General features: G+C 38.0%; 1 protein-coding gene across 1 annotated transcript; it reads right to left on the bottom strand.

The window, feature by feature from the left end:
• Positions 1 to 39,965: 39,965 nt before the first annotated feature.
• LOC145984295 (MAM and LDL-receptor class A domain-containing protein 1-like) lies at positions 39,966 to 115,822 on the bottom strand. The gene is made up of 18 exons (XM_083117938.1): positions 115,680 to 115,822; positions 91,848 to 91,995; positions 89,125 to 89,149; positions 88,833 to 88,988; positions 88,508 to 88,637; positions 83,074 to 83,242; positions 82,118 to 82,294; positions 77,594 to 77,750; positions 71,855 to 72,039; positions 71,062 to 71,146; positions 68,967 to 69,137; positions 68,239 to 68,347; positions 63,682 to 63,865; positions 63,010 to 63,097; positions 59,484 to 59,645; positions 52,487 to 52,698; positions 46,613 to 46,778; positions 39,966 to 43,757 (listed from the first exon to the last, which is right to left on the bottom strand). The coding sequence occupies exons 2-18, from the start codon at positions 91,956 to 91,958 to the stop codon at positions 43,708 to 43,710; spliced, it is 2,337 nt and encodes a 778-aa protein (XP_082974064.1). The 5' UTR covers positions 91,959 to 91,995; positions 115,680 to 115,822; the 3' UTR covers positions 39,966 to 43,707.
• Positions 115,823 to 138,583: the final 22,761 nt, after the last annotated feature.

Genomic DNA, 138,583 nt, shown 5'->3' with positions numbered 1-138,583 from the left:
ATGTCTTAGACGTACTTTTGAACAAAGGAGTAGGCATTAGTACTGCACCACATGTTGAAGACGCTCTTACCTCGGATCATCTCCCTGTTATCGCAGCTATTGCCCAGGGCATCTACTATCATAGGTTCCAGGTACTACAGGAACCCAAAACAGATTGGAATGCTTTTCGCCGGCAATCACATATGAGACTGAACTTCCATCAATCAATCAATACGGCTGAGGAGATCGATGAAGCAGTAAACAACTTTACAGAGGTTATTACAACATCTTGGAGCCGAACAACGATTACCATGTCTACTTTACGTACGTCAAACACTTCTCCAGTACTGGAAATTTTACTTTGTTTGACACGATAGGCCCGACGTCGCTGGTATAGAACTCAATCACCCCACCATCTTTACGAATGGAGGTTGCTTGCCAAAGAATTACATAATTTCCTAGTAAGAGAGCGGACCTCCCAATGGGATGAACGTCTACGAAAAATGGAACCACAAGATAGGCAATGGACATTTCCACTCAATTTTTTTTACAACAATTTTAAAAACTACACCCTGGAAAAATAACCCCTGCAAGTTCTCGCGTTTCTCTGCGTCCAGTTTAAGGCAGAAAGGAGACTTCCAAAGTTGGCAGGCTAGCGTTGCGCTGAAAACACGCCGCCGCCATGTTACTACGTCACTCCTTAGGGAGAGCTCGTTTGTCGTCTGCTTCGAGCGTCCAGTTCCGGATGGGTAGCCCACGGTGAGCGAACACGTGCAGCAGTTTTACAAATCTGTACCGATTTAAATAATGGAAGAAGGAGCGATAGGAGAAAGGAAAGCTATGCTTTGTAATGATCATTCTTCTATGAAATATCCGTGCTGCTCACGTGCAAGATAAATGAAAGGGTTCAGCTGCGTGTGTGTTCTCAGGCCATGCGAAAAATATTGCTTATAAAATTGATTGCTGACCAGACACTCAAAAATATTTTTTAAACTTATATTTATCGATATTTACCGTAACCTATGTAGTGCAAAGTAGGAATTTTCACATTCTTCACTTTATTTATAAAGCCTATTTAACTTTCTTTTCCATAAAGCAATTTCAGTGTGTGTTCCATTTCTGTTGCGCAAATTATGATCAAACATTTTTGTGCAGATAAGAGAAAATACACTGAGAAGATTACATTAGTTGCACAGTAGATATCTATACTTAGTTTTTGTATAATTATTACAAGGAAATAACCATGGGCGTATTTAAGGGGGATTCAACGGGTCCAACCCCCCTCTTTTTTTTTGGTTCACTAAAATTACCAGTTTCCTTGTTCTATCCGCTTGTTCATAAAAAATTCCTTCGGACTTATTTCATTCTCTTAAATTAGAGAAGTATAGGACGGGATACGGATAGGAAGAAAATTTCGTAATTCCACACACCAGATGGGACTGCAGACCAATATCTGCAATTTCCTGATAGTTTCGGAATTTCTGCGATAAGAAACTGCATTGAGACTATCAAATCAGTTATTTCCCCCCTTCGAATCATATTAAAGAAATTTGGTTCTTAAAAACGTAGTGACACAAGATGAACAGAAAAGTATCAATACTTCGTGACTATAAACACACAACTTTGTCGGGTCCAACATCCCCTCCCCCCATGCTCCCCAACAAGCTTCCGGCCAGCAGTGTCCTGGATTTTCACTTACGAAATAAAGCAACCCTAATCATACCAAAAGTTGATCCATCCCTCCCCCACATGAACTATATATACGCCCATGTGTATAACAATATCCCATACTGAAATGGTACGATATAATTATTTTGAATTTTGTACTGCGAAAAAAGCCGCCTCATCTCGTTACCCCTAACGCATTAATTGGTTGGTTCACAACTTCACCACTAAGGATCCTATCGAGACGAGACATGGCAGCCTTGGTCTCGTTCTCGTTGAGAGTTCTAAATGTCTGTCTCGTGTTTCTTTGTAAATGTCTCATTGACAGTCTCGTCTCAATTTATAAACATCCGTCTCGGTTTGGGAGGGCAATTCTCGTTCTCGTCTCAAGTCTAGAAAAATATAGAATTAACAACGTATGCAGAGGCTTATCATTATAAATACAAAAAAAACTTCCTCAATATTTTTTTTTTTATTATTATTTTTTTTTGACTCCTCGTTTCGACGGTACAGCCCTCGCAAACTAAATATTATCCTGCTTATATATGCAAACCAAACCGCAGATTCAGAATTACCAGGAATGAACTGGCATTGTAATTATTATACACAAAATTCATGATTTATCTGAGGAAGTCGCATGTTCCAGGTTTGACTCTCGACCTGGGCATGACTGTTTCCTTGTGAGTGACATTTCATTGAACTGGAAATTGTTACATGGGAAGATGTTTGCTCGAGACTTTGGGGACAGCTAGGGGGATGCTTCTATTGTTAATGCTAGTGTTGCTCACGAGACGAGACATGTTCCGTCTCGTCTCATAAAAGGAGATGGGACAAGTGAACGTTTTCGAAATGAGATGGGACAGAAGAAAAAGTTCGTCTCTTATCATGGCAGCTTGGGTGATACTTAGATTGTGCAGTTGGTGGTAGTGTGTGTGTGAGGGGGGATGTACTCCTGCACCCCGACTTCGAATACAGCTTGTAGTTATTCATCTTCATTGTAGCGATTAGCCAAAAGTGGGAAGAAATGTGATGTTAGAGATGATAATTAATAAATAAATTATAATAAATTAACCATGCGTTCTCATCGTTGCGGTTAAACAAAGTGACGGAAAAGCGACGTAAAAGTAGGTTAAATACAAAAATTTGCAATATATATATTAACTGAAGAAAACTTTCATTTACTGCAGGAAATTGAAAAACTCACCGTACCTTTTTATACCGTATCACCTCTTATATTGCAGAAATTGGCGTGTAAACCAGTGTTCTAAAAGTATTATCTTAAAATTTGTGAAGAAAATATTATGACGAAAATAACTAATTCCAGAAAAGGCATTCCTATAATATTAAGTTCTTGCCAGTCAGAACTAACCTATGTATTCGCAATGAACAAGGCTGTTCACGTGTTCAGCCATTGACTGTTCCAAGGTTTGCTTTGTCACCCTAATGGGAAAACCCTCTACCGAGTGGCTGAATTATAGTAAATACTACTATACTGCTAGGGCATAATTCATCTCCAAGAAATGGAGCACAGATTTTTGCACTGGAAGTTGTAAGATACTTGTTTTACACAGTAGCAAGTGAATTTTCTGTCGCTTCCGCGGCTCATGCTAAGTTGTCGGGACGAGCAGAAGCCCCGCCTCCACGCATTTCTAAGTGATGACGTCAGAGGACCTCCTGTCTGTGGAGAGGACGTTTCCAAATCCGTGACGTAGTAGGTGAATTTCAGCGGTGTTTGAAAACGTGTTTCTCGAGAACCGAAACAAATATCGCCGAGATATTTTGCACATCTCATGTTTGTGTCATTATCTGTGAAATGAATGGATTTAAAACGTTTTTCATGTCAAAGTGGAAATGTCCATTTTGGAAGTTAGCGCGCACTCTCAATGCAAGAGATAAGCCAACGTTGAATTCCTTAAATTCTCCAGAAGGACCTATAGTGAATCCTCAGGAAATAGCGGAAACTCTTGCAGACCAATTACAAACGCATTTCAAACTTAATGCAGAACTTAATGATCAAGAAACAGAGCAAGAGGTTCAAAATATATACGACCAACTTCTACAACTTCCATCGACTCTTGATGCTCCACACGTAACACCTCGTGAAGTCCAAAGGCTGACAAAAAAGCTAAAACCGAAAGCAGCACCTGGTCTAGATGGTATTCCACCTGCGGAACTTCAGAATCTCACAAGAAAGGGGTTTGTGTATCTTGCCAAACTTTTTACTAACATTATACGACTGGGCTATTTTCCAACACAATGGAAAATGGCAAAGATAATAGCTATTCCAAAAATGGGAAAGAATCCGCACGAGAAGACAAACTATAGGCCTATAAGTCTATTATCTCATGTTAGTAAGCTTTTTGAAAGGGTGTTGTGCCAGCGTCTCACAGTTATTATAGACAAACATCAGCTAATACCAAACCACCAATTTGGCTTTCGGAAAAATCACGGTACTACCGAACAACTTGTCAAAGTCGTTGACTATATTGCTATTCATAACAACAGAAAGCATCGTGTCGCTGGTCTATTTCTGGACGTGCAGCAAGCATTTGATAGAGTATGGCAAGGTGGACTAATACTCAAATTACAACAACTTCCGCTACTTCAGTGCTACTTAAAAATTATGATGAATTATCTGCAAAACAGTAAGTTCATAGTAACTGTGCAAGGGCAGAAATCTACTTCCAGATCTATTGAAGCAGGGGTCCCTCAAGGCTCTGTCCTTTCCCCTACGTTATACTCATTATATACGGCAGATATTCCATATCCGAAAGAAGGATTACTAGCAACATATGCAGATGATACTGCATTGTTAGTACATGCAAAATTACTGTCCACTTGCGAAAAACGAATTAACAAGTATGTGCCAGAATTAATAAAATGGACTCAGAAATGGAAAATAAAAATAAATCCAACAAAAAGCAACACCATAGTTTTTGCATCGAGTGGAGCTAGGGAGAAAATCAAACTCCAAATATTCCAGACGCCAGTCCCTACGGTCAAAAAGATAAAGTACCTAGGAATAAGCCTTGATACAAGACTGACTTTTGGCCCACATTTAGATGAGGTGGCAAGAAGGACGAAACAAAGAACAGGATACCTCATGCCTCTACTAAGATCACCAGCGTTGTCAATTGAAACAAGACTCCATCTGTATCAAATGATGATTAGACCTATATTATTATATGCCGGCCCTACATAGTTACAGGCCGCTAAAACACATTTACAGAAATTGCAATATGTACAAAACAGAGCACTCAGATACATTGGACATTACCCGTTAGCGAGACGTATACAACAACTCCACGAAGACATGGACCAGCCAAGGATTGAACATTTACTACATTTCGCCCGGAATAACCTGTGGAGGCGGATTACGATGCATCCAAACCCATTAGTGCAAGCTATAGGTCAAATAAAACCCAGAGTAGAGAGGGTTTCACTTCCCTGTCCATGACTATTTATATAAACCAGATAAATGAAATGACAATCAAGTTAATGTAATGATTGTGATTGTGAATGTTCATATATATGTAGTAGTAAGTAGATTTTGGGGATTTTCTGGGAACATTGTAAATTGTACTAACGCGACAGTTGCGTTAGTTTTTGTAAAATATTGATGTAAAGAAAAGTAATTATTGTAACAGTATTGTAAATTATTGTCGATTCCAGTTAATGTTAAATAAACAATATGCTGGGATACACAAATCCTGACGTAACCATAGTAACCTATGCAATCCTAGTGTTCGCAACACATTTTTTTATATTCAAGGTTTTGCACGTACATTTTCTGCTTACCTGGTCAGATTTTTATGCCGGATTCGCGTTTCTTACGATGCTCAACACAACTGCTCGCAAACGTTCAGGTTCGTACACAACTCCAACTGCTGTACTGTTGCTAACTTCAAACCGAAAATATTCGTACTTTTCTTGGGAGATGTCCATTTGCCCCAGTGTCCGTTTGCCCCGTTCTTACCCCATATTTATTTTGCATGAGCAAAACCAAGATATGGAATACAGGATGTGGATGAGTTGCTCACTGTGAGGGGTGCGATGTGTATATCATTAAAAGGAATATCAATTACAAATAATTACTTATTATCATTACAGTCTTTTCATTTTGTCCATAAGCTGGCAGTTGCGAAGTACTTAGCGTACCATATGATATGATATGATATGATTTATTTGCATCCAAGGACTACAATTTTGTACAAGTAGGTACATCTCTAGTATAGGACATGTCAAGTAGAAGTACATCATAATAAAGTTTGGTAATTTTAACATAAGATACATTGCATATAAAGATATTATACTTGAAAGATTTCAGTTTGATGTGCAACAGCAAGCTCTGCATATATGGTAACTAACCTAACCATACCTTTTAACATTTATTCTGGTTACACATAGTATTATAGGACATGTCAAATAGAAATACATGATAATAAAGTTTGGTAATTTTAACATAAGATACATTGCATATAAAGATATTATACTTGAAAGATTTCAGTTTGATGTGCAACAGCAAGCTCTGCATATATGGTAACTAACCTAACCATACCTTTTAACATTTATTCTGGTTACAGATACACAAGACCTTCAAAAGATGAGTTTTGCCTCTGTATAGTCTTGTATTCTGTAAAATGAATGTTTAATTAGCATGGTTTTGATTTTATTTTTAAACTTTTTCACTTTGGGTTCGTGTCTTAACTCTCTGGGCAACTTGTAATACAGGTCAACTACTGAGTTTTTAGGTCCCTTCTTGTAGAGAGTAATTCGAATTTTATCTTTATTTCTCGTGTTCAGGCTATGGATATCTTCATTCGTTTTGAAAGTACTAATATTTTGTTTGATGTATACCAGACATTCATAGATATACAAACAGGGTAATGTCAGCAAGCGCAAGTTACGGAAGAGATTTCTGCACGAATATTTCCCATTGACCCCTGCCACAATTCGAAGTGCTCTGTTTTGTAATTTAAACAGTATTGAGCTATGTGCCTTGTTTCCCCAGCTCGTGATTCCATACCTTATTATTGATTCAAATTTTGCTACATAGAGACTTCTGACAGACCAAAAGCTGGTAATGTTTACCACTACATGCAGTGCAAAACAGACTTTACTTCATTTTTGTTGAAGCATGTCGATGTGGTTTGAGAATTTCAAGTGTTCATCTGAAACAATACCCAGATATGTAGATTCTTTTTGCATTAAGTCTGTATTTGGGACATTAAGTGTTTCTTTGTTTGAGAGGCTGTAAAATTTATGTAATTTGTTTTGCTTGTATTTAGAATTAAATTATTTCCTTGAAACCAGCTATCAAGATTTAGCAATGTGTTGTTTACTTTATTTTTAAGGCATGCTCACAGTGATCTATTAATATAATGTTTGTGTCATCTGCATACAATATAGCCTGTGCCTCATCCAAAAGTTTTGGTATTTCGTTTACGTAGAGCAGGAATAGAAAAGGTCCAAGTATGCTGCCTTGGAGAACTCCACAATTTATTTTTTGAACTGGAGATTGATTATATATTGTATTTCCATCAGCATTTAAGTAACATATTTCTACAAATTGTTTTCTTTCATGAAGATATGATCTAAACGATTTATGTGCTAGTCCTCGTATGCCATAATTTTCTAGTTTGTTTAGGAGAATTTCGTGATTGACTGAGTCAAAGGCTTTTGTCAGGTCACAGAAAATCCCAAGTGTGTGTTAATAGTTATCAAGTGATTCACCCACTTGTTCAATGAGATCAATCAGGGTTGAATGTGTGCTTTTTGCTTTGTGAAACCGTGTTGTGTCTTGCTTAGTACTGAATACTTTTCACAGAATTTTTCAACTTTTATTAGCATTGCACGTTCAAAAATTTGTGAGAACACAGAAAGTTGTGATATAGGTCTATAATTGGCTACATCTTTTGGATCATTTTTCTTATATATTGGTTTTACAATTGCTATTTTTAGTCTGTCAGTAAAGATACCTGTTTCAAAGGAATGATTTGTGATGTGTAGGAGAGGTTTACAAAGCTGTTTGTAGCAACCTTTAATCAGAAAATCTGGTATTTCATCAAATCCAAATGAGTGCTTGCTTTTTAATGACCTGAATATTTCCCTTAATTCTAGTGCAGAAATGGGTGATATGAACATTGATTTTTCATTTTTCAGAGCTGTTAAAGCCTTTGCGCCTGTCTTGGTCATCTATTTATTTTTATTTTGGCCAGCACATGGTACCGAGTTTATGAAGAAGGTGTTGAATACATTTGCTACATCATATGGACTAGTTAATTCTTTGCATTTTACATTTAATGTTATGTTTTTTCTTGTGTTTGAGTGTAGACATGTTACACTTCGGATTATATCCCACATGGCTTTGCATTTGTTATCCGATGTTTGTCATTATGTCTGATTTTTGCCTGTTTTAATACTAATTGATATGTTTTCTTATACATTTTGTAGTAGGCTATAAAATGTGGGTCATTATTTACTTTACTTTCTGCATAAAGTAATTTTATATTTCTGCTAGATATTTTTATTCCATTTGTTATCCATGATTTTTCTTTATTTCGTATATTTACTTGTTTTACAGGAAAGCATTCATTGTGGAGTAGGCAAATTTTATTTATTAGGACATTGAATTTCTTATTTGTGCAGGGTAGTTGATAAAGAGCATCCCACCTTTCTTCCCCTAGTTTCTGCATGAATATATCAATTGACTCCTTTTTGTATAGTCTTTTTTGTATTTTCTTCGTTGCTTTTGACTCAGTTATTTTTTTTGTTTCTACACTCTAGTGAAAGAAATTGTGCTTCATGATCAGAATAATGTACACTTACATTTTTACACTGGTACTTTTTTGCTTTTCTGTGGATGATCATGTGGTCTATCAATGAAACTGAGTTTGGTGTTATTCATGTAGGTGAGTTGATAACTTGTTTGAGGCCATATGTGTTTAGTGTCGTCACAAAGTGTACCTTACGCCCTGTGTCTTTTAGGAAGTCTGTTCAGATCCCCAAATATTATAATTTCTGATTCTAGTGTTTTTAGTTCATCCAAAAGCATTATGAGTTTTTGTATAAAAGTTGCATAATCTCCATCTGGTGTTCTATAGAAACAGATAACTAAGGGTTTGAGGTCAAGGAGATATATGACGCTGAATTCAAAGTCTTTTTCAATTGCTTGAACTCTTTTTGGGATAATTTCTTTCACTCTTACACCTTGTTTAACAAATATGCCAAGGGATCTAGTTTCGACACCTGAAAAGCAGTAACTTAAGGATGTGCCATTCTGTTTCTCTTGGAACCAATTTCATCCGTCCATCATCATCGACGGCATTAGCCTAACAAGCAGAAATGTGACGAAAAATAATCATGTGACGTTTAAGCGTGATGATTCCCTCGAAAGTTCCTAAGGCTCATGAAATGTTGTTTCGCGAAGAAGGCTTCACTGCTTCTCTGCCTAGAGACGAACTGGACCGTGTTGTACACTCTGCCTCGGGAATCTGTGGAGCAACGCCACGTACAACGGTAGAAAAGGAGAGAAGACGAGTGGGCGGAGCAAAGCCGTGTGCGTCGCTGCAAACGGTTGGTAGCTGCAACCGCCTTTTCCTCTCCATGCACTCATCTCCATTTCCATGCGTTCATTGATCGAGCTCTCTCGAGACCTATTTGCGCAGAGACTTGTTTTCGTTCGCTTGCTCCAGAGATTTCCGGAACAGAGTGAATACTCTATCCAGGGAATCTTTGGAGCAAGGCCGTGCAAGGAGGGGTGAGAAAGAGTGGGCAGAGCGAAGCAGTACACGCTGCTCCAAAGGCTGGTAGCTGCAGTGGCTTTTCCCACTCCACGCAATCCCCTTCCCTCTCACGTGCTGATTGGTCGAGACCTCTCGAGTCACTACTTGCGCAGAAACTTATTTTGTTCGCTCGCTCCAGAGATTCCCGGCACAGAGTATGGTCTGCTTCTGGAACTCACGTGTTAGAAGCGCGTTGCACTCACCTGCCTTCTTTTCATCATGGATCGAAACGGCCCAGTTCGAAAGACACGCGCAGCATATGTCGCTTCGCTTCGAAAAGTTGCGGGCCTCCCCGATGGCGCGGTGGTAGAATCGTTGCCTTGTAATCAAGGGGTTTCTGGGTTCGATACCCGGTGGAGGCACATAGTGGTTCGGATCCCACTTTAAACTGTAGGTCCAGTCTCGATTAGCCTTACTGTGCATAAAGTGGACTTAAAACACCAACTCAATCATTCAATCGAAAAGTTACATTTATTTCTGAAAGTTGGTTTCCAAGAGACATGTGTCGCTTGTCGCTTCGGTCTGAAAATTTGGTTTTGTCCTTCGATACTCTATTGCAGGGATCGCCAAGCCGTCGATCGCGAGCTACCGGTAGCTCATTTCCAGTAGCCAGTGAGCAGGCCGTATCCAGGAATTCCTTTCGGGGGGTGGGGGGGTGAACACCATTTTTAAAGGGGTATAGATAGAACCTCACAATTGTATGTTTAAAGCCAGTGGTGGCATTTGGGTTCCAAAATGGGGGTGGGGGTTGCAAGAAAAGTTTCCTTTCTCTTGGTCGACAAGGCTTAGCATTAAGAGGCCATAGTGTGGAGGCAAAAAGAATGCGGGGAACAACTATCCCCTAAATCGTCGCCACTGTTTAAGGCTGTTATTTTAATCAGAACGTGAAATCGGAACATTTTCTACCACTCAACTCCTCTGTTTCCATGCATTAACATTGTGTCCCGGAACCAGGGCCGGATTAACCTATGGGCTACTGGGGCAATTGCCCCGGGACCCCCTACAAAATGAAGCTGTGAAGGGCCTCCACAAAAAAAAAAAATTAACCAGCTGGCTATGCTTGTGAAAAATTCCATAAGAAGTTGTATTGTAAAAATAAAAAGAAATTTCAATATTGTCGTATGTCTATACACTCTTCTGGATCCAATTGTAGCACAGCTCTCAGTCGATCTGTTTGTAGACATCTGAAGCTCAGTATACTTTATACCATGGATAAAAGGCAAGAAAAGTATGTCTACTATAAGTGTTGCCTTTTGGAATTTTCTTGAAAAAAGTGTAGTTACTACAATTTTTACAATGAACCTGTCGGTAATTGTCCAGTAAATGAACCGTGCATATGTAGTGACATATTTACTCTTAATTGTAAATATTATCATTTATAATAAATTATATACGTTAGTACAGTCTACTGCTCAGTTCTCTGTTTCCGTCTGAACCCCCTTAGTAGTTTCTATATATTGTAGTTACAGTGTTCACTCTTCATAATATACTATAGACATTTAGACGCAGAATTTTACTACTGCTATGGCGCTACAATTTTCGCCCTGAAACTTTATTTTACTGCGTTATTCTCCCTGCAAACCTATCTGCGATGTGTTCGATTGTGATTGACTACTGATTTTAAAATCAGGTCTACCATTTCAACTGCTGAAAATTGGTGGTTAACATATTGAGCTAATAAAGCTTCTAGTGAAAAATAATAAAAAGAAATGGGGAGCCCCCACAAAAACATTTTGCCCAGGGGCCTCCACAAACCTTGACACGGCCCTGGCCGGAACCATCTCAGTATGTGTGTTTGTCCATTTCTTCTCATCAGGCATCAAAACATCTATGTACCAGAAGTGCTTTTACGAAGCTGTTACACATGCACGGGATGCACAATCCACTCGAAAACGTGATATTCAAACTGTATGCTGGGAACTGGACGCAGACAGTTCTCGAATATTTGTCTCTGATTTGAGCCTGAACACCATTAATATGTCTTGTCCTCCCATGTTTGCAACTCTTACAAAAGCCGAAACCCACCAAATTGTTCATATTCAGGTCTAAGCACTCACAAGTGTTCAAAATTGTCTGTTGAGTGCGTGTAGGGTATTTTTTATGCCATGAAATTCTCGGAGTGCATACACGAAATTTGGTCCTGGTACAACTAAATCATCACTCAAAACTTTGATTTTCAGTTTATCTGTGCAGCTTATTTCTTCTTTAATAAACCACTTCAATACCCGGTACTGCCGAAATATTCACTTTGGAGAGAGAGAGAGAGAGACCTTCGATCTCTTCGTCTTTCGACCCGAACTACTCGTAGCACTACACTGAGGCTCCGTAATTTCGGCTGTCGTCAATGTCCTTAGCTTTAGGCCCCAACTGGAACTAGTAGTAGACTTCGTTACTTTACGGTATTTAGTCGTTTTCATTTTCGAATCACTAGATCTTATAATACTACCAATGGACACTGACTGATCACTAATCAACTGTATGAATTGTCACACTGACCTCTGAAGTCTCAACCGATTCTGTTGCACAGATCAACCGGAAAATTGAATCCGCGTATTTATAGCCTAATTAAATTCTAGAACGTTCCACAGATGAAACGATTCATTGCCAGTAGTTCGACTCCTTCTCTTATTCAAGAAGTTCCTTCTCGCTCTCGTCCCTTCCAGATATTAAAAATTTAAAAATTACAACGAATCGCCCTACGTATGGTGCTACCTTTGTTGTGCAGCTTCCAAATGCTGACAAGTCTCTACATAATGCTCAAATTCGCTGCGACAACACCGACAGCGCAAGAAAAGTTTACGTGCAATATTATCGACAACAGGGTTATAGAATATTCTCCATCATGCCTTGACAAGTATTTCTCTCCTTAAATTATTAGCGTCACATTATTCAAGAAGACAAAAACCTAATTTTATGTAGTGTAAACTGAAAAATTTCCTGGTGGGGGCTCGAGCCCCTGATCCCCACTTTGGATACACGTTATTAACAATAACAGGGTTATAAAACTTCTCCGTCTTGTCTCGATAATTATATCTCTCAAATTATCATTACATTATTCAAGAAACCAAAAACCTAATGTTATATAGCGTAAATTGAAAATTTTGTGAAAGGGGGGGGGGGTTCGAGCTCCCTGATTCTCACCTTGCATACTAGCTATTAACAATAACAGGTTTATAGAATATTCTCCGTCTTACCTCGATAATTATTTCTCTACTTAAATTAACGTCACATTATTTTATTTAACACCGCAAGAAACAAAAAAAAAACATTTATCTAGTGTAAAACGAAAACTTTCGTGGGGGGCTCGAGCACCTAAGCCCCCCCTGGATACGTGCCTGCCAGTGAGGGATTTGGCTAGAATAGACTGTAGATAAGAGTGCCAATATTTGAGTAAAATTTAGGGAGAAAGATCTGCTTTTGCTGATAGATGGACATGCGGACAACTCGTTCCAATATCTGTAACAACTCATTCACCTATCCTAACAAATATTGTGGATGAAAGTGAGTGTCACCCTTCTCATTAACATGGTAAGAATAAACATGATAATAATTTAGGGACAAAGTTTTACATTTTACTGTGTTTCTAAGAAAAATATTTATATGTTTTCAACTCTCTTTAGGAAATGACAGGCTCTGTATGTTGGACAGAAATTAAAAATAATCATTTGATGTGATTTGATTTGATTCTTGTTATTTAGCATCGCTTTTCTTCCACTTTTGGCTAATGATGACGATCAGAATGAGTGATGATATGATGAAATTGAATTGAATTTTCTTTTCTTCCGTTGACCCTTGATTAAAAGGGCATGAAAAAAGTAAAGATACATAATGAAATAATAATTAGTTTAGTACATCATAACAAAAAAAAGAAACATTGTGTAGTACATTACGAGGGGTAGTCATAAAGTTTTAAGTATCACCTCGAAAAAATCAAGCTGCGACCATGAAACTTGGTGATGGTGTTAGTCCTTCTCTACATATTCACCCTTCAATGTGACGCATTTTCCCCAACGATGGATGACTTGACAGAGACCTTGGTTATAGAAGTCTGCATTTTGGCTGTTCAGGAAACATTCCACCTCGAAAATCACCTCGTCGTCATTCTGGAAATGCCTGCTACGCAATGGTTTCTTCATCCGAGGAAAGATGAAGAAGTCACTGGGTGCCATGTCAGGCGAATACGGAGGGTGAGGCAAAATTTGATAGCCCAAAGAAGCAGCATGTGTGACTGTGTCCTGTACAGAATGAGCTGGGGCGTTGTCGTGGAGCAAAAAAAAACCCTTGGACAGCTTCCCGCGACACTTTGTCTTGACTGCCTCCCGTAACTTCTTCAGGAGATTTCGGTTGTATGCTCCTGTGATGGTTTGCCCCTTATGAGCATAATCTGTTAGCACCACATTATGGCAGTCCCAAAAAAAACACCCAGCATCACCTTGCCCGATGATGGTTGGGTCTTCGCCTTTTTCGGCGGTGGTGAATACACATGTTTCCATTGCTTGCTTTGCTCCTTTGTCTCGGGGTCATAGTGATACACCCAGCACTCGTCCATGGTGATTAGGCGGCTAAAGAAGTCATCTGGATTGGCCTGACACAGCTGCAACCTTTCCGCTGCTGCCTCGGTTTGGCGGGCTTTTTGAATGGGTGTGAGCAGTCGCGGCTGCAACTTTGTCATGTTCAAAATGTCATGCAAGATGTTGAAAACTGATCCATGACTGATTTTTACTTTTCCACTATCGCCTCGATTGTGATACGCCGGTCTTCGAGCACCAGGTCTTCGAGCACTTCTCTTCGATTCCCGGTTCTTCACAGAGAGATGGTCTGCCACTTCGTTCTTCGTCATTCAGACTTGTCTGACCACACTGGAAGCGTCTGCGCCACCTAACCACTGTGTCATATGATGGTGCATTGCAGCCGTACACTTCCACCCACTAAGCATGGATTGTTGCAGCGATGTTCCCCTTCAAATGCAGAAAACGAATTACCGCACGATACTCCACTTTATCAATGGGCTGCGCCATTTCGTTTTGGCTCTTCTAGCGTCGTGCTATGGTAATGTGGCGCGGGGATTTCAATGTGTACCAGGACTGCAAACATGTACCTGCAAACACACAAAAAATTAATTACATAACTTTATTTTTTCGAGGTGATAATTAAAACTTTATGACTACCTCTCGTACATCACTACACCAAAGTAAAAATTGAAAAATACACTTCATTACACTACAATAAAAATAAAATCATTGTTGCATGTTTGAAATAAGAATACAATTAAAATACATATTGTTTAGTACATTGGCCTTGTATTGTCTTGTTCCATGAATTCTTTGATACTGTAGAGAGCTCTCTCTGTCAAATATTTTTTTATTGTTTGTATTTGTTTATTTTTTGGAGATATCAGTTTCATGCCATGAGGCAGCTGGTTGTAGAATATTTTCCCGGCATTCATTGGTGATTGTTTTGAGATATTCAGTCTGTGCTGGTTCTGGTAATAATTATATTTCCCCCTTGTATTGTGGTTGGGTAATTGGCAGGGACGTCGTTAGGAGGGGCACGCGGGGGCACTGGCCCCGGCAAACGTCCACGTGGCCCCGGGAAACTGTTCTGTATTTGCTGGAAATTTTACTTTGATGACGACAAATATTGCAAAATAATCCTTCAGTAAATTTTGCTTGCAGTTTGAAACACTTATTCAATTTGTAGTAGCACGAACCCAAGCAAGGCATTTATTTCCTATTTCCCTATTTCTTGCTTGTTGAACACAAACAGATGTATTGGGAGTAGATGCAGTTAATGGTTTTGTGGTCCGCCCCGGTCAGGGAAGTCTGAGACCTATTGAAAATGCACTTTTCCTCCCTGCTGCACACCAGATCCAGGATCCCCCCAAAACCCGCACTTTCTCGTCATTTGGCCCTGCACTGGCACCATGGGCGCCGAAAGGACGACACAAACAGGAATATTTAACTACAGATGGTTAGAACTTTCTGCGTTAATTATTTTATGGTTCAGAAAAGATATCCCCATGCGTTTCAAATTCCAAGAACAGAATCCTATTCCTTGTCCCTTTTTCGGCGCGGGAATGAATGACATAGCGGCTCTTCCCACATGCACTCAACCCTCCTGCTAATGACCTGCCCTGCAAGGAGGGAAAGGCCACTTTCTGAAAATTTGGAGAAACATCGAAGTGGTCGGTTCATCTGTTGATTTGGTGGACAATTGATATCTGTCAGATAGTTTGAAGTAGGATTTGTGGTCCCAGCGGTGTAAACTTCTGTAAACGCGAGAAGATAGCATCACGAAGTGTTTGTGATCTCGTTTTCCTACATCGCGAGTAAAATGTCGAATGAGAAGCTGCCTTCCTCTGGAAACAATGGATCAGGATCGACTGATCGACCAAATATTCAACATATTGGCATTCTAAAAGAGAGTCTGACTACCACACAAGATCCTGGGTTCGACTCCCAGGGTGGTTGATCTCATGTATAATGAAGAATAAACTACGTTTCAATTAAGGAAGGAAACTAGGTATGTAGCAATTGTTTTTACAGCCGTCTGCATGCTCTATAAGTATTATGTTACAAAATTTGTATATATTTCCGACATTGTTATTTTTCTTAATTTAGCCTCCACCTGCAAATGCGGAAGCTGCTGCTGCTTAGGTGGCTAGGTTGGCTAGACATACAAATATAATTAATCCCTAGTCATACAGCGAATAATACTCATAATATGATCATGAGTTATGTAGAAGCAAATAACTTATCAAGCATTTTCTGTTTCTATTTGTTGTGCTGTGGTTAACAATGTGCACTACGATGCCAGGGGTCCTGGGTTCGAATCCCGGACTGGGCGTGTGTGTTCTTTATGATGGTCCTCTCATCAATTTCACATCACTCATTTTCATCTTCATCTTCACGATTAGCCAAAAAGTGTCAGAAAAGCAAAGTAAAATAAACCAAATCAATCATTTGTATATTTCTATATTACGTCGCTTTTCTACCTCTTGGGTTAAATGCGACGATGAGGATGAATGATGAGCCTAAGGAATGGCGATGGGACAGACATTATACAACCACACCTGTCCAATGTCCGAACCTTGGACCTCTGGTTTCGTAGCGTGTTATACTCACGTCAGTGGAATTCTTAGAAAGAAAAACTGTAAAAGTAGGGTGAAAAGAAGCAAATTTGTACAATGCATAAAAAGCCATGTTTAGTTCTTCTAAAACCTTCCAATTATCGAGTTTGTGTTTTAAGTCCACTGTATGCACAGTAAGGCTTATCTGGGATCCGATCCACTATGTGCCTCGACCGGGTATCGAACCCGGGACCCCTTGATTACAAGGCGGCCAAGCTACCATTGCGTCATCGAGGAGGCCGAGAAAAACTTACAATTCGTCAGTAAAATGAGGGAAAAGGCCTGTGAAGGGTTCTTTCATTCGGTTGCACGTGGTCATCACATCGAGTCCCATAGTTTCGAGAGCAGAATTTGCTTCCATATCGCTTTCAAGTACTTCCCAAATTGTCCTCACAATGTTTATTTATTTATTTTTTATTTCGTCTTCTTTTACATGGCGAAGTTAAGGCTGTGGAGCCTTTTCTTCCACTTTACCCAGGCCGTAGCCAGGAATTCTTAGTAGGGGGGGCAAGGTCAATCCTAGAGGAGGCAAATTTTTAATATATTGTGTTGCATTGACAGATATAGCAAGGTACAGAGAGGCACTTGCCCCCCCCCCCTCTCCTCCAAAAGTAATAAGTAACAGGAAAGGGATGTTGTCTTGAAACTCCAACGAACAATAAAAGTTCATGCAACATCAAATAGCAATATTTCGATTATAACCTTTCGGACTACCAAAGAATACAAAGATAACATAAATAGGCTAATCGGGACTGTATCTACTTTATATTTACAGGTCAATAATGTTAACAGATGATTAATATGTACCAACAACTTTGGGCTTCTCTGCAATTTCCAGTATGCAAGATTTTTACGCACAAAGGAATCTAACGAGAATCCAACAACACCATTGTGTTGTGTTATGCAAGGAAAATCGAATTAATTAAATAAGAATGGTTACATATTATCTAGACTTCGATGAATTGTGTAAAAAATTGTAATACATTTTTTGTAGGCCTACTTCCTAAAACATTGAAACATGGGTCTCTTACTCCACCACGGATGCTATTTGCTTCAAATGAAAGACTCTTGCATCACTACAGACAATGTTTGCCTACTGGTTACGTTAACCATTTTGCAAAATATTGTGTTGTTGAAATACATGTGTTTGACACCCGACAAACAAATAGGAATCCCTTGATTGATCAATGACTTCTTGGATTACAGTGTCATCATTAATATTTCATATCAAGTTTTATAGAGGGAAATTTTGTATCCTCTTTACATTATGAAAAATACCTTCCTTAATGACTATGGTACGAAACCGAACGATATGATGCCTCCTTCGCCTTGCCCCATTTCCGCGGCACGAGGTCTCTGGGCCGCTTATCGTCACCACTTTTTGAGCAGAAGCGTACAAACCCCAAACATCAGTTTCTTTATACTGATACTCTTCTCAGTCACTATTTACTTGTCTAATTCTACATTCGATGTTACAAGCAATCGAAATATGGCATCTTCTGTTCTTAATGTATGCAATTCCATTGATAGCTTCGCAGTTGCAAATGGCATTAATTTTTACTGCCGTTTAAAATTCTGAGAGCAATATATAACATAATATGGAAACGATATCATGCAAACAGTAAGGGTTGAAACTTAAATTTTCCTTTATAAAATGGATATCATAACACACACCTATGTTGCTTATCATATTTGATGCGTTTGCATAGAGAAATGACTCATAAGATTTGAAATTGATATTTACACTCCATAAGATGCTTAGTGTAACTCTTATCAAACTACAAATTTTATAGTTTTCTAACCGAAATAATAAATGTGAAACACTATCACATTTTCATCATGTTTGATAATAATTTGAGTCAGTAAGCTGTCCCACATCTTTCATTAGCCGACCTCCATCATAACACACTACGAAGCCAGGGGGTTCCAGATTCGAGCCTGGGCATGAGTGTTCTTTGTGAGCAGACGCGAAACCACAAATTTTTATCTAGAGAGGGGGTCAAGTACCATGACAAACGTGCCAATAATAATACTAATATTAATATAGTGGTGGTAGTGGTAGTAATAATAGTAGCATTAAAATACGTTATTATCGTCGTAAATCATGCAAAAGGGGGTAGAAGTCGGTGCTAAAGCATTTGTGTTTCAACAAATTATGTGAAATATTAGTCCAACACGTTCAATTTCATATTAGCTAGTAATGGAAAACAAGCACGCAAACTGTATTTCTCAATGACAGAATATGCATGACGGACATTATTCTTTTTGTACATATGACACGTACAGTATAACTTCCATGTACACTTCATTCAGATCGTTTTGGCTCCCAAGGCTAACTTCCGCCGCCCCCTAGCTATGGCTCTGAACTTGGACTATATGAACAGTAGACTATAAACTTGGACTATATTTTGTTTGCGAGCGAAGCGAGCAAGAAAATTTTACGAAATGTACTTTTATTTGTATAAAATTTGAAATCGAAGGTGCAATTGCCCCTCTGTGCCCCCTGCAAGTGCCCTTAGCCGTCTGGAAGAAAAGTGCAAGAAAGACTTGAAAATTAATTCCATCTCGAGTATCCATTTGTCCTGCTGTTCTTAGATTCTGCTAGTCATGTTTCTTTTCTTCAATGTTTGCCCCCCCTAGATTGGACTTCCGTCCAAGATTGGGGGGGACAATGACCCTGCCACCCTGTGGTTGCAACACTGTTTGTGAGTGTCTCTTCATCAATTTCACGTCATCACTCATTGTCACGATTAGCTAGATGTGGCAGAAAAGCAACGCTAAGTAACAAAAATCAAATATCCGCTCCCTCTCTCTATCACATGAATCGCTATTACCAAAAGGTAGACTTGGGAAACAAAAAATTATGCAGTTCAAACCTCATAGCAACACATCCAAGAAAAACATCCAAACACATTAGGCACCTTTAATACAAGACTACTCAAATTGTCGCAACTGTTCTACATACTGAAAATTGCGAAATCATTTCCCGAAGTCTGAAACTGGAAGGGAATTCTTTCTCCCCAATCCTGATACGACATTATACGGAATCCACCTTCATAAATCACGAAATCAATAAATGTTTTTGTTATGCTGCTAGAGTAATACAGAATATAATTGTAAAGACTAGTGAGAATTCCAGGTAGGAATATGTTCTGTATTTTTCACAGGGGGGCAAGGCAGGCTCTCAGGGGGGGCAGTTGCCCCCTGCCCCCCTCTAGCTACGGGCCTGACTTTACCATGTTTACAAAATAAAATTGAATGTAAAATAATTAAAATATTGAAAAAAGAGAAAGAAAAAATATATACAATTACAGAGAAATAAAAAATACAAAGAAAAATTACATATAAGAAAGGTAATCTAACCTATAGATACGGGCACACACACTCACACTCACACATACATATTTTTGCCCTTACACGCGTACAAGCAAATACATAACACTACACTTACTTAAGCACAGTCCAACATTACACCTAGTGAAACACAGTCCAAAACGGTATACATTGACGATAATTAATCTTAACTATTACGTTAAATCATTTTTGTGCCTTGCGTCCTTCTATTATTCTCTGCACCCACCATATTATTAGGGAAATCAAACATTTAATTTTCATTGTATAATATGTGTAATTTTAACAATTTTTTGAACGTCACGATTGAGGAAGAGACATGAATTCCAGGTGGCAACTTGTTCCAAAGGCCTGCTGAGCTAACAGTAAAAGAATTTGCATAAAAGTTGGATTTGTGGAGTGGAATGGAGAGCAAAGACCGATGTTGGAACAGGACAGAAATTTTGGAACTAATACAAGCTTGCACATACCCAGGGAAGGGGCTCGGAGGCTTTCGCGAAATCCTACAAATATCTGATTTTAAAAATGTGTAGTAGTAATTAAATTTACTTCATTAACAGGATTAAACATCTTGTATATTGTAAGTTGCAATATACCAAGAAATTCATCTTCAGCGCATTTATTCCTCGCCCCAACCTTTTCGTCTTTAGATGGCGGCTACCGATAAGGTATAAGCAGCTTCCGAAATCAAAGTCTGGCTACCGGCCTGACCACCAGGGATCGAACCTTGAACCTTTCGATTGATTGATTAATTGAACTGGTGTTTTAAGTCCACTTTATGCACAGTAAGGCTAATCTGGAGTGAACCTACAGTTTAAAGTGAAATCCGAACCACTATGTGCCTCCATCAACAATCGAACCCGGGCAGGTTTTCGAACCTGCCGAACCAAAGACGAGAGCGTAATCATTTGAGCGTGTGGGAACTTTGTTTTATCCAGTGCGATCATATATTCAGTTTTCCACACACAAATAAGATTAATTTTAAGAAATTAGACGTGTGCATATAATTTCTTATCGTCATCATTTCCCAAGTGAACAATCAGATGCCATAGAAGACTCGGGCCCGCCCTTTAGAATAGTGCTTAACGCGGTCGCCTTGAACTAAGGGTACCGGATTCGATTCCGGTATAAACTGTATACATGAGATGCCTAGCTTGAACTCATTACGCACACATTTCATATTTGCACTGTTGCCAATACTTGTAAACCTGGTTCCAGCACTTTATATCCCACGGAAAAGGGTTTTAACTACTTCTCAATTTTCTTCCAGCAAATTTACAAATCTATAGACTAATAACATTGTTCTTGGTGTATCAGCCATTAAGCTAATGAGTTCATTCTGCATTTAGTTTCCCGAATAATGGCTGTGTATCTCGCGAGAGTATATCCGTAGACTGTTGGGGACTACAGAAGAAAATGATGTTCCTTTCCAATTTATTGATTGATTGAGTTGGTGTTTTAAGTCCACTTTATACACAGTAAGGCTAATCGGGACTCTTTCTACAGTGTAAAGTGGGATCCGAACCACTATTAGCATCCACCGGGTATCAAACCCGGAACCCCTTGAATACAAGGCGACGATGCTACCATGTACACCACCGAGGAGGCCCTTGCTCCTTTTCTTTCCAAGACTATATATGTATATATATATATATATATATATATATATATATATATATATATATATATATATATATATATATATATATATATATATATATACATATATATATATATATATATAGGCTACACACACACATACATATATTATGTATGTATACAGTATAGGACTATATGGTGTATAAATAGTTTGTTAATTTATAATAGTTTGATAGAAAAATCTTACGTTTGGGCCCCCCCAAACTGATCAACCTAGCTACGTCCCTGGTAATTGGTTATTTTTAATCATACTTCCAGTATTTAGAACAAACGTTATAGCCTTACACTCACATGCTCATGCCAGGATTCGAACCCAAACCCCATTGCTCCTTAGTGCTGTAAAACAAATTATTATTACATCTTACTTAAAGTTTTTATAAACCAACAAAAGATCGTAAAAAAATCAATCCACACTTAGTAGCTCATCATATATTTTCAAATGTGGGAAGTAGCTCAATGGTTCTGGGAGTTTGGAGACCTCTGCTCTATTGCTTCGGTGGTTGGTGATGTATCTACTTGACATACTCAGTGGGTGAGAAATAATTAGCTCTGTCATTCATGTGTCAATCATAACCAGAGGGTGGTATGGTTCAAATCTCCCATACCACGAAAAAAATTGTATCCCGCACCTATCTTCAGTTGTATTCTGCAACAAAACATACAAAACATAATTCGAACACAGGAGCAGCGATTACAGTGGTTGAGACAAGGACAGTTCACTTTTTTTTTTAGTATGGCTTAGCATTTGTAGGCATTTGTGCGGGCCAAAAAATGGAGGGGGGCAACTTTCCCTCCTAATCGCCGCCAGCTGTAACACACAAAAAATTCACAAATGGATTTTCTAATTTTTTTGTGCAGTTTCTCTTTCCTTAACTATTTTGTGCACATGACGCATGCGTTTTGGGGGCAATGTTCCGTTGTGGGATGTTAGGCCCCATAGCCCCTACAAAACTACGCCCACGACCATACCCTAGGGCGAGAAATTTTCGCTCAAATATTACACACTAGCTATATCGATCCCACCCCTCAAGTAATTTTTTTTATAAATTGGTTAGAAAGGATGAATCTTAACAGTAAAAATTGTAACTTTTCCCTTGCTACTATATTTTAGAAGATATTCATTGTTAAATATCTCAATATTTGCATAAGGAACCAGCCTTTTCCGTGCCGAGCGTTTCGACGATGACGTCATGCATCCACGGACAACTGCGCATACGATCTGCGCCGCCGAACGAGCACCCCCTGCCCGCGCCCGTATACGTCACATGATCTGATCACGTTGACCTGATTGGTTTCTACTGATGACGTACGCGAAGTCTTCCCGCCAAAGATTTACAGAAAGGAGGGTAGAAATCGTGTTGATTTGTGGTCTGCCTGTGATATCGTGATTGTCATACCATAAAACGTCCACTAGGTAAAGGCAGGTAAGAGGATTAAAGTACAGGTAAAGATCGTGTTTACAAATGTTTTTGTTCGTAAAAAAAGGTAAGTATGTACCTTCTCTAAGGTCTTGTATGAAACACACATGAAGCATAATGCAAGCCAACATCTGCAATATCGTGCATCTAACGAATATATGTTTTTTTCTTTATAGTTTTATCCTTGCTGCCTTGTTATGAAGTAACTCCCAACTTAGATTACAGGTGTAGTTACATTTCAGTTGTTCGGATCTGATTGCACTTTCAACTGCAGATATTTTTTTAAAAAAAAATCTGATACATGCAAGAACACTTCCCAGCAATATATACGCATCTCCCTACTAGTCAGTTTTCCATAATGATAGTTGACAAACCATATTAAGTGAAAACTACTGAGGAATATTCAGTGACATGCCCAGGATTTTCGAAATTGTGGAGTTGTGTATAATTTGTTTAGAAGTCAGCCCTCATCTTGCCATCTATTCCTGCCTTTGGCTCTTTTTTTTTTCCAAATACTGGGCAGGGGGGGGTTATGACACCCACCCCTATCTGGTCAGCCAATGAGTATAATCATTCATGCATAGCCCCAAAAACCATTCACGCTAAGGTTAGGTTAGGTTCCGTTAGGTTAGGCAAACATAGTTAAAAGTTCATTTTTCTAGAAAAAACATAAATTCGCGCTAAAAAAGATTACACAATGAAAGAAAATACATTGACGAACTTTGATAATGTTATAGAAACTAATTTCCATAAGTAGTTTCTTCTGTAAAAATGAAGAAATGCAATTTCACTAGATCGAAATGTTACCATTTTTTGTGTTACGGTTATATTCACTTTATATCAGTTTAAAAATTGCTATGCCCCCATATTTTTACATGCTATATCCTATTTCTTCAACTCAGGATTTGTACCGATTACTAAACTTGATTATTGTTAATAACCTGTAAAAGATATTGGGCTCCAAAAGTTTGAAAAATATGTGAAACTGGCAAATTTAGGACCTCGTATGGGCCACTGCATTTAAGACTCAGACTCATCATCAGGTATGTTGAAAAAGAATATTCAGAATTAATTTAAAAATCAAACTGCTGTATTTCTAGCATTAATTCTGAAAGTTGCTTTAGTTATTCAATACTCAAATCACAGCTTGTACTACATTGGAAAGGGTAGTTTTTAGCCCAAGTCTACACAGGTAAATGCGGTTGAGATAATCCAATTTCCGCAAAGCACTGACATTGCAAGAGTAGGAATATGCAATAAAACATAAATGGCTGTAAGTCATAAACAGAAACTAGTAGGAATAAACAGAGGAAATTTTTTGGACCTCCTCAATGGCCTAGTGATAATGCTGTCACCTTGTAATCTTCGAGTCCTGTGGTCAATCCCAGAGGAGGCACATTGCACACTGGTTCAGATCATACTTAGAACATAAGTTCAGTCCTGATTAAACTACAGATGCCTAATGTGGATTTAAAACAAACTTTTAATAGGCCTATCATATCAGTATCATATCAGTTTACCACCAACATGTCAACATTACAATACACACACACACACACACCCACACAAATGAATTTATAAAAATACTAGAGCAAATATTTTCTCTAATTCTGAATCATCTTATATGGGTTTAAGTTTTTTGTCTCTTAAGTTTACTTAATGCACAGAAAGGATAATTGGGACTGAACCTACAATGTAAAGTGGGATTTGAACCACTATGTGCCTCCACCGGGTATAGGACCTAGGACCCCTTGATTACAAGGTAACGATGTTACCAATACACCATCGGGAATGCCCATTTCATATGGAATGACCGATAGAAAATAATGTATTTTATGTAACATAGTGAGAAGCATTCTATTCCTGCTGTCTCTAAAGTTGATAGGTATATCATCCATCATTTGGAGCTAATCTGCATTTGTCATGATCTTCCCCCTAGTTACGTTAAATTTTCAGAAACTGGTATATTTTCTCAATATGATTTTAAACAGTGCAATTTTCTACAACTTTATAATGATAAATTGATTTGATGTCTTCCATAAATAGAATAGAATGGTTCTTTATTTAAGCAGGAGTGTTTCAGCCATATGGACCATGCTTAAAACCAGCTCTTGTTGTGTTGAATAGTATTGAAACCGTGAATTAAAGGTATGCAATAAGTCATTATTAGTAGTATTGTGGGTTTGGTAGGTATGCATAGTGCGATTTTGAACAAGTGTTCTTGGGTTACCTGTGTGGTTAATTGGGCATTTGAATCCAACCTTTTGAGATCATACATTACTCTCATCATCAGAGAAATTTGATTGGAGATCAAGTATAAGGTTAAATATGTATGCATGAAGTGGTGGAGCTTAGACACTGTCCTTGGATTGGTTCAGTCTGGATCCCAGTGTTTTATTATTGAATGTCTTGCTCTTATGGTGAAGTGGATTCCAGGCATAACTGAGTTGGAGTCCCACATCCTTGTTGAGATCCGTGCTTTCTTGGGCAAGGGCTATGTTTTCCGTTACTCTGTCCCAGTAACCAGCAAATAATTTGGCTATGGTTTTGGTATCTGTCACCCTCTCTGATGCTGTGTTCTGCTTGCAAATACCAAAATCATAGCTAAATGTGCCTGTTATTGGGACAGAAGAAATGGAAGTCATAGCCATTGCCCAAGAAAGCATGGACCTCAACAGGGATGTGGGGCTCCATAAGTTATTCCTGAAATCCAGTTCTCCATAAAAGCACGACATCCACTAATGAAACACTGGGATCCAGAGCAAAATAATCAATGGACAGAGTCTAAGTTCCGTCACTTCTCAAGTATCCAGAAACATTGGGCCAACTAGAGTTTTATGTGGGAAAGGTTGGGTTTACATTGGTAGACAGATTGAAGTTGGTCTTACATTAGGCCAACGGTTGTTGCTAATGCTTGCCAAACCATGGAAAAGTGACAAAATCAGTTTTAAAAAGTACTTTCTCCTGTTAAGACAACTTTCAAGAGTATGCTGTAAATTCTAGAGTGTAAAATAAGTGACTTGTAACAGTGTTATCCTTTCGAATATTTCAGTCACAGTACATAATGAAAGTATAATATTTTGTTAATGAAAGTAGAAGCTATTCATAACTAGTAGTCACTCACCAGTCCTTCGTCAGCCGCCATGGATGAAAGATATTTCCTGTGTTGGGAATTGTTTATGGTTTGTCCGTTTAGCTGTAGCAGTACAAGAACATTCTTACAGGTATTCTTGTAAAGGTTAAAAACACTAAGTTGCTGACCAAGGCAGTTTATTAAGATATAAAAACACGTGACATGTAATGTTTCAACCCTGTATCAGGGTCTTCCTCAGAGGAAGAACTAAACTAAAATGATGAAATACACACACAGAAAGATTACATACACATAGCAAGGTGACTAGCCACCTTGCATCTGAGGAACACCCTGATACAGGGTTGAAATGTTACATGTTAAGTATTAATATATCTTAATGAACTGCCTTGGTCAGCAACTTAGTGTTTTAATATGGAAACAAGGCTTAATTTTATTACAATCGTAAAGGTTGTTCATGATCTACATATATATAAAATAAAGTTATGTGCAGACTAAATTCCATGAATGGTGGAAAGGTAATTAAACTAAAGCAAGTGTTTTGTGCTACCACTTGAAGGAACTTGAAATCAATGATGCCTATGAGTGAGAAGGTGCTGTGTATTATTTTTTATTTTTATTTTACACAAATAATTTGTACCAATGTTTATATTTGGGCCTCACAATAAATGTAAATATATATATATATATATCACAACAGAAACCTATCTATACTTTAGTTTTCAGTACGTTGGACCAACGTAAAGACACACATTGGGCCAACATTGGAACCACAGCCAAAATTACAGTTGCCAGACAGTATGTTCTTATGTGGCAAACCACTTTTAGTATGGTTGGGCTAACCACGTTTAATTACTTTGGTTTACACACACATAGTTACCCTTACACTTGGTTTCCAATCAAAATTTTCTGATGATGAGAGCTATCTTGGACACAAACATTGAATTAACTTTGTTGGTAACCTGAGAACACTTGTTCGAATCATGTCACCAGGAAACTTAGAATTCCTAATTTCATGATTACTTATAGTGGGGGTGTAATTATCACGATTGACGTAGGTTAATGTTGTTGCAATGGACAATTGGACAATAGTAAGTTCTATAATTTTGACTTAAAGCTATGATGGCAAATAAAGTTAGTCAATGGTGCAGGAAGTTCGTTCCATTCTGCCCCCTACCCCCTGGTGACACAGTAGCAATGTTGTTTCTGCAATGTAATTAATCAAGGTGTCCTGGGCTCGATAGCTGGTGGAGGTACATAGTGGCTTGGATCTTGCTTTAAACTGTAGGTTCATTCTCGATTTGTATGTAGGTGCATGACGTTGACCTTAAATCAAATTCAAGTTTGTTCCATTCCCTAATCCCTGTAACAATCAACTAGGACTTTTGTATGTGTGTGTAGGTATATTTTAGATTGTGTTTCTTGTGGATATTGTGTTTGACAGATGTTCTACCAGAAGAGATGTTATTGAATAAGTATTTTGGGGAGCCATTCTTAAGAACTTTGTGCATCAAGGTGAGTGTTAAGTATTTTCTTCTATTGTCGATCTTTAACCAAGAGAGGTTCTTTTTTTTTAAAAAAAATACAGGGATATATGTTCTTTTCTTTTTAGATTAAAGATGAAGCATGGACAACAGTTCTGATTTTTTTTAAATTTGCAGTTTAGGCCATAGGAAATATTATTGTATGCTGGACCATAATAGGCAGTATAGTGGGTAGGACACATGCTTGCAGATGGCAATTTAACATTAGCACGCAGGGTATGTTTTAATGACACAAAGATTTAAGTTTTCACATACAATTTTTCACAATAAATTCACCTGTGCATCCCAATTTAAGTATTTATCAGGTTTTTGTTTCAATCCACTTCACTTAGCATTATATCACAGAGTTGGAGGAGAAAATTCATTATGAAGTTTTTTAAGGGTACCATGAATTCATATTGACATGAAGCAAGATTCTGTTGGGATTGAACTAGACTGGGTTTCAACATGTCCAATTTGTTATTGTGCTGACATGAAATTGGAGTTTGGTCATTGCATTGCAATAGCTTGGGCAACTGCCCCCTCGCCGCCACTGATCAAGAGGGTGTTTATTTTTTTGTTTGTTTGTTTGAAGACCACTGAAAACTTAGTTTCTCCGAATCACCTTGACTTTGCACTACAATGTGTCTGCTATGTTTGTATTGTCAACTGTGACTGGAATGGAACAAGGGCATTGTACTGTCAATTCAGTTATGATACATGGTTTCTGAAGAAATTGAAATTTGAAAAACTTAATCTTTTGTTTGTTATATTTTCGAATTTTGTTTTTAAGCTGGGCTGGTAAGAAATATTAACCCCAGCCTTTAAAAATTTCATAGTTCCACCAGTTCCAGGAACCCATGTCTAAGCAAAGGAATATTTTTCTTCTTAAATGGCCATACCTACTAAGACTTGGAAGGCTCTAGGAGAGAAAGGATTCGAGGAAAAGATAGTCTGTAGAGTGCAGAGCACATACAAAGTCAACCAAAGCTGTATAAAAACACCAGTGGAAAGAACAGAGTGGTTCAGTATAAGTAATGGATTAAAACAGGGAAGTGCTCTTTCCTCACTGCTCTTCAAAATTACAATGGCTGCAATTAACGAAGAGGTGTGGAAGAAGATAAGAGAGGAAAGGATGAAGGCCCTGTTGTTTATTGATGATTTAGTAATATGGGGAAACAGGGAAGAAGAAGTACAGATACAGCTTGATAGTTAAAATGAGGAAATCAGAAGAGCAGGAATGAAATTCAGTGCAGAAAAGAGCTAGGTGCTAATAACAAGAAACAGAGCCAGAAATGAACCAAGAATAGAAATAGACATGGAAGAGTTGAGGGTAGTGGAGAATTTCAAATATCTAGGAAGCATAATTGAGAGATGTGGAAGAATAGATGAGGAGGTAAACAAAAGAGGATATGTGGGTGGTGGACTATATCAAAGCGTTCGAAGAATAATATGGAACAGGGTATGATATATGTGTATATATACAGACAGGCTATGAACCTATGAAATGCAAGAAGGTAATATATAACACATACTATGTGCCAATAATTAAGTATGGAGCAGAGACTTGGACACCAAAAAAAAAAAAAAAAAAGATGTCCACTACAGACAAAGCATCTAAAAAATACTGAGTTACATTGTTTGTACCAACTTTCACTGTCAAGTTTATAGTTGGTGGTATGTACGTAGCTTGCAGAAGGACCAGGTCAACATTGACAACAGGTGCATCTAACTCAGAGATTAGCTTTTCCACCAGAATTATACATGAATACTCCATAAAGCCTTAAACAACACTAAAATATATTCCTCCTAACATAGCTACGTTTAGTACAAAGGTATACATACAGTTGTTTGGAATATATCCGAATGACTTTGTGATGCCACTGCCATCTGTGGGCTGGAACTGCAGTGACGGTACAGCTTTTGTTATTAGTCATGTATCGCAGCTTGCAAGTGCTGGAGTGTCATGCGTGTAGCTGTCACATGGCAGTAAAAGTGAACAGTTATTTGGAAGGGTATGCCATGGTCCTTTTCCATGAGTATTTCTTGTATGACCGAATAGTAAAATAGTGTTGGGAGAATGGTTTGACCATCGGGAAAACCACTGTGAAAGAGACAGTGTCCCGGTGCACACAACAGGACCCATTGGTAAACATTCACCTAGAAAAGGCACCTACAAGAGAACACCAGTGAAAGTATCGACTGTTGTGCTCTGAGAAATTTGGCAAATTGCATTCCAGGAAAATCCACCAACCCAATATGAGATGGCCAGGAGGGAGCATGTGGCTCCTTTCAACTCTGAACCTGACCATTCATAACCATCTCAGGCTGCAGTGTGTTCATAAGGCCTGCGCAACATTGCTGAACACAGAATCAACTGCAGAAAACTTTATGAAAGACACCTGGCAGATCCAAATGGAGAACTGTGGTCACAATGGATGAAGCATACATTTACCTCACTGGCAGTGGTAACATTTGGTCGATTATGTACCGTAACTGCTGGGACACTTTTAGAAGGGGCTTCATGGTTGTCACCAGATTCAGTTAAGAAGGGAAGTTGTCACTACATAAGGTGAACAGAAATGTGAAGGTGAATGTTGCCTAATTTCAGTCATCCATTATGATCCCCATCTTTTGTACAGACACCTCTCGTTTGCACAGAGAGGACACTTGGACACACAACAGGTGTGCACTCATATGGACAAGGCTTTAAGCCACACTGCCCAAACATCCCTCCATTTTTATCAGGAGACGAGTGGGAAACAGGGATCCTTGTTTTGCCATTTCAGGAGATTCTGGTGAAAAGTCCTGATGCCAGTCATATGAATTTCTGTGCATTCAGACTCTTGAAACAATGTCTGAAACATGCACCATGCACCCTCACCGATCTTTGGAAAGCCTAAAGAGAAGACTGGGATAGGATTCCCATGACCACTCTCCAATGTAGTTTGCTACAATGGAAACTCTGATGTAGTCAATAGTCCACAATGCGGGTGGTCCAATAGAACACAACAGGCAGTGGCTGCATGGCATTTTATGAGGTCAGTACACTTCGGAAGTTGTTTGGATATATCCAAAACTTTCTCAACTTTTTGTAGTAATATAGGTAATTGTGTTTAGATTAATTTATACCGTAGCTATGATAGTCTCCTGAACATTGCATTCTTAACCAACTTTAGTTTGATACAGAAAAATAGAACACATCTTCAAATTTGACTATGCTCAGGTTCAGGAGTGACCTAAAACCACAATTTATTGAGATTAAATTATTGGAGATGAAAATTCATTTAATGCATGAGAGTAAAACATTCTTCAACATTATGATAATAAGTAATAAGTTTCTGACTGAGTAAGTAAAATATTCAAACTGTAAAACTGATAACTGTTTCTAATGGTTTACAGTTTAGTGAGATAGTAGGAATCATGGTAAAAATATACAAGCATCCAATTTTTATTTGAACTAGATTTAATTATTGCGTGGAAGATTGTTCAAAATTAATTACTAAGAACAAATGGTACTAGAAAGTATCAAGTTAAATTTATCTACAAATTTTTTTATGCTCTTTGTAACTCAACTATAAAGTTGCCCTCTTATTTTGCAGGTTTTGTGAAATTTACTTCATGAATTCGAGTGACTTCTTGCACAGGAAAATTTTAGGACTTACTTTTTTTTTCTAATATATAAAACTGATAATGTTTGTGAATAAGTATCATTTTATCTTTTACAGCAGTTTTAAACATATTTAATATCCAAATACTTGTGTGTAATAGAGTATCAAGTTTTTCAACTGATTTCATAGTGCATTTTCTGAGAAACTCTATTATTCTTATTATACTGTAGAATTATTTTTCTCTTTTGAAATTTACCAATGATTTTAAGAACATAAATTGTATTTTCATCTTAAGAATTGTACGTTAAATGGTAGTGTTTTCATCAAGAGGGTGTATGCAAAACTGCATTACATGTACAGGTCTAACTTTTTTTTTAAAAAAAAAAAACAGCCTATGTGTGGAATGTACTAGGTCATTCAAATATGACTGGGACTGATTTTTTTTTTTTACCAAATCCTTTATTGTCAAATACTTATTTGCACATGTCACCCTTCAAAGTGCTCCCCTCCAGAGGCCATACATTTTTTCCAACATTTTGGAAGCATCTTAATGCTCTTTTCATAAAAGTTTTTCGGTTGGCTGCGTATTCACTCCCGAACACTGCTGATGACAGTGTCGTTATCTGTAAACTGCATACCTTCCAAGTCTGATTTAAGCCTTCCATACAGGTAGTAATCACTTCTGGCCAAATTGGGACTGTATGGCAGGTGTGGCAGAAGGTCCATTTCAATTTGCTGAGGGTTGCCATAGTTGTTTTGGCTGCATGAGGCCGTGCATTGTCTTGAAGGATTGATTGATTGAGTTGGTGTTATAAGTCCACTTTATGCACAGTAAGGCTAATCGGAACTGGTCCTACAGTTTAAAGTGGGATCCGAACCACTATGTGCCTCCACCGGGTATCGAACCTGGGACCCCTTGATTGTCTTGAAGGAAGGCTACCCGTTTTCCACCTCTCTTCCTCTTGGATCGGATATTTTTCTTCACTTCTGTTGTCAGGAGGTCTGATTAATAAGCTGCAGTGACTGTTCTGGCACCATTAAGAAAGTCTACATGGATAACCCCCTGCATTTCCCCCCCCCCAAAAAAAATGATACCATCACTTTTCCTACGAAACGTGTCCTTCCGGATTTCTTGGGTGTGGGAGAACCCGTATGCCGCCACTCACGTGATGACTGCTGGAACGCGGGAGTAAAGTAGTGAACCCAAGTACTTACACCACTCAAACACACAGCTTCATGAGAGACACCCTTCCCCATACTGTTGTTTGAGTCTCTGCAAATTTCAGATGGCTGGACGTTTTCTCCAGTGAGAAATTTGATCACAATGCGTTGTTCCATTCTTCGTGGCACCTTCTGTTCGCTCATCAGTATCACCCTAGCAACACTCAGACACGACTGAGCAGGTTCTAACCTGTGCGGGAGGAAGGGTGGGGTTTGTGGCTCTATTCTCCCAAGGACACAAAGCTGCTGCGCATGGCAGGTTGTTTGAAAAATAATCAGTCCCGGTCATATTTGAATGATTTGTTTGTTTGATTTGATTTATTTTACTTCACCTATTGTGCTAGTTTTGGCTAATTTGCAAAGATGGGGATGAGTGATTATATGATGAAACTAATGAATGGACACTCACAAACATCCATGTCCAAGCCAGGATTTGAACCCTGGACCCCTGGCGTCGTAGGCCGCAGAGGCCGGCCAATATTTGAATTACCTAGTATTAATCTTTTCTTTTCAGGATTGGTGAAAAAATTTGCATTTCTTATGTAGTGTTACCTTGTCCTTAGGTCAGTAATCTATGTTTCTTTTGTACTCTGTCCTGGGTATCTCTAGAGCAAGCTAACGAAAACAAAACTCTACAAGTTTCATGTGGAATTATGGAAAATACTAGATCAATATGTACTCAACAATAGAATATTATGTTCTAGTAAGAGATGTCTTTTTCAAATGATTGCAAAATGACCAATTCTAATCACAATTTCTCCTTTGAATAGTTCCCACAAGTGCAACTCCAGCATTTGAGCACATTTGTATCTGAATTGCGGTAATGTACAGTTTGACTCTTGCATTTTAGTTGAGCGATGATAAACACTTAACTTTGATCCAATGATTTTGAATAATTTTAATATATAAGTAAAATCAAGGTTTCAAATATTTCATTCTCATGTGTTAACAATTCTTAATTTTGATATTATTTTTTAAGAATTGTGTCAAAATTTTAAGGCACATTTTTTAAAGTTTATCCTGGTTTTTACATGTATTTTCATGTTTCTAATTTCTTAACATTTTCAGACTCAATGATGCCTATTTGCAAGTTCATTCATTTTTTTAGGGGAGACTGGGGCAAGTGATACACCCTAAGAAAATAAATATCATAGTGTGCACATCAATTATTTTAGAAGAAACAAACATTTACCAGGCTACATGTAGAACAGTGATGAACATTTTTATCTAGTTGAAACACAAAAAAATAATTAACTTCTATGTCAAGAAACTGAAAAAAATTAAGTCTGCATGTGCATGCACTTGCGCCACCGGGTGGGACAAATAAGACCAGCAAGATGCAGAAATTGGAACACTGAAAGTTGGCAAATACCTTTCACCAGATAAACGTTCTAAATCACTTAAATCATGTGTCCAGATTCCCTTACAGGAAGCTGGTTATATCGGCAACTATCACACACAAAATTGTTTTGTCCAGTTTTCCAAGAACAGCAAGTAGTTACTCAAACCCTTTCCAATTTCAGCTGTGAATATGGGTTTAAACTTTTCCATATTTTGTACCCTTCCAACAGTGCTTTCATTTATTCTTGAGATGAGAGTTGTCTTGGGTATGATTTTCTCAATGACTGACTACCCCACCCTTGATACTCAGCAATGCCTGATGTCATCATCCCTCTACCCATTTCCTCTCTCTGTCTTTCGACATAGACTGGAACCATGTCTGATTGAAGGCACAGGGATACAAGTTTTTAACATCACGACAACTATGAATACTATGACGCCCAGAACAAAAAGTTTAACACGCATACAATACACATGGCGGCATTGTCATCGAGATTAACCTAATGGTAGTAAAGCAATGTAAAATTACCTAGTGAATCAATCAATCTGTGGCAAGTGTGAGCATATAAGCTTCTATGTGGATGCTCTCACCCCACCCCGCATGCTTTATTTACTCGACGCCTGTATGCAAGTCTAATAATGCTACATTCACCCTATGTCAGCATGAGGTTTGTAAAGAGATATATTATGCAATAAATATATTACAAGTGTTAAAATGCTTCTCCTGGGGTTATTTCCTGCCATGGTCTACAATTAAGCTAGGGTGGATGCACTTGTCCAACCTATCTCACTTGCCCCACCCTCCCCATCATATTTTTAATTTATATTCTATCATAGATTACTTTATTTGATGCTACAGCAGGTCCAAAAATAGAAAAACAGTTATAGGCCATGTGATATTTCATTCAACATAATGATAGTGTGTATATATTTGAGAACCTCGATGTTAATTTTACGTATTGTAGATAAGAATGGATAAAGGTGAAGAAAAAGAAGACATCCCTCATCAGGATCATGAGGAAATTACAGATTCTGCGGGTGACGAAGCTATCTGCAATCTTCCTGAGAATGTAGACAAAAATATTTGTGATGATATCGCTGAATTGGATATCACAGAGAGTAGTGGAGACGAGATTACGGAGGAGAAGTCTTCTGTGGATGAAGAGCATTTGATAATGTTGCCCAGGTATGACATTTTCATTAATTTAGGTTTAATTTAATTCAATGAGAATTTAGTACACATCATTGCAACTGTCATCTGACTGTACTTCTCAATTGTGAAGACTTATGGTCTTCTGGTTAAACATGCTGGACTCTCTTGATATTGCTGGGTGCATAATTTGTATTTTGAGGTACTCAGATTGGTAATCTTGAAAGTGCCATCGACGTCACTTGTTCTTGAAAGACTTTGGGAGAGAGCTGGTCAATGATCTTGCACAGAAAAGACTTCAGAAACCCTAAGCACTGCAGTCTGAAGTTTGACTTTCACTTATTTCATCATATTGTCACTCATCCCCATCTTCGCAAATTAGCCAAAAGTGGAACAAAAGCAAAGTAAATTAAAGCAAATCAATCAATCAGTTTCACATAATTCATTGGGGGTAAATATTCAGAAACCACAGACTGCAGCGACTGGAACAAGTATTCAAGAGTCGAATAAAAAAGTACGTTGCCAGCTATATCCGTGTTCTTTGAACAGAACGGTGAAGACCCGATACACCAATTACCATATTCCTTGTTATTCGGAACACTAGGAGATGATCAGGGATGTATGTTCAGTGAACATTTAGAAATGTCAAAATGAATGTGTAATTATGATAATGCGAAAGTAAAATGATGATAATATTCTTGGGTTTAAAAGTGTGTAATAAAATACCTGAATCATTATTATTGTTCATTACTAAGAGAATACTTATGTTAGAAAAAGTCATGTAAACAACAGTAAATGCATGTTTAAAAATGTCGGGTCCATATGGACTCCAGGTCATAATAGGGCACATTATGAAAGGACGGAGTGATAAGGTTAAATATGCTACATTCATTAATTCTCTATCACCACAGATATTTCACTCCCCATACGTCCATTCTTTGCTACACAAAAAACTTGTTCATCTGAATGTGATGGGACCACACTCATTTCAGATAAATTAAATGTTGAATAATCTAGAATATATTGTATTAAACACATACTATTGTGACGGGAGTGTGATGATTCATTGGTAGTCACAACAACCAGTACAATCCACTTAGCAAACATGCAATGGGTGCTAGAAGTAATATTACCATAGTTAGAATGTGTTGTAAAGGTAGTTGCTGTTGTGCATAATTTTTTAACCCCTTTTCAATATGGATACATTGTACTGAATAATTTTATTAACTGAGTTACAGTATGCATTATGTGTACACTGCTATGTGGAATTGCTTGTGTACACTAATAAATATTCACTATTGCAATAGAAAAATATGTCCATGTGTGTTTTTAAAATTTGCTAAAGATCGTTTGGGATAAACTAGATTTTCAGATAAATCATAAAGCCTATCTTTCTTTCCTTAAGCGAGTTCACAAAACCCTTTCACTTTAGCATCTAGAGAAAACACATGGTTGAAAACAGGATTTTGAAATTTAGTTATTCCCTCACATTACAAAATTCTCTCTCTCTCTCTCTCTCACACACACACACACACATATACATATATACATACATGCAACTCCCATCATTCATTCACATTGTTGTATGTTGGCCAACCACCAGCTTATTTCATCTGACATCGACAGGTATGAGGAAGTTAAGGAGTTTGTTCTTTTTTTTTCTGACGTCTAAATGAAAAAATCTGATTCTTGTAAAGTTCTCCCTATATTACTGTTTTGAATGTTTTCCTGTGGATACTTTCTTTAGTAAGTTCATTTAAGCTATTATTATCATATTTTCTTTGAAACAGTCAATGCCATAGAATACACACTTGCCTATAATGGTTGTTCCTAAGATTTTTTTCAAGTTAAAATATTCAGAACAGAAAGCCATTCCCTACAATGCTCAAATTATTTATTACATCAGTTTTGCAAGTGATCCACTAGATAGCTCTCCTCAGCGGCGGCTCAAGGGGTAGAGCCGCCGTGCCATGACACTGCCCTCAGAAGAAATTCATACGTCGCCAAGTAAATTTACAGACAAGGAGATTCGAATCTTGCAATCGGTCAAGCTGACGTGACGACCGCCCCAACCTCCTCACTGCATCGCCAGCTGTTTCGTTCGTACCCTCACGAGGCAACAGTCCGTGCCGCCCAAGAGCTGGCCTAATCATGGGCTTAACCAAGTTGACACAGGTGCAGAGGGTTGAAGAAGTCTCAGGGAGGAACATTTCCACCATGAGCCGAGAACAAAGTGACAGGGGGTGGGGTTAACCCATAAGAAACCGTGCCAGTCTTAGTCTGGCCTGGCGAGGGAACTTTCGCAGTGTTGACACGACACAGTTGCCACCTTCAGAAAAAAGTCGCTAAATATGACTAGTTTGTAAGACCCATTGGGGAAGTAATTTCTGCCTACTTTTGGAGAAACGAACCTAATATTTTTCCAAAGTTAAATGAACATTTTTGATAATAGATAGATGAACCAAGAGGGCCATCCAGACTTTTTAAAAAATATCCTATGATGATGCGAGTTTCCTTTGGCATTTCGACAATTTCTTTTCATAACAAAGATATTTTCGATATCCAGTTAGAATACGTGTGCATGGGGGAGGAGAAGGTGATAGGATTTGTTTTTCCTTTCCTCTTGTAATTGTTATATTTTTAGGGAAGTTTCCTGTAGTGTATAAGGATAGGTTAGTGAGTGAAGATGAATCGGATTAGTATGTTATTACTTAAACACATGTTGTTTTCTACATTACCAAACGAGGACAAACATCTTGGCTAGTGGCATAACCTCAAGGAGGGGGCGGGGGGGGGGGGGCATTGCAGAGGGTTTTTTTTCTATTTACTTGATCACGTTGGCACTAACCATCATAGTTGCCACTGGCCGCCACTGGTTCTACTTACTAATGAGTTACTAAGGGGACTTACATTTACCTAGTGCAAATATTGAAAAGTATGTATGCAAATGAGAGCTTGAAACTGGTTGCACAACCTTGTTTCTCACTTCTTCTGTGTTCATCCCATTGTGTTTTTCTCTTTCGCCATTTATAATCTGGCTTTAGTGAAAGGATCATGAAATATTGAAACATTTCTGCTTGCTCTAAGTAATTACTTTCTCTTGCCTGCAGTTACCAGCCTTCGCAGCAGCATGTACTGCTTTGCTCTGCCCACTCGATTTCCTCCTCCTGTTGACATATTCTGTTCCAAAATATTTCTCCAACAGTTTAATTCTGATAAGGATTTACACTTAACTGCTTTTGTTCCAACAATATTTCAGTTTTATTTTCTGATTTCTTCACATCCCTATTTGAATTGTAAAAAAAAATGTTGAGAAATGATTGTGTTGTTTTAAATTTATTTTTACTTTTTACGTATATAAATAATATTTGAATCTAGTTTGAATTTGGACAAGTGTTTCATACAATGTTTAGTTGCACCTTTCACACACTTTTAGATAGGAAACTAAAGAATGCCTGTGTTTCTTTCCTAAAGATTTTGCAGTTATTCAGTTTTTGTATCATGTTATTTTTAAACACATTTCTAAATCTTAAGAAGTATGCAGACATCAACCAATCCAATTTTTAATGCATTTTTTCTACCAATGCAGCCCCAACCTCACTGGTGAAGATCTGCAAAAAGATTACAAGGCTAAGCAAGACCGAATTCTAAAGTGGATGTGTAGGTTTGGGGAAGATGTATGGGAAACAAGTGAAGAGAACTTGCGGAAGAAACTCCTTTTGAAGAACAGTCTTGATGTTTTGGAAGCTGCTCAGAAAGAACTGAACAAGTGGGCTTTGAGTAAATAGCTTACATTGTATTAATTTTTCTCTCCTAATATCACTATGTGCAGTAAAATTATTCTCATGTACTATGACAATCTTTTATTAAATCTAAAATAATGTATTAATGACCAGAAACACATTAATGAATTTGAAGTTGAAGCATTACAAATTATTGCATGATAAAGTTCCATATTTCTGTGCTGCTATTTTGTTGTTGTCCGATTAATTTTGAAGGAAATCTGCTTTCATATCAGGTTTTGATATGTCGGACAAAAATGGCAGCAAGTTACTGCTTTGTTTGCTTCTGGTCGACTCTCACACAGGATGACAATAAAAGCTCATTCAGGCAATATGAAACTTTAGCATGCAATCTTTCACCACATTTACCAAATCAGACCCATGAATTGAAGAAGACTTAAGTTTCATTAATATGTACTGTCATAAAAGGTACCAGTTCCATACATTACAGTGGAACCTTCATAACTCGAACTTGAGGGGGAAAAAATCGAGGTATCAAGGATTTCAACTTACAAAGGTTCGAGTTATTGTGCCAAAATCGCCGACTTCGAGTTATAGAGGTCTAAAGTTTACTGACCCTTCTGACTATGTATGCCTATAACGTATGTAGCATCATTTTACACAATTGTTGATCATGTGACATTGTACATATGCACCCTACACTTCGACTTATCAAGGTCTGTGTGACTAAAACTTTGAGTTATAGAGGTGATTAGAATTTTACTTCGACTCATACGGGTTTTTCATACTCTACCTTCAAGTTATTGAGCTCGAACGGCATCCCATAAACTGTACAAAAATTTGTCTTATGAAGGTTTTATTTGAGTTGTTGAGATAAAATTAGTATTGAGTGTTATGAACAATTCAAGGGGTTTACAAAAAATTCGACTTATCAAGGAATTTGAGATGTTGAGGTTCGAGTTATCTAAGTTCCACTGTATAATATTTATTTCTCATTGCCATTAGCCAAAAGTGGCAGAAAACCAATTCTGAAAAAGAAAATAGAAATTATGTATGTGAAGTTTCTGAAGTCTCTGCTCCAGACGCCATATACCCTTAGTGAATGAAGGCAGTGAGCCTTCGAAATTAATCGGAAGATACTATTCAAATGTGCAATGCAGAAACACAAAACTTCATGCACGTAATACTTAAACAGTGTTTACTGCATCCATCATGAAAATAGAAATTGTTATTTTGATCAATGATACAAATTCATGCGATGGACTGGCACTTTCAAGTAACTGGAATGTCATTATTTATCATGGACAGCAAATACTTTATTAATAATAAATAATACATGTACAAAATCATCCTTTACAATAACAGGTTCTGTTTTACTAAATGTTGTACTTTTATGCATCATAATAGCAAGCTATAAAAATATTGCATTATGGCAAGTAGAAATATCTTGACACTAGAGAACACAAACACAACAATGTACAAAAAGAGAGACGACACACTTCAAGGTTATATTTTTGCATGTTCTATCAATACATTAGTAGACATATTTATGAACAACAGAATGGATGGAGGTTACCACTGAACTCTTTGGACCATGTTGTAGTGTGCTTAATCAGTGAGTCACTGATAATTCCACACTGGGGGTGTATGATAAACTAATATGAAAAAATTCCCATATACAGGGTTAGCATAAATGATGTCCTAAAATGCCTAAATAAGACCTAAGTATAGATTATAGATTAACATGCCTAAATAAGGCATATTAATGGAATCCAGATGTAGAAAATTGGTATGGATGGAAATATAAAATGTATTTGTTGGTCAATTTTGCAGCTAATAGTATGCACTGTTCACCACCAGGAGCGAAATTAGAGAAAATACCTTCCATCGAAAACAAGAGCTTTTTCCATGTTCACAAATCTGTTATTCCTGTATAGCAGCATTTCCGTATCAAGTTTGCTGAATATCCATCCAGTGGGCATGGGATTCATAAGTGGCACTGCAAGTTTAAGGGAAGGGGTGCATCTGTAAGGAAAGGTCAACAGACAGAGACAGCCAGTAGATGAGCAAACCATGCTGCAGCCCTGTGCAAGCTTCAGACAGCAAACACCTTAACCACAGACCATATTTGGCATGTAAGTGCATATCAGAGCAACCGTTGCAACAATCGATTATGATATGTTGCAATGTGCAACGTGAATGGCAGCATATCAAGTACAGGCTGGATATATGCCGAGTTACCAAGCTCTCTCGTCTTTGACAGACACCATAATCTCGAATGTCACTCCTGGCGATGAACATGCATACTATGTAGCTGCCAGGAAGACCAACAAAGACTTCCTGAATTAATCTTTCCATCCATACCAATGTTGTGCACCTGGATTCCATTAAACATGAGCAATGCAGGTTTCAAATTGTGAACATCATTAATGCAATCCCTGTACATATACCTTTAATTTGTCATGAGAATGTTTTGAAAACAAACCAAGATAATGATGTGTTTTGGAAGAACATGGCCAACAGTTTTGTCGCCTTGGAACAATTTTTATTAAATTTGAATTTTAAAGTCCACTTTATCCATGGATAAGATAATCAAGACTGGACCCACATTTTAAATTGGGATCCAAATCACTGTTCAATGTGCCTCCACTGAGTTAGGGAGCCCTTGATTAAAAGGCGATGATGTTACCACTAGGCCACCAGCAATGTTCCAAGTGAGGAGGAATGGTATCCCATCAGCTAGCACAATTTTTGCAAAGCACCCCCCCCCCCCCAGCTGTCTTATTGTGACTATGTTAAACTATATGAGGCTCAACCAAACATCCCCCACCTAGCATTTTTACTTTTTTTACTTCAGGCACTGGCCATCAGGAAGGAACATGTATAATTTTCATGGGTGTGAATTAAACATAGTTAAAGAATTGTGTAGGCAAAGCTTCAAGTTTCCACTTTGCTGTATTTGTTGTTTTCCAATTAATTTCAAAGGACCACTGCCATAGAAGTATATAATGCATCTATCTACTATACAATGTAGATTACATGGATACTAAAACGAAGAAATAAGTTGGTATTGCAATTGATGCTTAGCTCTTGCCTGGTCTTATGGTGGGCGGTCTACATGCTGACAAGGGAAGTGGGGAGCGGGGAATATACTGTAGACCAACCAGGTACCTTTGGCCTTTGGTCACCTTTGGCGGTGGCACCAAGAGTTATGACATCATGGGAGAAAGTGCTGCACACACCTCATTTTCCAAGCCACTGTGTTTCTCATCGCACTGAATTGGTCGCTTCCCCACTCCCCACTTCCCTCTCCAGCATTCAGGTCACTCGCCGTTAAGGCCAGACAAGAGCTATAGTAGTGAATATTGTCCCCTCTCCTGTTCATTGGATAAGTTTATGTGTATTTATCTAAAAATCACAATAGAGTCAACAACTTCTACAACGAACACCATGGTAACATTGGAAAGCACAAGCTATGGCACCACTGTATATGCATTGTGTTATTGTAGGTTGATGTATCACCATGTGTCTACACCAGTAGGGTCAGGCCATTGATGAAACTTTAATAGTAGACATAATAACAGTATTATCATCATGCATATGATTATCATTATAAAATAATAACTATTACAAATTTATTATTATTTTCTACTCAATCCACCAGATGGGTGAATATCCAGTACAACTGTCTATTATTATTATTACATTTTATAGTTAGACCCCTGCCTTTCCAATGCCCATGCAATACACTTTTACAAAGTCTTCCTGTGATCCTAGAAACTTGGAAGAGACTTTTACTTAAACAAGATTTTCAGAGCTTCATCTGTGGATATTTTTATGAGATTTTCTTCCAATATTTCTGTGATCCTTCTAGTTTATAGATATTAACTGAAAATAGATCTCTAGTCCAATTATTGCTTGCATCTGGAGAGGGAAATATTCACACGTATAGTATGCAGCATATCGTGTAAATGCCATGCAGTGAGTGATGTCCCCTCATATCTCATATTTCCACTTCAATAACTGATAATGTCACCTTTTTTTAATCATTGCTTCCACCTTACCTCTAATTAAATAATAATGATAATAACAGTGCCCTCTATTTGAAGATTTGAGTTAAGCATATTTAAGTGCTGATAATTTTACTAACCAGAAGAAATCACACAAATGCTCACTGAGATGAAATTACTTATCAATAAGAAGTAGGCATATCTCGTCTCTCAGTTACAAATCAAAATTTTACCTTACTGTTCAATGTCCATTTTATTCAAAAGTGATTAAAGATTCTTGAATTGAGTGACTTGATTTTTATATATGTGACTAACAGACTTTATTTTCATACTGATGATCTGGAAATGTGAATTTTATATTATATCTCTTAACAATTAACAATCTTTAATATTAGTAAAAACAATAAAAAATAATGTCATGTTTTTACATCTAGCAAAGAATGATATGTATTTAATTTTTAAATTAGCTTATTTAATAATTGACAGTGTAATTTCCTGAAAATTTTGCAACAAGCGTAAAAGCTTGTAAGATTTATTCAATTATTCATGGACTCCTTAGGATGGCATAACAGTTCCCTGAGAGTCACCAGATGGTAGGTTAAGTACTACTGGACTACATTGTTCCAAGATGTTGCTTAAAACTATCTGTTTTATTTTGCGCACTCTTCAAATGATATGGTTGGATTTCTGTCTGCATTGCTTTGTTGTTTTTGAAGCATTGGAGTATTTACATACGTATTGGTTTTTGGGTAAATAACCACATGTAGCTTCTAAATTATTGTAGACAACACAACCCCCTCCCCTTGGTCCCCCTGTTTCCAGTGCCGGTCAGCCCAATTATGCATACTCTCTTACTAATTTACAAAAGCATGATGGTAGAGAGCATATTGAATACAATTCTTGGATAGTTCTCTACATTGAGAAATCCAATGAATTGATGTTTAATGTCATTATTCTTGAACATTCCAAAGGATGAAAGTGGATTTTGTACATCATCTCTTTGGATATAATGAGACAATTCAGTGTCGTTTTTTAGATGTCTTCCTCCTCCTCCTCTTCTATCTTCGCTTTATCTGGCCGAACTGTAAGATATAGGAAATTGAAATTATTATTCTGGGAAAGCAAGTGCAATTCTATATTCTGCACTTACATGGCTTATTTTATTTCAGTTTGTCTGCTTGTGGTTATTTTCAAAAGTCTCCAAATGATTTCAGTGAGTGATTCAATATGATTTATCTCCACTCATCGGGCTCAGATTCTTAATTTTTTTTTTTTTGTTGTGTGTTTAGAAAGTTATTACTTTGATTACAATTCAGAAAGCATTGGTTAGTATTATTATGACCATGCAATCTTAAATGGACATTATCCATCTTTTTACCTACTGGTACATTTCCAGGGCACGTCTGTTCTTTTGTCTTCAAGTGAACATTTTTTTTTAATTTGCGGGTGGTGGGGAATGAATCTATGGCATACCTGTAATTTTTGCTACACATCTGATGTGCCAGCCAATTAATTACTCCACAGTAACCTCCAGAATTCTACACTATTATTCGTTACATTTATGTTACTATTTGTGTCTCCTGAGAAAGGTGGTGGGTCATAGAAATAGTAACTTAATGTAGCAAAAAGTACAGGGTCCAGCAACTAAACCTGATGGTTTTTAATTACAAATAAAAACAAATCTCTTTCATGCAACAAAGTCAATTTAATACATGCTGCACAAGATCTCAAAGCATTTTAGGAAAATAGCACAAGTGGCAGTTTCATGCAATTTCTTCACAAGGACAGTTCATTTTTTGAATAGCACACCTGTGAGGTGAAGCAACAGAATCTGACGTTTTTAGATCAATACTGAATGGCATGTTTCCAGTTGGAATACCATTTTACTGTCTGTAAGGAACTTCAAGGAGACGGCATCAGCAATGAAAAGAACAACTGGGGAATATTGTAAGAAGGTTCAAAATCCCGAGAACATCGAATGAGTTCAGATTTCTGTTTTGAGGGGTCATTCAAAAAATGAACTGTCCTTATCAAGAAACTGCCTCTCATGTTATTTTCCTAAAATGCATGAGATGTAGTACAACATGTACTAAATTGACTTCGTTGCATGAAAGAGTCTTGATCTTATTTGTAATTAAGAACAGTCAGGTTTAGTTGCTGGACCCTGTAGTGTAGGCTTCCAAGGCTTTTGTGAAGTAGTTGGTTAGTGCACCAGATTTTAGTAACATCACACGTTTGGTCTCCACCACTGGCAAAAATAAATTTGTTCAGCTGAAGATGAGAGAAGAGGTGCTCTCTTAAAATGTAGTAATAGATAAAAAGGTAGACAATGGACAAGTCTAGTTAAGATTGCATGATATTGCCACTAACATTTGGACAAATAGCGTTGTTATTGATCTGCAACAACTTTATAATTTAGAAATACATATCAACAAGCACAAAGCAATTATTAAATCCTCATAAGATTTGAACATTTGCTCATTAAGTAACCTCTGTGCTAGAGTGGCTATTAACACAATGTGTTGTGAAACAGGTAGTTAGAGTTCTGGGTAAAGCATGGATGCATTTTTGTGGTTGTTTTATCATGTACACTGTCCATTTGCATACATATGCACACACCAGTGTTTGGAAGTAACTAGTTACAAGTAACTAAGTTACAAGTAGCAGTTACAAGCAGCACTGTAACTAGTTACTTTTAAAACCAAGTAGCTGTAACTGTAACATAGTTACTTTTTTCGAATACAAGTAACGTTTCAACAGTTACTTTTACAGTTACTTCATGACACTTAAGTTGCTATATAAGTGTCATAAATTATGGGTGATTTAGAACTTAAAGTGAACCAGAACCATCGATAAACTACGAGTTTCGGCTGCGATACAAATGTCCATCCTTTGTTACATTAATTCCTGCAAACAATAGAAGAGGAAAAGATAAATTGTTGAACTAAATTTGTCTCCTGTCCATGGTCAGTTGGTAGGCTCTGGGTTCCAGGAATTTCAGAGTGACAGGTTTATCTCATGCTTCATCTTTCATTTGGTAGTTCTCAATTCTAAAGCGATATGCCAGTACCTAGGAAGAGGGGTGGATTTCTCAGAAGCAGGAAGATGAGATTAGGAGAATGATTATTTCCTGTTGCTGTTAGTTTGCTATTGTCAGTTCAGTTGTGTGCTGTGAAGTGCATCTAGTTTCTATAGTTTGTTCATCTGTGGCCTCAGAATTGTCGCCCTTGTGTAAGCAGCATCTGATCGTTTTATTATTATTATTACAATTAGTAATCGATTTGTGTAATTTGTTTGCAAGAAAATTTCCAGTGGAAAGTAACTGTAAAAGTAACTGAGTTACTTTTTAAGATGAGTAACTGTAACTCGGTTACTTTTTTAAGCAAGTAACTGTAACTGTAATTAGTTACCTTTAAAAAGTAACTTTCCAAACACTGGCACACACACATCCACACACACACGTCATGATTACATGTTAGAGTTATGTGGTGAGTGTCACATGTACACACTTTGCTAAAGTTTTTCTTTATTGTGTATTTTTATTTTACACCCACATATTATTATTTCATTTGATTAATTCTAATTCTTAATTATTTTATTAATGAATTAATAGTGTAATGAGATTTAAATCTTGTCAAGTGTGTGGTTAGTTAACTAGAAATATTTCCAAGGAAACTGAGCAAAAGTACCATTGAAGTAAGTCTTGAAGCTTTTCTAGTGACGAATGATGAATGAATTATCTCAGGCCATCAACCAAATGAGTAGTGGAAAGGATTCCAAGCTTTTGAGAGCTCAGATTACTCTCATCTTCAGGGTACCCTTCTCATACACTTCTACCCTTTCCACAACTCACAAACTGTCATTAGTTTTAGTTTGAATTAATAAGAGTAACATTTCATATAAGTAGGTTATTTTAAGAAGATAAAAATTGACTTACTTGAACAAGCACCAGGAGCAAATGAAATATCATCTACTGCAAAACCACCATTCATAGCTTGTCCTTCTAATATAACTTTGAATTCACTATTGGCATTGATAGCCACTTGAGCAGGCATCCAGGTGGGCCTTGTAGTGTCTATGCTGTCAGCTTTCAACATCCAAACCTGCAATAAGTTTAGCTGTCACTGTATTCGGAGTATTTGCACAGAAATTTAGGAAAACATTTACACGGACTTTGTAATTACTTACTTCTTCCGATCCTCTTTTACCGATTGGTGTTGAGGTTTTACAGAGAGCTTTCCACTTGACACGATCTTCTGCCAACTTCCTTCCTTCACTCCATGAGATGTTCCTCCTGTTCGGGATATCCTTTACACCCTCTGCCATTGTCGGTCCCAAGCCCGGATGAGAAAGGAGAAAGGAGGGTTGGAGTAAGAGACTCCAACCATATATAGAGCAGAACAGCTATGCTCACTGCAAGCCCAGAAGCAGAGAGGAGGCAGCCCCTCCACTGGGCTAGAATGTTGTAGGCCAATCCCCTGCACATTTGAAGTAGGGATGGCCAAACGGATCCGGGTCTGAAAGTTTCGGATCTGGATCCGGATCCGAAAGTTCCGGATCTGAATCCGGATCCGAAAGTTCTGGATCCGGATCTGGGTTCGAAAATTCCGGATCCGGGTCCGAAAGTTTCGGATCTGGATCCGGATCCGAAAGTTCCGGATCCAAAGATCCGGATCCGAGAGTTTCGTATCTCAATCCCATTATAATATTACCACACCTTAAAAGGTATTATGATCTTCGATTACAAAGACATTTTTCATTAGTTAGTCCTGCAAGAATTTTTTTCAAGTGTTGTTCCTAAAATACTTTGCTACGCATCGGCTAACACACTCGTGCACAAAAATAATCTTACTTGTTTAACATAAAATGTCAGAGGTGATTTTGTAAATGCCATTGAAACGAAAATGTATTCATTCGAATGTATTGAAAATGAAAACACACATAAATGTGAGACATTCCATTCCAGGATGACAAGATAGAAATGTTATACAAAAATGATACAATTGTTCTACAGTTACAGTTTTACAAATTAAAATAAAACATTATAATATATGCAGTGTTATATAATTACAAAGTGTATGACTAACAAGGGAGGTTATCTAAGTGTCCCCCTCCGATTTCCATGAAACTTGGCAGGTGTATAGTGGGGCCCAAAGGAAGAAATACGTGTTTTTTTGTTTCAGCTAAAAAACTGTTTTAGGGGGCAAAACCCCCTCAAATGTCAAGATGAGGACAAATTGAAGTGAGGATCTGACCCCTGTGTCCCCCTCCGATTTTCATGAAACTTCGCAGATGTATAGAGGGGCCCAAAGGAAGAAATACGTGTTTATTTTTTGTTTCGGCTAAAAAAACTGTTTTAGGGGGCAAAACCCGTCTCAAATGTCAAGATGAGGACAAATTGAAGTGGGGATCTGACCCCTGTGTCCCCCTCCGATTTCCATGAAATTTGGCAGGTGTATAGAGAGGCCCTATGCCCCCTGTTTCTTCCTATGCCATATTTACGTGGTTTCCGGGTCAGATCCCCACTTCAATTTCTCCTCATCTTGACATTTTGAGGGTGGCCTCTATACACCTGCCAAGTTTCATGGAAATCGGAGGGGGAAACTTGGACCTCCCTTGTAAGTGTGTTGATTAATTACAAATCGCGCACGCGCACACACACACTATATATACACACAGGGTGACTGTTAATTAGATGTATTCCCTGAAAGGGGTTAAAGTAGAGACAATTTGCAATAAATTTGACCATATGATACCCCGTCCGAAAATTAGTAGTTTTCGAGATAATTGAATTTCTATTGTTTCTTTTAAAAAATGACAATTTTCCACATAAAAAGATGAATTGAGAAAAAAATACTTATTGTATGGAACTTATTTCAGAGTTTTCTGATAGCCAACAAATAAGTGGTTCGTTGAAAAAAAGTTTTTCCCAAATAACAATCACATGTAAGTAACGGGTGGGTCTAAACTTACAAGTGATGTAAGTGATGATAAAAAAATGCACTCTTAGTTTACTTGGCAACGTATTATTAACAAAAATGGTATGACACGTAGCGTACAAATTACTTTAATTACTTCCTTGGGTCATCTGATATCCAACAAGGTACAAATGTTGATAACATTCACATTTGTGTACAAGAAATAATACTTCATTCGTCTTCATGTGAATGGAATCAATGAACAATACAATTAAAGAACATTACACGTCTTGCTCTAAGTGGGCATCTCCGTTACGAATGCAGGCACGCAGGTTTTTACGGAAATTTGGTCTCTTAACTCGTGATGTGATGGTGTCCTTGATGTGTTGACCAGCTGTTAAGATCCTCTCCCTGAGCTCTTCTTGCGACTTTACCGGTGTCTTGTCATGTGGCTCCAAATGTAAAAGTCGCAAGGCGTCAAATCGATCGGGGGATCGAGCTGGGAAGTCATCATGCTGATAAATCATGTCACGTCTTGTAACTAGAGGCACATCCTCCAACAACATTGCCATCCCGATCCTCAAAAAATGTTCATAAGTGATGCCATTTAAGATTTGGGGCAGGAAAAATGGCTCGATCAAATGATTGTTGATGACGCCCATCCATACTTCTGCCTGGGCGTGCGACAGTGACTGGATGAAAATTACCCAAAGAAATGGATTGGCCGAGGCGGCCCGATTCCCTGGCCGGCTCGATCCCCCGATTTGTCGCCTTGCGACTTTTACATTTGGAGCCACATGACAAGACACCGGTTTGAAGTAGGATTTGTGGTCCGAACGGTGTAAACTTCTGTAAACGCGAGAAGATAGCATCACGAAGTGTTTGTGATCTCGTTTTCCTACATCACGAGTAAAATGTTGAATGAGAAGCTGACAGATTGTCTTCCTCTGGAGACAGTGGATCAGGATCGACCAAATATTAAACATATTGGTATTCTAAAAGATAGTCTGACTACCACACAAGATCCTGGGTTCGACTCCCAGGTGGTTGATCTCATGTATAAGGAAGAATAAACAACGTTTCAATTAAGGAAGGAAACTAGGTATGTAGCAATTGTTTTTACAGCCGTCTGCATGCTCTATAAGTATTATGTTACAAAATTTGTTTATCTTTCAGACTTTCTGTGATTTTTCTTCCTTTAGGCTCCACCTGCAAATGCGGAAGCTGCTGCTGCTTAGGTGGCTAGGTTGGCTAGACATATCGAACCCGGGACCCCTTGATTGCAAGGCGGTGACGCTACCACTGCGTCATCGAGGAGGAAGAGAAAAACTTACAATTAGTCAGTAAAATTAATATTGAGGGACAAGGCCTGCGAAGAGTTCTTTCATTCGGTTGCGCGTGGTCATCACATCGAGTCCCATAGTTTCGAGAGCAGAATTGCTTCCATATCGCTTTCAAGTACTTCCCAAATTGTCCTCACGATGTTGGAACAGCACAGAAATTTTGGAACTAATACAAGCAGGCACATACCCAGGGAAGGGGCTAGGGGGCTGCAGTCCTTTCCCGAAATCCTAGAAATATCTGATTTTAATAATGTGTAGTAGTAATTAAATTTACTTCATTAACAGGATTAAACATCTTGTATATGGTAAGTGGCAATATACCAAGAAATTCATCTTCAGCGCATTTACTCCTCCCCCCAACCTTTTCGTCTTTAGATGGCGGCTGCCGATAAGGGATAACCCCCTTCCAAAATGAAAATCTGCCTACCGGCCTGACCACCAGGGATCTAACCTTGAACCATTCGATTGACTGATTAATTGAACTGGTGTTTTAAGTCCACTTTATGCACAGTATGGCTAATCGGATGTGAACCTACAGTTTAAAGTGAGATCCGAACAAATATGTGCCTCCATCGGGAATCGAACCCGGGCAGGTTGTTGAACCTGCCGAACCAAAGACGAGAGCGTAATCATTTGAGCGTGTGGGATCTTTGTTTTATCCAGTGCAGTGCAATCATATATTTAGTTTTCCACACACAAATAAGATTAATTTTAAGAAATTAGACGTGTGCATATAATTTCTTATAGTCATCATTCTCCAAGTGAACAATCAGGTGCCATAGAAGACTCGGTCCCACCCTTTAGAATAGTGCTTAACGCGCTCGCGTTGAACTAAGAGATACCGGATTCGATTCCGGTATGAACTGTATACATGAGATGCCTAGTTTGAACATCAGTAGACTGTTGGGGTCTAGAAGAAAATTATGTTCCTTTCCAATTTATTGATTGATTGAGTTGGTGTTTTAAGTCCACTTTATACACAGTAAGGCTAATCGGGATTCCACAGTGTAAAGTGGGATCCGAACCACATGAGCATCTACCGGGTATCGAACCCAGAACCCCTTGATTAGAAGGCGACGATGCTACTACCATCCGCCACCAAGGAGGCTCTTGCTCCTTTCTTTCCAAGACTATATATATATAAAAGGTAAAGTGCTCCCCTGTGCTTAGCACCACGCCATGAAGGCGTATAGGGGGTGTACTGTATATACACACACATAAATGTATAATGTATGTATACAGTATAGACCTATATGGTGTATAAATAGTTTGTTAATTTATAATAGTTTGATAGAAAAAATCTTACATTTCCCCCCCCCAAACTGATCAACCTAGCTACGTCCCTGACATGAGGAAACAAAAAGATTGCCCTTTAAAATTTATAAATGAAGAAAATAAGGCATTATTAACAAATTCTGAAGACTTTGTAATTACGAAGATTAAACCTATTACTCTTCCAACTGTTGCCATTTTCTTATTCTGTGGACAGATTTAATTTTTTCTTCCCTATTGTGCCATAGCAATTTATCAATGGAATGTATAGATATTTAGATATTGTTAGTGTAGAAGAACAATCATCTACATGATTAGATTAAAATGGTTGAAGAAATAAAAATGAATCTAAAGTGGGCCTCATGCCACATGATATGGAACATGTCATTTTTATTACAGAAGAAATATGGTAATAAAATTCTAGAATAGCACAATTTTACACTAATTTACATTTCTGCTGAACAATAATAGGAGAAGTTCATAAAATGGACTGTACTATGAAACACACTCAAAACCAAGAAGTATGTACTCTACAAGTTGATTTGTAGGAACCCCACGATTCCTTCTTATATTCATTATCATTGGTACTAAATAACAAATTAAACAATCAAAAGGAACTAAACAGCCAATATCTAGAAATTCTGTATTTATCTTTGGTGAGTCACTGGTTTATGAATACCACTATCAATATGAACCTGTCAGCTTACTCCTTGCACTTCTGCAACAACCTCATGTAAATGTAGTTTGCTATCATTATGTAGACCAAAGGTGGAGGGAGCAGAGTGAGCACTAGGAAAAATTGTTCTAGCTTCAATAAATACATTTAAAGCAAAAGTTTGTTTCTTGCCGAGTTCTTTTTTAAGTTTTTGTTTTAATTCCACTATATGCACAGAAAGGCTACCCAGGACTGGATCTACAGTTTAAAGTGTGATCCGAAACAACCACTACATTGTTTCTTTCTGTATTAAAAGTTTATTTTGCAACATTTTATGGAAATTCACTGGCATGTCAATAGTTAAAGTTATCTTATTTTTAAAACTGGGGATAAGGAGAATGTCAGCTGGCTTTATGGGTAATCTTTCCATCACCACTGAAGCCAGAGGTCCTAGGTTCAAATAATGTAATAACGTTGGTTTCATTATTTATTTTATCAATTGATTATTCATTCCCACCATTGCTAAATAACGAATTAAAACAAAAGGAACCAAACAACCAATAAACTAAAAGTTCTGTATTAAGCTTCCAAATTAGCAAGTATATGGCATTAGGAAATCTTACCTTCTGTGGAGCTTCTTCAACATCATTGAGACTGCTGCTGTTATCCATTCTGATGACAGTCAGCTGAGCTGATTCTCCTGAACCAAACGCGGCATACCAAAAGGTGAAACAAAGCTGTTCTTCTTCTCCAACCGGTACAACTGGCGACACCAACCTCACACTGTTCTGGTTATTTGGATTTTGATTGAAGAGATCAAAATAGACATATCCCTCTAAAAGGAAAATAATTGCAGGCTATATAATTTTTATGATTTTATCATAAATTGATTAGAAAATGTTGTTGAAACTATTTACACAGATCCAGAACTTCTAATTTGTGGGATGCAAGTATGTTTCAAGGGGTACAGTCACGGACAGTTCTGGGTTGTAATGAATGCATTGACTTTCAATGGAATCATTACAACCCAGCAGTGTCCGTGACTGTACAAAGACAAATTAAGCACCAAAATCACAATAAATTAGGAGAGGAGGGAAGGAAAAAATTGTGTACACCTAACATAAGAGGAGCTCATGAAAACAAAATGCTCTTGGTTCGAGACAACTATGACAATATTTATACTTGTGTACTCGAATTGAGAGGAGATGGAATCCCCCCAGTTGTCTCATTGCCACAATGTTAAACCATAGGAGCATCCTCCCAGATAACCACCACTAGTCTTGACCCCCCCACCATTAACGTTTTCCATTGCAGATGCTGCATGGGATAATTTATCAGCAGCAGCGAGGTCGAGCCTGTAGACTGAGATAAGCCAGGTAGCTCCTGGTACTGAAGTTCCGGGTTCGAATCCCAACTTGAGCACGAGTGTTTGTAAGTGTATTTTTATCGATTTCATGTAATCATTCATCCTTATCGTCGTGATTACCCTAAAAAGGTACAATCCAGCATTGGATTCTATGCTTGTATGACTATAATAACAATTACTGCACAGTGGATTTACATAACAATAAATCGCTCTATCAATATATTTATTTACTGATATTACGTCGGTACTCTATCTCAGTTTAATCGCGAGACGTTTGAGATGAAATTGACTTGCATTTATGTTAATTTATGTATACCCTGTCTTGGGTATCTCAGGAGCAAGCGTACAAACACAAGTGCAAGTAGTGACGCGAGACAACTCCACCAATGAACACGTGAGAAGGAACGGGATTACGTGGAGGAGAGGAGAGCGACTGCAGTTACCACAAAGTGTACTATTTCGTTCTGCTCATTCGATCCCCTCCCCTTCTCTGCTGCTATGCGCGACCTTGCTCCAGAGATAACCGATACAGGGTATAGTTTCTCTGTATATTTTGGCTAATCGCGACGATGATGAGGATAAGTGATGACAGGCGAAATTAATAACACATGCCTAGACCGGGATTCCAACCAGAGAACTTCAGTGCCGTGATCGAAAGCAGATGAAATCTGAAAAATGATCAAGCAGAAAGGAACGCTAATACAGAGTATTCATGCTGAGACTCGAACCTGGAACTGTCAGAGACAAAATCTTTAAAGGCCATTTCAATATGAACTGAAAAAAAAAAGTTTCTAGAAACACATTCATCGCAATCTGCGGAGCAGCGCTGCCCTAAACGTTAGAATAGAGGAGAGAGTGGGTGGAGGAAAGCAGTGCGCACTGCTGCCAAAGGATGGTCGATGCAGTCGCATTTTCCCCTCAATGCACTCACTTCCCCTCTCACGGCGTTCATTGGTTGAGCTCTGTCGAATCGCTACTTGCGTATGGGACTGGTTTTCGTTCGCCTGCTCCACAGATTCCGGGGACAGTGTGTACATTCATTCAATTTTGTTTTGTGTGCGACGTAAGTGGGGGACAAGTTTCCCTGGCCCCCTCTGCGGACATATTTGGGTGTGTGTAAACATTGGCAGATTTATCAGGGGTTACAAAGACACGTCCAAGTATCATCATTATATCTCAACGAACAAAAATTTCGAGCAAAATAGGACAGAAATCTCCAAAAATACGTATTATTTTTCATGCTGCCAAAAAAATAAAACAAAATGTTTAGCACAAATAAGCTCATCGGTAGTGGTGGCGATTTGGTTCCAAAACGGGGGGGGGGGGGCAAGAACAGTTTACTTTCCCTTGGCAGATATGGTTTAACATTGTGCGGGGGCAAAAGTGGCAAAAAGTTTGGGGGAAAATGCCCCCCCCTCAATCAAAGCCATTGCTCATGGTACATACAGGATCTATTTCATAATGAAATATGTCGTTTATGAAAGTCTGATCTGGGACATCTTGATAACGTTATCCCTTAGCTGGTGAGGTGAATTTATTTGGACGTAACTGGTGAGGTGGGGTGAGAAAAACCCCGAACAAAAAAAATATCCTCACAAAGGAATGGTTGTGAATATATTTCAAAAAATTAAATAGTGAAAGAAGTTGATTAGAATTAACATAACTACATCACTCATTTATACAAAACATTACAGAAAATACACATAAATGCTACTTTCTTTCAACATACAAAATGAAAAGCAAGAAATGCACACCTTCACATTTTTTGATTTTTGCAGCTCATAAAGAAGGAAAAAATCCAAATTCTTACAAAACATGATTATTAGGACATATATATATAAAGAATAATATAAGATTCTACAATCAGATTACACTGATGCATTTTTCATGCAGTTTATATTGCACGAAACATTTTACGTAAGTGGTGAGGTGGGGTTTAGTCCACCCCACTCTGTATATGCAACAATATTTCAACGGACTGTGTACACAGGTCAACACAACCTCATCCTCGCACAGCTGCTGGAGAACTGACTGAAAGGTACTCAGCATTTAAGGTATCAGATGTGATTAATATGCAAGTACAGTCACTTCAAAATATTCGTGGGGTAGCTCAAACCCCACCTCACCAGTTAAGGGTTAATATTACGATAATAAAGTTTCACACACAACAACAGAACGCAACAGGCGCGTTTCCGGCGTCTCAGTGGGCGATAACTAGAGACCGGATTTTAAAGGGAAGTCCTTTTTTATTTTTCAACACGGAACATGGAATAAATAACAACAGTGTTGATAATTATCTTCCACCAACAAGATCACATGATTTTGACTTCTCTTTTTTTTTCCCTTTTTCAGCCCATTACCTTTTTTAAAACATTTTCCTCTCTGGTAACTTTATTGACTATTCAACCTACACTCTACATCAATGTTATTGCTGATTTGCGAAATATTTAGTACTTTCTCTCCGTTGGTAATAGGGAGCAAGGAGAATAACAATATATGCATACACCAAAAAATACCTCGATCGGACTACCACATGCGGTAAATCAGTTTTAATCTATGAAGCAGCTGTTTATTTCTCAGGACCGAACGAACCAACAAAAACAAGCGAAACCAAGAGAATAATAAATATCAAAAATATAACAGTACTCACTCAGTCCACACTGTCCTGCTTTCAACTTCAGATTTTCTCTTACCCTTGCGCTGTGTCCGCCATTAATAGCACTATTACTGCAGTCACTATACGTTTTGTAGCTTGCTTTGTAAAATGTTATAACTTCCCTCCCTAGCTTCGACCTCAAAATATTCAAACAACGTCGAGTCACTGATTTCGCTGTCTCGTTTTCCCCTTCATGATTAAAGCAAATATTTGGCACTAAACGAGAAACGAGCTTTTGATGGCGCAGAACAATTTGACGATGTAGACCAGGCAACGCTTTCTCGCTCGCCTCGTCATCGAGGATCAGAGGCTTATCTTGGTCAAGGGGGTGCAGAAAGCAGGTTTCGCTGTCAGCTGCTTCGCCCTCCCTTTCTCGTTCAAGACAAGACGCCAAGCCACTCATGAGTGTTCTTGTCCTTGACTTTCTCTAAACAGGGTGAGATGTGAAGATAACATCGATATTTCCCTTTCCACACACACGCAAAAAGATTCCTCGATTTGGAATAATGTGTGGGGCAAGGCCCCTCTGAGATTTCTGGAAAGAGTTAATGTAATTCGAACGGCGAAATTTTAGCGATATTTTATAACAAAAAAATTCTTGTTTTCTGTGACTTACAGGCCGTAAGTAACAGCAACTATTATTATTATTATCATCATCATCATTATCATTATTGTTATTATTATTTTACAGTACCCTTCGACACGTAAAAGCATGGAGCAGAAGGACATGGACCATGAAGGACAGTAGATTAAGTAGTCTCTGACCTTGATTGTCTCTACCGGGGTATCGAACCCGGGACCCCTTGATTAAAAGGTGACGACACTCCAACTGCGCCATCGGGGAGGCCCTGACCCTGATTGATATCTGTGCATTGTGAAAAAGTACAAAAAGAAAAAGAACTGTTCATCAACAAAGTGGTAGGGTAGATGTTTGTTGAAAGGAAGAAAGGGGAATCCAGTTTCTCTCTAAATAGTAGACTTGAGTCTGAACTTGTATACAACGCCAAAGTATTTTCAATTCAATTTTAATTTTATGATTTGTAAAGTAGTAGTAGTAGTAACTAATAATGATAATAATAATAATTATTATGATTTTTATAAGTATAATAACAGTAGCAATAATAATAATAATAACAATAATAAACGTTTCTATGACTCTGCCACCCTGAGAAAAAAAATACTGCCGGCGCCCTTTGCTGTGGGTTGCCCGAGTCCGTCACAAGGTCTGGAATGGAAAGGGATTATGCTGGCTTTAAGGGGTCTCCCTTATCGCACAACACTACTACAACCTTGCGTTCTGACGTCAGACGAAGAATGACTACGTTGTTAGGTTATGTCTGTTCTATTAGCATAAATACACTGCAAATTTATTATTCATGCTAAGAGAACTAACCTAACAACTTAGGCATTTAGCCTAACAATATAAACATTCACTGGTGACGTCAGAACGCAAGGTTGTCGTAGTGTTGTGCGATAAGGGAGACCCGCTGTAGCTCATGTGCTTGCAGTGCGAATGAAGTCTGATCTTACAATTTTCCCTCCAGATAATTCCTTTGTCACCGCACACACACATCATAATGTTGTTTATCGCATTTGCAGTGTTTACATTAAAGAAAAAATCGTAAGATTTGTAAGAGATATTTGCACTGAGCAGTAGGCCTAGTCTATCGGTAAACACGCAGACAGGCAGGGGGTCAGGGGGGCACTGTTTTAGCCCCTTGACATCAGGTCAAATTATTTTGTGTAATTTGGTTGCAGTGAAGGGTGAAAATGTAGACAGCAGATATTATTTTGCTCACAGCTTGGTGAGGGATAAATTCACAGAACATGAACAGCAGCTATTACATTCGTCCATCTTGTCTATGACCCGAAGTCTAAGTAGCGGCAAGTATTTAGAAGATTCTCTAGACTTTCTTTCATAGAAGCTTCTTTATCTGTACATTCGTTGCCCCTGTTGCGGTCTCCCCTTTAGACAGAAATATGTGACTTTGACATAATCCACATTCCTTCCACATCTGCGCCAGAGGAAAAAAATCTGGATCCGCCTATGTGTTTTTGAGTTTTGCATATTCTAGTTTTGTGCCAGTGAGCCTCTCTGACAGAGTAGTTCGCATCCTGGCTAAATTGTGTTTGTCTCTTCAGCTATTTCATCAACTCGCCACTCATCTTCATCGTTGAGACTAACATAAGGAGACAAATGTTATTCACGTCACTTGATACAAAGGTGACGTCGTTGAAAGGGAATTTAGAGGGATATTTTCCATCCAGTTTTCCCGACACCTTGCCACCATTTCTTGACCTGCACAATCTAGTCAGTTACGGGGTTGGAAACCGGGAAAGAGAGTGCGAGATTGCTAGGGGTCGGAGGTAAGCTGCCTCGCTCTTGCGACGCTAGATTAAATCGGACGCGACTCATGTAGGTGTTTCGACAAAAATTGAAATGTGCGTGAAGTAATATTTTAGTGCAAACTGTGATAGCTTTGAGAACTGAGTCTGGCATACAACTTGTTTGGCGTTTCCGTCTTGAAATTAAGTAGCTGCCCTTTGTAAACATGAAGCGCTTCAACGTTACGTAGTGATCAAGTTAGGTACCAAGTTTTGTTGTTTGTGTATGATTTTCTTTCTAATAATCTGTGATGTGCTCAGGTTACAGTGACTCCTGACGTTAAACTGGGTCTATTGTTGGTGCATCTGGACGAAAGGGAGTTGGCAGGTTTGACGACTTACGCGAGCACTTCCTTGTTTAACGTCATCTTCTCAGTTTTTGAAGCTTGAGCGATGTCCTACAAAACTTCCTTCGGAGAATGTCGTCTAGTTGAACACCTACCCGGAGTGAAACAAGAGCTCCATAGGCTTCTCATTATTGCTTCTAGGCCAAGTTCTGTAACTTGGTCAGTTAAGTTCTTTGAAAATAATTTTACAACGTTTCATATCTCTCTTTTTTTTGTTTGTTTTGTGGCCTTTCTCATATTTCCCAGTCAAGGCCCATTTGCAGGTGGAGGCAAGGGCTGTTGCCCCTCCCCTATATTCAGGCCTGTCCCCTCTATAGATTTTAAAGAACTTGCCGACTTCTGCAATTTATTGCCTTGATCGAGCGTGCCTGTTTGCAGTTGGCAGTAGTGTCGTATTTAAGGAGGGCTATGGACCTTTTTACCCAAAATATTCTCGAACCGAAAAAGAAATTAGTTATCGTCACTTGTTGACTACAAATCTTCATTTTGCACAGTATTATTCTCATCATATGAATACTACGACGCCAGGGGTACCGGGATTAAATCTCGGCGTGGGCATGGTCGTTCTTTGTGAATGTCCTTTCATTAATTTTATCATACCTAGCGAAGTAAAATAAACCAAATCAATCAATAATAATATGAATATTCTGAGGTAACATTGCTATGAAGTTTCTGGATCGAAGGCATACAAACTTCCACTGTTTTAAAAAATGAAAAATCGTAAGAATGTTTTATATATCAATTAAGGAAATTTGGAACTAAAGCAAGAACGACACCGAAAAACTTTACAGCACAGTGTAACTCATGAAATATTTTATTAAGAAATGCAAAATGCATTCAGAAATTGAAAAGCGAAATGTTTTTACCTGGTGATCCAAATGTTTTGTCTGGAAGATTCGCTGGTCTGCGAGCGACAGTTGCCAATCTCCAAGAAGACGTGGCCTTCCCTTCGGTGTCGTTCAACCAGGCGCAGGTGTCTCTCTCGAATTTGCACTCGCCTATTCTCACCACTGCGGCCGATGGGGTGGCTGAAAAGAAAGAAAACACACTTGACTTTCTAAAAACAACACTGTTCGGCCTCACTTTACACGTCATTTAATTAAGTTAATTTTTTAAAAAAATACTTGAAACTGAACATAATTTAAAGTAATATTTGACGAATTCAGAGTTAATTTTGAAGTATTAAAGATTGAAAAAGACTGTCTATCGATATCTCAAAAGTATTATTTCTATTTCTTGTGGATGGAAATTAATTCTAGACAATATATAATGTGAAGATACTATTTCTTGTGTTTTTACATGTTGGAAAAGCCTCCCCGATGGCGTAGTGGTAACGTCGCAGCCTTGTAATTAAGGGGTCCCGGGTTCGATACCCGGTGGAGGCACATGAAACAGTGGTCCGGGTCAAACTTTCAATTGTAGGTTCAGTCCCGATTAGCCTTTCTGTGCATAAAGTGGACTTGAAACAACAATTCAATCTCAATTACATATTGAAAACTAAAAATTCGACTAGCAAATAGTTTCTTACATTTGTATGACAATTGGGACAATTTTCTATGCCTCTGTGTTAGTTGATAAAGTAACTGAAGGCAAGCATATTTGCAAATGTGCTGAATTTTGAGTGTCGGATCAAACAAAAATTTGGTAAATAAAGATTCGTTGTTTGAAAGTGTTATGTGGCCAACCATCCTGTATATTTTGGTTGAAAGAGAATGTTTAAACAGGGTGTCTACCAGTCAAGAAAGTCAAGAAAAAGGAAAGAAATCAACAAGTCGATCTAGAAGCCAATAAAAAGTCTAGAAATCATACTTTTGGTCAAGAATTTTCGCTGTCACAATGACTGATTTATTTATACTTCACCTTTCCTCCACTTTGGCTAATCACGAAGATGAGAATGAATGGTGGTAAGATAAGATGGATGAAGGGACAAATCACAAACACATAGGGACGGCCCAACATGGGCTCCACATAAGATTTATACTGTCTGAGAGTCCTGGCGCCAGAGTTTTGCTAGTCTGCCAAATGCAGTCCAGGATGCATCAATATATAAAGCAAATCTAATTCTCTTCTTAAATACATCTTCAGTTTTCATCTTATCTGGCCTTTTTGGTAGGGGTTTTCAGAAAATCAATATATATTTCTTAATTGCTAATTTCCAAATTTACCTAAGTACGGGTTGAATAAATAAAGGTTAAGAAAAACGAAAAATGTCAATACAAAGTCATCAAGAAGTTAAGAGTTTTGCCATTTTGGTAGACACCCTGTTAAGGAGCCCACCACTGAATAACCAGGGGTCAAGTCCCTGCATGGATATCTCATTTACATCTAATTATTCATCCTCATCGTAGCGATTAACGTAAATATGTAGGAAATAGGAATGGGCAAATCCTAAAGGAATAGGATAAATAATTCAGGATTCGAGAATTGGGAAACAAATCCTGTATTCCCGAATCAGTAACGGGTCCTGCATATGAATCCTACCGATTCGTATTAGAGAAATTTTGGATTCGAGTAATTCAGATTCGATTGATTGACTGATTGATTAATTTGGTGTTTTAAGTCCACGTTATGCACAGTAAGGCTAATCGGGACTTGACCTACAGTTTAATTGGGATCCGAACCATTATGTGCCTCCACCGAGTATCGAACCCGAGACCCCTTGATTACAAGGCAATAATTCAGATTCGACTGACCATCACTAGTAGAAATGCGCCGTAAAATAAACAAAAAATAAAACACTTCAAGGACAAAGTAACTTCAGGGATGCTTTTCAGCCGAGATCCTTCGATGAAAGCTGGCTTTTCTCTTCATTCTTGTCAGGCGGTTTGTTGAAACTTTTCTGTCTCTGAACATTTTCCTCATTGTCACTTATCAATTTTAGACTATTATAAATCTCCTTAATCGACGAATTGCATGTGAAAAGTTCAATCGGATCTGTTGAAGAAATTAACCTCATACTTCTTCGAATAAGATATTGAGTACAATAATTCATTTATGTTCGTGCGGCCAAATTATTCAGCAGAATTAATCAATTAGGTGGAAATAAAAAAATATCTGCACAGGAACGATTCCATGTAAAAAGCAATTGTCATAGCCTTTTAAAATTTCGAAAAACTTGTCGATTTTGAAGGAAGGGAGGATGAAAGAGTGAATGTATCGAATGGGGGAGATTAATGTGTTGTATGTATGGGACTACTTATTCTTTATAATGTGTTTAGTGTGGAAGAATGTCCTGGCCGTCAGTTGCTATGTACAGGTAGAATTCACATGTCAAAAATTTAAAAGATAGTTTAATTTTAATGTTTTTCATCCAAATACCTCTGCAGCTCATTTTAGAGAGAAGAACTGAAAGTAAGGAAATATTGACGAAAAAATGTTAGAGGACGTATCATTTCACCACCAGCCGGACCCTGTGGCCGAGTGGTTAGCACATCTCGCTGCGACGCCAAAGTATCCCGGGTTCGAATCCCGCTCGGGCTTGGTTGTTTGTGAATGTCCAATCATCAATTTCAGCACTCATCCCAATCTTCGTAAATTACCTAAAAGGCACAAAACGCGAAGTAAAATAAAATAAATCAAATCAAAATCAAATCATTTCACCACCACTTCGGATGCTTACCTAGATACACATAGTCTTCTCAGAGGCGTATCAAGTACCTTCTCTTGTACGGAACGGATGACGTTTCTTTTTTCTTTTTTTTTAGCCCTGGGTGATTAGGATAATTGAAGATTATATATTGTTAATTATAATCGTCCTACCGGGGACGATTGATTAATTTTAGATGTTAAGGGAAAGGGGCATTAGATGAGGGAAGAACATTTTACACTTCAGGATGGTCTTTACTTACTCGGGAAGGGACAGATTAATCGACACACTATCGATATCAGCCGATAATAGGCATACTATTGCTGTATCGGTTTATCTGTAAAAGTAATGATATTTTATAAATATCCTGTAATTTAATGCAAAATTCTACCATTATGTTGTTATTTTTATGAAAAAAAAGGCGTATAATTCATATGCCCTGGTTTTGTAAAGTAAATGTATAAATGAGCAGTTTCCTTTCATACGTCCTCTTCATACAATTACGAAGGACTGTCATAAAATGGTGACTATGTATATCCATCACCATTAGTATGTTTGTGATATAATGGTAAAATCGACTAAGTTAACAGTAAGCAAATTATCAGTCACCATTTTCATTCTAGTTCTTTTACATCATGTGTGTCCCAAAAAAGATGCTGGAGCAGAGGTTTTTCTCTGCTGCTTTGACGCTTTTCTTTTCATTTTTGATTCCCGTATTCTCAAAGTGACTGAACATGGTTATGGTAAAGTTGCATACTATTTCTTTTCAAATACTATTTGTGCATTCAATGCTAAGTTTCACTCACTTGAACAGGATCCATCGAAGAATGTTATATCGTCAAACCCAATAAAACCATTGGCTCTACTGGATCCCCAGACACCTTCAATTATAACCTAAAAAACAACAAATATACAATCATGTTAGAGTTCATTTGTGTTAAAGGAATGACACTGATTTTGAAAGTAAAACCAAGAACCGATGGAAAGTGACAAAACTGCAGCTCGTAAATATAAATACTAGCTCAAAAGTTAAAGATGTATGAGTTTTGTATCTTACAAGGTGAATAGCAAAGATCAATATTCAGTTAACAGTCTTGTGAATATCGCCCGATAGCATGTTAACGTAGGGCCTCCCTGATGGCGTAGTGGTAGCGTCGTCGCCTTCTAATCAAAGGGTCCCGGGTTCGATACCCGGTGGAGGCACAAGTGGTTCGGATCCCACTTTAAACTGTAGGTCCAGTCCCGATTAGAATTACTGTGCATAAAGAGGACTTAAACACCAAATCAATCAAGCATGTTAACATCTATAACCGACAAACTTTTAGATTTGAATTATAGTTGTGGTATTTGATAGAAAGAACTAACAATAAACCCATTAAAAAATGTAGCCTTTTTCGTGACTGAAATTAGAACCAAGGAGGGATATATCAACAGTAGCAACTAATAATCTTTAAAATTATGTTTCTCACTTTACTTACATGATACTCGGTATTTTCCTGGATAGCAGCTTGAGCGTATCTCCATTCAGGACCTTGATGGTTGTAAAGTTTCCACACTGGGGTTATTACTGGTGCACCATTACGATCAATAGTTTTAACGTAAACTCCTAGAGCTCCAAGACTTGGTCCAGTGTTGTCTATAAATGGTTCATTCAAAACGTACCTTAAATAAAATTTCGTAAAAGCCTTCTTATTATGAAAATTGAACATAAAATGTACATAAATTATTTACAAACCATTACCTGAACATTACAACAAGCCATGGTGGATTGTAGGGGGTGTGGAATTAGGGACTTCAAACATTCACTATCTCGCCCATTGTGAAGAGATGTGATCAGCACCACGCTCTGACTGCTTTACCTCAGGTTGCTCCAAGGTAACCCATTTTATTAGAGGCTGGATGAAACCCAGAGTCGCCTTCTGCTGCTACATGGCCTGAATAATTCCCATCCGAGATCACCCATTCGCAGTGATCGAATTGGATCGGTATGGCATAACGGTAGTAAATTAAGATGCCAAAAAGCATAGCTCCAGTAAAATTTTAAGTTTGGCACTTATTTATTGGAGCTAATGGTGCAAGTAGCTACACAGTGGCCAAAAATATACTTGCACATTTCTCTCTCTCTCCCTCGCTCTCCCTCTCTCTCTCTCTCTCTCTCTGTGGTGATAAAGAGAGAAAATGAGAATAGATATAATATGAAACAAACCACAAAAAAGGATTGTATCAATAGACAGGTCTGTGCATACGAGCATACAGTCAGTAATGTATTTCCAATTCGGCCACTCCCCACCCGGGAATCGAACCAGGGTCTCCCACGAAGCCTACTGACTAGACAACCGCGGCTCCATATTTTAGTTGAGAAACAAAATATTAAATAATTTTGAAGTAATATATAATTTTAAAATTTCAATCTTAAAAGAAGTTTTCAACAATTACTAAGCGAGGGAAGTTACAGAAAGACACAAAAACTGTAAGGTTAATCCAACTAAGCACATATCTTATTTCCTCGGTACTTGGTAATATTAAATGAAATTAAGTACATTTCGTGAGTAACTATTTAAATATAAAAATACATTTTATTAAAAGATAATTTATTTATGTTTAGACCATTGATCAGTCTCTCGAGACTTTTCAAACTAACTTCCCATGAGTCAGTTAGTCTATCAAAACTAACTAACTAACTAACTAACTCTCTAGCCTTCTTAAACACGAAGGTTCATGGCTGCAGCAACACAGGCCTTCCATCTGTCCCTATCTTGAGCAAGATCTATATACTCTTTTCCATCTCTGCCGATTTCCTTTAGGTCCATCTCAACGTTGTCCCTCCATCTTCGTCTTGGCCTTCCTATAGGTCTCTTACCATCAGGTCTCCCAACAAGAATCCTGTAAACTCCTCTTTCCTCTCCCATTCGTGCCACATGGCCTGCCCACCTAAGTCTTCTTGATTTAATTATTCTAATAATATCTGAACATGAATACAAATTATGTAGTTCTAAATTATGTAACCTTTTCCACTCACCTGTCTTCTCATCCCTTTTAGGTCCAAATATTTTCCTAAGGACCTTATTTTCAAATACTCTCAATTTGTGTTCCTCTTTCAATGTAAGAAACCAAGTTTCACATCCATATAATACTAAAGGCAAAATTACTGTTTTGTATATTTTAACTTTTAGTTTCTTAGATATTAAACGAGAAGACAAATGTTTATGAAGAGAGAAGTAACATGCATTTCCTGAATTAAGCCTACTTTTTATTTCCTCTTTAATATAATTTTCATTTGTTAATATTACTCCTAAGTATTTGAATTTAGAGACTGGTTCCAACGAGTTGTTATCAATAATTAGATTTTGATTATTACCTAACACTTGGTTTCGGCCTGTAAGCATATATTTAGTTTTCTCTTTGTTAACTTTCAAACCTATCTCTTTAGCAGTTTTGAAAAATATTTTAGTATTATTCTTAATTGTATTTATATCATCCCCTAATAAGTCTACATCATCTGCATATGTTAGCAACTGAGTCATACCATTTAATTGTAGTCCTTCGTTAGTTTCTTTTACCTTCCTAACAGCATATTCTAAGGCAAAATTAAAGAGCAATGGAGATAATGCATCTCCTTGTTTTAACCCATCATGAATTATAAATTTGTCAGACACATTAATACCCACTCGAATTTTACTTTCTGTTTCACTGGTGCATACTTTTATCATATTAACAAGCTTCTTAGGTATTCCAAACTCTACTAATATATTATATAATTTATCTCTTTTGACCGAATCATATGCTTTTTTGAAATCAATGAATAGCTGATGGACATTTTGATTATATTCCCACTTTTTTCAAGTGTCTGTCTGATGTGAAAAATTTGATCTGTAGTTGATCTGTTACGTTTAAATCCACATTGATAATCACCTATAATTTCATTAGCATATGGGGTTAGCCTTGTTAAAAGAATGTTAAATAATATTTTATATGTTGTTGAGAGTAGAGAAATTCCACGGTAATTATTGCAGTTCATTTTATCACCTTTTTTAAACACAGGAACAATTGTGGATTGTTTCCGCTGTTGAGGGATTTCTTCCTTATTCCATATTAAACAAATTAATTTATGAATTGGACATATTAACGAATTTCCACCATATTTAATTAACTCAGCTGGTATTAAATCAATGCCAGGTGCTTTGTTATTCTTTAGCCTTTTAATAGCATCTTTAACTTCAGTCAAGTTAGGTTCTGGAACTAAAGGTTCTGCTGTGTCCATTTACTTCTGATTTATCTCCTACATGAACATTTAAAAGATCATTAAAGTAGTTCTTCCATCTATTTAGAATATCGCTTGGGTCAGCTAGAAAATCACCGTCTTTATCTTTTATCAAGTTTACTTTAGGTTGCCACCCCTTTCTAAATTCATTTACACCTTTATATAAATCTCTGATATTTTTGATTTTGCTGTTTGTTTCAATTTCGTTAATTTTGCTTTTCAAGTAATCTCTTTTTTTACTTCTAAACGTGCGGTTAACTTCTCGCTTTATTCTATTATAATTGCTTAGATTTGTATCATCAGAGTTATTTAACCACCTTATTTCTATTAGATTATGACATTCATTATCAAACCATGGTTTACTTTTTCTTGGTTAATGGTATCCTATACTTTCTTTAGCTGCTGATTCTATTGCATTACGTATGTGCTTCCAATTCTTATTTACGTCTGTTTCATTTATATTTTCATCATCATTTAAATCCTGCAAAACATCAAATCTATTTGACAGTTTAATTTGGTAATCTTTCTTAATTCTTTCATCATTAAAGTTTCCTGTATTAAATTTTATAACTTTAAATTTTGTTGCTTATGATTTATCACTGCGAGTCTTTCTTCTCTTAATTTAGCAATTACTAAATAATGGTCACTGGCACAGTCAGCACCTCTATGTGAACGAACGTCAATTATAGTAGTATGCCTTCTCCAATCAATAAAAATATGATCTATCTGATAATGAGTTTTACCATCTGGAGAAAACCAGGTATATTTATGGATATCTTTATGTTTAAAAGTGGTACTTTTCACAATTAAATTCTTTGATGTTGCAAAAGTAATCAATCTTATACCATTATCATTACTTAATTCATGAAGACTTTCTTTAAAAATCGTGGGTTTAAAGGTCTCTTCTTTGCCAATCTGTGCATTGCAGTCGTCACCTAACAGAATTTTCATATCATACTGAGAAAATTTATCAAAGACCTGTTCTAACACTGTATAAAAATCATCTTTAGTATTATCATCTTTATCTTCAGTTGGAGCATGTATGTTTATTAAAATAATTTTACACCCCCTACCCTGTAAAACTGCATATGATATCCTATCATTAATAAATTCTACTGTTTTAAGAGCCGAGATAATTCTATTATTTATGAAAAAGCCTGTTCCAAAATTATGATTTTCAGTACCACCATAGAAAAAAGTATAATTTTTAGTTTTACAATTCCCTTCTCCTGGCCACCTAACTTCCTGGACAGCTACTACATCTAATTTATACTTAACCATCTCTTTAACTGTACACTGAAATGCCCCAGGCCGCGAAAGGCTCAGAACATTCCAGGTACCTAATTTCATATCCTTATTCCTAATGTAGATCTTATCCTTAGTCCAGGGACCTCCCAAAGTAGTTCCCGCTCGGAGATCCGAATGGGGGACTATTTTACCTCCGGAATATTTTACCTTGGGAACATCCATGGTCTATCGAAACACTTACAGAAAATAAATACAAATATAGTAGTTATTTTGGGCACATTTTCATCAAACTTCTGATTAAAATGCATCTTTTACATGTTATAATTACATGCATTGAGCGGTTCTGGGATTTATCTAGCTTGGGTACCTGGCATCAACTTCATATGTTATAACGTTCTGCAAACAGCTTTTATCTTTACCTTACATGTTACAATTATTTCATTTCATTCTTGTTCATGTGTCGGTATAATGGATTTAATCTTATCCAAGACATGACAAATAAACAAATAATCTTTCAGCAACTTACCAAAACGAGAGACATCTTGGCAAAAAGTCTCCCTTAAATTTTCGGGATACAAACCACGCTCTGCTTCCAGGACGAAGAACGTTACTTCTAGCCAGAGACATAAAGTATCCTAAAACAGAAAAAAATGAACTAACCTGAAAAATCAAATTGAATACATGCTTCATGCAGTATTTTCATATGTTGCTTACTAATTTTCGTCCAATATTTAAATATATTTTTTACATTCATTGATAAATATATTGTGACTTCACAATATATTTCAAAACCCACACATTACTTTCGTTCAAAATGCTAGCACATATTTCCTTGACCGACGATACTAAAGTATCGTCTAATGAGATGATAATTGATTCTAGGATTTAACATTGCAATTGTATATTTTTGTATTTTGATTACTTTAAATATTTTTCTACCTCTTCAATTTTATAACGAGAAGAATTTAATAATACAAGTATACGAACCACGAATCATAATCATTTGACGACCTTGTCTTTTAAATTTGTGAAGGTACAAAAGTCACCTCCTATATAAGGAACAATTAAAAACATTATCTCACAGGAAATAAAAATAATGTCTTATTTCTATCTGCAAATGCTATAGCGTCTCTATCACATTTGTTCAAAAAGCTAATGTTATTACAAATTCGAATATACCAATAAATCTAATTTAAATTAATTTTAGAGTTTTAGTGAGCCCGGGTACATTCACAAGAAAAACAACAGTTTCACCTTTTTCAGTTCCCAGCGTATGGTCCTGTGTTGGTGCTCTGATTGTCTGGCCCGAAACTCGATCCCAGTCAATGTCATCTGATCTATCACGTGACCCGGCGTTGCCCCATCCACATTCATCTACTTCAAAAGTGCAGTCACCGGCTGATGGCGACGCAACTTGCGGAGCGGCTGGTAAAGAAAAGGAAAATAAAGCTTGTCAAGTATCAGCTTTAGAATGAGAATGTGGACACTTTAGCATAAATGGAAGATTGATTGATTTGCTTTATTTTACTTCGCTTTACTTCCATTTTTGGCTGATTTGCAAAGATGGGGATGAGTGATGATGATATGATGATATGATGAAATTGATGAATTGACACTCACAAATATTCATGCCCAGGCTAGGATTCGAACACGGAACCCCTGGCGTCGTAGCGCTATGTGCTAACCACTCCGCCACGGGGGCCGGCACAAATGGAATAATATATCAACACTTGATCTCAATATATTACTATACACTGCAAGTTCCAAATTTTAAAGTTTATATAAATTCAGAGGAAACACAAACCAGATGTGGTGCTTCTTTAAGGCAAAAATAATGTCAATGGAAATTTGTTAATGGGGTGAGGGAGGTCAGCAATTGACCCCAGAGAATTTTCTGTTCATATATGAGTTATTTTATGAAACATATTTTTTGGGGGGTAATTTCTGACATTTATTGTGTAAGGTACTCTTAACTATTTTGTAGCACATTAATTATTCTTGAGGTACCCTTTAGAGGTCATTGCTGGACCCTGCGCAGAAAACATTGAACTAAGCAATTCTGAAGACCAACACTGGTTCAAGGAATTCCAGCAATATGATTTATTTGTGTGGAATATTGATGAAAAGCAAGTCAATTTCAATACAATGGCTGTTTGAATTATCGAACTGACGTTTATATCCGGGTATTCCAGATCCTGATAACCCAATTGCAGCGAATCAGGAATATTCGCTTGATTAATATAGAGGGATTTATTATTTTATTAGTATTCAGATAATTGGCGAACACATATCCAGACAATGGGGTGGAAGGCATATTCTTCTGCACAGAAAACTATATATATCCGGATGACGGATATCTACATATCCACAGGATGGGTAGCCGAATCTTCAGATTAACAGTATGTATGTATAAGATTGACGAGCAATGATAAATTTTGGTTGATTAATATTCGAATATCCGCATTGCCAAGTATCTGGAAAATTGTAATGACGGATGTAAGGATGGTCAATACTCGGGCATCCAAACGTGCAAACTTTTTATTGATTGATTGATTGATTGATTTAGTTTATTTTACTTCGCGTTTTGTGCCTCTTGGCTAATTTGCGAAGATGGGGATGAGTGATGAAATGATGAAATTGATGAATGGACATTCACAAACAACCAAGCCCGAACGATTCGAACCCGGGACCCTTGGCGTCGCAGCGCGATGTGCTAACCACTCGGCCACAGGGTCGGGCTCAAACTTTTTATGTATATCTGCATATTGGATTCCCATAATTCAATCTATCACTTATTACAATATAAAAATGCTAGATATCAGTCATCCAAATTATCCTATTATTACTATTATCCTGATATTTCACATGTAAACGTTATTTTGTAGCATCCAAAAAGGAACAAGGAAGTGACGGTTGGTAACTGAAAAATTTCAAGAAAATTACTTGCCACTGCTCATTAAGAAAAACAGAATAACTGTTCATATTATAGATTAACGTTATTAAATATATCAGAATATATTTATGAATATTTGTAAACTATCTATTGTTGGAATGCGATAAGGCTGCAATACAAATGTATCAAAATATGTATTAATGAGTCATTGTCAATGAGCATATATAATTCTCTAAAAGTAGTAAATAAATATTATCTGAGATGGCAACACTGTAAATATAACAACAAAGAAAATCGTACATACTTATAACAAATACTTAGTATTTACATTTTGTATGCAAATATAGTTAAAATCCAATTGTTGCATTTTCTTCCCCTTCTTTCCTATATTGGTATTTGCATGGCACTGCTAAACATAATTAAAAAAAATAATAAGTATTCGAACATTGAACTTACTGGGACAGCTTCCAAGCATAAACGACAAGTCATCAATAGCTATGTCTCCTAGATTGTTCTTCCCAACTTGACCAAGTACAACGATCTGTAATAAGAAAAACTCATTAACTTGGTGCGTCAACACTCTTTATGGGCTCTTGTGATTGAGATTTTGACTCTGCCGGCCTTCGTGGCGGAGTGATAGCGTCATGCAGTGTCAGGTAAAAAGTTACAGATTCGATAGAAAAAACATGGACATTTCATTGTGTTCGTCCCATCATCTCTTTCTACCAGATTGTCATTCATTCTCAATGTCGCGATGAACCCAAGAGGTAGAAATGTGACGTCAGAGTATCAAAATATAAATAGATTTTATCTAATTGTTTTTGCAATTAGTAGCTTGAGGTAGTAGCTTACGTTTACGTTCGAAGAACCAAGTCAGATAAACTATGTACAAAGTTACATGTATTTGTATTCTTCTTATTTAGTGTCGCTTTTCTGCCACTTTTGGCTAATCGCGACGATGAGAATGAGTGATGATAAGATGAAAATGATCAAGAACACTCACAAAGAACACCCATGCTCACGCCAGAATTTGAACCCGGACACTTCAATGGGGAATTAGGGTTTCTTGATGTCCATTAGTTCGTCATTTTTCGGCATAATTGCTTTGAAATTAGTGGAAAACTTAGAGAATGACGCTTACTTGAAGACATTAAGTTTTCTGTGCTTATAATTTACATTAAATGTATGGTTTTTGCGCAAATATACATATAACCAAAACTAATTACATTGGAAACTAAAATTAACTTACTTGAAATGGATTTGCAGAAGATACAGGTACTTCCGCCTGATACCAAGAATTTCCAGAATCTCCTGACAAAGTCCAAATGACCTGTTCTTTCTCTTCCCTTACGTCGCTTAGTACAATGCTCAGAGTTCCAATCCCGTTGCCAAACATGTGAGTCCAGAACCGCATACAAAGCGGCGTGTCAGGAGCTGCAGCGAGAAAACGCCAGATCTATTTAACATAATGCGATAACATGATTAAGTAAATCAAATCGCTTTTATTGAACGTGCGTTTCCGCCTCATGCACCACAACAAACCCTTGTCGAAGTAGATAATAATATTACAATTTTATATGTATTCCGAAAATAACCATTACAATTAAAATATATGTACATACTTGAAATATAAAAAAAAACAATCACTATACTGTTAATACTGATCGAATAATAATAATAATACCTCATTCCTATCACATTCATTATAACAAAATGCAAGGCACTTGTTTCGACAACAGATACTTCTTTACATTAGTTTGTGTTGTAGGATGGAGTTTTCTTGATGTTAGTGGTGTGGGTAGTTTATTCCGGTATTTTATTGAGGTAATTAAACTACTGAAAACCAAGTTTGAATGAAGAAGGCCTAATAGATACTCAGATTCTCTTTATCTTAGAGGTGTTCATTATGAAAGCATGTGCATACAAAAAGGGTGAGGGCATTTTCAAGCTGGACAACCGTGGATGTTTAAGGAAACTTTGGTGTACATGTGCGCTGGTGGGCACAAATAACCACAGCATTTCGTATCCCTTTCTCGACTTTCACGAAAGAGATAAACCAATTTTCATATTTCCAGCCGAATTATAAACATATTTTATAGTATTCTCCAAGGTATATGACAAACTAGTAAATATAATTCAGGCTGGTGACAGTGATCAAGGTATTTTTCACACAATTGGATTCTAAATGTTCTAAACGATGATATATTTGAGGCAAAAAATAATTTGAATGCTTACGTTTTGGGGTCAAGTAGTTGCGAGAAGAACGTGATTTCTCGAGTTTCTGCACTTAGATAAGTGCACTGGAAGATACACTCAAATAATTTGAAGGAGATTATGATTTGTAATTTCTACTGTAATGATTATTTTGAGAAATATCTCAGGACGAAGTCGTGAGAGTTTGAGCCCATACACTATGTATAAGACTCTCAAGTGACTAAAACGTCTTCTGTCATTATTGTTGTATTTATGTTATTGTCTTAGCGTCGCTTTCCTTATTTATTGATTTACTTATTTATTAAACACTACAGGCAAATGCCCAGTTACAGTGCTTTGAGGTTAAGTTGTGAGTTAAGTTCACATACATATTGACAAAACAAGTAATTAAGAATTGGAAAGAGAAAACAAAGACAATGAGAAAAGAACTATAAGACGGAACAGAATAATCATTACATAACAACAATATATAATAAATGTGTGGTGTATCATAAAGTATACAACATATTTGGTTACAGTGCTATTATATACAGGGTTCACATAATATGTTTGATTTTAGGTCTAAATACGTAGATCAATGTCAGGGGCATTATTACAGACTATATTGTACAACACGCACATCCTTCTCATGGGATCCGTTTCGGTCATCCTGGTTCTACCGCTTGAAATTTGGAAGAGGTCATTTCTGGGTCTTAATTGTGAGTATGGAACATAAAAGTTTATTTTTGCGAGAAGTACGGAGGAGTCTATTTTTCCATTGACAAGTTTGGAAAGGAAGGTTAACTGGGGTATCTGTCTCCTTTTTTCAAGGGACTTGACACTCAGCATGTTGCGTAAGATGTCACCCGAAGTGAATTTTGGATAAATGCCATCTAATTTGCATACTAAACACCTTAAGAATTTATTTTGGAGTTTCTCTATTTTTTCGATTTCCTTTTTAAATAACTGGTCCCAAACGACTTAGGCATATTCAAGTTTTGATCTGACAAACGTATAGTAAAGTAGCAAAAAAGGTTTCTTTTTTCTGAAACTGGCTACCCATTCTGATCACAAATCCTAGGTTCCTGTGCTCTTCACTGAGGATACGTGCAGTTTGTATCTGGAAATTTAAAACTTTGTCAAATGTGACTCTAAGATCAGTTGCAGTATTCTCTCTTAGGATTTCTACGTCGGAAATGTTATATGAGTATTGGATAGGATTTTTGTTACGTGTGAATGATACTACTTTGCATTTCTTGAGATTGAGATTAACCTTGTTGTTCTTGCACCAATCAAGTACTTCGTTAAGTTCGTCTTGTAATTTCGTGCAGTCCTGATCGCTTTTAATTTGTTTGAAAATTTTGACATCGTCAGCAAAGATGAATTTTTCGGAGTTTTTTAGTGCATCTGGTTAATCGTTAATGAAAATCAAGTACAGCAGGGGGCCTAGGTTCGAACCTTGGGGGACACCGGGGCTGGCTACGTAATAGGAGGATCTTAGTCCTTGGTGCATGACATATTGTCGTCTATTCTGTAAATATGAAGCAAGTAGTTTTATAAGTTGCGGGGAGAGGCAGATGTAAGCTAGTTTCTGAATTAAAGTATCGTGGTGTACCGTGTCGAAGGCCTTTGAGAAGTCCGTGTATATTACATCGCCTTGTCCTTTATCGTCAATAGTTGACGGAACGTAATTTGTTAATTCGACTAGATTAATCGCAGTTGAACGGTTTTGTACAAATCCATGCTGGTGTGGAGAAAGGATAGGTTTGACATGAGAGTAAATATGATTATAAATTATTTGCTCAAAGAGTTTAGCTGGAGCTGACAGTTTCGCGATTGGTCTGTAGTTACTTGTGTCTGTCTTATCTGCTGCTTTGAGGATTGGACAAATCTCCGTCATTTTCCAACTTGCGGGGATTTTTTCTGTTTTCAAGATTAAATTGAAGAGGGTGTGAAGAGGGAACTTAAGTGCCTCTGAGCAACCTTTAATACAGTAGGGGAGATTAGGTCCGGTCCATCTGCTCTTTTTGGTTTGAGTTTCTTGATGGCTTTTTCGATTTATTTTAGGGAGATTTCTGGGATGCTTAAGAGACTAAGTTGGGATTTCGGGAGCGCGTTCGTACGTGTGGTTTCTTAAGAGGATGGTTCCGCGGAAAAGACAGATTCGAAATATGTAGCATAAAGATTCTGGATATTATTGTTACTAATAGGTTCACCATTGAGTTTGGTTGGTTGGACTGATGGATTCTTCCTTTTATTCTTCACTAAAGACCAAAAATAGATCGCGACGATGAGGATGAGAGATGATGAAAGGACACTCACAAAGAGCACCCATGCCCGGAACTCGTACCCGAGGATTTCTGTGGCGAGATTGAAGGTCGATCACTTGACGCACTCTTGATGTGAGAAGATATTAAAATTTGCGATTATGAGTCTTTTTGTCCCCGTAAAGAGATGGCATGTAAAACATATGTATACCGGTCGTGGCCGTTTGTCCGTGTCAACAAACAGTACCTTAGGAAATCTGTACGTCTAGAAATTTAATATGCAATAATTGCTAAGCTGTCTTTGGTAATCAAACAATCGACATCACTTTAATTGATCAATATCTCAGAAACTACTTAGGCTGCAAATGTAAAATTTGGTGCATTGAAAACCAAGAATAATGCCAGCTCGACTCGATATGAATCATCGAAGCAATAATCGAAATCTGTATATATAAAGATATTGGTGAAAAATATATTTAATACTATCTCAATGTGACGTAAATGATTTTATTTTGTGCGTGGATCTACCCATATATATAAGAGTCAAACAAAAGAATATAAAAAGTTGGTATACAACCTTAGTGACAATGAAGTTCGACCAGTCACAAATATAGGACTGCGTTGTGAAAGAAGGAGAACACATGCATATGCTGAACATATTTTATTCAGCAGGCTACATGGAACAAAGGAAAACATAAATTTCCGCTGCAACGCAGCAATGTATGGTGTCCACACAAAATAAAACATTTTCGTCCATCTACACGTGACATTGAAGTTCGACCACTGTTAGAGGGGATCCTGTTTACCATGGTGTGACGCCGCCCCGTCGGCGAATAACTGTGGCAATGCGTCGGGGCATGCTGCGGACGAGTCGTTCAAGGTATTCCACATCGATGCGGTGCCATTCCTCCTGCAGGCAGGCGATAAGAGCAGCCACTGTCGTGGGTCCCCTCTGTTGCACACGTCGCTTAAGAACACGCAACACATTCTCAATGGGCGAGAGGTCGGGACTCGATGGTGGCCATGGCAGAGTTCGCACGTGATGGCGAGTCAACCATTCTCTTGTCAGCCGCGCTGTATGAGGCCTGGCATTGTCGTGTTGAAAGATGAGACGCCGCCTGTGGAACAGGTGCCTTCGCACTGTGGGAAGATGCCGCTCCAGTATGCGTGTATAGGCATGTGCATTCACAATGCCCTCGCAGACGTGTAGTGGGCCAACCCCAGATGCCGTCATGCATCCCCATACCATCACTGACGCAGGTTTCTGTACCCGACGTGCATAACATTTTGCTTCATTCTGTTCCTCCTTCCGACAAATGACTGTTTTCCGTATTTTCCCGTACACAACATTGAAAATGGATTCGTCCGTCCACAAAACCCTGTTCCACTGCCGAAATGTCCATCCCCGGTACATTCGTGCCCACCGTAGTCGATTGCCTTTGTTCAACATGGAAAGGAAGGGTTTACGTTTCGCCTTGTACACTCGGTAACCACATCGCTGTAGGTAACGGCGAATGGTTCTGGTTGACACTTCAATGTGAAAGCGTTCTCGAGTCCACAGTCGTAATTCGGCCACAGAAACATGATTGTTGGTCTGGATATAGCGCCTAAATATCCGTAGGTCACGCACGCTCAGCAGGCGTTTTCGACCGGGGGCCTTACCTGGCTCTGTACTACCCGTATTTTGGTGGTGTTTGATGATGCAGTGGACTATTGACTTGGGTAAGTTCAGTTGGCGCCCTATTTCCCGTTCACTGAGTCCATCCCGTTGCAACTCCACCACTCTTCTCCTCACGGTGTTGTCAATAGGTTTGCCCCTGGCCATGGTGATGATGCACTGCGGTTCCTCGGTGCACAGCACGCGCTTATATACGGCGGACTCCCTTATCGTGTCCGTGACGTCATGCTTCCGTCGAATGCGCCACTATCTGGAATTTTTGCGTATGGGTCTGGTGCCTGGTCGAAGTTCAATGTCACGCGTATAGTTCCCCGTTTTCGTTCTTTACGTGACCTTGGGTGCAACATGCTGGGATCACGATTCTTGCCTGCTCACACGCCTCCTCTTACACACATGCGTCACTTCTGCGGGTCACCCATTCCACCGCCTATGCCTCTGTGCATTTAATCACGTATTCCTTTCTGGTCGAACTTCATTGTCACCAAGGTTGTATATTTTTGTATATTTAAACTTTCAAATCTACGAGACAAATGTGTGGACCCAAAAAAGTCTCTAATATACTAACTTCACTCATTATAATTAATCTCGAGTCATTTATTTGTTCGAGTTAGTAATACAAAAATGCGATACCTATTGTTACTCACAAAGGACTATATCTAGATAGGTGCAAAAATAAAATATGGTGCCATAAAGACTTATAAAATACCAATTAATTATCCTCCTTTGACAATTTCTGTCAGTTTCAGAATAGGGTCCATTAATTACGAATGTCTTATTACCTTAATGTATATGTTTTGTCATACTGTTATTTTTAAGTTGTAATTATATCAGAATTTAAAGATCTACATACGTGTAGGATCAAATTCAACACTGGCTAATCTTGCAATGTCACCTGGTCGTCTTGGAAAAGAGGAATCTATGAAGGCATATCCTCCTTCAATACCGCCGTGCATGAAGCTGGACCGATCAGTGGCTGGACCAGTCGAAGGGTTTCTACTGCCACGACCCTGAAAATCAATTTAAAATTCAATTACGTAGATAATTAGTATTTATTTTTCAGAATAGAGTAACATGACAATTCAAAAGAACTTACTAGGAAGGATTGACGGTACATCAGAGAAAATCCATGTCAAATATAATGCTTGGAATCAAGTCTATCGAAACTATCAAGTCACATTTTGTGGGCTGTAACTTCATGTGGCCGTACAGGCTAGCTCTTTCCCCCCTGGGCCGCTTGGTTGAAGCCGAACAATAGGCGGTTGGGGACCAAGCCGTCCAGGGTTCGATGCCCGGCTGTACCTGCACGGTGCACATAAACAAATAGAAAATATTATTGAGATGGGGGAAAAGGATGGGGTTGCATATGAAATTATAGCGAATGGATTGATGGACTGTGATATGTGAATATGTATTATGTTAAGAATCTCTACATGATATGAGAATTGCAAGTCCACACCTTAATTTCAATTTCGGTCACACTTACACCGATGTCCTGGCGCTGATGTCTCCATTATCTGTCGTTAAAGAACCTGGTTGTCCCAACTGTCCGTGGTGTCAATCTCACTGCCCTCCGGTGACGATTCCTACATATACGTATATTAGGCCGCGGAAGCACACGTCACAGTTCACATCTGTCTTCTGTACACTGACCAGTTACATGAATACTTTTATATGCAAAAGATATATATCTCGTTCGTAGCGAAAACTGTCCCGTTCATCGTAAATCAAGTGTTAAATGCTATGCTCTGAGCATTGACGGACACTAACTTCTAGACACAGAATGTTCAGTATAACCCTTTTGACACGGACTCTCGGCGCAACCTCTTGACAAAGACTTTCGGTACAACTTCTAGACACACACTTGTCACTTGAATTCTCAACACAGACTTGTCACTTCAATTCTCAACACAGACTTGTCACTTCAATTCTCAACACAGACTTGTCACTTCAATTCTCAACACAGACTTGTCACTTGAATTCTCAACACAGACTTGTCACCTGAATTCTCAACACCGACTCGTCTGTCTAGCTTATAGACGCACACTGAACCGCCAAAATTCACCGTTGTTAGAGGTTTTTGTCCATGTCCAATTTCTATTGGCTGACGTGGAGGAGGGGGTTGGTTGCAGGGAAGAATGGAAATATTTTACGTTGCGGAGACAAAGGGGCTTCTGGGAGAGAAAGCGTAAATATAGCCGTCGCCTTTTGTGGGCAAGGCAAATGACCTTTGCTTGGCTTCTCTGAAACTGACGGGGATTTGGAGACGTACTGAATGTTCGATAATAATAATAAATGTAGAAGAAAAATTATATATGTATATATCGATAATAGTGTGCACGTATGGAAATACGGGTACATTAACGGTACATCAGAGAAAATCCATGTCAAATAGAATGCTTGGAATGAAGTCTATCGAAACTATCAAGTCAAATTTTGTGGGCTGTAACTTCAATACAAATGCATTATTGTTATTTTTAATACCTTTGGTAATAATAATAATAATAATAATAATAATAATAATAATAATAATGCATTTATAACTTATGGTTTGCCACAGTCTTATTTTTCTAAAAAGGACAGCATTCAGTTACATTATTTATAAATTTAACTCTTCATATGACTTACAATATGTTAGTTGAGTTACTTCTTGCATAGTTACGCTAATCTGGTCCGGACTTATAGTTTAAAATGGGATCCGAAGCACTGTATGCCTTCACCGGATATTGAACGCAGGACCAATTGATTAAAAGGCGTCGACCGTTTCATTAAGCCATGGGGACGCCCAATTTACAATACGTAATCAATGAACTGTAGTGGATGAAAATATCAATTGTGATAAGTTAAAAATATGCATTGCATAGTAAACATTTACGATTTTTTCTTAGTGAAACTCTTGAAATGTATTACACTTTTTTACATATATTTATTTGGGGAACATTTGAAGACTTGTAGCATATTCAAAATGCAGTTTAATATTCAAAGGCGCAGTTATTGCCACAATCACACAGAATTTTGAAAGTATTCGTAGCAGTCTTGTCGAATATACACAAATGTTGGCTTGTTTCATTATGATATGACGAAATGCAAATGTTTCAATTTAAATCATCTCTAGAGGGGTTTAACAGAATTTTCCATTTTGTTTGGGGGGAATAAGTTAGTATTTAAGAGGTGTAAGGGTATAAGGATATGTAAGTCTGACAGTTTTGAAACAACATTGCAAGGCTGATTCTCACATGCACAAGGCTTGAGCGTCGACTCTTTTGCGGTCATGGTATTTCGTTCAATGACTAATTTGGGTCAGGCATGTGTACGTACGTTAATATGCCAAAATCAAGGTTATAAGAAACAATAGACATTTCGCGTTAATGGAGTAAGTTGGCAGTCACGCCACGCATCGTTTTTGGAAGGTCGCACCTCACGTGTTTCGAGTGTGTTATAAATTTGTACTCACACGAACTAAGAATAATCAAAGCAGTGGTCAGATAACGACTATGAATTTTTGAAAAGGAAGCCAAGCTAGACAAAGATAGGGCAAACAAATGAATTTTCAGCCCTTCATTTACATATTCATGCATTATCATCTTCAGATCTATTCTCAAAGGAGGCTTGCTTGCTGTGAGGGTCTGCGGGGAGTTTAAAGGTGCATGCAACACCCGTACATTTTTTCAGCCACGACAGGGTAGAAATAAAGAATACGTTGCATGCACAGCTCGTTTGTTCGTTCATACAGAGCAGTGCACGAAAGATCCACGATATTTCGAAACAGTGAAAACGAGCAGCACTAAACTTACGTCAGGAACGATCTTAATTTGATACCATCAACTAGGCTTAAAAGGTAGAAGCTAAGTCTGATCACACAGATTCCTTTATTTTCAATATTTTAACGAGTCTCGATCGTACAGTCAATATGGCATCTGATTGCCACGCGAGAGAACCAGGTTCGATTCCCAGAAGCAGAACTTTTTCCGTCCATGTCCATACCGCTCCTGAACCCCATCTCGCACCTCGTATCAATGGACACTTGGGGGCGACCTTTTAAGTAATGGCGGGCGGAGCATGATGCTGCTCACACCACCTACGCTGTGTTTGAGAATGTGAAAAGCCCTACCACCTCACTATTTATGGACTAACGAAATAGTTAGTGCAATGTACGTACAGGGGACGACTAATTTAGTTTCACTGCTTTTTTTTTTTACAATTGGAAGGCTCGGGGGTAACATGGTATAAGTGACATTTGGGTTATTATTAAGTTCATTGAGAAGAAAGGTTATTAGAAGCTATACTATAGATAAATTGTTTTTGTGCTGTGTTTACCAACTTCAGGAACGTTTAATGAGTCCAATGCAAATTGCATCACATGCAAATTACATGCGGAAATTGAAGGATGGTTCTTTTACATTGTAACTCAATAATGACAAAAATGTCACTTACCATGTTTTACCTCCCCCCAGCCCTTCAATTAGCCTATCATTTAAAAAATATTTTGCTTTCATTGAAGACATTTTCCTCCTTAGAAGACATTAAGATTTTCTGCGTATGAGATTTTTCTTATTTCAGACAATGGAGAAAAAGGTAAAAAAAAAGGTAAAGTGCTCCCCTGTGCATAGCACCACGCCATGAAGGCGTATAGGGGGTGTGGGGGTAACGCCCCACACTTTCTTGATCCGGTCGTGAGTGGGGGTGATGTGATCAGCATCACGCCCCTGACCGCCTTTACCCCCCAGGGTTTCCCCAGGTACCCATGTTATTCGACGCTGTGTGGGCGCCGGGGCCGCTTCCATCGTTAGAAAAGTTCCCGGATTTGAACCGGCCGGGGATCGAACCCGGGACCTTAAGCATGGTAGTCAGACGCGTTACCGACTGAGCCACCGCGGCCAAGACAATGGAGAGTCTAACAATATTGCACTATCAAATTAAATTAATCTAGGTTTTTCTGTCCAGAAGGTTTTATCATTTCCTGTTTCCTTTTGGATTGTTGTTTTTCATAGTTATCATAGGTGCTCGGTAACAAGTGGACCTAGGAACACTCACACGAAATATACTTCTTACCGGTTCAAGTTGTAGTACTGCATTTACTATTTTGGCACACGATCATTACAACATGTTTTTACAAGTAAGACCATATACAGACCTCTGTGTCATAGGTGTTGTGGTTACAGAATCCGAAATCAGGTAACTTACTCAAATCCATCGCATCGCTGATTCATTCAGCTTTATAGTTGCAATTAACGTCAGAAATTTGTGACGGAATTTATCATAAAATAATAAGTAAGCAAACTAGTGGAAAAGGCATAAAGAAATACATGAAAGGCATGCATAAAGAAATCAACACAGGAGAAAATTAAAAATACGATAATTGGCCTTCACATCTTACCAAAGTCCAATCAAAATCGTCGTTTTCGTCATTCGTCCAACCACAGAATCCACCTTCAAATGTGCAATGCCCTCGACAGTCGCCGCCTGGCTTCAAGGCGATGTTGTCCACAGCAATGAAACCTCGATACTTCCGGTATGGATCTGCTCCGTCTTTGGCTATGCCCTCAAATACAATCTGGGAAGAGAAAATATAAAATATGGCTTTTGTCCACTATTTAAAATATATATATATATATATATATATATATATATATATATATATATATATATATATATATATATTGTGTTACTTACTACTCAAAGTAACCAATTAGCTGAAACTTGGAGGTAAATTACTTTCCTCATCAGTTACTTGGTCCACTCTGTTCTAAGATTTAGTTATGCTTGTTCGTCGCTCCACATTTCAGGTTAATCTTGACGATGCAAAGGAATGACAGAACAAAATGCAGCATCAAGCCTCCTGGGCTCAGTGCTAGTCTCACAGTCGCTCCGAAGGTTCCGCTTTGAGTCTCGGCATGGGTGTCCTCTGTGAATGTCCCTTCATTCATTTCATCTATTCATAATCATCGTTGCGATTAATCTTAAGAGGCAGAGAAGCAACATAAAATTTTTAAAAATGCCAAAATAAATAAATAATGGGCAGGACTCAAACGCATACCGATTGAATGATTGATTTGGTGTTTTAAGTCCACTGTATGCACAGAAAGGCTCATTGGGACTGGACCTACAGGTTAAAGTGGGATCCGAACCACTATGTGCCTCCACCGGGTATCGAACCCGGGACCCCTTGATTGTAAGGCGACGGCGCTACCACTGCGCCATCCGGGAGGCCCTCAAACGCATATCCTACGGCGAGAAGATCATCTAGGATTTCACAGATTATGGGACCTGAACCCAACGAACTAAAATTCCAATTCATCTCTCTCTCTTGTAAACACACACTGCATCCTTTACCTGATGTTCCCTGTTATAAGTATACAGCATCTCTGCTTCCATCCAGTTACTGTTGGTGGGGTCTCTGGTCCCCCAGATGACGCGGTCGAAAGCTCCAGGGCTCCCATCCTCTGTGACAGGGTGCAGCAACACTCGAAGACCTGCTGCGCTCAAACCATCCATTGAGAAACTAACGAAATAATACAGATTTTAAACAAGTCATATAATTACAATATTGAAGTCTTAAAGATTAAATATTCAACCAAACATTACGCTAAAAATAGCCTTTAATACGGATGTTGTCAAGAATTGTCTGTCGTTCATGAAGACCAACGAACATTTCTGATGTTAGGTACAAGAGATTTAAAGAGTCATTGTAAAAGTATTCTCAAGAATATATTCTATGCTTATAAATTGAAGTAAATGGTGATGACTTTATGAAATTCTTTAAAAGCATATGAAAGTTATAAAGAGAGAATGTTAACTGTAGAAAAATAAGAATTTTGTAAAATATAGTACATTAAGTGTGGGGGAAATAAAACCACGAGAACAGTAGATACTCTCAAATAGTCTCTCGTCTTGGACTAATTTAGTGAGGTTACACAGTAACCTCCAAAATTTCGCCTAGAGCCTCCCCAATGGCTTAGTGGAAGTAGACCTCCGTGGCAGAGTGGTCAGCGCAGCGCGCTCCGAAGCCAGGAACCCCTGGTTCGAATCCCGGTTAAGAAACGGATGTTTGACCTCAATGAGAAACCAGATAATTGAGTACAAAACTGATATACCAGAAAAACTGAGAAAGAAAATGATGGGAAAAGCTACCACGTAGGGATTTTCTTTAAAAAAACAAAGTTATAACATCATCGCCTTGTAATCAAGGCTTCGATACCCGGTGGAGGCAGACTGGTTCGGATCCCACTTTAAAATGTAAGTCCAATCCCGATTAGCCTATCTGCCCATAAAGTAGACTTAAAACTGAAACTTAAATTTCGTCTTTCTATTTGTTTCTCAGATTCTAATGGTTTTACAATTTTAGTCATAAAAGCAAAACATTTCCATTCATTCATCGATGCTTATATGTACCAATGGGTGCCTCCAGGATCGCTCAACATGGTAGCAAATGTTGACCTGCTACGTCACACAGTTTTATGGCCTTTCCTGGATGCAGAGTTGAGAAGTAGCGACGTTCCAGCCGATAACAATTGAAAATCGCATTGCGCCTGCGGCGTCTGCTGCGAAAATGGCAGGGCGTGTTGGGCTGTTGAATACGGTGCCACTATTCATGGATTATGAATCAATGATTACATATATATGGATGCTATTTTCCAAATGAAAGTGTGTGGTTAATCTCGAAGTAAAACATGAGTAAGTAGATCTAGATCTGTGTCTAGAGATACAATTGGGGAAATGTTATATTCCTAATTTGAGAGCTTTGGTTACAACAAATTCTCTGTTGTTACAATTTTCTTTCTCCAAAATAATACGTAATAACCATGAGTGTAGAAAGGTTGTGGCCAGTTTTATTTAAGGATATATATGTTTAAAATAAAGATTACTTTCGTACAGGAGTGCAAGTTCGACACAACACTCTGCTTTTTTATTTGTGTGTGTGTGTGTGTGTGTAATCTTATTGGTTGTAAACCTTTGTTGAAACACATAACATACGCTGCACTCTAAGTGAAAGAAAGATTAATTTCGACAATGTGCTTGGAAGTGGGATCATTATTCCACAATAGTTTCATGCCATTGTTAATAGGCGGCCCCCGTGGTGGAGTGGTTGCCGGCCTGGGCATGGATGTTTGTGAGTGTCCTTTCATCAATTTCATCATGTCATCACTCTTTCCCATCTTCGCAAATTAGCCAAAAGTGGCACGAAAGTGAAGTAAAATTAAACAAATCTATCAATCAACCATTGTTAATAGGACAATAATAAACACGATTTAAGAACAGTAATTTGATTTGAATTTTGTTTTTATCGTCGTTTTTCTGCCACTCTTGGCTAATCACGAAGATGAGGATGAGTGATGATATGATGAAATTGATGGAAGGACACTCACAAAGAACGCCCAGGCTGGGATTCAAACCCGTGACCCTGGCGTCGTAGCCAAGGAGGTCGGCTTACGAACACAAATGTTAAACAGTGAGTATAAGCTGCAAAATGTGTGCAAAATTCTATAACGGTGCTGTGTCCAACAAGTCACGTTGTTTTCACTCAACAATGTTTGATATAGTTAGAATTATGAATTACTGATTATGCTTGCGTAGCTGCGAAAAAATGTGAATTAAAGCAATATAAATAAACACGTACAAACTTACGTTTATACATGGATATGCCACAATATTGTGAGTTGTCTTTATGGTTAACTTTGCATGATCATCGGCTAGGTTATTATAATACCACCCTCCTTCCAATGGATAATCAAATATCACACTTCTTAAACGGTGCATTTCTTGATATCACGCTCCCTTGAAAAGTATGGATTTAACACAGGCAATAGACTCGATACTTGATGCCATTTCTTGCAAAAAGAAGATGGACACGTACTTGAAGAAGGGACATTCATAAATAACATTCCGGAGTGGTTAACACATCGCGCTACGACGCCAGGGGTCCCTGGTTCGAATCCCGGTCTGGGCTGTTCCTTGTGAGTGTTCCTTCACCATATCATCACCCATCCTCATCTTCGCTATTAGTCAAATATTGCCATCGCGATTGGCAAGAATGCAAAGTATAATAAATTAAATCAATCAAATAACATCTATGCCTATACCGGAACTCGAACCCGGAACTCAGGTAGCGAGATAAAAAGTGCTCTCGACCTCAAGCTGTTTGCATGAGCATGCTCACCCGTTTTGCCAAAAAACTTAATGTTGTGAACAGTACCTAGGTTCATTACTTTTTTAACTGCGTTATTTGGTTGGTATTTTTAAAAACACCTCAGTTGAAGCCAGTGCATAATTATCCGTTGACAGATGACTCATTCTCCGATAATATAGTGGCGAAAAAGCTATTGTTATTTAAGTCTATTGGATGCGCGACCTAAAGACGCGCTTCGGCTACGTAAACAAACTTGCAAGTATATACTTTTTACTCAGCGCATCTAGTTCCACCGAGCCATGTTGCAACTAGCAGACGACCACAGACTTTCAGACGACAGTTGACCGCAGGTAGCGAGAGAATTTTATGTTGAGTGAAGCCGCAGTCGCTCCTTCTCAACAACCAGGTAGCAAGCGCCTCCAGGGTTCTTGCTACTCAACAATGTTGGGTTGCTGAGTGATCCTGGAGGCGCTCAATGTAACCTGCAAATCTTAAAAGTTTGTAAACTTGACACCTACATTTTTTTTACTTAACGAGGTAGCAGATCATATTTTGAGAAACACGACATTTAAAAAGTAGACGATCTTATTTCTCTTCTGGAAATTTGATTAGAAAAAGAATCTTGCATGATCCTAATGAACGATATTCAATGTGACGTCAGCGGCGGAGAGCATGATGGGAAATCTGGCCAAACCGCACGTGAAGCGAAGCAAATGCTGCGTGCATGAAAATGACCCGATGTTTATATCATTTTTAATTGTATTACTATTATTGTATATTATCAAATGAAGTTTCCTTTTGGTGAATTAATGCGTTGTGTATGTGTGTGCCATTGTTTATGTATTAATTGTGAGAGAACATCATACCTTCATACAGTTTTTTCGTTGGTCAAGATGGCGTGATTTTTCCAATCCGGGGTGAAATATGAATCATATTTTAAAGGCAAGTACTGTGTTTATGGCTAACGACTAGCGTTAAATGACTTTTGTGTTAGTCTTTGGATCCGCATGCATTGCAACGCGTGTGGTAGTTGTACGGTCTCTAATAATATTCACAGAAAATTTGAAATAGCTGCTTATTAATCAACGGGTGCGTTCGAAGTATGCATATATTTTATTGTAAAATTTCTATGCGTATATTTGTATATACTTTTCAGCGTATCTTCTTTGCCTGTCTCAATACATATACGAAAAGTGAGTGATACGTTACGGCTTTAAAAAAAATAACCTAGTACGCAATTTTGTACTTCGGAACATTTCTATAAATTATCATTTTCACGAGACAAAGTTTGTTTTAATTCGCTGTTTTAAAAAATATATTTTTAATTTTCTTGAGAATTCCCTCTAGGGGGAATCGAATTTCGGATCCTTCGATTACAAGCATTAGCCACTACACTATCGGATAGGTCCGATTGATTCCATGAAAAACAGGCTCCACAGTCCTGTATTTTTTTTCGTATGTTACATAGCTTTATACAACGTTGTTTTGTTGCAAATAACAGCTTTTTAGATACTGATCATTGTTACGAGTCTTAGCAAAATGTGAAAGACTACATTTGGCATGTAATCGTTATATTTGTACCTTGAATCACTGCCACAAAAGCTGTGAGCGCAATGCTTATCAAAGGTGTTTTCTGTGCTGCGAAACGTTTGCCGGAATCATGGCCGCGGGCGTGCTTTCGCGCAATGAATTGTGGGGGAAGTTGTTCGCTTAATATCATCCATCAGGAAAACCACGGGCAAGTTTCTTACCGTCTGTGAATATTTTAGAATTCCTTTGTCTTTTTCGTCCCTTTTATTTCCGTTAGTGAGGATTACTATCAATAGCTATAGAAATAATAATATTTTTTTCTAACAATGATGAAGAAGACATATTTATATCATTAATTATGCATCTTATAGTAGTCACTCGGCGCCTTATTGTTGAACGTTTTTGAACCTTCATGTTTTAAGTTTGACAATGAAATGTACCACGTCTGAGTTCATTGCTTCCGATGAAATAAATTCCAGGAAAGAGTTCCAAGCTCTCACGGAAGACTAAAATTTAAAAGAGCCTTGGCCTTCGAACTTGCAGAAACTTGTGTGTCACGCTCTTCAAGGAAGTTCAATACTGGGATTCCGACTTGCAATAGCTTAGAATGTCTTCACTTCGTCATAAAATATGCTATTATTTTGTCTCCACTTCTTGGTGAATATTGATTTCGATTTATATTTTCATAGCATCTGTTGTGTACTAGTTTTAAATTAAAAAACCTACACTGTGGCCCACATGCCGAGAATCTGGAGACCTATTATTACAAAATCCATAAACTTTATACATGTGAACAAATTCCACTAAGTGCATTGCTAAAAACATGAGACATTATGAAACCAATTTGCAACTTTTATGTCTTCTAATTAATGATTAATCATGAAATTGAAACTGAGTTTTAAATTTTTCATTTTTTTTACTTACATTTGGTATTCAATAATAACAATTTACTTTGTCATTGTGACCGGGGGCATCCGTTGGAATTAATTTTTCGACAAGACAATCAAATATTACAAACATAATTTTTCATCCTGTAATCACAAAACAATTATTCTATCTTTATAGTTATGAAAATATACCTGTAATAATATGTTCGTAATCTTAATTTACCTGAAAGTGCAGCATTTTCCTTCTGCTCCACTTGATTCCAAAACTGGACTTTCGAAAAAAGCACTTTGTTCTACTCTCACATCATGAGCACCTCTCAACAGTAGAGACGTTTCGAAAAAGATGTATCCTCCTGTCATATAGAGAAAATTATTTGTTGTATAATTCATATATAGTATTTTTCGTAATTCTTATATGTCCTGTATTAAGTTTTATGTGCTAACCTAATTCTAATTATAATTGTGCAATTACATTTCGGGAAAGTCATATGTTACTTGTATTTCAACATCACTATATCAATATTAAGTAACTACAAAAACATAATTACCTTTATCCGCGTCATCTGTTGCACTAGCATCAACTGTAGGTCCTCCAAGCCAGTTGGACACCGTTCCAGTTCCAAGTTCCCAATTCAATCGAGATCCGTTCCTGTTTTGCCAATCGCACGTGAAGAGCTCGTTTTCTGACCCAAAATCGCAAATTTCTGTAAAATGTGCAAAATAAACAATAATGTTAACGAAACATTACTTGCACCCATATGCTATTTTATGTATGTAACAAGTTCTTACTTGTTACTGTACTCTACTGTACTGAATGTTAAAAGCCAATAGTTATCTTACCTGAATCTTGCCTTCTAACTCTGATCTGAAAGAGAAAGAAAATAAAATTATAGAAAAATGAGTAATTTATTCCGGAAATAACTAGAATGTAAATAACCCAATTTGAATTAATGAGAGCATAAATTTTAACTTTATAATTATACTTTGTCCAAATGGTAACGTGATTAGCGTAACGAGAGGTTAATTTTCTGCAGTCTATCCATTCTGATATAGAAATTATTTACACACATGAAGCTTTAAGTGGGAGGGGGGCAATCATGTACGATGTCTGCCCAAAGGGAAACGAAACTATTTTTCAAAAATAAATTTATTTGATTACATACATGTTGATCAGATTTATATCCTTCAAAATACGCTTATTGTTAATCACTATCAAACATCGTTCAGCGCTTTATACTGTATACACTGAGTGTTAGAATGCGTCCTGCTACGTACGTGCGTTCAGGAATAGGGCACAGATTCATAGGTACATCCAAAGGGGAGACTTTCGGGGCTGAAGCCCCTCCCAAAAGTCAAGTTAAACAAATTTCAAAACTAATCTTTTTTACAGATGTGTGTGTGTGTATGGAACCTAATTGTTTTAAAATAAACACCTTCATTTCAACCATATTTATGCAACATTTAGAATAATTTCAGAATATAAATAATTACATTTTTCAAGTGGGCAACATAGGTCTACTTTTTCCTTTCTTTCCTGATATGTTCAAATGATGTTTCAGTTTAAGACAAATTTAGATGTAGATGAGATGTTGGATTTCAACCCCCCACTCTCACTCCCTAAAGAGGTTACAAATGATAGTGCTGAACATATTTTGTCTCATGACTCCTCCCTCCCTTCCCAAGAAAGATTCCTGGCTGCGCCACTGAACAGGCCCCGTACCGACTATCGACTTAAAAATCCGATCTTTCAGATTGTATTTCAACTTCGGGAACTATGTGGACTCCGTATGGGTAAAGGGAACTGGGGAGCAACAGCTGCGGTTAAGAAGCCACGAAGGCTCCAGGGAAGTGGATCTCGACCTTCGTGAGCTCGCGACCCGGTAAATTTCTTTTTTAAAAGTCGATACCCCGATCCCAACAATTTTATTCGTAAATAGCTTTCAAATTGTTTAAACTTAGTTAGTATGCACATTGAAAAGACCATCTTTCCAGGTAGTAGCCATATCATGCTGCAAGTCGCTTCACCTTCCGGCTGTGACTCGAGAACGGCCAGTCCGTCAATCTTCAAATTTGGAGGCGAGAAGCAGCCCCCCCCCCCCCGCTTAGAACGTTTGATCCATCACCGCCACTGCCACGTAAGCATTTCCTGTTACCGTGGTCGAAATATGAACGAAAGGCCATTTTTCCAGGTAGTAGCCAGCTTAGGCTGAAGTCGAAAACTCACGAGAACCTCCCGATATAACTTACGTCAGGGCCCAGTACCCGGCCGCGGCCCGGCGGTTGAGAAACACTGCTCTAGGACATTGTCATGATGCAACATTCATATTTTGTGTGCCAATGCTTCAGGATTTTTCCTACTCACTGCCTCTCAAACGCTACAGCACCGTCAAATAGAACTCATCATTGGACATTTGAACACTTGGGACGTAGACATTGTGGACGACCCCTTCAAATATTTTTTGGAAATATCAACATAACCTTCAGATTGGAAAGATTTTGTCACTTGGGGGGGGGGGGTGTCTGAATGGCGATTTTCTCATTCACTGCAATGATTGATCTTTCCTTTGGACGTCATAACTGTTGACTCTTGTCTCGTCACCTTTTATGATGCTCTTCAGGAAGCTGTCTTCTTTTGACAGATCAAGAAGCTCTTCACTGCTTCCAACGCGACGCCTTTTTTGCTTATCTGTCAGTAGTCGTAACGCAAATTCAACAGCAACTCGACACATGTTCAGTTTTCCAGTCAAACTTTTGATGATTCATTTCTCTTCTGCTATTTTACGAACACTCAATCCTCAATTTCTCCACTTCCTCAACATGCTCATCAATTAATGTTGACGGTCGTCCAGATTTTGTACCATCTTCAATGGGCCTGCTGATCATTTTGAACTGGCATAAAGCCACTCTGATGGCGTAGTGGTAACGTCGTAGTTTTCCAAGAACCTTCATTGTCACAATTTTAATTTTTTTTTAAGACTAACGAGCATAACCTCACACAATTAGATGTAGATCATAAACAAGACGACATGGAGTGATGCAACAAATGAAAAGTAATGTTAGGAATCCCACTATGCGTTGTCACTGGCGACGTAAAGCGTATTGGTCACATTGGTCAGCTGTTTCAAAAGTTGAATTTTTTTGACTGACCTCGTACAGTGGAGTACACACATCTGCACAATCTTTATAAGCAGCCCATTTCAATTTGAAATATATGAACGAGAAACATTTAGTAATTAATTTTAGACAAAAATGTTCTCAATTTTTTTAAATGTCCCGATATTTGAGTGTTGTTTAAAATTTCCAATTTCGAGAACCAGAAGAAGGGACCCTTCATGGATCAAAGTTTGTTTTAAGTCCACTTTATGCTCAGATGAGCTAATCGGAACTGGACCTACAGTTTAAAGTTGGATCCGAACCACTATGCAACGTGCCTCCATCGGAAATCGAGTCCGGAACCCCTTGATTGTTAGACGACAGCTTTGCCACTGAACCATCGACAGGCCCTCCATGAAACAAGCCCAAACCGATTTTACATATTAAGTTACATGCTCACTTTTACTTACCAAATTTTTCAATTCTTTTTCACTCTCCTCTTGCATTGGTAGTGCTACAGTGGATCGAATGACTGTAGCAAAAATGACAATCGGCAAAACTACAGCTGATATTAATTCCATTATCACCTTAATTTCTTGACGTGCAAGCAGCTTGTGCCTGTTAAAGAAGAGAAACATTGTATTATTATTAAATTATGAATACTAAAACACAATATGTTATTGATGAAAAGATTCTCTGAAGCTATCGCCCAGGTGAGCTTCTTAGAGCTAACGCCACTCTCATTTTCTACCCTGACGTTAGCTCTCGAAAGCATGGAATTCTTTCCACAACTCACCAGGTTGATAGAGAATCTTTCATCATTCGTCGCCAGGAAAGCTTCAAGACTTACTTACAATACGTTTAATAAGATTTTTTTATGTAGCTTAAGTTAATGCTACAAACTATCTTACATGTCACAGGCTCAGTAAATGTTTCTTGTGCAATAATATTCATGCTCAAAATATTATTTAATTTCAAAGTGCGCACATTAAAGTATAGTAATTCAATGGAAAATTTAAACTTCAAAATAATAATAGTGCAGATGTGGTAACAAAATTGAGGCAAACATTAGTATTTATTCTGATCCACTGATTTGACACTACTAGAGTTATCATTAAAAACTTTTCAACGTGACTGTAAATTAATTATGTACAAATATCATGACACGATCATCCATTGCATGATTTCCTATGCGTGTTTCTCTTTTTAGTTAAGAGAAAAGAAAACTTGCGAAACTTTTCAATCGCCACCTACATGATCTCAGAGATTCTACTGTTCGTGGCTTAAACACTCGCTGAAGAATGCAGACATGTCTGTTTTGAAGTCGATCGTTCTTGTGGAATGATTCCAAATTAGAAAACTCTTGATCAGATTTTCAGATCAAGAAAGAATCGAGATCAGAAGTTTATCATGCTAACGGCAGTTTGGACATGCAAATGCTGTAAGTTTATTGCTTAATTTCCTGTTTAAGTAACAAGATCAGGATATCAGGGAAAGATCAACCCTTGACGTCTGACTCTTCTCACGAGATGCCTCGAGATGGTTACACCACAATCAACTCTATCTATTTGTCGAAGTTTCTAACAAAGTTCTCCTATTGACGTACATCATATATTTGAAGAAATAATATTTCTTCTCGCGATCACCGAGTACTTTACTTGAGTATCGATCGGAACACCTGAGGGATGGGGTTGCAGGACATTGACTTTTGCTTGCAGAGAGCCTGCGCACACGGGAAACCCGATGACTTCCTGGTTCGTGAGTTGAAATTAGCATAAAGTACAAGATACGCGCACGCCACGTGTTTCATCAGCTCCTTTGACTCGTGTTTTTCTTCCTGAGAGAAATATATTCTACACTTCGCTTTACCAGGAAGCAAATAAAACTTGCAAATGCATTCAAAACCTTGCAATATTCTATATTGTCTTTGAAAAAATGTGCTTCTCGTTTCTCAATCAAAGGTTTTGACGTGTTTTCTTGAATGAATTGATTGATTTATTGATTTGGTGTTTTAAGTCCACTTTATGCACAGTAAGGCTAATCGGGACTGGACCTACAGCTTAAAGTGGGATCCGAACCACTATGTGCCTCCACTGGGTATTGAACCCGGGACCCCTAGATTATTTTCTTGAATGAAGGTTGTAAATGTTTACTGTTGAATTTATAATAATCCCCAGTAAACAACATACTGTGGAATACCACCACCCTTAAATTGTGTTGTTTAATTCAGCACATTAAAATATTTTACAATATTTGTAATATAAGTATTCAGTGACTTACTCAATGTACATCGTTAGAAATCATTTGGGGGGTTTCTATCTTTACATTGTTCGAGACTGGACTTACAGATGAAACTAGCCGCCTCGGTAGTAAAGTTCGTTCAGAGCTCGACTCACAATCCATTCACTGAAGGTCCCAGGTTCAAGTCCTCGCATGGCCATGAATTTCATCTAATCATCATTCATCCTCATCGTTGCAATTAACCAAAAGTGGCAGAAAAAGTTCGCATAATAAATTAAAATTCAATGTAATAATATAAACCAAATCAATAAACAACCAAAAATCAACAAATAAAAGGTGACGATGATTGATTGATTTAGTTTACTTAATGTCGCATTTCTTAGGATTTTTTTGGCTAATCGTGACGATGGGGATGAATGGTGATAAGTTGAAATGGTTGAAGGAACATTCACAAACATATATGGACCACGCAACATAAGCCCCACGGTGGATTATGCTCGATGAGAGTCCAGACGCCAGAGCCTCGTTAGCCTGCAAAGTACTACGTGGAAGAGAGGTTGACTTCTGGCCGCCTTCTCGAAAGGATAACCCTTACACCGCCGGTGATGATGAATATGGATGACGAACTAATGGCAAAGAAGAGCGACAAAACAGGAATGCGAGGAGGATTAAACCTAGTCCCCCTGGAGTCTAAGCGGCATACGTTAACTGCTGTCCCACGCAGATGGCTACAGGACAAGGGTAACAAATGGAGCTCCATGGTTGAACACACAGACTGCGTTCACTTTGGAGTTTGACCGTGAAGTGCTGCTGACCCATGCGTGCAAATTACGTTAAGCGAGCAGCTGGGCGCTTTTCAAAGGACTTCCGCAGGGCCTAGTGGGCTTTCACCCCGTTCGATTGAAAGGGAAGATTCCCTCTCAGATACGCTTGTAAGCTTTTAAAAGAACGAGCGAACAAACACTTCGGTATTAACTTTGAATTTTACTCCGCACGCTGGCCGCCCTCCGTGGTGGAGTGGTCAACGTGAGGCGCTTCGAAACCGAAGGCCCCAGGTTCAGCATGGTTATGTCATGTATTTATTTATTTCGAACGCACAGGCACATGCCCAATTACAGTGCTCACAAAGCATTGTGTAAACAAGAAATTGATACATAAACATGTGAAGACTATGACATTTCAAACTACAACGTATTTATAAACGTGAATGATTTCGTAGATTGATTGAATTAATACAGTTATATTTGAATATAAATATTTCAGAGGTAATCAGCCTATATACAAGTAAATAGTAGTCCTGTAATAGAGATATTGAATAATGAATTGTACATATCAGACAGAGGAAAACAGGACGAGACAATGTGTAATTCAGGGGGGATTATCATTTAACATAACAACCTTCATGGATGTATCACTGTGTTTATCCCATGGCCCACGTTCAAGGCGCCCGTAAGGGGGAGGGGGAGGGGCAGAGTAGTTATTTCTCCCCGTGAGATATCTAGAAAAAGGTCATGTAATTCGAATGGTGAAATTGTAGTGATATTTTATAGCAATTAATATTGTTTTCAGTTGTATGAAGTTCAGTTGTCTGAAATAGGACTAGCAGTGCGTGTTTGACTGAGGTGGGAGTTGATAGTCATTATATTCCCCGATTCCCACATACGTCTATTGCGACTTTTAGCGGCTGTCATTGTTTTATTGCGCACCGTTTACCTACGTGCAGTGGCTGCTAGAAGCGCTAATGATCGCTGATAACATCTGATGATAAATATATTATCTGACAGTCGTAGTAAGATTCTTTTCATGCACTAATCTTATTTTCCCCAACTTACTTTAAGATTTTATATTTCATTTATAGTGTGGAAACTAGTGTTATTTATACATAGTGTATCATAGGTTGATGCATACGCAATTCCAGCCCCCAGGACATAAATACTTGAGTTGCACTTAATGAATTACGTAACAGTTTTCGTTATTAGCTTCGCCGGTCCCCGTGGCGGAGTGGTTAGCACATCACGGTACGACGCCAGGGGTTACGGGTTGAATCCTGGGCTGGGCATGGATGTTTGTGAGTGTCATTTCATCATATCAGCACTCATCCCCATCTTCGCAAATTAGCCAAAAGTGGCGAAGCGAAGTAAAATAAGGCAAATAATCAATCAATCGTTATTAGCTTCACTAAATATTCGATGGTCCAACAGAAGAGAGCTTGAGTAATATGCGTCAAAATCAGTGGTGGACTAGCGACCTCCGCTCTATCGCCTTGTAATCAAGGGATCCTGGGCTCGATCCCCGGTGGAGGACCATGCACAGTAATTCGAATTCCACTTTAAACTGTAAGTCTAGTTCCGATTAGCCTATCTGAACATAAAGCTACCACCTTATTTTCTTCAGTAATTTAAAATTATGACAGTAAGGGAAAGTGGCACTGTTTAAAACAGATGAATCATAAACAGTCTCCATGGCGATTTATACTTTCCTACTGTCTTTTTTTATATTGAAGTCCAGTAATAAAAACAAAACATTTGAAGAACTTCCAGTTTTAACTTTTCACTTGTGCAGTATTTTAGAATGGAATGAAATAACATAATGGGAAGTCTTTATGTTGTGTATTTTCCGGCGAATAATTATAAAAGCAATAATTTTAAAGTAGCTTACTTTCTGAATCTGCATAAATATATAAAAATATATTCGAACGTCAAAAGATTCCATGAAATCCTATAATATTACAAGGGTGAACGTAATGTTATGTCTATATTAATACCGATATTGAAACTCATAAACGTCCATTGGATATCTACTTTACGTGCACCATGGTAAGTACCAGGATATAACTAACATAATTCATAAGCTTCAGGATAGTTAGATTGTGCAGAAAAATGTTTTCGGACACTGCAGCGTTCCAAAGTAAACAGACCTAGTCATATACGAAAGCTGTTGGTTTCCATGTGCTGTGAAAACGAGAGTCGAAACTCTTTGGAGGAAACAAGAACACGGTGAGTGGCCGTGAATGGGACAGGGCGTGTGTTAACTACAGGAAACCTCCACAATTCATGCGAAAAAGCTTCCACGTAACGTTTGAGCCCGTGTGGAACACCCAACAGCACAAATAAGACTCACATACCATTCCCCCTGACGTTCATACAGAACGCCATCTTGTTAGATTTTCGATTTTATCGAGGTTGCATCGAATAGTGGATCATCTTGAATGATGAATATTGTGAATGAGAGGCCAGTTATATAAACGAAACAAGGATAAGTAAGGCTGCATCTTGCTTAGCACGATAACTATGGCATTCCTAAACCGGAAGGTTTATTCCTGCAGCAAAGGTACTCGTTCTTCTCTCTTTTTCCTGGGTATAAGAAGTGGATAAAACACGTTCTTCGTCTAACCCAATTATGAGCTTCTCTCATAAAATCGAATGCTTGATGCTGCATCTTTTTATTCAATCTACGCACCTCCAACACACGAATTCTTAATAAAATCCTAATTTAGGGCCATTTTGATTGATTAATTTGATTTATTTTACTTGGCTTTTCTGCTACTTTAGGCTAATCACGAAGATGAGTATGAATGATGATATAATGAAGTTGATGAGACAATCACAAAGAACACCCATGCCCAGGTCAGGATTCAAACCCGGGACTCATAGCGTTGTAGCGCGCTTTTCTAACCACTCTCCCATGGAGATCGACTTTAGGGTCATTTTGGTGCAAAATATACCCTTATATGCCCCTAAGAAACGACCTTACACGCTCCCAGATGGAAAATTCGGGATAAAACCGAGAATGGAAGCGTGTTTAGCTCTTGTGAACTTTCGAGGTATCCGCATTTATATTTGGAACGCCTTTGCATGTAACGTCACGGAATTCTAGGCCACCTCACTTTGAACTTGACAGACCGCTGCCAGCGTTGGGGGAATTTTATTTCCGTGCATCCAAAGAACTCGATCTGTCTAGAAATATTTGCCGAAAATGCATTTCTTGGAGATAAAAGAAATGGACGCTGTCCAGATTGGAGGCCAAACTCTGTAGAAGGTACGCAATTAGCCTTCGAGTAGGGATAATGACGGGTAATTTGAAAATCTTAGACAAGAACAAGAAGGTGCAATCAGGTCATAAGGAGAAAGAAAGGATAAATCAAGTGGCGCGAATCGCATGCAATGGGAACAATTCAGATTGCTTTTTACAGGAGGAGTGGAATTGAACATTAACTGTTTAATTTTAAGTCGTATGTTTGTAGTCTGTGTGTAACCTAACCCTTTGATTTGGGGAAGGAGGAGGGTATCATCTATTGGATTCGCGCATTTCCTAGTTGTGTTTACTTTTCTGCTACTTTCGGCTAATCGCGACGATGAGGATGAGTGATGATTAGATAAAATTGATGAAGAAACATGCCAAAGCCTGGATTCGAAACCGGGAACTTCGGTTCATGTACTACAGCACGTGCTTTTGAAACAATATCCGCTTGTATGGGGGGTAGAGGGTCCTCCTCCGTGGCCGTGCGGTCTAAGTCGCTGTGCTTTGGGCTCCGACTGCGGGACGGCATTGGTTCGAGTCCGCCTGGGTTCAGTCTCTGGGCTCTTGGCCTGTGTATAGGACCAGTGGCCGCCCACCATCGTGAGGAAATTGAAGAGCTACGAGTGAGTAGCGTAATCCGGCCATAAAAATGTCCTATAACGACTGAGGGTTTGACGTGCTGACCCCACGTCACGTCACCTAATTACCGGTTGAAGATCTCCACACATCTAGGTATGATTATGGGAGAGACATAAGGCAGTAAGGAGATAGGCCTAGGCCCTTACAGGGCTGTCGAGCTACGGGTTATTATTATTATTAATATTATTATTGTTGTTGTTGTTATTATTATATGGGGGTAGAGAGTGGTTAATGTATAGTATTGTGAAATATAATTTAAAAATAGGAGTGAAGCAAATCTTTGTACAGTTACGTTTGAACTTCGCTTTACTGCCACGTTTGGCTAATTGCGAGGATAGGGATGAATTATGAAGTGATGAAATTGATGAATGGACACTCACAAACACCCATGCCCAGGCTGGGATTTGAACCCGGGACCCCTGGGTACAGTTACGTATACATTCATTTGCAGAATTTAATTTAATGTACCAACGTTTGTAAAATGAACGAAATCAATAACTATTTTGTAGCTCTATGCGTAAACTAATTTTCACTTACTTTTGAAGTAATCCAAAAAGAAATAACGGATTTACAGAGTAAAACGAACGTAGAAAATACGGGAATGTGATCGATGAACGCAAAATATTGAGCCTGAATGTAACGAAGGAGTTGTTTTCAAGGTTGAATGACGAAACCATTAAATATGCAGGCAATCAATGGAAGCGCTGTCGTTTTATTCAATTGCATTCCGCAATTCTGAGCTTACAGCTATTTCAGGATGTTTTCCTTCTTAGCTATTTGAACAGTGCACATCTTATAAAAGAAAAAGATCCATGTAAAGAAATGTTAGGTTATCCATTTTTTTACGTATACAGCTTTTAAGATATGTTCTAATTTATTAACGTAAATCCATACGATAGGGTAATCCAACTGCTTCAATGTTGTTCAACTTCAAGATTCCGGGTTTGAGTCTCGGATTGTGAACTTACTTTTTGTGCTTGTTCTTCTTTCATAGAATTTAACCAACACTCATTGGCATTATTATGGTTAACTTAAAGAGGTAAAAAATATACCCAAATAACCAAAACAATATTACAAGCAGATTCTAAATATATAATATAAACTATCAACGTGCTGACAGGTGTTTTTTTTTTTTAAAAAAAATGGTAGTGTCTCACTAAACGGGTGCCTGTGGGTTCCTTGAGGATTATGGATGGGTAAGAGGCCGAGTAACTGATTGATTGATTTGGTTTATTTTACTTCGCTCTTCCGCGACTTTTGTCTAATCGCAAAGATTAGGATGAGTGACGACATGATGAAATTGATGAAAGGACACTAACAAAGAATACCAATGTTTAGGCCTCGATTCGGACCCAGGAGGCTGAGTGAAATCTTGTGCAAATTTTTGTAGCATTTTATGAAGCTTTTCTGGCGGCAGATATGATTTCTCTATAGCATTTGTTTTGTAGTTGCCTGGTGATGCTTAACTTTATTTTGATGATAATAAATGCACGTGCTTTTCCGTGATTGTAATTTTTACGAAATGGGGCATTGCATGTGAAATCAACAAGTGAAGATGCACTTTTCAATTTCACAAATTTTGATTCATTCGAAATTGGCATACTGAAGGGGCCACTTGAGGTAGGAAAATATGCAACTTTGCAGATCCATCTTTTGTATTTCCAAAATTACAGTGTTGCAAACTGTGCGATTTTGGCAATTTTTTCCAACATCTTGTTAACTTTAAATTACAATATTTCGGCAATCAGGGCACCTATAGAAGTGATTCGGGCGGCGTTGGAAAGATCTTGAAGGGCTCTTTGACATGATATATCGTATCACGCATTAGGCGTGACTCGAACCCAGGACGTCATAAATAAATACGCTAATCATGTTATAAAAAGGGGTCCCGCTGAAGCGTTGCAAAAGAGCTTCTTAAAAGTAAAAATCACGCCAGCGACCTTCAGCTGAGTTGGAAAAACTCCACTGACATGGCATTAGGCCGGCAGAATACGAAAATCAGTAAATCAGCGTTTATGCTCAGAAATCGCCGTTGGCAAGGGACGCTCCGAGCCAGCGGATTTAACGATCAAAAAAGTTCGAATTTCATTTAAATAGCTCGAGAGAATATTTCTCACCCCCAGTCGTTATCTGAAATTTATACTAGCAGTTGTACTAAGAAAGTTATGGCGTGAATAGTTGTTGCCTTCGACTTAAAGTCGGATTACCGATGGATACAAAAGGAGTTACAGCGAGGAGTAGTGCGCTACCAAAAGAATTTTTATTTCAGGAGTGTTTCATCAGTGTTTCATCTACGAATCAGCGAGTTGATTTTCACATCGAGTTCTACAGGTAACGAACGTTCCTATATCCTTGTCTATCATTCTCTCACACGCCTGACAGACCAGTCAATTAACTAACTAACTCTCTAGCCTTCTTAAACCCGAAGGTTCATGGCTGCAGCAACACAGGCCTTCCATCTTTCCCTATCTTGAGCAAGATCTATATACTCTTTTCCATCCCTACCGATTTCCCTTAGGTCCATCTCAACGTTGTCCCTCCATCTTCGTCTTGGCCTTCCTACAGGTCTCTTACCATCTGGTTTCCCAACAAGAATCCTGTAAACTCCTCTTTCCTCTCCCATTCGTGCCACATGGCCTGCCCACCTAAGTCTTCTTGATTTAATTATTCTAATAACATCTGGACATGAATACAAATTATGTAGTTCTGAATTATGTAACCTTCTCCACTCACCTGCCTCCTCATCCCTTTTAGGTCCAAAGATTTTCCTAAGGATCTTATTTTCAAATACTCTCAATTTATGTTCCTCTTTCAATGTAAGGGACCAAGTTTCACACCCATATAATACTACAGGCAAAATTACTGTTTTGTATATTTTAACTTTTAGTTTCTTAGATATTAAACGAGAAGACAAAAGTTTATGAAGAGAGAAGTAACATGCATTTCCTGAATTAAGCCTACTTTTTATTTCCTCTTTAATATAATTTTCATTTGTTAATGTTACTCCTAAGTATTTGAATTTGGAAACTGGTTCAAACAAGTTGTTATCAATAATTAGATTTTGATTATTACCTAACACTTGGTTTCGGCCTGTAAGCATATATTTAGTTTTCTCTTTGTTAACTTCCAAACCTATCTCTTTAGCACTTTTGAAAAATATTTTAGCATTATTCTTAATCGTATTTATATCATCCCCCAGTAAGTCTACATCATCTGCATATGCTAACAACTGAGTCACACCATTTAATTTTAGTCCTTCTTTAGTTTCTTTTAACTTCCTTACAGCATATTCTAAGGCAAAATTAAAGAGCAATGGAGATAATGCATCTCCTTGTTTTAACCCATCATGAATTAGAAATTTGTCAGACATATTATTACCCACACGAATTTTTCTTTCTGTTTCACTGGTGCATATTTTTATCATACTAACAAGCTTATTAGGTATTCCAAACTCTACTAATATATTATATAATTTATCTCTTTTGACCGAATCATATGCTTTTTTGAAATCAATGAATAGCTGATGGACATTTTGATTATATTCCCACTTTTTTCAAGTGTCTGTCTGATGTGAAAAATTTGATCTGTAGTTGATCTGTTACGTTTAAATCCACATTGATAATCACTTATAATTTCATTAGCATATGGGGTTAGTCTTGTTAAAAGAATGTTAGACAATATTTTGTATGTTGTTGAGAGTAGAGAAATTCCACGGTAATTATTGCAGTTAATTTTATCACCTTTTTTAAACACAGGAACAATTATGGATTCTTTCCACTGTTGAGGGATTTCTTCTTTATTCCATATTAAACAAATTAATTTATGAATTTGACATATTAATGAATTTCCACCATATTTAATTAACTCAGCTGGTATTAAATCAATGCCAGGTGCTTTGTTATTATTTAGCCTTTTAATAGCATCTTTAACTTCAGTCAAGTTAGGTTCTGGAACTAAAGGTTCTGCTGTGTGTACTTCATTTACTTCTGATTTATCTCCTACATGGACATTTAAAAGGTCATTAAAGTAGTTCTTCCATCTATTTAGAATATCGCTTGGGTCAGCTAGAAAATCACCATCTTTATCTTTTATCAAGTTTACTTTAGGTTGCCACCCCTTTCTAAATTCATTTACACCTTTATATAAATCTCTGATATTTTTGTTTTTGCTGTTTGTTTCAATTTCGTTTATTTTGCTTTTCAAGTAATCTCTTTTTTTACTTCTAAACGTGCGGTTAACTTCTTGCTTTATTCTATTATAATTGCTTAGATTTGTATCATCCGAGTTATTTAACCACCTAAGTCTAGCCTGATTTCTTATTTCTATTAGATTATGACATTCATTATCAAACCATGGCTTACTTTTTCTTGGTTTATGGTATCCTATACTTTCTTTAGCTGCTGATTCTATTGCATTACGTATGTGCTCCCAATTCTTATTTACGTCTGTTTCATTTATATTTTCATCATCATTTAAATCCTGCAAAACCTCAAATCTATTTGACAGTTTAATTTGGTAATTTCTCTTAATTCTTTCATCAGTAAACTTTCCTGTATCAAATTTTATAACTTTTAGATTTTGTTGCTTATGATTTATCACTGAGAGTCTTTCTCTTAATTTAGCAATTACTAAATAATGGTCACTGGCACAGTCAGCACCTCTATGTGTACGAACGTCAATTATACTAGTATGCCTTCTCTTATCAATGAGAATATGATCTATCTGATTATGAGTTTTACCATCTGGAGAAGACCAGGTATATTTATGGATATCTTTATGTTTAAAAGTGGTACTTTTCACAATTAAATTCTTTGAGGTTGCAAAAGTAATCAATCTTATACCATTATCATTACTTAATTCATGAAGACTTTCTTTACCAATCGTGGGTTTAAATGTCTCTTCTTTGCCAATCTGTGCATTACAGTCACCTAACAGAATTTTCATATCATACTGAGAAAATTTATCAAAGACCTGTTCTAACTCTGTATAAAAATCATCTTTAGTATTATCATCTTTATCTTCCCTTGGTGCATGTATGTTTATTAAAATAATTTTACACCACCTACCCTGTAAAACTGCATATGATATCCTATCATTAATAAATTCTACTGTTTTAAGAGCCGAGATAATTCTATTATTTATGAAAAAGCCTGTTCCAAAATTATGATTTTCAGTACCACCATAGAAAAAAGTATAATTTTTAGTTTTACAATTCCCTTCTCCTGGCCACCTAACTTCCTGGACAGCTACTACATCTAATTTATACTTGACTATCTCGTTAACTGTACACTGAAATGCCCCAGGCCGGTAAAGGCTCAGAACATTCCAGGTGCCTAATTTAATATCCTTATTCCTAACGTAGATCTTATCCGTAGTCCAGAGACCTCCCAAAGTAGTCCCCACCCGGAGATCCGAACGGGGGACTATTTTACCTCCGGAATATTTTACCTTGGGAACATCCATGGCCTTATATTTCTGTTTCTTGACAAGACCAGTCAATTGAAGTGTTTTAAATTAAATCTAATCCTAGTGTTGTTCTCATTTCACAGGGCAAGCTCCTTGCTTGTTTGAGTGTTGACGTTGCTCTTCAGAGCTGTAGCCCCACTTACGATGCACCTCTCGCAGCCTATAAACTTCGAATACCACGCTCTCAAATAGCCTATCTACGATCCCAAAATCTAAACAACATTGTGTTTAGACGATATAGCATTTCTATGCCAGGGCAAAGAAACAATTGAATGTGGTGTAAGGAAAATTTTGGTAGCCATTTTCTGAAGAATGGGTCATTTAATTTCTTTCAAAAATTTACATATCATACATACGTGCATATTATTCAATAAGTATACAAAGTTCAAAAATGGGACGCCAATGGAATCCGGAGTTATGTTAGATTTAGGTTAGGTTTGGGTGGGGTATGGTAGGTTAGGTAATGGATGATAACAGATTTTGATAGAAACATTCCTAATATTCAAAAGTAAAAGTCTAACAGAAATCAAATACAATATTGTTTGAATTAACGTACATGAATATGATGATTAAATTCCCGTTTATTAGAAATACAGGGTTACTCAAAAGTCCGGTTGCATAGGCAACTCCGTTATTAGTGCACATAGCGAAAAATGGAAAGAGGGGGAAGTTGGTGGAAGTAGGTCAGTTTCAATCTAAAGTGCTTGAATTTTCAACGTTCTGGATGTACGCTGGTACGACCCTAATTGGTAACCACAAATGCCACATGCCATACAATATTCCGTGCCAAGCATATATGATAAGCATAAGATATGGATCTGCAAAGTTCCATATTTTCCTACCTCAAGTGGCCCTTTCAGTATGCCAAATTTCAAATGAATCAAAAAATGTAAGGTTGAGGACCTTGTTGATTTCACATGGAGTGACCCAAATGTTACTTTCAAAATTCCTTTTTTGTCAATGAATTGCATCAAATGTTAATAATAAATATTAATATTAATATATCCTTCGTTTTCCTTAACTGTCCAGCATTAGCCTACCATGCTCTTCCCTACATGGACATGAAAGAATCCTTGCTATGCCCAATTCTGACAATGTATATTATCATATTTGATCATAATAACAATAGCCTTACAACTGTAGAATTCAGAATTTGAAGCAAAAACGCGAAATAAAGAAATAACGATTCCGGCCGTGGCACACGCAAGCTGGTTAATGCATAGCCATCGAGACAGCTCAAAATTAAACCTTGCACGCGAACTCTTTCTCCAAGAGGAGCCAAGAACAAAATATATGGACGATTCAGAAGAAATAACCTTCTTAATAACATACCATTTAAGGGACCAGTAGGACAAGGTCGAGTAATCCGGGTATAATGTTTTTGTACCAACAGAATTGGCTCCCTCGGAATGATGAATTCAGAAGTTTATTTCGGGGAAGGGCTTTTCTAGCACCACTTGATCGCACCGCAGAAGCTATTGTTCTTCTTCTTACTATATGTTTATATAGCTGTTGAAAGCAATCGTCGCATTAATGTTTTCAAGAAAGAGTTCTGTAGAATATTCCAAGATTTCAAGAGCTAAAATCACCCTTTTCTAAAGCGCTCTCATCTTATAAATACCATGTTTTTTTATCCGCGTTAGGAAATGGTAACGAAAAAGATTGAATTTATGACATTTTTTAAAAATGTAGTAACTTAATTTGGACATTCGCAGACATTGTTTTACTACAGGAAAATTGAAAGGAAAATTTAGTTTTTCATTATTTTTCTTCCATAAATACAACCCTTCAGTTTTTTTACTCTAGTTATATGCCACTTTGTACGATTTTGTACGATTACTCAAAAATACATTTAAGTTTGAGTTTTAAGTTCATTTTATGCACAGTTTAAAGTGGAACCCGAACCAATATGTGCCTCCACCGGGTATCAAACCCGGGAACCTTTGATTACAAGGCGACGACGTTACCACTATGCCATCGAGGAGGCAATAATAAATTTGAAAACAACATAATATTAGGCGATTATTTCTAATTCTAAAATCACCCTTTTCTAAAGCGCCCTAGTCTTCTAAATACCATGTTTTTTATCCGCGTTAGGAAATGGTAACGAAAAAGATTGAATGTATGACATTTTTTTAAAATGTAGTAACTTAATTTGGACATTCGCAGACATTGTTTTACTACAGAAAAATTGAAAGGAAAATTTAGTTTTTCATTATTTTTCTTCCATAAATACAACCCTTCATTTTTGTATTGGTGAAAGAAAGTTCCTATTCTACCTCTTCAGGTTGATGGATTCATTTTGGTACATTTTTCTTCCATTTTCTGCCACCTTGGGCTAATCGCGAAGATGAACATGAGTGAGGATATAATGACATTTAAACAGAACACCCATCTTCCTGCCGAGATTCGAACTCCGGACCCCTGACTCGCTGTGCTAACCACTCCGCCACGTAAGTCTGGTACCTTGCGACGTTAATCCTGACGGTAATCAGGAGCGGTGATTATACGATATATGAGAAAATCACAGACACAGTGTACACACCCACTAATGCCTGCCCACGACTTGATTACATTAATAAATTGCTTTGTCCAACTATTTTAGTTTCTGGATTGTCTTAATATCTTAAGAAACTCTGGGGTATCCAATCCCTTAGATAGGGCATTCAATATGCTGATCAACTCCATGTATATGTGTGACAATCCAATGTCACAGAATCTAAATTTTATTTCGGGCAAAGTTGAGATATTTGCATGTGAGCCTCCATCTCATCAATCATCATCTTTTCAGTCTCATGGTCAGCAAGCGTGCATACTTGTGCATGAGAAAGGAATTTTTAGCAATAATCAATGGCAAGTCTTCATCTTTATGAGTTTTCTAGACCTTCTGGTATCGTGCAAAAAAGATATTCATGTTAACACTTCATTGTCACATTTTAGAATCTAAATTTTGTGTATTTCGTTACTTGTAACACTTTCTGAAGAAGTTATGGAAGATTTACAATTTCGGAGAAAAATCAAGATTTCAAAATTCAGATTTGTGTTTGTGTATTTTATCTGTATCTGTATGCAATCAGATTGCAGTAGAGAATGTTTTTATACATAGAACGGTTGAAGGATTCTACCAAGTTAACACTGGCGAAAAATGCATTACAATGATAAGTGGCAGAAAAGCGAAGTAAAATAACCAAATCAATCCACATACACACACATATATGCTGTGTTTTGTATTCCTTGGGATATACAACAATAATTATTAATTGTTATATGTCCTCAGGAATTATAATAATAAGAACTAGCTTTCGTGTAACATGATTTGTAGTTGAGTTTTGAACAAGTTTCAATTTGATTCCTGAACAAGATCAACAATCTCACTACTCTAATGATCATTGTTGCCCAAATGATTGTGTTACGTTTCTTGTCTAACGAGCACCCGTTGGCCCTTTCCCTCTGCTCTGCTTAATCTATTCGTGATGACTTGGGATTTAATGTGATTGACTCTTTCCTTAACAACATCGTCAAATATCGTGGGGAACTTAATGACCAAATTAGCACACAAATGCCTCCATTGCCAGAACGAAAATGATGCAAACACTTGCCTTTTGTTTTCGTGCGCAGTAAGTAACTTTTTCTTTTAACTGACCATTGCAAATTATTATCACGAAGCTTTCCTAAATTGTTGTGCCCCAATTCCATTTACAGACGGAAAACATTACAGATCTCCTACCACGACTAAGAATCATGATTCGTATTAGGAGATATATTTACAATTATCTTTTTTTTGAGACAGAGATGTACTAAAGTAATTTTTACATCTCCTATAGCATGCAAACATCCACACAAATAAATAAACTTATTAACTTATAATTTTATTCATTTGATGAGCATACAGATACACTTATTTATTAAATTTAGTTATGTGTTTGTTGACAGTTTTTAATAAACAAGAATAATGTACTTTTCTTGTTTATTAAATACTGGCTCAACTGCTAAGACGTCTGATTTCCACGTAGATTTTCGGGTCCAATATCGTTGACATTCCTATGTTTAAGCAATTCTAAATAATTTCTTATTACGAAAGGTAGTCGGATCCAGGTACTGGCTACAAATCAAATATCTGAGGTAGTTATTAACAAGGTGTATACAGAACTAATTTACACTATTGAAACATGTTCTCACACGGGAGGATTGAATGCATATGTATATTTCCTTCCATATTTGATATATTTACACAAAATACACTACATATTATGTGTGTGTTGCACCAACACCTGAAACAAACAAATCTAATAGTTTCTTCACATATCTGGAGATCGTATTTTATCAGAAGCTTCATTTATGCAGCCTTATTTAACGTCGCTTGTTTGTGCCGTTAAGTTAACCACAGAGCGGATGATGGAAGAAAAGAGAATGATAAATCTCCGACCGGCCCTCCAGACTCCAACCTAGTGCCAGTCCTAAATAACGGGAAAACAATCTTCATGGAGTTTTCTCCGACTTAGGAACACGCAATCTGAACAATAAGGAGCGATTATGATAAGTTACACATCTAGTTTATTGTGTTCGTGGTGACATCCATCCTCTTGTTTACATTAAGAAACTGATACCGAACCTTCCAAATTCTTCATAAATGAAATATTCTTGGCTTGTTTTTTACACAATGAAACTTTTATAATAGTTTTGTTGGATTTTATCTGCTTGGCCTCTTCTTCCTTCATTATTCACGGTTCATGAACGAAAATGAAAATTCGAGGTAGCGGTTCCCACAGCCTTGGCGAAAAGTTCTAATTAGTATATTTACGGCTCGAAATGAATTTGTGTTTGAAAGGGCTCTTAAAACAATTGCACTTCAAGATCAACGGGTTATTAAGAAGAGAGCAGGAAAATAGATCTTTCTCAGACATACCTTGACTGGCATTAAAAAGCGACTACACATACGAAATCACAAATTGTACTACGCTTAGGTACGAGTATTTTGTTTTGCTGAGTCAGTTCTTCACCACTTGCTAGGAAAGGGAAAATATATTCGTAGCTGTCTTTACTTCAATTTATTTAGTTTCCACACTCAATATTACTCAAAATGGTAGAATTTAGATTGTCTGAGCATGATAGTCTCTTTTCAACCCCTTTGTGAGACAATTTGTTAAGCCTTTTCTTCACATTCACAATGTTCCATGCAGCAGGATGTTAATGGGTGAGAAACTAGGTGTATTTCCTTGTATTTGTATTTCGTATTTGTATTCATGTACAGATCCAAACTCAGTACTGATCAGTTACCGAACTCTATCAATTTATAGCAGAGAAAATAACTACTATGACCTACTATTACAGATAAATACTACTGAATGAAATATTTGCCTTAGTTAGTTTTTCCTTAACACTTAATGAAAAGTCTCTATTAATTTTTAAAACAATAGACGTGAGCACTAGCAATGTAGTAATGATTCTGATACTTAGGTACTGTGCATTGCATATGACTCGTTCGAGTGTCGACCTAAAGTTTCAGAAGATAACATCGCCTATCATTAATTCCCCACTGACCTTCAGAGCACTTTGAGTGGCCCACTCAATCTCGCCATCCGAGGTTCCGGATGGGTTCCTGACCATGAGTGATCATTTGAGAGTATTTCTCCATCAATTCCATCCAACCATCATTCACCCTCGCCGTCATCAATAGCCTAAACAGGTAGTAATGGAACCAAAAAATATTTTAATAATGTAAATATCCATCGCCCTTATCTGTGAAAGTTCTCCTTACCCAAGGGCGTTGTTGTAAAGCTATTGCCTTGTAATTAAGGGTCCCAGGTTCGATCTCCCGTCGAGGTACATTGAACAGTAGTTAGGATGCCACTTTAAACTGTGGGTCCAGTTCCGATTAGCCTATCTGAGCATAAAGTGAACTTAAAGCAAACTTTGACTTTTGATTACTCTGTATACAGATCATTATAATAAAAAAAAATTCCAAATATTAAGGTGTACGTACTAAACTGCCAGAGAACAACAGTCGCCAAGGACATTCCTGGTATAAGTCAGCGTCTTGGTTGTAAAAACTTAATGGAAGAATCGATATACATGTAGTATACTCCAGTAACAAAGATTTACTGAACGACTGTCAACGTTCACGTGAAATTTCACTAGTTTTGAACAACAGCGAAGAAGAAAACCACTTGTAAACTTTTTCTTCTCTTTTGAAAAACACTTCAAATTGGATAATCTCGGGTGGAATTTTTCTGCCGATGTCCGTAAAATTCTGCTCTGAGACTCATCCGACCTTGCATCAATGGGTACCCGAGGGCGACTATTTGGGATATATGAAATTGGAGCGTGGTGTTGATTGCGTCACCTCTGGGAATATATAGGGTCCCTTCCTCCCCTATGTACGTACCTTCATGGTATGGTGCGATCCTCAGAGGGCAACTTTACTTTTTACTTTACTTGCGGGCATTTATTCCGCCATGTGGCTCATATTCATAAAACAGCGAAGATCTAGCAAAGAAGTAGCACATCATCGCATCTCTTCACGGAATCTTTCCTTCTAGAGCTCCACAACAGAACTCCATTGTCTCAAACGCCCACCTTGTAAATAACCGATTTAGACTAAACACACGACCATGAAATTAGGCGGGTGCCAGAAGTTCGCGCTGTTGCCACATCGGAGCACAACCCCGTGAGTTCGGAGTTTTAAGAGAAAAACGATCTCGTTGTAGAGTTGGTCTTTGTAATCCATGTGGTACAAACTGACAGTATTTGCTCGAAAGGTCAGCGATGACACAAAAGTGCCCCGGAGAGAGGTCGGTCTGACGCTCGAACTAGGCAACGCAGCCCGGTTGACGTTGCCACACAGTGCGCGGGAACTCGCTCTCGCTTTGTTTTCCCATACGTGGCACCAGCGCAATTCTGCCCAGCCGCCTATTTTCATGGTAGTGCGTTTAGGTACGTAGTTGTATCCACATATTTTTATTACGGCCAAATCACCGGTGTGGAATTTCGAGATAACGTAAACAATAGCATATTAATATAAGATTGATATTTCACTAAAAATTCTCCATAAAATTGTGTGTATTGTAAAAATAAGAGCATCCGATAAGTTGTGTTTTATCTCCTTACATCTATGACATGTACAAATTGCAATGTCCATAGAAATTGATTGTTACTGTGACAACATTTACAAGGTTTATAAACATTAAAATTTCAATGTACGTACCTTAAAAAATCCACTAATCATGCTAGTGAAAATACTTTAAATTTTTTGCTTGAGTAAGATTTTGATTTAACTTATGATTTTGTCAGACACTTTACAAATTATATTTTTAAAATGTTAAGGTTTTTAGGAGTAAGTACTATACGTCGAGTTGTCTAATTATGCTGATGTAGACGAAATTTATGAACGGATACTCCTAATGGAACGAACACCCATGCTCAGGGCTGGACTCGAACCCGGAACCTTCCATGACGAGATTGTTAGTCAATCACTCAACACGCTCAGCCACTGTGGTCAGTTGAATTGTCAACGACAACATAAGCACATGTCTCTTTTCATATTTAGTTCACACATATTCTCAGATATGTTTAAGGTAGGTAATTTCAAACTGTTGTATGGCAATAATACCTTTTGTAAAGCAATGCACAGGAAATGAGATTATGAAAATATCTGTTGATCTAATTACTTAGGCGTAAAAGTAAACTAATTATTAATTTTGGGAAATACCTTTTACTCTCAGAGTTTGCTCTTCGTTCCATAATTATATTATTCAAGCAGTTTCATTAATAATTGCCACACACCCTTTTTCAGTTCCGCATTAGTGAAGCTTGAAAGAATCAAATTATAGTTAATAACAATTCTAAATGAGAATATTTCAGAGGCTTTTCAGTTGCTGAATGAATGCTGATCTACAAATTAGTGGCATGCTCTCTGAAGGAAGATTAAAAGAAAGATAGAGCAGAAATAATTATAGTGGAAACAATGTTTATGGGAAATTATGGCACAGATAAATCGAGACGTTGAGTCAGACGCTAATCGGTAGTATGGAAAGCTGCGAGACCAAGTGCTCTGTACTCGTTGTAGCATAATGGTTCTGTTTGAGTTCTTTAAAGCAGGGTTGTTAAAGGTCCAGAAACTCATAAATTGTAATGGGTTCTATTGGGTTCATCTGCAGGACCGGAGCCTTTTTTAAATTCGGTCCAAGTTGCGTATTGTTTCATTAAAAAAGGGTTCCTGGATCGTATTTAAATTGATCCTGAAAAAAGGTTCCTGGACCGAATTGAAATACTTTACAGATAAAAAGGTTCTTTACGCATGGTGATTTTCTCTCCTGGACCGAAATTGAATTTATTTAAAATTCCTTGACCTTTAACAACCCTGCTTTAAAGTATCTTAAACGCAAGCTAATCGCAACAATAAGGATGAATATGAACGACGACTTCATGAATTAAATGTAAGAACAAAAACAATGAAACACTTGATTATCTCGGCCACCAAGGTGGCAGCCCGACGTTCGAATTCAATTTGTGGAAAGTTTGTGTGCTTGTTCTCTGAGCTTAGCCTTACTGTGCATAAAGTGAACTTAAAACACCAACTCAATCAATCAATGTTCTCTGATCTACTTGCATAATTAGCTATATTAGTCCATCTCGTTCAAGCTTTTATTTGTAGCATAAATATGACATGGTATATAACCAGTACAAGAAAAAACAATACATTCGGTTACGGAAAACTGAATTAAACACAAGTATGGAATGACAATTTGGAGAACGTTAAAAATTGGTCATATTTTAATTTTTTGATATTCATGTAGTTTTTCTCATAACTAGGCTAATAGTGAGGATGAAGGATGATGATTAGATTATATCAATGATGGGGAAACCCACCGAAAACAGAATTCGAATCCACAACTATGCCATCAAATTAGCAGGACTTTTTTGTAAATTTTAAGAGAATACCTAAAGTTTATCAGATTTTCTCCCACATTTATATTCTATACAGCGTTTCTACAAATTGGTTAACCGTAACGATAGAGCTCTGAGTTAGGCTCGCAAAATGTCTGCCTGTCCAGGTGGCGTAGCAAGATGGCTACTGAAGCGTGGTGCTGATCACATCACCTCCACTATGGCGAAGATAGAGAACGTGTCACGTCCCTGTGACTTCCTAGCAAAGTGTAACGCACATGGATTCCTTGTTCCGTCACTTTTGAATAATCGCGAAAGTGAGGATGAATGTTGATTAGGTGAAATTGAAAGGACAATCACAAACACAGGGAGACAGGATACAAGCTTGGCTGTGGGCAGGGTTGTCAAAGGACCAGGAGCTGTAAATTAATTCTCTTCCTGTGCGGAACAGAAAACAAGTGGAAATGGAACTATAAAGAACAGATTTCTCTTGAAAATGTATTAATTCGGTCTCGGAACACAAATCACACGCACTGCTTTAAAAGGGTCCAAAAAACGTTCCATTGAAATCGGTTCTAGTTTGATTCTCTGCGGAAAGTGGTACCATAATACTGGGAAGAGATATTATTGTGATCCATTAGCCAAAAGTGGCAGAAAACGAAGTAAATTAAACAAAATCAATAATTAGGGGCCTGACGAAAAGAAAACTATCCACTTGTGAACATAAAATACTAATTCAGCTGCTGGCTGAGGACATGCAAATCCATTGTAAAATATGCTCTAAATTTGTTTTTTAAAATAGACAAAAGCAATGGCAGTCAGCTATTATTCGCATTTCGAACTCGCTGGCTCTTTCCGAAAAGCCGAACGGTGGCGCACTAATGTTAGACACAGTGGCGTAAATAACACCCCCGCAACCTCCGTGGTGTGGGGGGTGGGGGCGCACGGTCTTCGGTGGCGCAGTAAGAATGAAGATAAATTAAGAGATACTGACAGTTCACAAAAGTTTTCCTTTCGACCTTAAAATATATTTTCAACCAAACATATATTTTTGTGGACATCCTTCAAAATAGACAGATCTTGGTTACGTTATTAATCTATTTTAGACGCTGTTTATTGTGTCGGTTGTTTGCCGATAGGTTCGATAAACACGTTAATGTTGCATGGTGTAAAGGGAAAATTAATGATTAGAAAAGTTTAAGTAAAAAAATTAGAGAACCCGAAATGTGCTGAATTCACTTGAATACAGGTATGACTGCATGGTGCCTGGAAAAATCATAAAGATGTCCAAACAATGTTGAAACAAGCAAGGTCTGGATAAGTGGCGCGAAATCTTTAAAATAATTTTAGATGTAATATTATCCACCTGTAATTTTGCTCTGACGGGACATCGAGAAGATTTAACGAACGTGCAAAGTAGTTTTGGGAATTTTCTAAACATCATAGACTTGTTAGAGAGGTATGCATGACCCATTTATTAAAACTCATATATTTTCATATGTACGCGTAATTATAAATATATATATTTTTTTACAGTTTGTCTGTTGTTATATGTATGTATTTTCATATTTGTATATACCTAATACAAATGTAGGCGTAAATTAATATTATAGGAAGGAAAGCTATTTTTTAAAAAAAAAAAAAAACTAGTAGGGGCGCACAACCGAAAGTTGCGAGGGGGGGGGGGCGCAGAGCGTGTTAGTTACGCTACTGGTTAGACCAATGATTTACAGAAATGGTGATATCGCGCACGTTTGCCTTTGAGATTTTAGGTTGTATTTGGGCTTGTGTTGAAGGTTTGCTTTAAACCAGGGACAACATGGAAGTTGGCAACACGTGCAGAGAAATTTCATTCTTTGAAGGATGTGTTAATAGGTAACTTCCACTGGCAGCGGAAGTTCGCCTCGTCATATTAGCTGCTCCATTTCTCATCTAATCGTCAATCCTTCATCACTCATTAAACGTCGTCAAAGACCTTGATTTCGTACGGAAGTATTTTGAGTACGACTCCAATCGAGATGCTTATGTCGTGGCCGCAATACTGTACTTCAGGTAAGCGGATTAGTGTTTGTTTTGTGTTTCGATCACGTGCAACCTCCAGTTTTCATGCTGGTTCTGTCAATGTAAAAGTGAATTTGGAGTTATCTTCGGTTGTGTAAAAATTCTGTAGATGGGAATTTCCATGTAAATGAAACCGAAGATACTGACCGTGTGTTTGCACTTGTCTTTGCTTGTGCAATTATAATCATTTGTTTTCTATCAGATGTTTGTTTCATGGAGGATAACCCTCATTTCGCACATAGTTACTGATAAGATTTACTCATGGGGTTAACACTTCACCAAGAGAGGCTTTTGAATGTGGCACATGAGAGAGCAACTGCGATATCATTGCTTCCCTGCTCTACGCCTTTCTACAACCGCGGACAGTGTCATATCAACATAAAACATAACGTCGTCGCCTTGAAATCGAGTGGTCGTGGGTTCGATTCCCGGTGCAGACACATTACACAGTGGTTCGGATTCCACTTTAAACTCAAGGTCCATTCCCGATTAACCTTTCTTGTAACCTTTTTGCATAAAACGTACAAGCGGACATATTCAGAACACAGCTTTCCATTGTACCAGAAAGAGAAGATAATCAATTCGGAACGGAACCGGAATTATCATGACCCAGAACATTTTTTTCCGAATCCCATTTAAATACTGTTCAATTTCGGTACCGAAAAGAAACAATGCCGAACTTGGAACGAATTTAAATTGCGCTAAGGAAAAAGGTTCCGGTCCCTGTTATCGAACTCATTAGAATTTCTGGGTTTCTGGATCTTCAACAAAACAACAACAACCTGGTTGCGGGTCCAGACGCAAGAGCCATGATTGTCTGCAAAAAATGCAATCCAAGGTGTATTACACTGAGGAGACGTTGACAATGGAGTGCCTTCCGAAAAGAACACGACCTACATCCCGGAAAACAGAACGCAGATGCTAAAATATAATAGTTAATAGTTAAACTTCCGATGTAAGTTCTCTAGAGATGGATCTGCGGTACTTACAGGAAGAGCGTGTGGTCCTGACGAACGAACGAGTTCCCTTGACTGTCGGGCACCCACTGCTATGGAGAGTTTACCTGCAGCACATGCTCTCAGACTGTTTGGTCCCGTCGTCATGGGAACGCGGAAAATGTGTCAGCGCCCTCGGCCGATGCGCGGGTAAACTCAAACGCACAGTAATTAAGAGCTGTTACTCTGTCCACTTTTATGCGATTGTGGCAAATAAGTCTTTGGCTGACAAACCATTTCCTCCTACGCCCATCCATGCATCCCATTTGCTGAATCAATAACGCCAAGGAGGAGGGTGGGGGAGCTGGACTTCCGTAAATAGTAAATGTGTGTTTACATCATGCGTCGAAAAAACGAGAAGGGGAAAACAATGAGAAACGGAATATAATAGTAATTGTAAAAAATGGGATGTAATTTTGTAAGTCCTGCGACGTTCTACTTTACTTTTTCTGAACTCTGTCCCGTCACTCTCAAACACAGTGAAATGCGCTCTTATGGTATTGTATTCAGTGCTCAAATTGGGGGATGGGGGGATGTCATCCCCAAAACCGAATAATTTGAGTAAGCATACCTCTTACTTCATTGTCACGAGGTTGAACCACACAAGAATCAACAAGCATCCCTCGGGTTCGATACCGGGTGGAGGCACATAGTGGTTCGGATCCCACTTTGAATTGTAGGTCCAGTCCCGTGTAGCCTACTTGTGCATAAAGTGAACTTTAGACAAAAAATATACCCTACTTAGAAATTCCCTCTTCGGTTGCACTGATTGCGTTTTTAATTTATGTTGATGAGAGAACAAACACTCTGGATTCGAACCCGCAATCTTTGTCTTCGGGTGTGGTTAAGTCTGCGGATTCGTATTCGGGAGTTCACAAGCTAAATTCAACTCTTTCCCTGAATTATTCAATGCGAATGCTTGGATGAAGGGCTGTCTTGAGATGGTATCCATAGCGGCGTGTACTGCGTGGAAGTGAGGCTGACTCTTGGGTGGCCTTACAAGCCCTATATTAGTTTTGGAATTTCACAGCATTATTAGTTCGGTTTACTTTATACGCTTTACCTTCTTCACGTTTCTATTGGGCTTATATATGGATATTTGCATATTTTAAATTTTTCATCGCTTTTGTGCCTCTTTAGACTACTCGCAACGATGACTGTGAATTTGGATAAGATGAAATTGATGAACGGAAACGAACAAAGGAAGAACAATAATCAGACATTTAGACAAACCTGGAACTTAGGGCGTGATCGTACTTCGTCACCGGGAGGCTCTATTTACGTCCATTGGTAAAGAAAAAGAAGTAAAAAAGTAAGGTGCTTCCCTGTGCTTTGAACCACGTCATGAGGGGCGTGGAGTTACGGCCCTACACTTTCTTGATCACGGTCGAAGTTGTGGGTGATGTGATCAGCACCACGCCCCTGGCTGCCTTTACCCCCCAGAGTTTCTTCCAGGTAGCCACTTTATACGACGATGCTAGATGGGCGTCGGAGCCACTTGAACAGGTGGAAAAAATCCCGGTACTCCCTTGCCGGAGAATCGAACCCGGGTCTCTCGCATGGTAGTCAGACGCCCTAACAATTTTTTTATACACATATATATTTTTTTATAAAAAGGAATACCCCTAAGCGGTAATATCCCCCATTTTAAACTTTTTTCTCAATTTTTACATTTCTCGGATTATCTCAATTTTCAGTTTTTGTTTCATTAGGACAAACACAAATATCCATGTCTTACCCGGAATTCGAACCCGGGACCCCTGGCGTCGCAGCGTGCTTTCATAACCACTCCTCCACGGAGGTCGACAATGACTGAGCTACCTCGGCTCATTGGTTGCTAAATTAATTAAAGAATGTTATAAAAAGACTTGTCGTTCAAGTATACCACTGTTAACATTCACAATTTTAATTGATAAATTATGATGTAGCTACACCAAACTAACTGTACTAGATGCAAAGTTTTCTACAACAGTTAATGCATTTGAATGAACCAGGCGATATAATATTAATATTAATACGAATAGCAGTAAGTAATAAAAACACAGTAATGATATTAGACAAATCTGCAATAATGACTGGAACCTGAAAGATAGCTAATGCTTGTAAGAAAAGGAAAGGTGTTGTAACGTATGTTCAAGCTTAAAATGTAACAGAAACGGAGCCTGTAGTTCGTGTGTCCTATCATAGAGCGGCCTGCTTCCTTGTCTCCTTATCTCTTGGATTATGTAATCCTTTTCGGCTACCTGTAGTTAGTTGCGTGTTTGATGTTACGACCTAGATTCTTACTTGCTGAGATTGTTTGATAGTACTCAGACTGCTTCCAAATATCTTTTCCTCATTTTATGTAGACGTAGAATAGATTCAGAATGTATCAACCATTAATATCACTTTAGACAACCATTTCCTCTTCTGAAATATACACACATCTGTTTTACTTTTAAAGACTGAATCAGCTGAACCGACTTACATACAAAAAATGTTACTAAAAATTAACCTAATGTATGATACCTTAGGAATTTGTCACGAACTTCCAATCTAGCGAAGAAACAATAAATTTATGGGGTGATAAATTTTACACCAGAGGACAAAAAATACATTGCTAGAAAATGTTATGGGAGTGTAACAGAAAATTTAGAAGGCATAAAGTGGAGCTGGAAGTTGCTGGGAGAATGTAAATGAATCATAGCTTGCTTTAAAATATTTAATAAAAACTGATAAATATAGCTCTCAGTTCTCTGGCTTTAATTTTAAAGCAGAGTTGTTAAATGTCCAGGAACCCAGAAATTCTAATGAGTTCTGTTGGGTTTCGCTGCAGGACGGGAACCTTTATTCCCGCACAATTTAAATACGGCCCAAGTTGCGTATTGTTTCATTGAAAAAAGGTTCCTGGACAGTATTTAAATTCAGCCGGACCGAATTGAAATTAATCAAATAAAAAGGTTCCTCGACCGAATTGAAATACTTTACAAATAAAATTGTTCTTTACGGTCTAGAACCAATTTACGCTTGCTGATTTCCTCTCCCGGACGTGAATTGAATTCATTTACAATTCCTGGACCTTTAACCCATGCAACCCTGGGATTGTTAAACATCCAGAAACCCATGCATTATAATGGGTTCTATTGGGTTGTGTGACAGGATCGGAACTTTTTTTTCTCTCGCACAATTTAAATTCGGTCCAAGTTGCGTATTGTTTCATTTCAATACGGAACTTGGACCCTATTTAAACTGCTACAAAAAAGGTTCCTGGACCGAATTGAAATTCTTTACAGATAAAACGGTTCTTTACGGTCCAGAACCCATTTACGCTTGCCGATTTTCTCTCCTGGGCCAGAATTGAATTAATTTAAAATTTCTGAACCTTTAACAACCCTGCTTTAAAATATTTTAAAAGACGGATAAATATAGCTCTCAGTTTTCTGGTTTTATTTTTAAAACTTATTCTTCAACAAGGATATCATTCCTTTAGTACACCTCTTAAGAAATCAGGTGGCTTTGAATCTGGTAATCTTGGAATGCCCAAGCTTTCTGGATATTACTTAGACGGAAAAAAAAAATCAGTTTCACTCATGGTTTCGAAGGTGTGTGATATATAATTCCATCTTGATGCGATAACCATTCGTTAATTCACTGAATAGTCCAAGTGGACCTCATTGATTGTAGTTACATCAAGACTATAGGAGATAACTCATCAAATTACCAAACTGTTGAGGATTTTTTTAACCCCAGCAGGAGATTCACCTACGCTTCCATTGAAGAATGTAAGAATTGCCGAGTTACATCATCAAAAGAGTACTATGACAATGAGTTGTCCACACACCACGCTGTGATGAGCGTGCAACGGAACAAAACATCCCCTACCACGGATATGGAAGCATTTCTCATCATGTGAGTCGTTATTGTCCACTTGTATAGGAAGTTGGAAACGACAGAAGAGGAAGCTGAGTATGCGGGTGGTGTGGTCACTCACGTGCGTGCCTCGTAACGGAACCCTTCAGGTCACAGCACTCAACCCTTCCGCACGCATCCTCTGTTATCAATCACAAACATCGAGCAACAAAGAAAATGAACACTATGAATCCATGACACACAAACTACATGTGCTTCCATTTGTTTGCGAAAGTTGGTTATTCGTGAATAGGCCTTTTCACGATTTCAACCTGCTGCATGCGAAGAAATACAAAAAATATGTCCATTCCGTTCCCATTCCTTATTTACCTTATTAGGTCTAACCTGAATTTCTTTGGGAGCATTTTGAACGTTTGGTTCGCGGATGTTCACAGTGAGCCTTTCATAGTCTTCCTCTGGTATTATGAAACTTACATCATTTCACAAGTCTTTTCATGTAATATTTGGGCCATTGGTGAGATTAAACAGTAAATATACATCTAGCACACACGGTAGACTTTCTTTACTAACTAAATAAATGTAACGGAATCATGTGGGACAACTACGGTAGTTATGAAATTGAAGGCAGGATGTTTGAAATATCGATTCTTCCAAACAAATGTTTCCAAAAGTTAACTAAGGATTGCACTTTTAAAAGCTAGTGAGTACAATATTGAAATCTAGAATTCTTTCTAATTTTGTAGATTTCCCAATCTCGAATGGTCATCATTTGAGGCATTGGCATGCACTTACAAGCTCATCCAATTGAAAAATGACATAAATTCAAGTGCAGAATTTCAATTGTCCAATAGGTGATGCATATTCTCGTGCAAATTAATAACCCTCTGTTTCCTTCTATGCCTACTGCAAAATTCATGATTTGCATACTTTTCAATAACATTTGAGCTTATATTTAGCCACTCTCTGTGGCTAAGTACTTAGCAAAGCACCGTACGAAGCCAGAGTTCGAATTCTAAATTAGGCATGGATACGTCATTGTCTTCATTAAGTCATCTCCTCATCATTCATCATCATACAATAGAGAAGCAATAAGTAGATAGGTAGACAAGCAACGCTATGGAAATAACTTCATCAATAGATAACTAAACTTATGTATGTTACGTGGAAGTGGGTATTGTCTGATCGAATCAGTAGTATTCTATACAAAACGTAAGGCAAAATCCTGGTCGTATTAAAAAAACTCAATGTTTCCCAACATTGCGTAAAATTTCCGTTGGTAGTTGTCTGTATGACCAGGAAGAAATTATTTGGGTCATACAGTCATTGTGCGCCAATCGACAAACAATCGAACATGTGACACATGTTATACATCCGAAAGGAAATCAATTTTACAATACTTGGCTCTCACATTATCAGAGCAGTGAATACATATGTAATATTTAAAAATATATTTCAAGCAAACATTGAATTTACGTATCCAATGATCATATTTCTACCTTGTAAATTAAAAGGCCAGATTGAATTTATAGAATCGTATGGCTGTTTTAACTACAAACAAGCGCTGGAGTAAATTAGGAAACTAGGTATATCCCTGGCAACTTTTCCAGATTACACTTGTTTGTTAATTATTGTAATAAAGTTTATCAAAGTTTTTTCGAGTCCTCCTTAGCTCAAATAAATTTATCTGGACCCTGCCTACAGTTCAGAGGTTGTTTTTTTTTTTAAAAAAAAGAAGTAAAATGTGTTCCCATCGGTTATCGAATCCTGAAACACTTGGTTAAAGGGCTGTATCGAACACACACACACACACACACACACACACGGACGTGTGAATGAACTGTAGAAAATTTCTAGAACACTATAAAATATAAAACTAATACTAATGTTATTTACTTTGTAAGTTTATTACAGCCCTTGGGCCTCACCGATGACGGGTGACAAAGTTGTCGCCTTGCAGTAAATTGAATTGAATTTTTGTTTTGAGTACACTTTATGCAGAGAAAGGTTAATCGAGACTGGGCCTACAGTTTAAAGTGGGTTCTGAACCACTATGTGCCTCCACCGGGTATTGAGCCCGGAAACGTTTGATTACAAGGCATGTATAATTCTTCTATTTGTTATTTTATGCTGCTTTTATGCTTTTTCATGTTAATTGCAAACCTCAAAATGAATGATAAAATAAATGAAGAGACAAACTTTATCCAGGACTCGAACCAGTACGGCTGGATGCGGAGCACGTTATGCTAACCACTCTGCCACGGAGACAGGCTTTACGTTATTGCTGCTAATTCCTTTCGAGTATTTTACTTTTCAACTTATTTCCAGACTCTCCAAAGGCAACTTAGTCAGATTTCCGAGTTTTAATTTTATAAAGGTTTTCTTTCATAGCACGGCTAGCCTTAAAATAAACTGTGGGGTGCCTTTTTTAAATCATTGAACTTTGGACGGGTCGTCGATTACTTCAATTGAAATCCACATTGTAAATGTTCGATAATTTCAACTCATTTGAAGAGGGATGATTTACAAGACTGTGCAGATAGTGGAAATAAGTGAAATACTACCATGCTACAGATTATGTTATTCACTTCGTTATATACTATTTTTGTGGTTTGCACATATGTGTTTACTACACGTTTGAAATATTAAACACAACTAATTAATGTTTATTAGTCTCAATTTCATACAAATCTAGAATTTATGAATGCAGTAAACTACATACAAGCTTACCCCCACTCTCCGGACGGAAAATTCTTGATAGACCTCTGTAAACATACAAAATATTATCCTACAAGAACTTGTATATAATGTAAACCACGTGAAGTGGAGGTGCTTGGGTAACTTGCAGAATACAATTATACAATGGATATCGTGAATAAATTTCGTCTCAGCTAACATTAGCAACAAATATTTACCGTGCTGAGAGGCAATTTTTGCTGGGATGTTTATCATTTGAAGAACCTTGACACGGCAGTGAAACGAGAGTTTGTTTACTTCCTTAAGTTTAATGTCTTTTTACGAGGATATTTGGTTGTACATATCATTTAAAAAGAAAATTACTGTAACATATGGATAGTGTTCATGTAGAAAATCAACAAGAGCAGTCACTTTTATAACATTTGTCTGCTTACGTCGGTAGAAGGAAAATGGCAAAGAAAAGAAAATTCTTAATAACGCTTTTTAAATTGTGTACGCTGTGACGGTGACTTTCTTCTGGTTATCAATTTCATTTTGTATTTGCATATTTATATATTGGGGGAGAATAATATGTTATGTATCATAATCATTAGAAACTGTATACATTTCTTTGTAACTTGTTTAAGTCTAATTTAATTGGTATTTTAGTCATTTTGCGACAATTTATACATCTTTACGTTAATCACGTCGTGATTTATGAAATAAATAAAAACATATCATGAAGAAAATCTATTTACGCGGGATAGTAATCATTAATTACATCACTAGAAAGTCGATTATAGTTGTGATAAAGGCGACAATTTTAGTAACATATTGAGCAACGAAGACTAGAATTTTAATTTGTATGATTAGAAATACGATTCTTTTTGATATTTAATCAGAAATAAAAGTAAACACAGAGAAAAATGAACAAGTTTTACTGGAAAAAATATTTCAGATGATGTTGTTATGTTTAATATTTACATTGCATGCCTCAATGAAGATATAATTTTATGTAATATAAATATTGAATTCCTCGTTTAACACACCAGGAATTGTAGTTTGTTCAACTTGTAGCCGAAGGCCTGCAACTGTCACGTGAGGTTAAGTGCCGGGCTATGAACTTGTCAATAGATTTATCAGTCGTTTATCTGCTATTTGTAGGCGAGACAGCACGAACACTTTTTTCCCCTTTGTGTCCACAGTTGGTTCTGCTAAAGGTTAAGGGCAGCGGCATACACTATTGCAAATTTCCTGTTTCTGTAATGTGCGCGTACTAATTAGCTAATGATATGTTAATTTAGTGTAGAGATTGCATCAAGTTCCTCTCGCTGGGCATGTACTCAGAAGCACCATGAATGCAGCGAGTTCACTCACAATTGAATTTACATGAAAACGCTCGACGTGACTTGAGAATTTATCTGACACTGATCAACTGTCGGTGCCTTGGACTGACCTTAGCGAAGTTCATGCGATTGTTCCTAGTGACAGATATGTATGACAGGAATGCAACAACTAGAACGTCTAGTCATTTCAATTTCTGGATCCATCATGCACGAATCTGCGTTTATTCCATGTCGTCAGACTTATTCATACAGTCGTCTGCCAAGTTAAAAGTAAGCAATACAAGATATATAAAAAAATGTATCTTCCTGTGGCCAAGTGCGTTACATGATTGACTTTCAAATTCGCCAATGAAGGTTCCTGGTTCCTGTCCCGGCTCGGGCTGTGAACATCTTTCCCTCAATTTCATCAAATTTTTATACTCGTTGTCACAATTAGCCAAAAGTGGAAGAAAACAAATAGAAAGAAAACTCTACCAATTCTACAAAAGCTCTACCAAAGCTAAAGACAATTTCTGCAACAGCAAAACCTCTATTCCGGTTCCATAAAACCCACAAGATATAAATGAAGAATGAAGCGTTACATCATTTGTTTGCTCATATCTTGAGTTGGGTATATCCTGTACTTTGATTGATTGATTTGCTTTATTTTACTTCGCTTATCTTACCTGGCTTATCTACCGATATTTCTTTCTCTCACGCTTTTCTTTCTTTCTTTATATATATATATATATATATATATATATAATTTCATTTTCCTACTTTTCTCTCTTCTTTACTTCCACATTTCTTTCTTTGTCTCTCTGTATGAGTGTACGTACGTGTTGTCTCACTTCTTTCCCTTTTCTTTCTTTCTCTCTCTCTCTCTCTCTCTCTCTCTGGCTACTTAATTATCTTACTTTCTCTCATTCTGTACCCCTTCTGGCTTCGTTCATTTTTCTACAACACTTTTTTCTTATGATGGCATGTAAATATGATGTCAAAACAGGGTGTCCGGAGTGGGACTGACAGCATTTTAAAGTGTGTTATTTTAATACGGTAAGGAGGAGCTAGAAACAAAAACATACATTTTGAAGGCAAACTCACCAAGTTTTGTTGGAAGCAGTTAGAGCTCAGTATAGCTCCACATGTGCTCCGTTTGTTGCACGGAGAATGTCCAGTCTGTATTCAATCTTCGTCCTCGTGTTGTGTAGCATATGAGGGGTTACAGAAGTAAGAGCATTCCGAATACAGTCTTGCAGTTGTTGTAGATCATCTATCTCGAAAGAGAACGGGCCTATGACTTCATCGTGCGTCAAAGCACACCAAATGCTGGGCCGTTATCAATCTTCTGCAGAATGTCAATGGCAAATGAATGTCTTTTTGGTTTGTCATCTGGCTTAATTTCGTGTAACAACTTCACCTTGTATACTTACAAACGTAACCTTTTGTGCACGACTTCCTGAACAGTGGACCTTGGAATCTGCCTGCTCAGCTCACCCGCCGTATTGACTTCCGTGGGCTACGCTACAGTTCATGTAACGACGCCATTTTTGTTTGAGTGACACTAGCGCCGCCACCTCTAGTTGTACTATGCATGAAAATTTGCTAAACCAACTCTCGAATGTACAATACAATTTGCAATGCTTTGTTAACACAATGCTCAGTTTGTTGAAATGTAATAACTATTTAAAAACTGTCCGTTACAATCCGGATACCCTGTATATCTAACTTAAGGATGCATATACGCCAGGGGTCCCGGGTTCGAATCTTGGCTTGAGCATGGATGTTTGTGAGTGTACATTCATCAATTTCATCATATCATCACTCATCCCCATCTTCGCAAATTAGCCAAAAGTGACACAAAAAGCGAAGTAAAATAAAGCAAATCAATCAATCAATTAAGGATGCATATTTGACATCCCTGCAAAATTTTCTGCTGGCATCCATGTAAGATGTATACAAAATGTGGTTATAAATGATTGTGCATTCATGTAGTAACACGCGCATGCTCGCACATACGGTGACTTCCCAGTTCACAGATTCCCAATTCACAGACTGCCTGAATTCCTTCCCGATTTCAGTGGCGATTAGGAGGGCGAGGGGGGCAGTTACCCCCACTTTTCGCCACTTTTGCCACCGCACTATGCTAAACTTTATCTACAAACAGAAATATACTGTCTATGTCCCCCCCCCCTCAGTTTTGTCACCTTGCTATCCCGATTTTGGAACACAATCGCCGCCAGTGTGATTCACCGATCATGATCCCCCGGCGGAGTGTGACACTTGCAGTCTTCTCTTCACATGAAGAACCTCTTCCCAATTCATAGATTTCACCCCTCCCCTCCACACTTTACGTTAGGTTATGTTAGGACACTATATTTCTACCTATTAGAGAGAATTATGCAAATCTATCATCTGCAAGATAATAAATGCTTACTCCGAGGAGGTGGGCGCGTATTGTGGACGGGGGAGGGGAGAAATCTGTGAATCTGGAAGAGTTTTGATAAGACTGCACGTGTCACACTCCGCCGGAGGTCATGATCGGTGAAGCGGGAAGGAATTCAGGCAGTCTGTGAATTGGGAATCTGTGAATTGGGCATGAATCGCACACACATTTCGTTCGTTAAAATAGAAAACTATTACCTTTATTCTTACATATGAAAAGGTGCCGGTACAACGTACCGTTGTATGGTGTACAAATAATTCCCCGACACACACACACACACTCACTTAAAATTGGAATTAATGGGCCTGGTCAAAGCAAACTATTGTAGGTGGCAGCACCTCTGTTGTGTCCCCACGCTTCTGATGGGCAATTGTTCTCCCATTTAAATACATGGGGAATTTGATGCTGAACGTGCTGCTATTACATTAAATTGCAACTTCATCTTAACCTCAGAAATTATGCCTGAACATGATGGATGAATAAACAGTACTGTAAAACTAATATTTTTGAAGAAAAGACGATCGTCAACTACAGAAAAGCTTTGTTTGTTTAATTTGCTTTATTTTACTTCGCTTTTTGTGCCACTTTTGGCTATTTTGCGAAGATGGGGATGAGTGATGATATGATGAAATTGATGAATGGACACTCGAACATCCATGCCCAGGCCGGGATTCGAACCCAGGACCCCTAGCGTCGAAGCGCGATGTGCTAACCACTCCACCACGGGGGCTGGCTACGGAAAAGGTATCGGAACTCAAGAAAGCCTTAAAATTTGCACATCACTTGTTAACGTCACCTGCAATTTTCACAATTTAAGTGTTTTATTGTTGTGAATCCGGTAAAGAATAATACATAATAATTCCGAGCGACTGTACTTTTATTTTTGTAGTTGTTATTAATAACTGACTTTTCTTTCACGTGATATCATACTTTTCCAAGTGGCTAGTAAATATGGTCCTTTGTTTTATATACATATATTTATCGAGAAGAATATTTATTACAAAAAATATTTTGTCTTCTTTTTCATGCTTTGCAACCACTAGGGCTTCTTATTTACAGGAATTTTAATTTTAAAATTGTTGTTGCCAAAAAAATAAACAAAGGACGACAGGAAAATACCTGCTTAATACAATGAAAACATACGTTAATATTAAGTTATCGGATAGGGCATAGTGTCATAGCGTAGAATAATACATATAATATATATTATATATACATATAATGCGCTTACTCACTTAATACATTTTTCTTTATAATTTTGGGAGTTTCTCTGATCCCTACCACTGCCGTTGAATTACACATACTCGCAACCAGAGAAAAAGGAAAAAACACATAAAGCGTATTGTAAAAATCTAAATTTTTGTATTATCGACCCATGGCAGCTAGAAACGACTAAACTACGTCAAGTTTAGTGCTCTTTGTGCAAAAACATTCTATATTTAGTCCGTTTGCGTAACCCTGTTATTGCACTTTAATACATTAATTCTTAGGTTCAGGAGAATGTATTTTTCGGAAACTTATGACTTGCTACATAATCTTAAAAATTTGCTAATCCCATTTTCATTATCGATTTACACGAGAAATTCTTACCTTCGTTGAAAATAACGTTTGAATAGACATCCACTCGCGCTCCAATGTAAAGCTTAGGGCAACCAAATGACGAGACGGCGACAGGGGTGGGTTTAGCGCCCACCCAAAAATTCCTGTGCCCCCCGATTGCTCACCCAATCAAATTCACTAAGTACATATACTTAGAGATCTGTGAATGTTGCAATAAATAAGTGTATTCTGGTGTTCATTACAGTACATGTATATTTTACTAATGAATATTATCTATACTAGAAATGTTCACATATCATCATCCCATAAAAAGCTGATTTAACTTTGTCATTTGAAAGAAAAAGGAATTACTAGAGATCTTGAAACAAGAAAACTGTCACCAATTAATACTTCTATGATTAGAAGCAGCTAGTGGGCTTAGAAGGCGCAAAATTATGCAGGGTATGGTCAAAATGAGATCAGGATTTAGGGTGAGCTTGAGGGCTGCAGCTCCGGGCCTTCACTGGGGGAAAAACTGCTTTGAAAAGTACCACATAAAAAAAAAAATAGGTACTTCGGATGGATGACAAAATTAAGAAATACGTATAACTAACATATAGCTTGGCTGTTATAACTAAAACTGTGGAGGGGATTGGGGTGGGGATCATGATGTTGTAAGCTCCAGGTCTTCATATATATATATATATAAATCCCGATCTGCATATGATTAAAATAATCTCAAAATAAACAAATAAAACCCCCAGCGTTGCTTCCTCCAGCAACACAATAAATTATTTCGACGTTTTAATTAGGTCTACATTGAAATTCCAGAAGAGTCTCTTTCTTCATCTTATTGCAATTTTTATATTTATATTTTATATACCTGTTATTTTCAAATATCTACATGGAATACAAAATAACTGCTTTGTATGCGTTCTACTAATAAATACTAATAAGAAGCAATCACAATAACCACTACAATACCGAGGTATATTAATTTTGAAGTAACAGTTCTGTGGGTTTGGAAAAAGCAACAGCATTATTGAATTGATAATGGGTGGCTAATTCTATTTAGAAATCCTAGTTCCACACATAATTTTGCCTATCAGTAATCATGCGATTTTCTTGTGATTAACTTACGTAGAATTAAAAGAAGAAGGGGTTGGAAGCAAAGCTTTGTTTTGAGAATTCAGGGCGTCAGATAACTAATCAATGACGATGAGAATGGTTTAAACTTTAGAAGCATCAGAGGTTTAGCCGAAAAGGTCAACAGATTCTGTAGATGCAGATGAAGTAAAGAAAAGGAATGTCACGATGTATTCATAATAAAATTTTGTATATTTGTTTTTAAGTCGAAATTTATGCTCAGATAGCCTAATCGGGACTAAACCTACAGTTTAAAGTGGAGTCCAAACCAGTGTACATTGTGCTTCCACCAGGGGAGGGGGCAGTAGAAACCAGAACCTCTTCATTATAAGGCGACAACGTTAAGCTATTGGAGAGAACGTGTTACATTATCACCATAAAAGATGTGTTCATTTAAGAGGGTGTATTGCCAGACACAAATATTTGAAATCTTCGGAAAACAACGTTATTGTTCACGGAGTTAGCTGCCTTGATCCAACAATGAAACACTGTGAAATTGAAACTACCACCTCAACTTTTGAAGTGGTATGAACTAATGAAACTCAAATTTTGGAAGATTTAGTTGTTGATTCGACTGATTTGTTCTATGTGAAGTCACTTTTCTGCTAATTTTGGCTAATGGTCACAATAAGGTTCAATGGTGATTAGATGAAAGTGACGAAAGGGGGGGGGGAGCAGATACACGCAGACATTGAAAATACAACCCCCCACAAATTATTATTTTGACTGTTGTTCCAGGCGCGTTCGCCTGCAAGATTAAACTTTCCAGGGTACACTGCCCAGGATAGAGGTTGACATTTGAGAGCTTTCGAAAAGGATGTGCCACGCAACCCAAGTCATCTTTGAAAAAGAGATGAATTACCGGGTATGGTGATCAATTTCGATGAATTCCTTGTGTCCAAAATCACATTCTACAAAATGTAAACTACAGGGTGATCCGTTCGACATGTCAGAAAAGTAAACCGTTATATACAAGAGGTTAACCTACGTATCTCAGAGCAGCTTGGTGTAATACAAGCAGTAAGGATGCAAGTTTCGAATGAGTGGAGGTTTACAGACTTCAGCCACATGGCGGCATTAATGCGCATGGTAACAAAGGTGGTGGTCACGTCACAACAGCGCGCACAGTATGTCGTATGATATGCGGAATTTTCGAGTATCACATGCATGCTACTGCCGCCACGCAGCTGAAGACTGTAAACCTCCACTCACTCGAAACGTACATCCATTCTGCTTATATTACAACAAACTGCTTACAGATATCTACATTAACCTCTTGTAGATAACGGTTTATTTTTCTGACATCTCAAACGGTTCACCCTGTATTTGTTACCTCAGTGCATGTGTTCATCTAACCATACGTGTATCACTTCTCCCGCATGAGTAACCAAGACTTACTTCAGAAAACGAATAACAATTTAGCTAACAGATTTTTCAATGTTACTTCATTATTACTTTTGGGCGATATTTTGCCAATATAGCCTTTCATAAGCATGGGGATACTTTATGCAGAATGAACAAAGAATTGGTTTTTCCGTGTGTGTGTGTTTACATTCCCAATAAGACATTAATTTTAATCCAAATGTCCAGTGGCGGCGCTTAGGAGTAGCGAGAGGAGGGAGTTCCTCCCGCCACATTCTTCCAATTGTTGCATCCGCACTATGGCCTCTTAATGTTTAGACTTTTCTACCAAAAAAGTAATCTGTCCTTGCCCCCATGTTTCGGCACCCGATAGCCGTTACTGCAAACATTCAGATCAGGCCCGTACCCAGGATTTTTTTTGGAAGGGGGGGGGCAGACACATAGGCGAATTTCCATAAATTTTCTCTCACATTATACACTGTATATATATGTGTGGGGGTGTATAGGAGAGGGTGGCTAGATAAATTTGCTCATTTTGTTACGAAATGTTGAAAAACAGCATTTTCTAACCTACTCTATGTGATCAAAAGTATCCGGACACACCGCGAAACGTGTGTTTACCATAGAGGGCGTCACAGTACTGCCATCTACCGCGTGGAACACATAGTCAGCGAACTCAGTAGTCTGCAGATAGTGTAAGACAGCAGTATGGGATGGTCTGAGGAACTCGCAGACTTTCAACGTGGTCAGTTGGTTGGGTGCCACTTGTGCCGGAAGCCTGTGTGTGAGATTTCCACCCTCCTAAACATCCCTCTGTTCACTGTTTCCAATGTTATAGTGAAGGGATGTGTACAACCCAAAAGCGTGCAGGCCAACCTCCCATGTTGACCTCCAGAGACCATCAAGTGTTGAAGAGGGTCGTATAGCATCATCGTCAATCATCCATCGCCACCATCACACAGGAATTCCGAACTGCATCAGGATCTACTCCAAGCACCATTACTGTTTGGCGCAAGGTGCGGCAACTTGGTTTCCATGACCGAGCAGCTGCCCATAAGTCAAACATCACACAGACAAATGCCAAACGCCGCCTCGTGTGGTGCAAGGAGCGTCGAAACTGGACCGTAGAACAGTGGAAAACCGTTGTGTGGAGTGGTGAATCACAGTACACAATGTGGCGATCCGATGGTAGGGTGTGTGTGTGGCGAATGCCTGGTGAACGACATCTACCAGCCTGTATAGTGCTGACAGTGAAATTAGAAAGTGGCGGGGTTACAGTGTGGTCATGTTTCTTCTGGAGGGGGCTTGGCCCCCTTGTTGCTTTACATGGCAATGTCACGGCACAAGCTTACGTTGACATTTTAACAGCTTTCATGCTGCCTACAGCCGAAGACCAGTTCGGGGATGACCATTGTGTCTTTCAACACGATCGAGCACCCGTCCATACTGCAGGGCTTGTGGGGGAGTGGTTTGACGACAACAACATCCCACTAATGGACTGGCCTGCGCAGAGTCCTGATTTGAAACCCATAGAACATCTCTGGGATGTTTTGGAATGTCGACTTCATGCTAGACCACATCGATCCACATCAATACCTCGTCTCATTTTGGCGCTCTGCGAGGAATGGGCTGCCATTCCTCAGGAAACCTTCCGGCACCTGATTGAAAGTATGCCTGTGAGAGTACGCTGTCATCAAGCCTAAGGGTGGGCCAACACTGTACTGACTGCCAGTGTTCCCGATAGAGGGTTGCCCAAACTTGTACATTATTTTCAGGTGGGTGTCCGGATATTTCTGATATCATAGAGTATATGTATGCAACCACGTGACAAATATTTGCAGTTGAAACTGACATTCGTTTCTGTCAGAGAGCGAAAAAAGAGTGTATGATACGGGTAGACTACATGTGTGCATAATGCAAGCAATTGAAATAGCCTACGAAAAGCAACACATGTGTGTGGGGTTGATAGATGAGGGTTTACACCCATTTTACAAACTCCATGACTTTTTCAGGTATTCTACATAACTGTGTAATGATTTAACATGCTAAAATATAAGAGTTACACTTCAACTTTGTAAGTTAATCAAATGAATCACGTCTGTTGAACATTTTTGAAAATAAATAAAAAAATAAAATGAAATAACATTTTTATAAGCAATATTACCCAAAAAGGAAGATTGTTGGGAAGATAAAACGAAACCTGTTTCTGGTTACAAATTCTGCGAAGCAAAAATCATTTAATTGCCCTGACTTTTCCAGGTTTTGGAAGCTTTTTGAAAAAAAAATCATTTGTTTCCAATGACCTCAGTCCTAGCCTTGTTTTCCTGACTCGTCCAGTTGTCCAGGACTTTGGAGTCAGTGCGAACCCTGTAAATAAATTATCTGAAGGGACGGCTAAGTGACTTCACCCTGGTAGTGTGTCTGCTGGCATAATATTGTTTCTATGGCGTGTTTTCGCTTTTAGAATCTTATTTGACAGTAAAAATAAATGCCAGTGGCAACCAAGAAGCAATTAAATGGGGTTGCATCGAAATTTTTGGCCTTGATGTCCTTTGCACACTGTGAAAGTTGTCTGTTGTACGGTCACACCACTGTGTATTTATGTTCAAGACAATTACAAGTTGAAAAGAAGAAAAGTTGCAGTAAAACAAATTCCGATTGACAGAATTTCTTAAATATTAATGTACAGTACTTAATTTCTTGAGTGTTTTGGACTTGTTAAAAGTACTTCAGGCAATTTCTTGTCCTAAAAACCTAGCAACGATTCTGCTGTGAAGTGGATTCTCCTATTTACCCTAATTTACATAATATTAACTAACTTCCATTGAGTGCCAGAATGGACATCAGTTGCAGAAAACCCCTGATGTTGGAGAAAGAAAACAATGTTTTTTATCCTTCTGCTCAGTGGTGGCGAAAAGGGATCACAGACCTTGCGGTGCGGATGGAGAGCTAAATGTCCCTTATATGGTTGGTTTTGTATTGCAGTCAATGAGGAACCTTTGTTCCATAATGTAAAGAGTATAGAAAATTTCCCTCTATTCTAATTATGTGAAACATTAAGAGACACTGTAAAAGAAGAAAGCATTCAATAATCAAGGGGTTCCTATTTGTCAAGTGTCAAACAACTGTTTTGACTAATAAGAAGTTCAGGCAATTTTAAAAATGTACATACACAGTATTCTACAGAAAGTCCTACATAACCAATACAATGTCTGTAGTGGCGCAAGAGTCTTTCTTCCCTTAGGCCTATATACTTTTATGTATCTTTAGCAGCCACATATAATAGTAATAACTGTTTATCACATACCTATTCTTCACATCATATTCTACCAGCACTCTGTCTTCGCCCAAGTGCGAGCCGAGACGAAAAAGTCGGGACATGGATTAAAAGGCACTATTCCTTCTAAATCGGAACGTTTGATAGCCTTGCATCAATGATTATAGAACTAAAATAGCCCAATATTGCAGACTGTAGACTTATAGAGCCTGCCTCTTTCCAGAAACAAACCTATTCATTTGCGTAAGGACAAAATCTAAATTCATGCAAAATTTGAGAAACCATCTACGTCATTTTCGTAGGTTTTTATAAGTTCAAATTTAAATATTTCATGGCTGGAGGGGGAGTTATGGCCGCCGGCCCCCTCCTTGGATACGGGCCTGTTTCAGATACATTTGTCACTTGTAATAACTTTGTAAGCCAAGAAAAGTGATCATTAACCACCGAGTTTCAGTCAAAAACTCATGTGATGAAAATAATATGATCAGGAACATGCATTTAAATTACGAAAAAGTACTTTAATCCTTCACTATTGTCTACCATCACAATTTCTATCACTGTCGCCTATTATTGTATTTTTGCACTTGAAGGACAAAATGTGATGCAACCAATTCACATTTATGTCACTACATTGACATGAAGGAAAGAATGTGATTAGAATGTATGGCTGCGCACACACAAACACTTTCTTGAAATAATTGTGTCCATCGGAGACAAAGAAGTGGAACAAGATGCGAGAATAGATTAGAAAAGAAAGAGGAAAAACACATATATACATGTGATGTGTGTGTGCATGGCAGTTAAGTGAAACATTTGAAGAATGGAACGAGAGAAAGTGAAAGGGAGAAAGATGTAACAAGCTGAGAAAGAAAGATATATGAAGGCATGAAAGAGTAAAAAAAGAAAATATGAAAAGGAAAGGGAAAAGAAGTGAAGGGAAATCGGGAGCGTAAGAGAGAAGGGGATACAAATACATATATGTGTCTTACATGCATATATGTACACACACACACACACACACACACACACATATATATATGGCCTTACATTTATACCTGCCCACCCTATTCTATCAATATACAGCTTCTGCCCACCCGGTCGAAAATTTCTGGCGCCGCCACCGGAAAAGTTTGGCAATGAACAGCCCCATTACTTCGGGCCCGTTCCGAAAGTCGCACGAGTTTAACGCGTTAAAAAAGTTATGGTAACTGGCTGTCCCATAAGTGCTTCCGTGCGTTTCGTGAGTTTCATTATGCTGTCCCAAAAGTCGCATTCCGTGTGTTTCGTGCAAGAACGAGATTCACCAAACACACGGGCCAGGAGTCTGGTTTGTTTCGTGAGAATCGTCTGCTCCTTGCAGACAAAGCGCGTGCTGATGAATTCAAACTGCACTAGTTCGGAAAATGTATTATAATTTTAACAGAGACCGATAAGGAGCAACATGCACAAGATGAGTACGCGTTGACCGTTCTTAGAATGTGATTAAAATGAGTAACAGTGTCCACAGTAGAGTTTATTTTTGCCATAAGGACATTCCTTCCGCTGACGCCATGCGGAAACTTTCTCTAAACAAAACGCTGCGCCTGCGCTTTCGCCTAGAGTGTCCCATAAGTCCGTAAAATAACTGGTTTCACCAGATTCACGAGCCCAGTTATTTTCGTTGAATGCGTTCTTTTCGTTAAGGCTTACTGAACGCCCCCTGTAGGAACGAACGATTAGAAGCTAGCGTGGCAGCTTCCTAGAACCTGAACCCTTATGCTTCGTGTCAATGACCTCCACCTTACAAAGGGCGGGAATCGATAATTTGCTACTTATGCAGCTTCGGAGTAGTCGTAAACTTCTTCAGTAGTATCTCGTTAATCTGTGAGAAAACATACCATAAGCAAGAAGAAGAAGAAACGTTAAAAAGCTCTCTAAGTGCACACCAGTGTTACCATATATTTTTTAGTGCTCCGAAACCACAAATTGCATTTCTCAGATCAATATTTATCCCCCTTATGGAGCATCAGTCTATTTCTACATGTTCCATCTGATTTTGATTTTTGTTATTTAGCTTTCGATTTTCTGCCATTTCGGGCTAATCGCGACGATGAAGGTGAGTGATGGTATGATGAAATTGATTAAGGGACACTCACAAAGAACAGCCATGCCCAGGCTGAGGTTTAAACCCGGGACCCCTGGCGTCGTAGCACGCTGTAAAAACCACTCCTCCAAGGAGATTGACTGCGTACATTGAGTTTACTTGTAATGCACACAATTAGAACTACATATGCAATAAGAATACAGGGTACTTTTCACTTTACTTCCACAATTCGCAGATTAGTAACAATTCTATTCAACTTCTGCAACACCCTCTCTTTACTTCTACGATGTTTACCATATTGCTTACATAGATAAATTGTCTACGCGTACCGGAACATGTCGTCTTAATGGTTTCAAGACCAGTAAGTAATCTAATACGAGAACAGGAAGCAATTGACTTCAATGCAGATGACACTGAGATGAGGGATAAGATATACTTAAAAAATTAACAGTTTCAAAAGTTATATCATCACAAATTCATAGCAAATTGTGCGTATGCAGCATGACCAGTACGAATGAATAACAGTTAAAGTTCGATACACATTACTTTTACAAATATATATCTGTCATTTCCGATAATGCATTTTCTTGTACATGATATTCAATTTTAAACTCATTTTTTTCTATTTCCTTTAGCTTCTTGTGATTCATTCAATTGGAACATTCGTGTACCTCACCAGGTAATATAAATCGCAGCAATCTATAATCTGTCTCGAATCTCTGGAACGAGCTAACGAAAGCAAGTTTCTGCGCACTGCAGAGGGCTCGACCAATGAAGGCGTGCAAGGGAATGGGATTGCATGGAGTGGAAAAAGCGACTGTAGCTTTCCAGCAGCGTATACTGCTTCGCTCTGCCCACTCGCTTTCTCCCTTTCCTTACCGTTATGCACGGCCTTGCTCCATTGATTCCCGGATAAAGTATAACAGCGTACTTTAGAGGTTTTGAGGTTACCCGAGATGAGACTGAAAGAGTAAACAAGTTAATGATGATTAAAGAAAAAGAAACGATTACTGACTTCTCGTAATGCTCATTTCAATGAATCGGGGTCATTAGTTTAAATAAGCATTTCTCGTGAAGAAGAAGAATCAAGGTAATTAATGATTAGAGGCGAGCAGACGTCTTTGTTTCGTGAAACACACGAATCTTCTCGCGGTGTTACGCGGAACACCTCATTGAGGGCAATCAAAAATGTGTCAGTAGGTTAATGAGACAGTGAAAACATACTGGATACTTAATGATAAGACAATCACTTTTATTGTAGTGGCTCTCGATTAGCCACTTGTTTTTACTATATATAACTATAAAATAGATGCAAACTTTATTACTAATTCCAGGGACCTTAGGCGTCCGACCTCCGTGGCGGAGTGGTTAGCACAGGGCTCCCGGACTCGAAGCGCGGCTTGGGCATTGGTGTTCATTGTGAATGTTCCTTCATTAATTTCATCATACTATCACTCACCCTCATCTTCGCGATGAGCCAATAGTGGCAGAAAGGCTAAGTAAAATAAACCAAATCAATCAGTGACCTCGGGCAGTGAATTAGCGTATAAAGATGAGCCAAAGAACTTGCCTTGCCAGAGGAGAATCCCCTTATAATAAATATCATAATTAAATCTTCAATGAAGTCAACGGATTGGATTACCAGGCGGTTGATAGGTACAATGGTGAGGCTTCGTCTCAGTTTTATAAGTCATTGGTTAAATTAAAAGTTCACTTTATGCTTTATGTTGTTTGCGAAAAGGCAACCACAGCCTCTTGGAAACTAAAATTACAAACCGGAATAGTAATTTGTTTATTATTTAATATTTTTAATGAATTACAACTGTATTGTTGGTATATTAGAAACAGAAATATTATTTGTGCTTTTACTTATAAATTTAAATAAAAATCTATAAAAATAAATAGAAAATGTCAATGGTTTTAACCAAAAATCCAATATGCTGACCAAGGCAGAATTTATTTTATTTTAAAACATAAACTAAACGTTAAGTTTCAACCTTCTACCAAGGTCTTCTACAGACTCTGTACCAAATACAAATGAAATAAGGTACAAAACAGAAAGATATATATACGAGGTGTGACACAAAAAAACGAGACTGTTCCAAAGAAGTGAGTGTACTTACAGAATCAGTTCTCCGTGATATTATCACCTTCAAAGCAGTCCCCTTCAGCATTCACACACTTCTGCATTCGGTGCTGCCATTGCTGGTAACAATGCTGGAACGAGGTTTGTGGAAGGCCCTTCAGGAGATTCTCCGTTTTAGCCTGAACCTCTTGAACTGAGGTAAAATGGGTTCCCTTTAAGCAAGATTTAACTTTAGGAAATAAAAAAAAGTCGCAGGAGGCCGAATAAGGTGGATGCCCCATCACAGTAATGTTTTTGCTGGTCAGAAACTGCTTTACAGATTGGGCCGTGTGAGCGGGTGCATTGTCCTGGTGCAACAGCCATCCATCACTCCTCAACTGTGGCCTCTTTTTCCTAATTTTTTCACGAAGTCTCGTTAGTACTTCAATGTAATAGTGTTGATTAACAGTCTGACCATTGGGAACCCACTCAATCATTATAATTCCCTTAATGTCAAAGAAGACAATTAACATTGCCTTGAATTTTGATTTTGACATGCGTGATTTTTTTGGTCTTGGGGATCCTGGAGACTTCCACTGCATCGACTGGCGCTTACTTTCAGTGTCATAGGTAAAAATCCATGTTTCATCACAAGTTACAACAGATTCCAACAAATTTGGCTCGTTTGCAATGCGTACTAAAATGTCCACACACACGTCTTTACCAGTGGCGTAGCGTTATAGTACGCCCGTACGCCCGGCGTTCCCAGATTTAAAATTTCAAAAATGCTTAAATGCTGTGATTATAAAGTAAAACGTGACTAATTTCATATATGTTTGACCTTCATGGCATTATAATGGCTATTTTTCGCGATCCGCTTGCAACGCTCCACTCTCAACACTCGTTCTAGCATCTCTTTTCAATGCCTTTCCCGGCCGGACGCCGAGCAGGTTCGGCGTACAGGACTCCTATATTCCTTGCTGCCTTTATGGAGGGAAAGCTTCCATTTCTACAGCACGCGCGTAAATAGGCTCTCTTACGCCGGCGTAGGAGAGGTCTACCGTGATTGGTTCATGTGACCCTTCCTGCCTTCTGAAGCAGACAACAGCGGCAGAATTCCTACCCGGTTCTTC

The sequence above is a fragment of the Lepisma saccharinum genome, chromosome 2 (genome assembly GCF_977018435.1).
Source record: "Lepisma saccharinum chromosome 2, izLepSacc3.1, whole genome shotgun sequence".
Classification (NCBI taxonomy): domain Eukaryota; kingdom Metazoa; phylum Arthropoda; class Insecta; order Zygentoma; family Lepismatidae; genus Lepisma; species Lepisma saccharinum.
The sequence above is the reverse complement of the archived record's forward strand: the minus strand, read 5'-3'. Positions and strand labels throughout refer to the sequence as shown.

Coding starts and splice junctions, on each gene's coding strand:
- LOC145984295 (XM_083117938.1), bottom strand. CDS start 91,958: ATGGAATTAATATCAGCTGTAGTTTTGCCGATTGTCATTTTTGCTACA. Junction 72,040..77,593: donor TGTTGAATTTGATCCTACAC/GTATGTAGATCT, acceptor TTCTCGCTGCAG/CTCCTGACACGCCGCTTTGT. Junction 68,348..68,966: donor TACGCTGGGAACTGAAAAAG/GTGAAACTGTTG, acceptor TTTCTGTTTTAG/GATACTTTATGTCTCTGGCT.